Source organism: Anguilla rostrata, chromosome 3 (assembly GCF_018555375.3).
Source record: "Anguilla rostrata isolate EN2019 chromosome 3, ASM1855537v3, whole genome shotgun sequence".
NCBI lineage: Eukaryota > Metazoa > Chordata > Actinopteri > Anguilliformes > Anguillidae > Anguilla > Anguilla rostrata.
In genome coordinates, this window is record NC_057935.1 from 18,327,497 (window position 1) to 18,446,655 (window position 119,159).

A 119,159-nucleotide genomic window follows, 5' to 3' on the forward strand; every position below is an offset into this window, starting at 1 on the left:
TAATTCTTTTTGATTTAACGGCTAATTAAGAGAAAATACGCCTCTGGTGTCAAAATATACACTTAATGACATTACAATGCAGTTCATGTTCAAAACTGATTTTTAATTGAAAATGGGACTTCAATTTTCGATTTAAAGCTTTCATTAACATCAACTGGATACGCTGTTGATCATGAATTTGTTCGAAATTTTATTCTTTCTTAGCAATGGCATATTTTTTTGTTCATAGAATAACTGTAATACCAGCCCTATCTGTTGAGAAACATCTGCATACACAATTAATGGACTTGCATTAATGCATTAACATTTCAAACTATTGAGTTGACCCAGGATGTTGTACTGAAACCTACTAAGACAACAGTGAAAAGCAAATGTCCTACTTTCAGTGAGGGGCACCCCAAGGCTGCAGTGGAACCTGGCAAGTCCAGTGTTTCTGAAATGAATCACCTTTATGTTTAGTATTTTGTTATTTTCACAATTCAGTTTTTGACTGTGGTCTTTTTGACCAGTGGTAACCATTTATTAATTGCACATATTTCTACAAGTCATCCTCTACTTTCCTAGATATAAAAAAATGCTGCAGAACACCTCTGACTTCAGATGGCAGATCTTTTTGCTGCCAGACATTTGTTTAGCCTGCCAGGCAGTGCATAATACGCTGCTTTGTGGTTTGTGAAACAACACAGATCTAAATAACAACATGACAAAATAAGTCCTTTGGTTTTTTCTTTTTTCTTTTTTTTTTTTTGCCTGGAAGCAACAGACAGTTAAGTGAGTATGTGTGTTTGTTTAGACACAAAGCCTGTCCCAGAGGGAGGCAGACGAGTTTCCATGGCTGCGCTCTCTGTTTCCATCACTGCAGGAACAGAGCTGGCTTTTACCGTCTGTTTCAGGCGCCTGGCTGTCATCAACCGAGTCCGAATGTGGTTGGACTGTGAGAACAGGTCCATGAAAAGCCGCACAAACACAAGGACACAGCTTACTAACATAGCTTCTCAGGTTATTTCATTGAATATGTCAAAAAATTTCATTATGCATACAATCTGGGAACAAACAATCTAATAAACAGTTGTGCTTGTTTGATCATTAAAGTTGAGGACAAAGTACAGGTACTTGGTTAGAATGCCCCCAGTGGACAAGATATTCCTGCAGAAACATTCATTTATCTGAAACCAGAAGGCCATTTTGCTGTTGCATATGTGTTCTAAAAACTGCCTTTCCTGGGAGGAGTTTTAAATGTAGCATACTAAATAACATTTATTCCACTGATTGTCCTAACTTCATTTGAGTTATTCAGTTGAAGAAAGATTGGAATCTTGAAGACTGGAGACTATCCATATAATAGCCATACATGTTTAATACATAATCATAGTATTATATCATTATATAATTACATAATTAGGTTCACATGATTTCAGATAAATGCACAAAATTAAGTACATCTGTCCTTTGTAAGGTCCGTTTGTCAGAGGCTGAATTTCGAGCCAAGATACAATCATGAAAACCAAGGGGCTCCCCAAATACCTCAGGGCTAAGACTGTAAAAAAGAAGAGATCAGGAAAAGAGTAAAAAGGAATGCGACGTCCTCGGGTGCCTTTGAGTACGGTCAAGTTAAACATGAGGACGTGGGTAGTTGCGCTGTGCCACTTCCTAGATCAGGATGTGCCTCTAATTTGGATAGCTGGGCAAGGGAAACCGCCACAAAGCCATGCTGGGCTGCATGCCAAGCACCCTAACCATTATGTGGCACTGCTGTGCCAACAATGACTTTAAAGGAGCTTGAAGGTTCAAGGCTGAGATTGGGGAAATTTCCACAGGTCAACGACACCCCAGTCACTTCACCAAACTGGCCAACTAGCACTAGGTTTGCACCAGGTGTAACATTTTGTGTACTTTGCGTTGGAATATATGGCGAAGCAATAATTTAAATGAAAATATTATTTTCTTAATGTATCACTACAAACCTTGGACACATGGTTTGAATGTGTGGCACTTTACACATGGACCTAGTTGTGTAGGAACATTCCCAGTGGTCCTTATTTTTAGCCCCAGTTTGGGGGTTACATACAGAGACTGAGAAATCATTGGCATGCTGTGGTCATGTTAAGCACCAAGTTTCTTTAAATAAATCACCAGTTTTCACACAACTAAAGTGCAAGATTATGGTTTGTATAACCTGAAAATATATATTATATTTTCAGGTTATAAAATATAGCACTAATAGCAGCACCATCAAGGGCTATTCGATGCCGTGTTGTGTGCCTGAGGGACTATTAAAGCACTCCAGACCTGCCAAGTTTTTCAGAACGTCTGTGGGTGTTGTAGTAGACATATTTGTAGAGACAAAAAGTGCCATAACAATGAGGTGCCTGACAAATATACAATGTTTGGCCACCTAACGATAATAGCAAAACATCATAACAAAGGTAGTCTTGTTAGGCTTGCATAGTTGTTTGCAAACACAGAGTAATTGAAATTGAAAGAGTTTTAGATAAAGGGCAAACAAATTGCTATCTGTTGTTGTTACAGTAAAAACAGACCGGTCACATTACTAGGAGTCGCTAAAGTTCATCTAGTTCACTAGCAAGATCTCTAATTCAGAAATGTAATAGTATAATTTTTCCAAGACCGCACTCTATCCCAAGGGAGCCAAACTACAGCTGAAAAAAGGAAGCCTTTCAGAACCAGAGGCTTTTTTTTGGACCCTTTCTTGTCCGTTTTCCAGAGCTAACAAAAGTCACTGTTTATTAAGAAAACATATTTTCTTTCCTGGGTTTGAGTGAACATTGGATTTCTTGCGTGCGAGCATCATATTGTGCACAGCTGATTGAATTCCCGTTGTTCTCTTTGAGTGAGTCCCTTATATTCAAACAAAGTACTTGAGTATTTCTTAAGGGGCCACTTAGATTTCACTAACTCACTTTGTTGTCAATGTTCCCTGCCACAAAATTCATAGTATTAAATAACCATGTTCAGCACGCCAGAGTCTTTATAGAATTGTACTTCCCTTGAATGCCTTGGTTAAAAATGACTGTCAGACATGAAATAAATCCGAAGTATCCGGTTAGTCAATAAATATTAAGAAAGCACAGTAATAGAGCTCTTTGAACAAGATCATTCATATGATCATGCAATACTGTCATTTCAGTCATGATTATCATGAGAAAAATGACACTACTCTGCATTAGGAGCACCACTATGTTGCTTTCATTACGGTTATGAAAAAAAAAAACATTTTCCCAGGCAGAAATAACATAAGGAAAGTGTCTGATCAAATAGAAGACTTTTCCAGAAGTTAATTCAAAGTTATGAAAGTGAATGCATCATTTCAAGTGCCTAGCTGAGGCATGGGTTAAATGAAACCCATGATACACATCACATTTGTTTTTCCCTTTATGTCATTGGAACTTTCAGACATTATTCCTGGTACTTGCCACTCAGTCCTGATGACAGAGATGAGTATCACCTCCATTAAGAAACACACCAGGTACTCTCTCTAGATACTCTCCTTTGCCTCATCGCAACATATGGAAACAGATCATATACTGTACAGCATGCTCTGAACTTGTCTGTCTTTTCTTGAAGTTTTCAACAGATTTTTAATTAATTTTCTCTTCTTTCTCTCCATGCCTCAAACATGTTATATATGTACAGTGGTTATTTAAGACATTAAAACTGTGTAGAAGTTTTTGGGTTTTTATAAATATCCTTGAAACATTCAGCTAAATACTTTCTTCAAGGTTCATTTTTTGTAAATGTTTTGATCCTTTTCCGAAAATGGCACACTCAAATTCCAATAGCTATACATAGCCAACGAGAACTATAAACTAAACTTCTGAATGGCCTTTTAAAGCACAGCCAATCTCAGTTAATGACACAGGAAGAGGACCACAAACAGAAAGTAAACACTATTTTGAATCCCTTGCCTTTAATCAATTGAAATGTGAACCTTGCCCACAAACAATGCCCTCTTTCTTCAGCTAATGAGCAGTAACGCAGTGAAAGACGGCCAGGGTTTCAGCACACTAGGAGCGACTGATGCAGGCCCATAGGGCAGGGGAATCTGTGCCATGGACAACTCATGTTTATTAAATTTTATTATAGCTATATGTCCTCCGGAAACGTAAAAGAGTCAGTGACAAATTGCTATGGCTTCAGGGGAAATGGAACTCTGACAGTTCAAAGAAAGCAGAAGAGGGAGGGGTTGTTTGTATTTTTACAAGAGTTGACTTTAGGAAATGACGCTCAAGTTTAGGTCAGACCGAAATAACAACAAGGCACCCTTGAGTTAGAGATGAAAGCCAGACTGAAGGTCTGACCAAGCAGGAGAAGATATTTTCTCACTTTTCTCACATGGAAGTTTGTGCCCCATCATTTTCAGATTGCTCCATGGTATTTCTCACTTCTATGCATGTTTGAAATGCAACAGCGCAGCCATTATGTATGGACTGACAAGGTGACACAGCAAGTGCTATTAATGTTGCTTTGATGTGGGAAATCCATCAGTTAGTTCTTGAATCCATCAAGCAAGCAAGCTTGTTGCTTCCTCCAAAATTCCCAGCTCACCAGCAGCTGAGATGGACATAAATGGTTAATGTTCTTGTATAAACAACAGTCCTACGGTTGTTAAATTCTGAGCGGATCACTACATAATTATAATATTTCTGTCCCAAGTGAGTACCATACATATAGTTACGCTTACTTTTCACTTCATTAGAAATTAAAGTAACATCTCAAATCTACCCATGAAATATTGTCGAAAGAGAACTTTTGAATGGGCATATTTGATACTTTTCTGTTTCTGTGGTGACTTCCAATTTTACTAGAAAATCTGCACCCTCTAGTGGCTACAAGGATAGGCCAACTACAAGTGAAGTTTGCTGTTTATAAATACGGTCTTCTACTATCTGTTCTTGAAAAAAGCTTCTGAAATCTCCTGCAAGTTTAATATATGTCCTTCAAATAAATAATGGCTCACTATCTTTGTCTACAGCTCATGTCAATAAAGATATTCAAATTGGATCTCCTGGACAAGGACAATTTAATTTGTCTCAAATGTGCGCCAAAAGAAAATACACTGTGGATAATAATTACTTTGTTGTTATACATATCTTGCCACTGATAACTGATATGGACTGGGTTTACTGTATCAGATGAATTATTATCACAAATAGAACTTTCTAGCTCTCATTGAGGGGTCTCATCGCGTTACGCAAAAAATTGTCGAGACATTTCCACAAATTCATCAGAAATGCTTTCACAAGTCATTAAAAACCTCTTTAATGGTACAAAGATGAAACATAACAATGTAGAAGTAGGAGAACATTGAAGCTACAAGATATGTACTGTATTTAAAAAAAAAAAACTAAAAAAAAACATGGCAATAAAAAGCAGATAAATGAATCAGGGATGAAAAACGTATGAAATAGTATACGGTGTGTGAAGGCCTTTTAAAGGCCAAGCGATACAAACATTAAAAGCACTAAAACACAATAATAAAATACAAAAAACTGTACATAATACACTGATACTGCATTTTCAGAAGAGTAGACTGGGCTTCACACAGAAACCATGACAAATACAGGAAATAATATTGGTTGTAGCTGCTGCTGCTGCTTCCATTAATAAAAAAGCGAGCTGAAAAGTCTCTCAGTTAGAGAGCTGGCAGAATAGATCTCCACACGTCCAAATAGATCACAGTGATCTAAAAGCCTGGCACTCAAATACTGAGCTGTTTCAGGCCACAACATTCACACAAGGGCACTTGTTTCAAAAGTCACTTGTCAGTACTTGACAGTTTGGGGGTTCTTGGAGAAAAACAGGAAGTAGTAACAGTACAAGAAGTAGTTAATAGTACAGAGAGTAGTTAACAGTATAGGAAGTAGGACAGAACTATATAGGAAGTAGTAACAATACAGGAAGTAGTAACAGTACTTAACGGTACTGATACTTTCAAGGAAGGTGTGCAAATTCTTAAAGTGTCCTCCATCTCCTTTCTTCACATTCAATCATCATTTCAGCAAACCGATTTCTTAGGTTTTAGTAAAAAAACAAGACCTTCACCTTTATCGATATTCACATGCCATCATCGATTCCATCATCTTCTCAGCCTTTTTTTAAAGCAGACTTTCTAAACCAAAACAACACTTTGCACTAGGTTGCTTATAAGAGCAATGTAATCCTGAAAATAACCCCAAAAGTCTTTAAATTATATGTAAAAATCTCTTGGCATGCAAGTAACAGTTGAAAAAAAGCCACATGTAGGTTGTTGCTGGGGTGTTGATCTTCAGAGTGACAACTGAAGTTAAATGTAAAATGGTTATATTTTATCATATTTCACGCTCTCACACCTTACCACAGAGTTCCAATGAAACGTACTAAGTGAGTCTTCCTACATCTCGACAACCTCAATCTCTCACTTATACTTTCAGAGACATGCAAACAGCCATTTCACATCTCTCATTTCATTTGCCAGTTGGAAACCAAGGCACGTGGTGCGTGTAATGTATTAGAAATATATATAATAATCCATCACGATTTTTAGAAAGTCCCAAAATTGAATGAATGTGACCTTCTAAGGTGTACACATTTATAATTGCGCTGGGCTTAAAGCATAGCTGCCATGTTACGGTCATTGAATCTTCATTGTAGAGCACAATGGATGTCCCTTTGCAGTAGGCAAAAACCAATGGTAATCAATGATTAGGAAAAACACGTAGAAGGAAAAAAATGTCAAACAAGTCTGCTTTGGTTGCTGGGAGCAAATGCAGCACCCCAATCCACCGTGCCTTAGAGTAAAGCAACACGATACCTCACATTGTACAAGGCCACTTTATGTACTGATTAAAGACAGTAGTGATGTTTGTTTGGATTCATTTTTCCCATTAGAATGCAGTCAGTCATAGTTCACTATAGTAGTAAATCTTATCGTAAAGTTAGGTTCATTTACTAAATATTGGGGGAACATTCTAAGCTGTACTGTCCAACAGACAGCACAATACCTATTTAAATATTGGGCATATATTGCATTATAGCTTTAGGGAAAGTGGACACAGAACCATGAAAATCCTGCAGTCAGACACAGATGTACTGCACTTATTCTACAGCTAGTTACAGCACTTTACATGCATGAAGCCCATTACATTCCCACCATTACATCCTGCCGCTACATTCTCGCCTTTACATACTGCCATTACATCCCACAGTCAGCTGATGACATAGGTGGGACTTAAACGTATGTGTGTGTATGTGTGCGTGCGTGCACGTGTGTTTGATGTATGCATGTGTGTGTTTTTATGAGCGCGTGCGTCAGGCCCGTGGGGAGGGAAGCAGTCTGTGTTTTAGCGGGGCGAGTGCAGAGGGGAGGTGTCTGTGCTTCTTGGGGATAGTGCAAGTGAGATCGCAACAGCAGTAACTCGAGAGGCATGACCGGTCATGCAAAAAACATGGCGCAGAAAACGGGAGGGAAAATGATACTTTCACATTTATAACACAGAATACAAAACAAGCCTTAAAACTGAAGGGAATTGCTGCTGCGTCTCCTCTGTCATCGTAGCTGCTGAGAGAGCCACCGGGCGGCCATTTCGAATGAAGCCGTAACGAGAGCTCGGCAAGGCCCTGGTCCGCTGCAGACACTCGGGCAAGGCCCCGGTCTGCTGGGGACACTTGGGCAAGGTCCGGTCCGCTGGGGACCCCGGTCCGCTGGGGACACTTGGGCAAGGCCCCGGTCCGCTGGGGACGCTCGGGCAAGGCCCCGGTCCGCTGGGGACACTTGGGCAAGGCCCCGGTCCGCTGGGGACCCCGGTCTGCTGGGGACACTTGGGCAAGGCTCCGGTCCGCTGGGGACCCCGGTCTGCTGGGGACGCTCGGGCAAGGCCCCGGTCCGCTGCAGACACTTGGGCAAGGCTCCGGTCCGCTGGGGACCCCGGTCTGCTGGGGACACTTGGGCAAGGCTCCGGTCCGCTGGGGACCCCGGTCTGCTGGGGACGCTCGGGCAAGGCCCCGGTCCGCTGCAGACACTTGGGCAAGGCCCCGGTCCGCTGCAGACACTTGGGCAAGGCCCCGGTCTGCTAGGGACACGCGGGCAAGGCCCTGGTCCGCTGGGGACGCTCGGGCAAGGCCCCGGTCTGCTGGGGACGCTCAGACAAGGCCCTGGTCCGCCATGGGCTGCCCGTCCGCTTCGACGTCCGCCAAAGCGAATGCTGCCCAATGCGTAAAGCTCCAATAAGTTTGTCGAGAGACTGCAACTGGCGTCCCACAACGCAACGCGATTCTCAAGGCGCAAGGATCGAATATTTCAGAATATGAGGGGGACTGCATTTCTAAAAGGAAGAAGCAACTTCTTTACAGAGTGTTAGTTATCTGAAGGTGTAAAGAGGAAGGCGAGAGGACAATGACGCATAAGACTGACAAGCAGCCGGGAAAATACGACACAAAACAAAGAATGGCTCAACGACATGTTAATAATTTCGATTAAATGCTTATAAAAATATAAAATACATGTTTTTTAAAAACAAGACAAGGCTTGGTGAATACATGATATCCTTTATCATATTAATTTGATTAATATAGGCTGTTATAATATTGTATTTGAGAAGTAAAAAAAAAAAGAAATGAAGTTCGGGATAAGAACAAGGTCATTAGTCGGGATGACCCCAGAGTGGGGAACCCCGCTCCTGTGAGGGCCACCCTTCCAATGCAACAAATTCCCCCCCCTCCTTAGAGTTACTGCATATAATCACTGCGGAACCAATGTGAACTTTAAAATCCTCAGGATTCCTGGGAATTACCTCAACTTCTTGGTTCTGTGTGTGTGCGCGTGTGCGTATGTGTGTGTGCAATATATACACTAAACTGTATGTACGCAAAACAACAACATTCGGTTTTACATATGTGGATTCCCAAAGTCCCGAAGCATGTCTGAATGTTCTAGAACAGGCTTTCTAGGAGTGGCCTTTCACTTCCCAGTCGTAAGTGCACATAGAATCTATTTACAGGGCGCTAACGTGGCCTGATTCCATCCCCAATCGCTAATATCGCTACCGTCTGGACGTCTACAGTCTGGAGGGGTTTCTGACGTGCAAGTGGAAGAAACCTCTCTCTCCTGATGAATTCCCAGGAATCCCACACTCCGAACCCTTCTTCCTGACTTCATTATCCTGGTCGTTCATTTCCGAGGATGTAACGCTGCGCCACAGCCTACAAAGATTCCGTAATCTTCACACCACCGAGGCGGCAAACCAAATTCACTGCGTCCACAAAACAAGCCAATTCACACGCCACGGACGTCGGGAAACCTGCGGAAAATTTCGCGTGGCACGACGCCCTCAAAAAGACCACCGTCCACAGCTGATGAACTCGACTGCTACCACACTGACTGCTATTGGTTTACGCAACTCAAACGCTCAAACGTTTCCGCGGAAACAAAAACTGACACAAATAACATGGAACAATGCAAAAATAATGACAGCAACAAACAAAAAAATCAATAAATATATTCCATTGTGACTTGCTGTGTCGCTCCAGACAAAACGAAAGGGGGGGGAAGCGAATCGCACGAGGCACGTCGTGCTGGTTCAGAGCTCCAGCCAGCGTCCTTTTGCAGTGTCTCTCTTACCAAAACCGCCGGCTGGCGGGCCAAAGCTGACTCGTGTCCGCGTCTACGGGTGTTACAGACGAGGAGGCACTGGGGTCATGGCCAAAATCTGGAAGAGGGAGAAATTCCAGGGACGCGGACACGAACGCGGGAACGTTTTTCTTTTTTGCCTCGTTTGCGGAGGAGTGCTAAATCTCAGCGCCTCCGCGTTTCAGCGCTCCTCTAGAAGTCACAACAGTTGGTTTGATTGTTCTCGGAAAAATATGTGGTTCCATTGTTGAGGGGAGGGAAGGAGAAATGTCCATTTTCCTCTGGCGGCTGGCCCGGGATCTGTGTAGGAAGTCAAACATTAAGTCAAGTCTTCTCGCAACATTTGTGAGTTGAGAATAAAATTATTGTATACTGGCTGTTTATTGACACAATAGGCTAAGCATTAAGACTGCATTATGATGAAAAAACTGGTAATGATTCATGTTGTTTTGCTTGCCTGCATTTTCTATACATGAAGCCAAAGATTCCGTTCTGAAAATACATTCTTCCCCATGCTAGGAATCGATTTTGAATCGAGCACGTTATGCGATCACTTGATCTGTCAAATAATTCAAAACCACCACACCTAGTTCATAGATACCCCGCAATATTTGACCTATAGTTCAGTCAGATGTACTAAACTAGTTATCCCAAAACCCGGTCCTGGGGCACCACTGTTTCTGCTAGTTTTCGTTCCAGCCACAATTTCCCATGCACTTGTTTACAATATCGCACAATAAACACAATATGAACATGGGAATTATACTCTTCATTGCACGCATAGCAATTTCTAACATAACGGGGCTTAAGAGCATAAATAATCCCTCTAAATGTGAAAATCACATAATTAAGAACAATTAATAGCTTGCTAAAATTCTGGGATAGCATTTGTGGTTGGAACAAAAACCAGCACACACATGGTTGCCCCAGGACTGAATTTTGGAACCACTGCACTAAGCCCTAAAAATTCTGCATAGCAATATTTTTAAATTTATGATGTTATGATTTATGATGTTAAAGTTATGACAAATAAAAACATAAAATATGGTGGAAGGGAGAGGACGTTTCTCTGGACGTTTCCTGTTCTTCCGGAAGGCGGGGTTACCTGCGTCTGCTCGCTGCAGCTCAGATAATTTGTTGGGGCCAGCAGGCCGTCCGGAGCGAAGGCGTGCGGGATCGGGCGGGTCTGCGGGCTGATGGTGGCGTCGCCCTGCGCGATGACCGAGGAGCCCACGACGGGCTCGCTGCCGTTCCTCTGGAAGTAGCAGGTCGCCTGCGGGGGGCTCTGGTTGTAGGGCTGCACCTGGGTCGGGCAGGGGGAGCCCACCAGCGCCCCCACGTCGGCGAAGCGCATGCCGTTGGCGGGGGGGTTGCCGCTCTCGAACATGCAGCTTCTGACCACAGTCTGGGGCGGGACGGGGGTCTTTTGGGTCGCGTAGCCAACCCTGAAGTTCTGTGGGTTCTGATGCAGGAAGCCTACAGGAAGTGACCTCTGGAAGCCCTGGGACTGGCTCAAACCGCCGGGGAGGCGCTGGTGTCCGTTTGGGGTTTCAGAAGGTAGAGGCGGCTGCTGTTGCTGTTGCCATGACGGCACCCTTTGACTGTTCTGGGTCTGCAGGGTAAACTGTCCTTGAAGGCAGGTGGACAGTGATGGATTGAGGAGGCCCGGCTGAACGTTAGGGGCACAGGCCTCTGGCAGGTTGTCTGCAAAATCAACGCTGGGGATGGAGGGAGCCCATTGGCCCTCCTGGCTCGTGGCTGCCTGGTCTGATTGGTTGATGGAATTTTTCTGTTGGCATGCCACTGGCTGGACTGACATTCCCAAGTGCATTTGGTTCTGGAGGGGAAGAGTCATTGGGTTGGGATGGACCTGCCTAGTGGTGTTAAGAGGAGACAGTACTTGTTTCTTGGGACACAGTCCCAGGACGTTGACTTTACTGGGGTTGTGATTGGTCTGTGAGACAGGAGGGCCTTGTCCTGACTGGCTGGTAGTCTGAGCACAGGACCCGGCAGAGGTAAGGTCAAAGTTCAGGAGGCCATTTTGAGCGCAGAGCTCATTGAGCATCAGAGGCTGTGTGAACACATCATTAGACTGTGTCTGCTGCAGAATGGGCTGCATCTGAGTTTGGATTGGAGGGCCCATGTGCGTGAGCTTCTGCGCGCCTCTGACCTCACTTCCTGTCCCCAGCAGACCTTGGCCTCCGACTCCCAAGAAATTAGCCTGGGGATCCCCCACTACCTGGTCACCAAGGATCGAGTTCTGCTGGTTAAAGCCCTGGTTTCCAGGTATCGTGGTGGCCGGTAACTCCACCTCTGACAAGGCGTTTGGCACTCCCACCAAAGTGCTCGGGTCGACGAGTGGATTGGCAGGGAAGTCTCGCGCAGCGGCAGTTTCCATGACGGCGAGCTGCTCGGGCCTGCCTGCGCTCGTAGTCACACCGTTCTCCCTGAAGAGGGCCTCTTCCACGTAGGAGAAGATGTCATTGGTGAGGATGTCGTCAAACCCCGCTGTGATGTCATTGGTGTTGGTGTTCATGCTAAGCAGGGCGTTTTCCCACTCCTGCAGCTCTGCTGGTTCCAGCTCTTCCAGGGAAGAGCAGAAGTTACGGTTGCCTATTATCTGCTCCAGCGTGTCCATCATCGCTTGCATCGGCGACTCCTCCTTGACCGTGCCGTTGGGTTTCGCTATCCCCTGCTTCCAGCTGTCACTGGGAACATTGAACAGGGGATGGCTGTCCATAAAAACTTTTTCCAGGGAGAACTGAGGGTCAGAGTCAGGGGGCTGGATGTAGACCGACTGGTCCTGCTTCAGCAGGGAGCCTAGGAGGGAGTCGGGGTCCAGGGGTTTCTGGTCCAGCATCTTCCGGATTTTAGGAGCTTTGCTGTTCCCCGGCATTACGGAAAAGTCCAGGTTGGGGCCGGTTTCGTACAGGACACCCTCACCAGTGGCAAGGTTGAACGGGAGCTGCATCCTCCTTTGCCGCAGGTGGTCCTCACCTTCCTCGTTTCTGATGGAATGAAAGGTCAAAGGTCACCAATGGGGGAATGCGGCCCTTAGCCAGGCGCAAACATGGGTCAGGGCTAAGCGGGGGAACCCAGAATGTCCGTACTCACGTCAACGGTCTTTGGCGAGCAATGATGAAGTCGGGCCTTCCTCCTTTGTACACAAGCCTGGCATTGGCTTGGACCCAGACCCATGTTCCCATCTTGGTCAGGAGCCTGAAGACCGTGAAACCGCTTTCGCCGGTCTTTATCACTGAAGACAGAAATGAGTCACGGTTCAACTCTACAAGGGCATTTTAGACTGCCACGTGTCACCAGAAGCAGTGGTGTAGCCACTGGGGTGGTATTGGGTGGCAGCTGCTTGCTACCCCATATGCCACCCCAGTTATCTAGACTATCTGATATAAAAGTATTTTTTAAATCAAATTTTATCATATTTTTCTGATTTTGATTGTGAATCCCCACACTGAACATTTAAGAGTTTTCCCTGATGTGCCCCTGGTCCTCTCCTTCTCATTCCGTGTCAAATGTCACGCAGAGCATGAAGGCAAAATGGGATACTCATGTTTAATGAAAAATGGCTATCAAACAAGTTGTGGCAAGCTTGCATTACTAGTCACTGATCCAAGGTAACATGTTTCTTGTGTTGTCTAGTGCTGTCAGTTGTGTTGGCTAGGTAAAGTTTTCCTCTTTCCTCTCATGCTCTCATTGGCTATAGCTCATCGCCCCTCTCACTACTTGTACATTGCTCACACTACAAGATTGTGCGCCCATAATTTCAAACATGCTTGAAAATGTCAGGCCATCTGGAATGGCTCAAAATCGCGGTCGGAACACGTCTTTGAACTGTTCGTACTTAACAAGCGGTGACCGGCAATTTGAATCGAGCACCGATTTGGTTCTGACCTAGGCTTTTGTCATGGAGCCCAGCATAATGTAACATGCCAACTTGCAAATTTAGCAATCTTGCCCCAGGTATCAAACAGCTAGTGCATAATGCTTGCTTGTGATACTTATACAAATGCATGTAAGAGATAATCGATGACGAGTTCTGTGGTTATCTGATTTTAATGCACGACGCGTAGGCAAACAACCACCTGAAGCAATGTGGAGGCATTACTTTTGTTGTAAATTTTACATTCAAAATTAAAGGTTAAGCAAGAGAGGTACGGTAAAGGTTAGGCAGATATGACCTAACACCAGACACTCATTCTAGTCCCTCTTATTCTAGTCAAGTAACAAACCAGCATTATGCTAGGTTCGCTGTCTTTTAGAATTAACTTACAATTTGATCTTGAAATTAAAATTCAATTTGATCTTTGGTCAAAATGGACTCGCAGTATGTTTCCTATCATGCATAGCTAGCAACCCATCAAACTCCATTTGCTTTAAAACTGCAGCTACATTGTCATATCAAAATCATAACAAAGCAGTCTTAATTCAATCAAACGCCCATGTAAAGAGATGGGAGCCAACGCAACCTACTGTAACAACATTGTACAACATTTTGTGTGCACATGCAAAACTGAATACATATACGAGCAAAATTGAATAAATATGGCACATATATACATGAAACTACTTAGCTAGCTCAGTGTTGATGGTACTAAGATACGTAAAACAAGCGATATTTATTACACATTTCAGCTTCTGCACTCACAGGTTGATATTGCATCAACTGTAGCCAGCGTATGAATTTAGAACGATCGTCAGAATGTTTGACTGGACCTACTAGCGACAGGTGTGTGGTTATCAGGTTTAACGCACACTGTCCAGCCGATCAGAATCAAGTGCTCACCCAGACCAAGGTATAAATGCGAATTAATAAAAGACCAAAAGTAATGAGTGTAAAAAAAAGGAACAAATCGTACTTCTGATGTGGTTGTCCGCGCAGTGCATCATGTCTGCCGCGTGAATGAACTGGTATCCCGAGCCTCTCAGACACAGCTCAATTTCTGTGTACCCCAAAACCACCATCCCTCTGTATGGAGAAAAGACAGAGAATATATTCCCTTCATATACAATCCTTTGCATTTTACTACCTGTCTTGCTTCTATAGGAAGTCCCTGTAATCTGAAGTCTGAAAGGATAAATGCAAGGCTGAATCTGTGCTGACTTTGTACACTCTGGCAGAATAGATGTGGCTCTTAGTTGCAGGGTTCAGGTCACCTGGTATCAATGCCCAAAGGTGTGAAGTCCAGCTTGTGCTTTGTCTGGAAGATGAGAGTCTTGGTCCGGATCTCCATGATGGAGGGGGGCTGGACGGGCGTGGCGATGGCGAACAGGGCCAGCTGGGGGTGCCCCACGGTCCCGTCCTCGGACAGCTTGTTCTGGCCGTGGAGGTACTTCAGTCGCCCCTGGAAGTTCAAGGCCTGGTGGATGAGGAAGAGAGCAGATGAAGAGGAGTCTGTGACTCAGGGAAGAGAGAAAAAGAGCATGAGGCAGGAAACATTTCTCCTCATGTAGTGATTACTACGATGAAAAAATAGTTCTCACTTTGACAAAAGTGACACTTGCATTTATGGGGTATCTGAAAGTATCTGTAAATTCAAATTAAGACTTTTAAAGACTTTTTTAATGCCACTTTGACTGAAATTTAAGACCAATTAAAAATAAACACAAAATACTCTTTCCAATGAGTATTTATTATAGGCAAAATGACACCCCCATTAATTTTCATATGAAACATAATCGACAGATAGCAACAAGCAGCTGCATGTACAAGTCACAATCACGAGGACCCGCTCAAAAGCAGCCAGGAACTCTGAGCCAATTTCTGTTCCTGTCAGAATCGGTCAGAATCATGAAGTGTTGCTTGATGCATTTGTTATATTTCTGCTGTTATATTTTTGCTTAGTATGTAGTTTTTGCTTGCCATGTCCTAAGAATTTCATTGTTAAGAATGACCCTGTGTTATACTGTGCACTTGATAAATAAAAAACACTTTGACTTTCACCTGAGAAGTGTTGACCACCTCAAGAATTTTATTTTGTCACAAACACTGTCATACGTTGTCAAGCAGTGTGATTGGACAGCCAGAGGGAATGCTGAAAGTCGATGTACGGATCATGCAGATAACAATACTTTCTTATTTCATCTGATAGTTTCTCCTCTATTCCCTCCATGTTTGTCAGCACGACTAAAAACCAAAATAGTCGAAGCTGAGAAAAAACATTAACGCATTCCCTCTGGCTGTCCAATCACACTGTGTAACAAAATATGACAGTGTCCATGGCATAACAAAATTTGAGGCACTTGACGCTTTTTTTCCATTAAAAATACATCTTTTTGTTGTGTGTGTGCGACAAAGTTTAAATTAGCCTTAAGGTTCCGTAACATTATGGAGTAACTGTAAATGTGTGTTATTTCCTGAATTAATGCAACTATTTAGGAAAGATTTCTTAAGTGAAAAGAAAACTATTTAAGACGCCCATAAAATCATAATGCATACTACTTAATACAATTTAAACCTTAATTTTTGCTAGATTGATTTAATACTTTTTCAGAATTTCAGTCAAGGAAACCCAGACTATCTGCAATTTTTCCTTTATCCAAGCTGATGTTTATGAGTTAGAAAAAAAACCTACACAGATTATGCAAATATGTAAGGAAAATATATCTGATATAAAAAAACCTTAATTTATTAAAGCTTTTAATTTATTTATTAATAAAAAATAGATATTTATTAAAAATGTAACTATCCTTATGAGATGTAACATATAAACAATTTATTTCAGGTGTACATCTTTCTGAAGTTACTGCAGTGCCTCAGTCTGGATTGGAGCCCACAAACATCTTGTACAAAATCAAGTTCCCTAACCACTACTTGTGGACCTAAGGGAAATTTTTACCAGGAAGCCAGAGGAGTTGTCAAGGAGACAGCGGAACCGACACACAAAGCTCCTTTCCAGGAATGAGGAGTTCTCTGGGGGGATGTGTTGGGGGTCATAGGTCACAGTGTTGGTGGTGAGTTCACTGTTGCACTGGATGCTTGTCAGGCAATCTGGATAAAAATGCAGAAATAAAACCATAAGGAAACTGAGAGATAGAAAACAGGCTCAAACAGGTTGTAGGTCCTCTACATCCAGGTGATGTTCTCTGAAATTGCATCAGTTTCTGAGCACAGTATTATAAATAGCAAAGGGGAGTCTGTTACTACACAAGTCAGTGGGGCAGATTTGCATTTCCTTGGTGTGCCAGGCCAGACTTTTTCCTTGGGTGTTTTCTTACAGTGTAAGCCTTTTAAGTAGGAAGCGCACTCCATGCACATACTGTATATTAGGGGTGTAATGGTTTTATGGACTCAGACTAAATGCCATATAACACCCTTACGCTTTCAATAAAGAGTTAAGAACTTTTATAAACATCCAGAAATAATGTCCGAAAAAATTTTTTGACCAAAAACTGGGATCAAGGCAGAAGCCATCAGAGAGATTAATTATTTATTAATGCTGGACAGATCTTTACAGTATGTAGTGCATACTGCATTACCATGCTATTCACAGTTTGCTCTAAAGCTTAGAGACAAACAAGTTTCAACCTGGTCTAAGAACTACCAAATGAAAAATAGTGTTAATTTTTAAACCAATCATCAATCTTGTGAAGGCAAGCTCCTAGTAGAGGCAATGAAAATTTATTTTGAGGAAATTTCTTAACGTGTCACATCCAATTAAAATTACTTCCTGAGCTGTGATGTCCAGCTCCTCCAATAAAATGGTCTCTGGCTTTGACCACTTTCCATTGGAAAGGCTTTCAGGTGTTTTGAGGAGGGCAAAGGGTATCACAAGAATATACAGAATGTGGATTGCTGATATAGTGGCCTCAACGAATGATGAGAACCACCCAGACGACTTAAAGATCAGTGCGCAGCAGCACTGCATTGATCCAAAAACAAGTCCAGACTCTGCGGTGATCCAACACCAGATGCCTGCCCAGAGCCTTCAGAAACCACGACAGTGCTGATAGATATGGCTTTGTATTGTGAAATATCCCCTAGGGCTTCTCCAGTGACTCAAAACATATGAAACCTGGATTTGCAGCACCGGTTTAAAAAGGGAAACATAATGTTATATTGTAATGCTAAGCAGCCTGTCCAGGAAGAGGACAAGGCTACACATTAAGCCTCCATATTCCAGATCTAGGGCCACTGCATGGGTGTATCCGTACCAAATAAAATCTCACAAATATAGACAGACAGTTTTTCTTCCTAAAGGTGATCAATGTTAATCGGAAGAGCAGTAAATGGAAAACGAAAGAAAAACTGTTTGCTGTGCACAATGAATTATGCTTAACACATTTTTTGGCACATTGTCAGATGCATTTATAACAGCAGCACAAGAAAAAACAGATCAAAACACATGAAGCTAGTAAAAAAAATCCACTTTCACTTTTTTTTTGGTATCAGGGCAACGTCAAATGAGCAATGCAATGGGAACGTTGGCGATTAAAACACACCCCTCCACACCAAAAAAATCCCATTCTCTCCCTTCAGTGACACCTACTGTCCCCTCCTTGGTCCGGGCTGGCTCGGTTGGGGTTGAGGGCGAAGTGAAGCTGGCGCCGGAACGTATCGCGGTCATCGGTGTGGATCAGCTCAAACACACTCTGGTGGACAACGTCAGACTGAGGAGAGAGAGAAACAGGGTTAAAGAATGTGAGAGGAAAGCAGTTTCTAATCACCTCTGAGGTCTCTCTGGCGATCCATGCACTGTAGAATTTGGCCAACGTCTTGAGCTGGCAGGAAGGTGGAAACATGACGAGAGTGTTGAGCCAAAATGGCTGCTGTGACTTAGTGCTTCCTTATAAAACGCAGCCAGACTGTAGTGCCAGGATTGGCTGTTGTAACTTAGTCCTTCCTTTTATAAGAAGGCCAGAGTGTTGAACCAGAATGGCTGTTGTGACTTAGTGTTACCTTTTATAGGTTGCCAGAGTGTTGAACCAGAATGGCTGTTGTGACTTATGGATGTCCTGATTTAACACTAGTGATGATGCGCGTGCACAGCTCAGCTCTGCGCCCTGGCATCACTCTCCAGACATGACCCTATGGGAATTCTCTTCTCAGCAGGCCCGAACAAACAAGGTTTTAGTTTCTGAACTAATTAATCTAACCCTGTGGTACTGTAATGGACACACACACACACACACACTCTTCTCCAATTTACAGAAGCAGATCAATGCCTCCATGAACACAGATGTGGAAACGGTGGATTATGTCATCTCTCATCTGTCAAAGTCAAAGATCAGACTTTCTGTGTGTTAGACAATCATGTGCTGACAACAGCTGGCCAAAGCCTCTTAAACACTCTAGCAAAAAAAAAAAAAACTTTTCTGATTTCAGTAGATGATATTTCATGCAGACATATCTCATGCAACCCATACGTTTATCGAGGGAGAACCAGAAGTTGAACGACTCGCGAGAGCAACTTTTTCCTGACGGCTCTCGATTTGCTCCGCAGTATCGGCCGTCTCCCTCCGTCTTATTGGCCAGGCTGTCACCGGGTAACGAGCGGCGATGTTCTGGAGCCAAGTCAAACAGCCAAACAGCATCTCTGGATGGGATGTGCATGTAGACATATGTCTTTCATTTCTGGGGCTCTCTAATGGCATCTGAGTTCTCTTTAGCCACAACCCGCTTTGTCCTTAACTTTTACTGAGTAACTTTAAGTGAGAGTCACGTTCAATGACTGTCAAACTCACAATGGTCAGTTTAATACTAAAAAGAGAAACCAGGCAGCTTTTAGAGCAGGGTTGTCCAATAATTTCCAAAAAAGGGCCAGTGTGGGTGCAGGTTTTTGTTTTAGCCCAGCACTATGTCACCTGGTTCAACTAATTAACTAATCAACCTGCACCCACACTGGCCCTTTTCGATAAAACTGGACACCCAAGGTTTGGTCTGAAACTCTTCGACTGAATCCCTTTGCGGTATCCTTTTGCCATATAGTGGTAAAACACAGATAGTGGCATCACCTTAGGGGAGCAATTCTCCCAAAGGAGTTTGTGGGTGCAAATGAGGCCCCAGCAGAAATCCGAGTTCCCTGCTGGCCGACGTACAGTGAAGGCGGGAGTCACCATGACGAAACGGGCAGGGTCTGAGGCTAAATGATGCCACGCACGCAGCATGCCGCATGTCCCGCCGAAGGTAACGAGGTTTAAAAATAAACGGCTGTGCTCTGGCGTGACACGTCACAGTAGATTAGGGGTTACCATGGCACAGAGGTCTGGTGCGGGGAGCAGGTGAGAGAGGAGGCCTGGGGGGGGGGGGCTGAAAGAAATCGGCTCTCCCTTTTTGTTTGTGAGCGTGTGCAAAAAATCACATGTCTGCTAAAGTGCGTATGTTTGTCCAGGCAGCATATGTGTGTCTGCAAATGTGCTTGTATGCCATGTAGAGAAGTGCTTGGATGAAACTAGCCTGGGCATGTTCCATTGCTACTATCTGGATGAGATGAGGTTACATCTATTGCAATGTGCACCTTGAGGGAACCTCCCAGCGCTCCCCAGGTCCTCTCCGGGTTCTAATGTCAGGGACTGCGTGACCTGTGGATGCTCATGGGTCGCTGCGTGACCCACGATCCGTCACGCAGAAAAGAAGTAGCAGCAAGCACAGTCAAGGCGAGGGACGGCTGGCATCGTCATGTGACCGCGCCAGCTCGTTTCCTGTTTCTCACCTGTCGCATGTGGCTGTGAGACACACGCCAGGTCGCTTCATGAGGTGTCTATGATCTTTCTGAATGAAACTCCTCGCCTCGTTAGGCGCTTCCTCTTCAAACTCATTGTGATTGGCTGGGCTCGTTTGGGACAAGCTGGTTTTTCAAGTTCAGGGTGGTGCCAAAATAAACATTAAAGAGAACAATGCAAACAAAAAAACAAAAACAGCTCATCTTATTTTGATGTTTCACGTGCTGAATGAAGCACACGGAACTACTGGGCTTTGTTTCAGAAAGTTACTATTGCAGAGATTAGCAAAGAAATAAAAGGTTTTGTTTGCATTAGGAGAACAACACAAAAAATGAATCATCGCAGTGAAAACACATGCACAGAGCGTGCAAACGAGCGTAAATGTAACTTCTCATGCGTGGAGAAGTTTTGCCGCTCTGACGAGGGAGAAAGGAGAAAGCAAACAGCAATCACACGACACGGGTTCTACGTTTGCGCGAACACAAAAGAGACAAAAGCTGCGCCGCGCGCCGGCGGCGCGATTAGCACGTCAACACCTGTTCATACCGTGGTTACGTAACTAGACGACGGAGCCGCGGACGCGGGCGAGGGGCTCAGCCTTCGCCCAGCTGTCGGGCCCCTCTTTTGTACGCGGCGCCCTCGAGCGTGCCGGTTAGCGGGCGCCAGAGCGCTCGCGCGTCCACCAACGGCGTCGGGGGAGGGTGGGCGTATCTCACCTGGTGGAAGCCCAGGTAGTCCTGTATGGTGGGGGAGGAGTAGAACACGTATCCGTCAGCCGTGATCACCAGGACAAAGCCATTCAGGGCCTGGGGAGAGACACAGATCAGACACCTGTCATGCATTTTACGCGACTCGAACCTTAAAACATGCAAAAACGTGCACTGACCTAAAAGCATGCATATATGTGCGCGCATATGCACACACACTGAACCAGTAAAGTTCATACAAAATGGCTAACAGACAACACAGATTACAGTAGGACACAGCAGCACCTGCAAATTTAAATGGGCTAAAAAAAAAAGATGTTTCTTATTTGAGCTGCACAGGCTTACGATTAGTGATCTCCAGCCCTCACCAGAGGGTTGTGGGTTCAGTTCATTATTGTGTGAAGGCTTGTGGGTAGTTTCTTCAAGGTTAAATAGACAACAAACCACATGTGTGCAAGGTAACCCACGTTATATTATCGTCCATGTGCTGGTGGAAAGAAACAGCTATAAGTTATTGCTTAATAGGTATCAGTATGTGTAATAAGAGCATGTGGGCACTCGAGGGTTAATGCCAAATTGGAGTGTCTCCTGTGTTATGGAAGCTGATGCAGAGCTGCTGATCCATCCGGTTGTATGAGGAAGGAAACCTGCGCCAGGGACTTTAAAGCGGAGTGATTTAAAACAGTAAGGAGAAGAAACGCAAAAGCAAAAGTGCACAGCTGGGAGTGAAGGACAGAAAGGGTGATGAAGAGAGGAGAGGTGGTCACACGGTGAGTCGCTGAGCGCCTTCTTCAGGTGTGAACTACCTCAACAGAAAGGGATGGAAACTGACCCTGTCACGCACAGAACCTCCACGGTAAACAATGAACTCAAAGACACAGGGAGAGAGCGAGAGAGGGAGGGAGGAAGGGAGAGGGAGAGTGAAGAGGGGTAAAGGAAGCAGGAGAACAATGGAGGGGGAACAGAAACAGATACTTCTGTCATTCAATGAATAATTATAGACGCTAAATGAAGCTTCTAAACTCGGAGGCAGGAAGCAAATCAGCAAAACAAGCAGGCCAAACCTGCATGCGGTGGACCTCATATCCCTCCGCAGTCCCTGACACCTTACACCACGGTAGTACGCCTTCAGTAAAGTGTCTCCAAAGCTTACTTTTGTTCAGCATCACAAACCATGACAGCAGTTGGCAACAAATGCAGTTACAGTATAAACCATTTCAACAGTGTTAAGTCGAGTGTTAAGTCACGTGTGCAAAGGCGATTCTGGCGTGCGCCGGTGAGACCACGTTTTCACTGGCCGTAGATGAGGTGAATGGGAGAGTTGTGTCTGTTACTGTAAAAACTTTATTTCAGACAGCTGCACCATGTATAAACCAGGGCATACGGAGAAAACCTCTGCCATTACTTTAACCATTTATGTGAGATTGTGCGGTTGGGACAAAGCTTGCGATTTACTAAAGGAACGGGAAACTTATCAGGACTGCTTTGCTGAACTTTAGTAGCAAATTTTGGTAGCAAATTTCTTTAAATTGGAGGAAGTGTTGACTTGACTCCTTCTCTTGCTCAACTCGGTCAGAGTCACAAATTTGAACAAACCATGAACAAAGAAAAATAAAGGACTCTGGTGCTACTTCGCTGAGCTACTGTTTCAAGATGCTTGGATTGGAAAACAACAGCAGCAAGGGGACAAAAAAAACATTTATTGTTTAAATCCTACATTCAGCACAAGCTTCCATCAGGGTTTCATCAACAAACGGAGAACATAAAGGATAACTGACCAACTAAAACCATATGATGGATTGCCCCAGATCTAAGGCGAGAGTTCCATAAATAAAGTCCGCCCACACTCTCCTTCCACACACACACACACACACACTCACGTGAAGCAGGAGGTCCCCTTCTGAAAAAGTGACGCCATCGATGGAAGCCACGCTGTGCCCGTTCCCGCCAAAGACCAAGCTTCGGTCCCCCAGCCAGCCCGTGCTGCCCTTCTGCATGGTCGCTGAAAAAGAGAGGACGATGACATCACGTCGCTGTACGAGCTCGAAAGCCGCCTGCACAGAAGACCAGACGCCACGCTAATCGTATTCTGTTCATGCACCCTCTACCGCCTTTCTGAAATCACACGCACGAGCGAGCACGCACACACCCCATCCTTAAACGTCACGGCCAGGTGCTTCATCACCAGAAGGCAAAACAAGGCCTATTGTGAGCTGAACTTCAGGCGATTTTGTGCCTCCCTAGTTATTTTGCTCTGGGGTGTTTATTTGATTTCTTCTGGGACTGAAAGGAGAAGGTTCGGGGCAGAGACCGCAGCGTGGACGCGAGCGGGTCGCAGAGCGAAACTCTACACCCGCTCCTGGCGCGCTCCTGGCGCTCCAGATGGTCCGCGCTCGCGGCTCTGTTTTCCGCGCCGCCCCATAAACCCGGACGCAGGCCAGAGATGTCGGGAGGAAATTCTACTTAATCACAGTCAGCTTCAAAGTCTTGCTTTCTTGGACGTCGCCATTCGACTTTTGGACTGAAAACTAAAGCGAAAGTCATCTTTCATATTTCCGTTCGTCCTCCAATGGAATCGCGGGAAAGTACACCACAGAGAGAGAGCACAGTGCACCTGCCATGATAATATTTTCCGCCATCCTCACATTTCACAAGCACCCTTAAACTGCAGAAGGAAGGGCCACATTGATCAATATGTGAACACTCCACCTTTCAGACTCCTACAGCTGCTTGGCTAAAATAGACCAGACACCAATTCCCACGTTGTAGGCTCAATTCCCAGGTAGTGCTCTGCTGTTGTCACTTGAACAAGGCAGGCTACTTAAGTTGAATCGCTTCAGCAAATATCCAGCTGTATAAACGGATTGTACTGCATGTAAAAGCAAATGTAAGCTGTGTAAGCCTCTCTGGATGAGGACATCAGTTAAATTCCTAAAATTCGAATGATCACATTGAAGATGCTGACGTGATTTCAGAAGATTTCATGAATTGATCTGGTGCTGTTCCGTGAAATTAGCTCAAATCACCTAGGTATACTGTATTTAATATCAGACCTTACCACATAAGTTAGCATAAATTAATTTGAGGAGGGTATGATGAGGGGGGAGGGGGGGGACACAGTCAAAGTGTATTAATCGCTTGAGGCGGCGGTGAAGATTAGCTGCTTGGTAACTGGCTTCAACATCAAAGGGTTTCATGCGAATGAGAGAGAGATGCTTATCGTGAACGGGGTGCAGAGTTACAGATACGGCGGCTATCAGATAGCTCCGTGGGGTGAAAAGTGATGGATACGGTCACAATGGGGCGCCTCAGTCTCACGGTCATTACTCGCGTCAGGAGCGCGAGCCGTCGCGTGTTTACAGGGGACACCTGACGCAGAACGCAGATCGCGGCGGGGCTACGTCAAGGCACGGCTCGTTTGTCAGACTGACGAAGAAGAAAGTCTGCAGACTCCTTAAGCTATTAAATATTGCATGGAAGAAAAAGAACAGTGTGTGACCTTTCTTCTTTTTCGGTTTTACGTTCTAGTCCCTTGGTCTGCACCTCCCCAAACAGGTGTGCATTTTCTTTTTGAAATTTACAGCCCGTTTGTTAAGCTGTGGAGAGCAACAAATTTGGAGTTCCGTCGAAGTGTTTGCTTCTGATATGTTTTAGCATTGAAGCTGTTTCTCATAGAGATTTACTTACATCTGGAAAAAAATGACAGTTAATTTTTTGTTTTGTTCGTTAATTCCTTCTTCCAGTAGGTGCAAGATGCAACAGCGTTGTTGTTCCGGTAGCCTATTAGTTGAATCCACTTTTATTTTTCTATTATGACAGTGATACGGAAGTGACAGAGCTTACAGCAGTGCCTTCCACATCAGAGGGGGTGGGGGGGTGGAGCTGAGAGTACTTGTTTATTTCAGTGCATGTTCCTATCCCTGGCCCTGACTCTCACACACTGTTGGCTGAGAGAAGCCACGTCTGCGGGATCATTTTTTAAGGTAGTGCTTCTCTGGGTGGGGCCCAGTTGTTTCCTCAATTTCAAGTGCAGCCAAAGCGCTATTTAGGAAATCAGCGTCTCTTATCGGCCACTCTCTATCGCAACGAAGAAAAAAAAAGAAAGAAAAAAAATAGGCGAGAGGAAAGGGGGAAAAAGTTTCCAGCTTGAAACCCAAAAATATCTTCCCACAGGATGCAGATGTTTAGAGATAATGTTTTGAGGGGGAGGGCGAAGGGGAAAGGCAGAAACCCAAAGACAAACCACTTTAAGAGAACACTGCTGATCGATACAGCTGCTCAAATAGCTGCTGTCACATGCTTAAGTGCATCTGCCAAGGAGTCTGGGTCGGAGGGGGGGGGGGTAGTGAGAGACAGAGAGAGAGAGAGAGAGAGAGAGAGAGGAGAGACAGAGACAGAGAGAGAGAGAGAGAGATGGATGGATCTGGAATGCAGAAATAATGTTGTCACCTTCTCAAATGTATTACCATAATGACTGAGGAGGAAGAAAAGTTTTTTTTTTCCCCTGCTAATTACTTTCAGGGCGAGAGTGAACACACAAACAGGGAAAGTCTCACGGGCTAAAGCGAGCGGCGGTTTAAACCGAACGCCGCTGGAACTCCGTCGAGAGCAGCGCCTTCCGCGAGTTACGCCTCAGCTCCGCTCGCGGACGGAGCGGCAGAGCGGGCGCGGGCGTGCGTACGCCGGCGCTCGGGCGCTCCCTTCTAGAAGTGTCCGCGCCCGTCCGCCGGCCCGCCCGCCGCGGGGCGTTCCCTCTGAGAAAAGCCCAGGGGGGGGGAAGGCGGTTCACCGGGTTCGGGGGCTCTGCTCTGTGTCTCAGCGTCTGCGGTCCCCTTTCGGTCGGCATGGTTAACCTCAGAGCTGACGAGGAGGGGGAGGAGGAGGAGGAGGAGGAGGAGGAGGAGTGGCTTCGGACGGCCGGGACACAGAAGGGCTTTGATGGGAAAAACAGACGGGCCCCGACGCACCGAGAGCGCCGCTTCGTCCCCGAGAAACGAGAGGAGCCGATGGGCCGACCCCTACCGCCGCGGACAGCCATTACATCGCCTCGCCAGCCCCGGCCCAAACTCCGATCGATACCTCAAGCGGAAGAGTTCACGGGGTTTACGGGCTGCTCGCTGCCTGCCAGCACATCTGCGGTTCAAATGAACGGCTACTTATTTTTAGCCGCTTTCGGCCCTTCTGAACGGTTCCCGGTCTGTCATTAACCCCCATATTTATAGCGCGCCCCGCATAACGGGCCGTTCCGATGCAATCGTTATCATTTTTCTCCCCTGACGCTACGCTTTTCCTCAGGATTGTTACATTTTCGCGGGCGGAGGGGGGGGAGGACTGACCGGCAGCCAAAAATGTTTCGGGGGTCGCAGTGGGGGGGGGGGGGGGGAGAGGGAACTTTCAACCTCTCCCAGAGAGTTTGAAAAGTGATTGGTGAACTGGCCGGCTTTAAACCTTGGCCTCCTTCGCCGGAGTAGACGACTCTGTAAGGAAACGCAGATGTTCGAATCCCTCAGTGCACGACTGCAGGTTGAGGCTTTTGGCAAAGGCAGGATATTCATTATGATAACTGATGAGTCTCGAGAATTAATACTCCACCGGCAACCTGGGAAGAGGTGGCAGATTTCCAAATCTCTTTGGCTTTCTTCTTTTCATTTCCTTCCAGGCACAAACATTATTATTATTATTCTTTTTTTTTATTCTTGCAGTAAAATCTGTCATGCATTGGAGGGCTAATAGTTCTATTGATGTAAAAGTGAATTTAAGTATCGCAGTGAGCGCAGGTGTCCTGTGTTTCTGTAGCAGTTTGTATTGTTTTTCATAACATCACGGCACTTAGCAGACGTTCACATATAGACTGCATTCTTTTTACACGCAATCCACTCATACAGCTGGATATTTTACCAAAGCAATTCAGGCTAAGTACGTACCTTTCTCAAAGTAACAACAGCAGCACACCAGTTGAGAACTGAGCCTACCCTCTACTGTACCATCAAGCCTAGTTCGCTAACGACTATACCACACTGCGGCCCCATACAACGAACACGCTTTATGCCCACTGAAACAAGGAAACAATATTATAACCATTTTCAAACCGCAAACTGGGAAGTGGAATATTTCAAATACATCTAAAAAAAGTCTCACGATAAATTAAAGAATGAGTGAATGGATGAATGGATGAATGAATGAACAAATGAAAATGTTCAGCGCAGACCCCCAGCTGAGAGGCTGACATCACAGAGGGAGTGGTCTGAACCCGCTCGGCCCGATCGCTGAAGGGACGAACCGTGTCCCGGATGACATCACGTTCCAACAGCTCTGACCGTCGACCGAAGCGGGAATCATCCGATCGCTACGCCGACAGGCTGGCGCGGCGCTAATCGCTTGCGGCCGGTTCGACTTTCGAAGCGGCCGCGCCAATCCGGAGCACGCGGTCACGCGGCCGCCGGAGCGGAGCGGGCCGGCGGGGGCGCTCTCCCGTCAGCAGCGCACGGCGGGGGGTCCACAGGGCCTCGCCGTCCCGGTGAAGGCAGCGGTGAGCTGGCAGAGGCGTGCACCTGGGCGCAGCGGCGTGGCTATAACGGCTGGGGAGCTGGGCCGCAGCTCCAGGTGCTGTGGGCTCATTTCGCAGGTGGGGCACTGCTGCTGTACCCTTGAGCGAGGTGCTTAGCCTAAATTGCTCCAGTAAAACATCCAGCTGCGTTAATGAATTGTAGGTTAAAAGACCGTATGTAAACTGTATGTAAGCCAACTTGATGGTAAGGGCTATCTGCTTAGAGGTCTGTGTAAATGTAAATGTGATGTTCTGAGTGAATGGTCAGTGAATGGTGCGTGTGCCCTGTGATAGATTGGTGGGCCGGTCCAGGGAGTATTACCGCCTCTCGCCCAATGCATGCAGGGATAGGCTCACCCTCCGCAACCCTGCCCAGGATAAGTGGGTACAGATGGACGGGTGGATGTTCTGGGGCCGGCCTCGACTATACAATATATAACAGCTGTATAACTGCTTAGAATCAACAAGAACCACAACCCTCTGAGATTAAGACCGCTCTTGTCAAAAGTCCATCAGAAAGGAGCGCGTAAGGAACGGGAGAACTTCCGGGTTCTGAAGGTATCATCACCGTTGATGATAACAATGGACACAGTGGTCCCAAAACTTCTACAGACGGCACTAAGAAACACGATGGCCGACACACTTTGGACCTCAAGCAGTTCACATTCACGTGGCGGTTTGCGGGGACGGTGGAGATCAGAAGAGTCAAGCGCGGCCGGTCGTAACCTTGAATCCAACACGGGAACCCGCTGTCGTCCCTCCGGCGAAAGGAGCGCGTCCCGTTTGGCTTCAAACGGCCAGTAAAAAAAGACCGCATGCAGCGCGATGCGCGCTGCCTGGAGTAAGAGTACCTGTTTAACAGATACGGTAAAGGAAGAAAAAAAAGAGAGAAAAGAACAGTGCGGTCTTTGTAGATCCTCTGAGAGGAGCGTGAGGAGGGGGAATTAATGTTCTGAAGTGCCTAACAGCAGAAGCCGTGATGCACTGACAGTTGTAGCCACACTGTGCTCCGGGCAGGGCTTTGCGCGCACAACCTGCAGAGCACTTCAAAACGCCAAATCACATCAAAGACGGGGCTCTGGATTACCGAGAGGACGGCTGCATCGCTAACGCTATAAAAGAAGCCAACCGCGGCGACGGCGGTTTGATTATAAACACGTGAATGGTTCAGCGCCCATATCTATGTATGTACTGGGAGGATTATATATCGATGTATGATAGTTTGACAGTAGTTAAATACAACCAGTTTATTTTTTAATGTAGGGAAATCCTGAGCACATCAAACTGCTAACACCAACGTGTAGAAGACAAGAATGGGGGGAGGGTGGAAAGCAGACCTACATTACTGGGACTGGTAACTTGCACTAAAATTATTTTCCATTTTTGTTTGTTTAAAACTGATCAAAAGGAGTCTATGCTAACATTCCAACCCTCAAGTGCTTTTCATATGAAATATGAAGATATGACAAGACCCATTAAGTCATGCAGGATGACAGCCTCTGCTAAATGTCTGAAAAAATCATATCACCATTTCTTGGGATGTGAGAGTGATCTATCACCTACATATTTGTCATATTATAACTGTGTTTGTCTGTGTGTGTATGTGTTACACCAGAATCCTATATAAAGTCATCAAAATAAATGCGTGCTTCATACTAAACACTTTATATTACTGTCCCAAGAAAATATTTTCACACACACACACAACCAACAACCCACGCACATCAACACACACCACACCACGGACACTCACACAACACACACACACCACACTACACGACACACACACACACACACACGCACACACACGCACACACACACACGCACACACACACACTAGAGTGGCACACCCCTTCTGGAGGGGCGCGCAGCGGCGAGCTGTCCAGCGACTCCCCCGATCCCCACGCGGCTGACGTTGCGCAGACAGGGCGTGATTCATCGGCAGTCCGCGGCCTGAGAAGGAAACCCACTCCCGGCGCAGCTCGGCTCCGACCCGCTGCTTAACGACCATCGCGTGCAGAGCGAAACCTCGTCCTTCAACACCTGAACCCCATTAGCTAACAAACTGGACGGCGGCCCAGTCTTTTTTTTTTTTCCCTTCTACACTTTAACATTTCTAAACTGTATCCACTGGTAATGGCTACCTCACCCCCTCCTCTTCTTAAGTTCTTAAGTTCATAAATTGCGCAGTATAACAGCGCACTGAAACCCCCCGGCAATTAGAGCGTGTGGGTAGATTACCCAAGACAACCAAAGCTCGCGCGGTGAGTCTGAATCAGTGAGGCATGAAAATAACCTGAAGACACATAAAGGGGAACTCAGAAACGAACGGCTGTCAGGAGCTTTTCCGCTCAGACAAAAAAAAGTACCTTGACTTCTCGAGAGAGGCCCGGTGCTATTAAAATAATCCTGCTCGTGGAGGAAAGACGGCTCTGCGGCGAATTTAAATCTGCGCTTTAATTAAAGTATCAGGACTGTCCGGGGCATTCAGCCTACCTCCTGCACTTTTTCAGTTTCTGTTTTGTATTTTAGACCTTCTTGATCTTGCTCTTACGAGGCGTGCTCCACAACCTGATTTATGGCAGAATGTTACACTGTAGGACACATGGAATCTCGATTTATGTACAAGATATCATGAGAGCTGTGAGGTATTTTCTTTTAGGAAATCCTGGTTGTCCTGAGTTGTTTTTCAGATTCTTATTCAGCAAGCTCCTTAAACACTCCTGCAGTACTGTTCAACACCACTGGGAAAACAATAAACAATATTTAGCCTAACATAAGAGTAACCTATATAAGATCACATTGCATCACATAAACACAACTGCATAAAACAAACTGCATGCTATGCAGTATTATATTAGTTTTAGAATTTGTGGGATTATACATACAATGACTTGCCTTTGGACGACAGTTAACAAAATATTAACATAAAATCACTACTATCAGGATACTTTTAAATTCCATGTACTATTACAATATAGAATAACAATGAGAAGTACTGTAGTGACGGCTAGTTAAAGTTAGCTAGCCAGGCACCTTAAGGTCTGTTCCGTGCCATGTTATTTGGCTAAGATGACCAGAGGGAATGAGCGACTGGGAGAAGATGGTGGGAATTATGCCGTCAGCCACTCCATGGGAACAGAGGGCTAGCTACGGGGATGAGTATGAAGGTATCGCAGCTGGACTTTGCAGAGCAAATAATTACATTGATAGACAAAGCGGACGGCTGCTTCGTGTCCTTCCAGCCCATTGCAGCCTACTTCCCTGCTGGTAATAGCGAATCTGAGGCATGGAGCCCAGCTGCTATTCCCTGGGATGGTAGTGCACCTTGTTTGTGATCCTAGCGCCTGGGTCTGGAAGAACTCTCTGCCTGATCTCGTAGCCTCAGCTAGGAAGTCCGGACTGTGGGGTTCAACTACTAGCCATGGAATCTCAGGCGGAGTTCCTGAACAACAGCCAATGGGTTGGGGGAAACTTATGCCGGACGTGCTAACATCTTGCTAACAAGCTCAGTGGGGCCAGGCTGTTAGCTTTAGGGATGCTAGCGGAGCCTTGGACTGCAACCCAGCAGGTCAGGGGAACCCACCTCTAGCTTCCGCTACATGAGGGAGTTTACTGCTAAGTTTACCGCTTGCGGTTTCACGGCAAAGGGAGCTGGTCGGCGTACCGGGCGCTGTTCAACTTCATCATGGAAGCAGTGGGCTGGAGCTGGCAAAAGAAGGGTGTCAAACCTAGCAGCATCCCCGGAAGGAGAAGCACTGCAGGCACTCCTCAACATCAGTAAAGATAAAGCCCTAATGTTGGACCTCCTCGGTGAGGCAACCTCCATCATCGCACTCAAGGAACAGCTGCACGGCTGAAAAATGCGACAGTGGCTAATCCAGTGAGAATACCCACAGCTTCCTGGCCAAGCCAAAGTGAGTCTTGTCCTTGCATCTTTGATGCAAGTGATGTGGGCCTCAGGATGTCCCTATCACAGCCAATGGAGCCTCAGGCTGGCCCTATCACAACCCCATCCTGGCACCGTGTCCAGTCTATTGTTAGCCATGGACTGCTTAACAAAGTGGCCAGAGGCATACGCAATTCCTTCCCAGGAGGTTCTGGTTGGGGCGGAGTGCCTGCTCACAGGGATTTTCTCTAGATTTGGGGTAAAAGACAAACTCCACGGTGATCAAGAGAGGAACTTTGAGAGCCAGCTCTCTGCCGAAGGTCCGCCACCTCCTCTCCATCAAGAATACTGCCCGCAGCACCCCGCTGCACACTCAAAGCAACAGCCTGTTGTAGAGGTTCAATAAGACATTAGCAACCCACTGCTGACCCCTTACCACCAGTGAGACAGGGACCTGCCTTGGCCTTTTCCTGACCATGCACCTACTCCAGAGCCTGTGCCCCTGCTTCACCACTCACGCCTCCTGCTGAGGACCCCCAGTGTGCAACTTCCCACAGAGGCGTGCACCTATGCTGGACTTCTGAAGTGAGGACTGCTTTTGGTAACATCTTCAACAAGGTCGTTGCCAAGTTTTTATGGGGGGGGGATAGTTCAGTGGTGGCTATTTAAGCTAGTTAGCTAGCTAGCCACTGAAAGGCAATGTGCGTTCTGCACCATGTTTGGCTAGTATTGTGCTGTCACAGTAATATCGCCCAAAAGGCTGTGTGTGTGTTTGTGTGTGGGGGGGGAGGGGATAACCACCTGGTTTCTCTATGGAGTTGATCGCTTTCATAAAAGATCTGGGAGGAAGTATCATTTAAATATTTTACATAAAATGCAGTATGGTGAACTTACATATACATATCATTTGTAAATGTTCAGCATGAGGAGATACTGCACATATGTGTAGATTTTTATAAATGTACAGGTTATGTTATGATTTCAAAAAACACATGCATCATTTAGAGCTAATATGACAGCTCTCTGCAGACCTGCCAAATTTAGTCAGGTTTTCATAAACTTTGGGGGGAAAAGAACTTTGGGAAAATACTGTGTTTCAATCTTCTTCAGGCTAATTGGCTCATCTTCCATGCTGGAAATTCCAGTTGCAAAAGACCTGCACCAGTCAAAACGTGTTTCTTCTACTGTGTTTTATGTGTATAAAAGCAACTGGGTAATTATTTATTTGTGTTATTCTATCGCGTATTGTATATCCTAGGTAGGCGCGACTAACAAACTTCCCTGTTTTTGGAATGATGCAGCGATCATGCATTTTTCATATATGGCTTTTTGAGTGCATCTTGAACTTCACAACAATTCACCCTTAGTGATCTTGTTAATGTAAAACACTGTATTCTTCAACATTAGTACTGAGACATAATGACATTTCTTGTCAGGGTAACTGATTTGTTTCCAATTTAATGCCCACCAGTTTGCCACTGGTTAGAAATAATAAATATGAATAAGATAATACAGAAAAAAAGAAGAAGAAATGCACAGTGTGTCAGTAATTCAGGTTTATATCCGGCTGCTAAGGTGAAAAAATACAGAAACTAAACAACCAACGTGCACCACAACTTCCTCCTGTAGTTTGCAGGTTGCCTTGACAACATTATTTGCCTCAGGAGGCTTTCTTGAGGTGGCGTAAACGTGCATGTGGCGCCTCCGCATCTCCAGACAAGCACACAAGACACGACGAACCTGCCAGCTCGCTGTGGTCCGGACGCAGAGGTGTCACAAGGGAGAGACAACAGCCGTTCCGGTTAGCCATAATGAACCAAGCCCGCGCCACACCTACTGGGGATTTATTTCTCGTAACCCATCCTCTTTCACAACTGTGCTGTAGGTGTGCTGCAGTCACTACTCGCTAAATTACCAAAACCGAGTTGAATGTGCCTTCATTCGCCAGCGCTGTGAGTTACCGCTCACTAACTTTGTCAGTTGTGCCTTGACTCCGAAAACAGGGCCCACACATTTTCCATAGTACTGGTCATCATACACACTGTACATAACACACCATTATTCGCAGTGTGGGTGGCATTCCTTGGCCTGAGCCTCTGTAGCAGTGCAGTGCTATTCACAACAACAGAGCTTGAGGTTAAGAACCACTAGTGCCCTCTTGAGTAGGGGCAGGATAACAGCAGGCCAAGGGTCTGACTGAGCGGATCTGGCGTTCGGCTTCTCCCCCCCGTTCTGAAGCTTGTAGTTGTGGGCTGGTTTCCATTTATGCAGTGTATCATGTTCAGGAAAAACAAACAAACAACGAAAAAGTCACTGACCGAAAGAAGGGAGAGAAATGAAAGGAATAAACCATAAAGGGAAGGGAGAGAAAAGAGAAATGTTTCTAAGGGCTCTGGAAACTCCGCGGGTTCAAATTCTGATGTTGCAAAACCGACTTTGATCCCACACTGCCCACCTTCTGACTGTAATTAGAAGCAGATGCTTGAGCAAACCCCAGTTCCCATATAAAGCCTGATTCCCTCCCTCCCTCCCGGGTCCCCCCACCCCCACCCCACCCCACCCCCCACACTATTTCTGCCCGGAGACTAACCTGCTCAGGCCGCTAGGGGTTCCCCTAGGGTCTGCCGTCGACCCATACTCCTTGTTCCCTTGGCTTCGGAGACTGTACATAAAAAAAGACCCCCGCTCCAGACTCGCTCTACCCCCCCCCCCCAGCCCCCCCACCCCCCCACACACACTTCAAGTGGGACAGTGAAGGCTTTGAAACCCTAGCGCTGAATGGGGCCATTGTTCACCCCAGCCCGGGTAGCGCTGCGTTGGCCGTGCTCTCGGTGCGCCGGGCAGGTTCTGACTCGCGCGCTCTGTCTTGCGAGCATGGAGAATGTGTTTATCTGTGCTCTCAGATCAACACTTTCTCCCTAAGAAATGGACCCCCCCCCGTCACTCCTCTTCCACCAGACATTGAGACCTCCTCTCCTTTCGGACACTTTCAAATGGCCCTTGGCCCTTTGCATGCCATGTAAATAAAGGCTAATTATATATCCCTTCAACATATGTAAATCAAGCAATTTAATTATCCCCAGATATGGCCATATGGGCATTAATACACTGTAAATTCTGTCTTGTTGCAAAACCTACAATTATTATAGTCATTGAAGGGGTAATATCCTTGTATTGTACATTCTACTAAGTTATTATAAGCCCATTCTGAGAGAATGGTCAATAACAGTATGTCAAATGGCACAAAGGGTGAGTCTACGGTTGGTAAGAAAATGTAAATTTGGTTGATGTCAGCCACGGCAGTCCTATAGGTTCATTTACAAATGTCTTTTTTGACAGAAAAAGGGGGGGGGAGTAAGAGAGAGGGGCAGAGAGAGAGAGAGAGAGAGAGAGAGAGCTCCCAGCTTACTAGCAAACATGCCTGGATTTATTTTGTACATCTTGTCATAGCCACTGCCCTGCAGCACAGGACCTGCGGGTTGTGGGTGGTGTCGAGCCACCGGAAAAACCTTTCCCTCGGGCTATTAATGACTCTCAGCCAGTCCAGACTTTTTCAGGAAAAACAATACTATGTATATCCTGAAACTAAATGGATATTCGCTGGCCTGAGCCAAGTTTTCCGTATTGTTTATGCTCCCTGCTGAAAGCACTGGTATCAATGTGTGAGATTCCCAGAGCACAAATATGTCAGTACGCCGCATGTGTGCGTGTGTGGCATGCGTGCGTGTGAGCGTGTGTGCGTGTGTGTGTGGGTATGTGTGCGTGTATGCGTGCATGTGTGTGTGCGTGCGTTCATGCGTGTATGCGTGTACGCGTGAGTGTGTGTGTCCGTTTATATGTGCGTGTGTGGGACGGGAGGGCGGAGGGTGTGGTGGGGGCTCAGATACACCACGTTCTTGCCAGGGAGCACTGTTTTACACTGAAGCAACAAAAAAAAAAAAAAAATCCAAAAATTCCCACATTTTATTGGAGTCAGCTTACGTTCTTTAATCAAACCCAGGGCTGTAGTACTGGAGAACAGAATCGCTGGCCAGGAGCACCACTCGGTCCTCCTGCCACCCTGAAGTGGACTCAGTCTGTTTCCCAGAGCTTCTCTGCCTTTCGCTGGGGGGGGGATGGGGGGGGGAGGGGGGCAGACGTGGGGTGGATGAGTCCGGACCCCGCGCGGCCCGAGCCTCTTCGCCTCGGCCCCTGGGGGGGGACGGAGGTCAGCGCGAGGACACGGGCGGGGAGGCATATCAGCGACTGCCGCCGCCGCCGCGCGGTAATGTGCCACAGTAAACGCTAATGGGGAACAGGGCAAACAATTCACCCCGAGAGAGCGAAACAATAAAACAAACAGAGAGCCGCTGTGAGCCTACTCACGCGAACACTGGGGAGGGGGGAAAAAAAGGACGGCCAGGTTTCAGCAGGAATCGATTTCGCCACAAAGATGGGGGGGGGGGGTTCAGCTGGCCCCAACCCAAAACGCTCTAGCTGACTCTATAAATGAGTCAAAGAGGTTTTATTAGAGCAGATACCCAGTTGAGAAAGCAGCTGATCTGTAAGGTTTACAAGACAATACAAGAGTGTTGGAGGAGGTGTGTGTGTGTGTGGGGGGGGGGTGGGGGGGGTGCATCCACCCCACCTATCCTGGAAGGAAAATCACCTGTTTGCCTGGGCAGCCCAGTAAAATGGGGTCACCAGCCAGGCTCCAACCTGGGAGAAGCACCAGCCTCTTTCTGTGGCTGTGTTTCTGCATTTTTGCAGTGCAGTGACTCTGGGAGTCAGTCTGACTCCGCCCACATTTGCAATGCCATTCCACTGTAACCCCTCCCCTCCCCACTGGATGAAAAGGAAACATAATGCCCCCCCCCACCCCCCCGCCCCCACCCTCCCTGGTCAGAAGTGAAAGACGAAAACAAGTAAGACTGCACTGGTAATAGTAGCACTTGCAGAAAGTTATAAAAAATGAAGAGAAAAACACACATGCAAACCAAACAGTCAGATCTTATAAAAGCACACATGGTCTCCTAATTCATTAACAAGCAGGCTGTGGGAAAATCATGCGATTAGAACAATAAACTCACTGTTATTTTATGTAATGGCAGCTACATTTTTGAACTTGTAAAAGTCACCAACTACACACTGTCCCAGAGGAAAGAAAAGCTAATATTAATCGTTTTTGAAATTTATATCTAAATTTAATGTAGGCTTTGTCCATCAAATTCCAAACTTTCCCTGGAGTCACATTCCTGCAGATTTAATGTTTGTTTGCAAATTAGCAGCATACGTTAAACGTTAACAGTAAAATATGTTACAGATCTGTTTTTTTCGGCCCTAGGTCTCCTTTAAGAGTGGAGATGGCGCTTATCCAAAGTGTTTGAGAAGAAAAATGACTGCCCTGTGATGTCAGTGCCAAAAAAAACTCACAAAAAAAACCAAAAAAAAAACAACAACTTTTGTTTCATCAGCAGAAAAAAACACCAAACCCCCTGAGGAGCCGCTGGCAGTCTGTATGGACAAGCATCCCTGGAGCTCTGCTTACACTTCTGTCAGATGCTAACGGGAAGGCTATGCTACAATTAGCATTAAACGCCAAGTGCACCAGTGGGAGAAAAAAATAAATTCCTGCAGTAACCTATGTGTCACAGTGAAGCCTACTGTAACAGAGAGAGAGAGGAACAGACGGTCAGCCATCTTCCACAGATTAAGCTGAATGTTAAACCGTTTCGACATTCAACATTTCTGAGATCGCAACTAATTAGATTACTTGGGGTCCTGTTGTTCTTTGAACACACAAAAAGCGCATACACAAAAAAGGCATTGTCCATGACAACCCCTGGCTGATGAACGTGATCTTTTGTTTTCTTGTTTTTTTTTTTTTTTTGTTCCCAGATCGTTATTAATAACCCAAGTTTCAACACTTCTGATAAGCCCAGGCAACATACTTGGAGCCTAACGTCGTGTTCCTGGCACATGGTGAGTGTTCCAGAGGGTCATTTCCTACTGCAAATCACTTCGTGGCACGAGAGTGCGAGATCTGAACTCTTTCTCCCTCTCTTTCTTTCTCTCACTCTCTCTTCCTAAGGGATTAAGACGCTTTCTAAAAAAAATAAACTGAAAACATTCTACGGTTTAGCTCGGCGGTGGAAGTTTATCGGGGGTTTTCAAAAACGCGGTCGACGCGCCACGAGGGGAAACACTACAGGGAATTTCTGTCATTTAGCTCAGGGGTAAAAGCAGAAACTGGAGAAAAGCCACGTTTGGAACGAGTGCTTACGTCCAAGTTATAGCTGCGGCCCGCGCGCCAAGCTTTTCTTGTGTCTCGAGCCAAGTAACGTAAACATCTTTCTCTCTTCCTTTCTTTTGTCTTGGTGTTCCCTCTCTCATAGGAAGCTGCTCTCTCCTTATTTTAGCCTCGGACGCTCGGCGCTCAAGTTCGCTTCCCTGCTGCTCTTAATTACGAGGCTTCGTATCCCCGCGTAGCCAAACATTCTCCCTCTCCCCCTCCCTCCCTCCCTCCTCTTCCCGGCTCTCCTTTCCCAAGCCTTCCCCGGCGGAGCTGCCAGGGCTGAACGCTTGCACACTTTCCTCCTCACGCGAGCCGAGCCCGGGCGGCTCGCTCGGGGTCCCCTCAGAGCTGGGAGCCGGGAGCCGGGCTAGCCGGGCTCTGTCTGGCAGGTACGCACAAAGGCGCTCATTGTTCTCCACTTGGCTGCCGCCCGCTCTCAGACTTTACCTTTTTCGCGAAGGTGGCGAGAGAGGGAGGGGGGAGGAGGGGGGTGGAGGGAAAGGGAGAAGGAAAGAGAGAGGCAGAGAGAGACAGACATACAGAGAGAGAGATATATATAGAGAGAAGGAGACAGAGAGAGAGAGAGAGTGAGAGAGACAGACACGCACAGGGAGAGAGAGGGCGGAGAGAGAGGGAGAGAGATGGGGATGGAGGGAAAGAGAGAGACAGACACGCACAGAGGGAGAGAAAGAGAGCAAGAGAGAGAGGGGAGGAGAGGAGAGAGACAGACAGAGAGAGCGAGAATGTTGGGGGGATGGGGGGGTGTCTAAAGTGTGATGTCACCTGTTGTTTCTGTTCTAGAACCGCTCCCCCGACCCAGGACACAGCTGCACCTCGCTGGAGAAACACCCAAAACTCTGATGCTGAGCGGACGAGGAGGTCCTGAGCATTACGCAGGAATCAGGACAAACGAGTCTTTCAGCTTAGAGGGCGACCCTCAAAGAGATAACTTCTGCACTCTCCCTCTACAGGACACAACAATAGCGTGCGGCTACTGACTCTCCTGATTAAATTCTGACATCACAAAAAAAAAATCAGGCAGCTATTCAGGCACAGGTAAACAGCATTCGGGCAGCTGAGTATAATGTTTAGGAACCTGGGCTTGTAACCTAGAGGCTGTAGGCTCACTTCACAGGTAGGAAGTCGCTGTTGTGCCCTCGGGCAAAGTTTTTCACCTGAATTGCTTCCGTAGATTCAGCGGTATGAACGGACACTATGTCACTGGATAAGAGCAAATGCAAATATCTGGGATATTCTGGGAAATGGCCCCTCCACAGTTAAAAACAACAAAGCATCTCCAATGCCTGTAACTATTCCCAGCAATACACAATATATCTGAAAAAGATATGTTGTTTAAGGACAAAGACACTGCAAGATTTTGGTTCCTGGTAGCTTGCCAGTCCAATACATTGTATTGGTGGCAACAGTGTCTGTACTTTAAGACAGCTGGAGAAATATTTAATAAATCCTTCTGTTCACAAGGTTTTTTTATATTCATATTTAACTCATATTTAATTCAACTGATCTGTAAAAATGTTTTATTGAAATATGTGCACCAGAAGGAAATGTGTAATGGTGCTAATGAGTTTTTTTTTTTGTGTATGACTAATATTTTCGAGATGGGAGAATTTGGTACTAACAAGGCATGGTCTTTAATGGCATAAGTCTGCAAGCCTTAGTCTAGCATATAAAAGGCACTTTAACACTTTGAGAATGGCAGTACGCTTGGCATGAATGTTAGTTTCTAAAAGAGCTTGTGTTGCCTAGAACACTGGGTCCCGTAGAACAGATCATTAATTAAACTTAATGAAGCAGCGCTGCAATGTATTAAGGAAAATGCTAAAAAAACAATAATAAGGAATTCACCATAACACACGGGTAAGTTAAACAATATAATACACACATGCACAAATTCTCTCACACACACACACAAAATGGGATGGTAAAATAATGAAATGGATACACACACACACACACACACACACACACGCGCGCTACTTCTACCCGCCCGACTCACTTGCTTACTCGGCCTCTCTCTGCCTTTCACTAAATAAACTCTTTACACGCAATGCCGCTGGCATCGGACAACTTCCTTACTGCATCTGCCAATTACTGTCAGTCTCTGGCCCTGGCGCAGACCGCCAGCCGGTCCGAGCCAAAATACCACTGCCTTCCCTCTCAAACGCTGTGTGTGTGTGTGTGTGTGAGTGTGCGTGAGTGAGTGTGTGTGTGTGTGTGTGCTGGAGGGGAGGGGGTTGGGGTACTCTAGGATGACGGAAGAGCTGAATATTGAAAATATGGGCGAACACAAGGGAGGGGAGAGAAAGTCATATTTTGGAAAGCTGCTGCATTGGACTTGGGATCAGACCCCACTGTGTTTCAGAGCACTAGACTGCAGGAAGGACAGGCCATTAAGTTTCCCAGCGTGGAAGTGACCTCAAGTGAATGGGACTTGCTCGTGTTGACCAGTGGGGGAGTTTTGCCTCGCCTCCCGCGGTCAGTCTTGGCCTACCTCCCGCGGTCATTCTTGGCCAGTCTTGGCCTTGAGCCTCAGGGGCTGGACTCCTTAGGCTCCTGCAGCGGTAACTACCAAATGAGTCCGAGAGAAAGAATCGCCATCTGGCTGGTTCACGTCCTGTTTATGTGACGTGGCGTTCATTTTATCTCATCCATTATATTGTTAAGAAGAAGATAAAATGGCAGTCTCCCCAGACTCACCCACTCAACACCACCTCGATATTTCCTCGACATCCCTTCAAAAAAACAAATCTCTCTGCTTACCGGCGACCCCCGCTGGTCGACAGAGCACCTGCAGGACTTCCTGCTGAGCCGCACGTGAAGCGTCTTCCTCTGACTCACGTGTGCCGGAGTGATGAAAGCACGGCATGGGGGCAGAAACTCAGGTGGCGTGGAAAGAGGAACCGCTAAAAACCCGCTTGTGACTTCCTGGGGAAAAAATGGACGCTGCTGAGACGTCTTTATTGACACGTCTCCTATTCACAGACCTCAACGGCTGCTCCACCAGTGAGTGCGACATTCTTCCCGTGTGATAGCCTATTCGTCTGTGATCGTACACGGCGGAGAGATTTGCGGTTCGCTAGGCTGACGCGCCTCCGCTCCTCGCCCGGTTTGGAAGCCGCCGCCGCGCGCTGACGGAGGCCAGCGCCCCGCTCGGCGTTCCGCCCGCGCCCGTTACTCGGCCGGCGAAAGGAAGGCGTGCAGCCTGCACTTTGCCACGAGCCACTGGGGATTTCTGTCAGCGTCGCGAAACAATGCTTTTTACCGAGCCCCATAACACGCTCGCTTCCCCGCTCCGGCTTCAAGGCCTTCGCTCTGTCAGCTTGCTCCCATTAGCCTTGATGAGTCGCTGATGAGATCTCAAATCACTGGGCAGAACTCCCCCCCCCAAACACACCAATAAAAATGCTCCAAATCCCAGCAGATGTGTAAACTCCCTTCTGGGCCTTTCTCGTGATTCACACCCCGCTCTTGATGAAATCGCACCCCCCCCCCCCCCCGCCCTTCATCCACCTGATTATTAAACACCAGTCACTGTTGTCACCGTGTTCTGGAAATGTGGCTCTCCCCTGAAGTACAAATCGACAGCCCCTACCCCCTGACCGCCCCACCCAACACACACACACACACACGCACACACACACCATTTTTACTTGACTTAAACGTTGTCACTGTGACAGACAAGCTCTTTATTACTTTTCCACACTGGCACACAGCAGAGGCTGCATGTGCCAAAGGGATGGAAGGGCAACAGTTAGAAGTGAGATAAATGGACGTGGTTAGGAGGCGGGAGGCTTTGGCAGCCTGGGGGGGCAGGGCTGGGGGTCTCAGAGCACCTGTCCAGATTAATGAAAACGTGGAACAGGTTCAGAAACAGTCCTGTAAGACTCAACTCCTGCTTGTGCTGGTCTCTCTCTCTCTCTCTCTGTCTCTATCTCTCAATTTCTCTCACTCACACACACACACAACTGTGCAAGGATGTGCAACATACACACAGAGGATGCATGCATAGTGAGGAAACAAAGGCACAAACACACACACACACACAGACACACACACATACAGTGAGGACACAAAAGCACACACGCAAAAACAGAGCAACAGGCGAACGCTCATCTGTGGAGATAATATGTTCCGGACTGTAATATTGTGGCAGGCAGCAAAGCTAGAGGAGATAAAAGACAGCGAAACGTATGACTCAGAAAACCCTGTGCGAGTCCCTCTGCCATCACATTCATGCGGCTTGGCCTTTTACACACATTCTACAGTCACAGCAGTGATGATGCACGGTGAAGTGAGGAGAAATGTCACCTTTTAAATCTGTCACCTTTTAAGGGGAAAACCCCAGGCTGCGTCACACGCGCACACACTCGCACACACACACACTCGCGAGCGCGTGTGTTCCTGAAAACGCTGGGGCCCGCCCACCCAGCCTGCGCGGCTCTGGCGGAAAACCGAGACCAGAAGGCTAGCCAAAAATAAACCGGGTTTTTTCCACCCCGGAACCCCGTTTCTGATGAGCGCGATTTCGCGCGCGATTCGCAGAGCGTAAAGAAGCGGCTCGTCGGAGACAAAGCCTCGCCTCGTCGGAGCCTGCGGTGCCGGGGTGTGGGGATGTGGGGGGGGCAGTTTAGGTTTCGCTCACGTGGACTTCCTGTCAGGTGACGGCAGGGCCGCGTGCCTTGCCGGTTTTGGGCACGGCGCGGACCGCAGCCTCCTTTCTGACCTTTCACCTCCGAACTCCGCGGCCCCGTGGCGGGCGAGCGTGGCGATGCTTCCGGGGCTTCCCCCCGCCTGAAACCCCTTGTGGCCGGGAGGGGGGGTGGGGATGGGGGGGGCATGACGTTGGGGCAAGCTAGTCGCTGGTGCTAGGTGGCAGGAGAGCTGCTCTGACTGCGCGTCTGTGTTCGCGCCCTGCTGCCGGTCTGCGCGCGGGCAAGCCGCTCCTTCGCGGCTTTAGGGAAGTCGTTCTCTGCGCGCTGCGTTTCAGAAATCGGCCTGGTGATATTCCGCTTGCGCCAGGCACGTGTGAAAACTGCGGGCTAATTCCTTGAGCAAACATGTCACAGCAGAGCTTCTTAAACATAGCCTAGTATTTGGATGGCCTTTGCCTTCATTATCTTAATTAAATCACTTTGATGCATCCTGAGCACTCGTCAACCAGATAAAAGATGTGTCCGGTCATGGCCTGACGGTTTGTGGAGCGATGCGTAAGACTCACTGTTATACTCCAGACTCACTGTTATACTCCAGACTCACTGTTATACTCCAGGACTACTGTGTTTAACTCCAGACTCACGTGTATTCCGATAACGTATTCAGACTCACTGTATATCCAGACTCATGTATACTCAGCGTATCAGACTCACTGTGATACCCAGACTCACTGTATACTCAGACTCACTGGTTATCCAGACTCACGTGTATTCAAAACTTACTGTGTTACTCCAAACTCACAGTGATCCTATAAATTCACTCTAATATGCCAAACTCAGTGTAATACTATAAACTCACTGTGATACACCAAACTCACTGTGATACTCAAAACTCACAGCAATACTCCAAACTCCGTGATCAAAACTCCGGAACCAACTCACTGTGATACTCAAAATTCTCATCTGTGATACTATAACTCACTGAACTTAACAGTAAATCCAAACTCAACTCCTCGGTGATACCAAACTGACTGTGATGCTATAAACTCACTGTAATAGTCCAAACTCACTGTGATACTCTCCTCCTCTCCTCCTCTCCTCCTCCACACAGTAACAAGGCTCTGAGGCTTGGCATAACGGCCTCTGTATCCTGTCTGCTCTCCAGCTCGCCAGACATTCAAATCCAGGCCGCTTTGCATAAGTGTGGGGATGCAAATCCCTGTTTGTTAAGCAAACAAAGCCCCACAGAAGAGAGAGGGTGGGGATCTGTCCCAAAACCAAACCCCTGGCACTCCACACCACACCCCTGGGCAGATACAATCACCGGGTTCGGAATAAACAAGGACCTACGGAGCATATTCAGACCTGTTCGAGGGAGCTGAGACAAACAAACACCACCGCAACGAGCGATGTGCGTACACGTGAGGAGGCGTGCGCGTGAGAGCCGTTTGAGAAGATGCGATTCATCTCCCGGAGATTTTTAAACCCCGCTGCAGAACTGAACCTGGTTATTGCATCTGACTCCATTTTGAGCAGTCGGGCTTGCTTTATCTTTCTCAGTCAGGCAGGGGAAGCATACGCTCTGGATGAAGGACAGCACTGAAGTGAGGGCAAAGGAAAAAAAGAAAAGCACTTACCTGTGGCGGAGAAAGGCGGGAGAAGCACAGGAGCACAGGACATGAAAAAAAAGAAAAAAAGAAAGGTTTCATGATTAGTTACGGTCCTTCACTTAGTTTTATGGCTATGGGCATGTCTGGCTGTGTCATGATTCTTTTACACTTTACACTAATTATTTTAGATTTGATCATCATAAACAGCAAGAATTGTGCAATTGAACGTATGCAGATATGAAACATTGGGTTTATACCTCCTGACAGAATGTCCTGTGGTAGTGACATCACAGTGTGACTGTGTGTCCCCACCTCTTATCAAGTCTGTAACTGGCTGTAGAGTCATTCGTGAGGTGCGAATGGCACAGTACCGAACATATCAGGAATACATTCACTTGACTACTTGACGACTTTTCACCACAGTGAAAGTTCAGCCTTCAGAACGTCATAATCGGATATCTTTACTGTAAATCTTCATTCTCCGAGCGACGGTCCTGGTTCGGGAGACCTGTACCAAGTTTCAACCAAACTCCAGGTAAAATGTTTTCGCAGAACCCCGACCATGCGGGCACACAGGAAGGTAAAAGGAGTTGAAGTCAGTGCACAGCCCGTTTTAGGCTGCTATCGCGCGGGTTGTCCTGATTCAGTTTAAGCCACGGTGCTGCGTATGTAAATACCAGAGTGCAATGCTCTACTTTAGAAGGCCTTTACGTATTCATTTGCACAGCTCCCTGTCACTGATTCAAAAAACATGTTGCCTACTGGCTGAAGACGGAGAGCTCAGCAGCGTGCCGTGGGCTGGTGAAGAACAAAGAGGCAAAACAGGAACAGGAACCGCTATTGATTCAGAGACTCAAGTGACCCTTCTCAGTATGAACCTGGGAGGTTACTGCAGTGCAGCCGTAGCTACACTCTGCTGCCTCTGAGAAACACGTTTATTTCGGTCTAGCGCTAGAGCTGTGGGGGTGGAGAGAGGGAAGAGAGCAGAGAGATAGAACAAGGGGGGGGGCGGGAGAAAACATTTAAACATGCTAGCTATGCAGGAGGACCATTATCTTAATCTTAAAACATTTCGTACCAGTAGATCCAACCCACGGGCCTCCGCTTGCACGCAGGGGCTGTGGGAAGCCGTTAAAAGATAACGCCAGCGAGCCAATGGGCTGGGAGGGGAGGAGGGGCAAAGGACACGACCCAATAAAGGATCCTGTACCTCTCTTTTGGGGGGGCGGGGATGGCGGGAGGAAAAGAAACCCCACCTAAATTTCCTTCCTGTATTTCATTCCTTCACTTGTGCTCTTTGTTTGTCGTGCCCTTAATGCACCCCCCCGGTGCTAACAGTGAATCTCACTGCAAAGGTGGACCGCTCCCCGATTTATTAGCACCCCACCCCAGAAGTGCAGCGCACAGGGGCCGTTCCCCGTCTGGTTTCGGCCGTGGTGGGGGGGGGGGAGAGCCTCGGCTGCGTCTCGCAGGGCGTAATTATCTTGTCTCTTCCGCTCTCTGCGCGCCGCGGCGCATATCCTGTTTACATACCCCGGCTCGGGAGATGAAAGCTACGGCTCGGCCAATGGGGGGCGGAGCTTCCAGGCAAGGCAGGAGGCCGCGAGAAATGGGCCCTCCCCTCGGGCCGAACCAAAAAGGAAACAATGGAGGGGTTGTGCAATCCCGACGCACGCTGCGGCGTTCACAAGCCCGGGACCCGCAGCCAGCCGAACACCCCCTCCCCCCTATTCCAAAAAGGGCGCGATTTCCTCCCCGCTCCGCGAGGCTCGACTGACTCGCGACGTTTTGTTGCCCGACAGTTAATGTCTCCTAAAATAAATGAGAACTGCTGAACTTGCCAGCCCAGAACACACTTCTGCAATATTTCATAGGTCTAAAAAGCTTGCTGTGTGGTTTAGGGTTTAGTGGCTGAGGTTAGGTTTAAAGGTTAGCGGTAGGGGTGAGGTTAGCACGATAGCATGCAGGCCCATAAACCACCGGCTCACGTTACGCATTACTCATCCTGCAGCGAGGCGCGCTCGTGGCACGTACGATCCACACCGACCTCATTGTGCGTTCAGACTGTAAGGGCAGGACCGCTCCGCTCAGAGTGGGTCTCTGCTTGGAGCAATCTCAAGGCTAAAATAAAATGCAGCGGGGCGCATTTGGCGGGCGATATTCGCCAGCGTTTCGCAAGAATCACCTTTTCTTCGGAGGACAACACCTCTGCTCGAGGTCCAGAACATCCTCACATAAACAAGTTTGGAAACCGACCGAGGGCTTCCGCGTGCGATGCGAGCGCGAGTTGTTTATTTCCCGGTCGAGTGTTTGACATTCAGGAGATAAAAATGAAGTGATGGTGATGTACAGCAGTCGCATGATACGTGTGTGTGCGTGTGCATGCGAGCGTGTGCGCGCGCACTCACACACACACACACTCGCATGCACACACACACGCACGCTTGCATGCACAGAATTCCGACATCAGTCCAGGGAGATAGCTTTTCTGCTTGTGCAGAAAATAATCTCTCTAACTCCTGAATTTACGCTGTGAGACAAACTAGCAAAACACCAGCATTTTGCACACAATGGGCAAATCCAAATGAACCTGGACAAAAGTAGCAACAGCCCTTCTAAAAGCCGCACAAGGCCATTCTGTTAGGAAAATAAAAGACGGGGAAAACATTTCAATTTAAGGTGTTTTCGAGCATTTATAAATCAGCCATGTAAGCGACCATTAACAGGGAGTGGTGGGCAAAGTCAGACCGAACACTTTCCCCGGGGTTCAATTTCAAATACTTTATGATCTTTCAAAAATATGATTTCAAGCTCAAATTAGACACACATGTTGGAAAAGTGTGGAAAGCTACCAAAAATAATTTGAGAACAGCCCGATGTGCTCTCTAAACGTACGCGGGGAAAAACAGGCGTCTGCTCGAAGCGCTCGCACCGTTTGCCAGCGAAGGACCGACAATGTTCCGCACAAGCCCTCCCCAGGGGAAGCGGTGACGGCGTAACACCTGCCACACGGCGTCCGACACGCAGGAAATGACATCGCTTTTCCTTCATCCCGAGCAGACTGGATTTGGGCTTTCTGTACGCGATAAATCAGCGCTGTGTGTACTGCGAGGAGAAAGCAGTCCACCATTCCAGCCAAGTTGAAGTTAGTCAATGAAGCAGACAAACCGCACACTCTCACTCCTTATAAATATTAACTTCCGTACCCTGATCCCGTGTAAACACACAATTCAGAAACAGCTTTGCATAGCCAACAAAGTCCCAAACTTATGTTATTGCACATATGATTGGCAGACTGCCATCTAACACAGCCTATAGACAGCTGTATACACAGGTAGGCTAAATCAGGCAGTGTTCTACCTGGGGTGCTGAAGTTCAGGAAGCCTGGCTCAATTTACCCCACTGCACAGACATGCTCTGATGCCATCGAGACAGTCTGATTGCTCACTCTCCTCCAGAAATTTTATTTCATGGTGCAACAAGATCAGCAAAGACAACACGTGCACACACACACACACACACACACACACACACACACACACACACACAGTTAGCACAGAAACACCTTAAATAAATCGGGTGCCTCTGTTGTGTTATGTCCAGCTAACATTCATTTTCCATTTGGTTACCACAAAACCCTGTCCCTCAAGTAACAAAACGTAAATTTAAGAAATAAAAATAACAGCGAAAAGTGGTCAGCACAATTTATGTCAACGTGTGCCCGAGAAACGTCACCTGGGCACTGTCACGGGGTGTTTGCACAGGATGGCATTGTCAGTGGAAGACCAGCTCAAAGCACCTGGCCGCAGTATGTTAAAATCTCCAGTATCCAGTCGCTTCGAGAGCGAGCATATTTGTATAGCCCTGTTTCCCCAATTGTTTGCCCATTTAACAGCACCTCGCCCCCCCCAAACACCTTTTTCTCTGATTGGGTAAAGGAGCTGTTTCAGAAGGCCCAGGTCACGCCCCCCCAGCCGCTGCGAGAGAAAGACATGCTGCAGTATACTGGGGTCAAGCAATCCAACCACCCCCCCCCCCCACCTCTTTTTGGAGGTCCTCTGGATTCCGAGAACAGCCCTCCCCAGCGCCTGCGCTGACAGAAAAGGGAACAATCCCATCGCAGGTCCCGCCAACCTTGAGCTCCCCCCTCCCCGCCTCGCCGTCAGATCTTGGGCCTGCTCTCACGCAAGGTCTGTCTCCCGGGAGACCCAGCCCCGCCAGGAGGAAAAGGCCAGCGGATCTCTTCCCATAGACCTCTGAGCGGGGCGGTGGGGGGGGGGGATTGTGTGGGAGGGGGTGGGCAGCCTGACGTTGGAAGGGAAACAGACCCAACACAAAAAAAGAGGAGGAGGAGGAGACAAGGCAGAGCAGAGAATGCTGAACTGACAGCACAGTGCGTCCTTTATGAACTTGGCTACGACCTCCGTTGTGACCTGTTATGACCTCTGCTATGACCTCTGTTATGACCCTCTTCTATCTAAGCGCAGAGAAGGGGTCAGAGCAGACAGCGGCTGCAGACGAGCCAACAATACTCCAGGCCAGTATCTCCCTTTCCTTCCAGGAACCATTACTCTCACAGTTGCCCGTGTCCTCTCCTGGAATGTGACTCCGTATTCTCTTAGATACAACCGAGACAGACTTTTTATCTGCAATCAATCGACCTTTGATCAATATGATCACTGATCAATATGCCAAATAGACTCTCGTTTTCCAAAACCTTCAGCAGGTAAAGGACTCCTTCAATGTGCGGCTGTCCAAAGGCTGCTTCACTGATTAAAGAGCTAGCGGTAGATCTGTCCCCCTGAAGCATAGGAGCTGGAATATCTGCACCATAGCGAGGATAGGCTAACCTACTAGCAGCACAATGTGTTGTCTTACCTCACTCTGAGGGGCAATGAGTGACCATGTCATGCCCACATGCACACACACAGCTTACACGCAGACACACACGCACACACAACACACAGACAGACAGAAAGACAGACACACACACACACACGCACACACAACACACAGACAGACAGAAAGACAGACACACACACACACACGCACACACAACACACAGACAGACAGAAAGACAGACACACACACACACCTAACATCACTCACTGTCATTTTTGTTCCAACGACATTAACAATAAAATAAACATAATCTATCACCCATGTTGTACATAGTTTTATTATGTAACTTCTGCTTTGGCAAGTGCCCATATTTTTCATGCCAATAAAGCACTTGGAGAAAATGAACATTGAAATTTGAGAAAGAGAAGAGAGAGAGAGAGAGAGAGAGAGAGTTGTTCAATTGTTCATAAAATGAGAAAGATTAATATGCGATGGGCAAAGTGATGGACACATTTCCATATGAGTTTCATTCAGTCAGTGATATATGGAGTCACAAATGGAATATTAGTGTACACTCTACAGACCAGGCTGTACCCTTTTTAGACTCACATTTCTTTTCGATTTTATGCTTCAGGTCTGAAAGTTAAGGCTCTGACCAGAGCCCAAAGAGATGCTGCATATACATTTATCTGAAATCATGCTGCATGGGTCCACCTGTGCCTTCACACTGCTAGGCTGGTCCAAGCTGGTCCAGACTGAATAGAACCCAGAATACAGATATATAACTTAGGGTATATAAGTTCCAGAACCTTCCACAGCCTGAACTTATTGTCTGCTTACAGAACTCATTCCTGCCGGTTCCAGCAGGAACCTCAGATCTCACAGTCTAGTCATCTCGGGCCAAAGGGCCAATCAAGTTTCAGGAGAAGAGGCATGCCTCTTACAAACATTAACAAGCAATAGGGCACAGTAGCTCACAGTGGAACGTTTAAAAATAGCAAGAAATTATTTTTTTCCAGGCCTTTAGTTCTCGTCAAAAGCTCCAGAGATTAAAGGCCGCGCCCATGTTGTTGAATCTTTCATGACTGTTCAGAATGTTTAGTTCAGCTTTTGAACCTCGTCAGCTCAGAGGTAATGGCCTTCTTGCCCATGAACCCTTCTTTTGGCGACTGGGAATTAGGGGGCTAATTCTGCACACAGAAGTCAGTCCCATATCTAGCTTCTTTTCAGGCATCTCCTCGAACCTGAGGCCGTTTGCTCTGAGCTGTGGCTTGCACAGGATTGACTTTGGCTCCACTTCCTGGCGTCTTTTGAACCAGAACAAAGACAGCTTCCTGTATGCCTAAAGCCAGATTAACTGACATGTTGACGTTCTGTATGTTTGCTTCCATTGGGTAAAGAGCCACTGCCTGACCTGTGCTTACAACACTCCAACAACTGAAAAAAAGAAAAAATAAACAACCAATCTCCAATTAACCCATCCGTTTCAGAAAGGAAGAGAGTGATTACGGTGAATTCTGGTTCGAAAGATGGAAGGGACTGCAGAGTGAAACAGCTGTCCCTTGGAAGTATTGGTTCCACCTTTTTTTCTCGATTCCTGGCCATGTTTGACACTCGTCTCACCACACAACATCCGGGCCTGGCTAGGCCAGGGACTGGAAGAAGCGTGTGGTAAAGCCTGACCATAATTCAGTGCGCCTCTATGTCTCATTCTCTTTTTTTAACGTGACAAGCTGCACATGTCATCCAAACATGGCCCCTAGAGTAGTTCGGTCTGAGCTGGCCAGGATTTTACAACGGGCAGCACGTTTCAACGAGCAGAACGTTTGGGAATCGCATCACATGTTAGGCTATTTCTAGCTTTCAACTTTGGGTTTTGAGGAGGACCGGGCCAATCCACCTCTCTCCCCTCAATGGCCAAATTTTCCATTCAGAAGAAGGCAACTGGCTGGAGTGTACACATCCGTCTGTACTACGTATTTATTTTCGTGTGGCAAGGACTTGGAGGGATGAGAAACGGAAAGCCTCGCTGCCAGCGTGGAGACGGAACTGCGCAGCCCATGTGTAATTATAGGCTCAGAGGCCGGTATCCAGCAAGCTGAAACCTAACTTTAAGAAGCCAGTCATAACCGGAACCAGACTAATGGATTGTTTTCGGTAACCTTAAAAAGATGCGCGACTGTTCTTTTTTCCTGATTGTGACACGTAACTGTGCGGACCCAAAGAATGCCGCGTGAAAGTCCTGAAACAAGGAGGTAGCAACCTCTAAATGTCACGTTCCACGAAAAGTGGCCCTCAACTTCCTAATACCGCTGCATGAGCTGCGGTTCAAATGAAAAGCAACCGCTACCGCGGCGCGCTGTCTTAAACTTCTCTTTAGGGCTGTAAGCATCCAAAGAAATGTTTTTCTTTTCTCGACTTCCCTCTGTTTTGAGGCTTTTATCGGATACCCGGGCATGTCTCCACACGAAGAGGCCCTCGTAGCGTTTTGACTTGGGAGAGTCAGAGGCATTGGTGCTGGAGATCCATGATAGCTGATCCTATCTCTACAAGACTGAGGCAGCCACCATGAGAGGAGAGCTCTGCGTTCTGGTCTGTTGTTCCGCTTTGTGGCAGTTGAGCTGGCCAGGCCGTCGTAATTTCTCGTTTTGTTGTTTTCCATCCTCACAAGACTAAACGCAACAATGAAAGGGAATGTGTGTCTGGGCTTGGTGTATTCGGTTAAACAGTTACTGGTGGGAGGGGTTAGCCGAGGCCCCTCCCACCACTTGTGCTCTCGATGACAGACAGCCATTGTGCACCTCATCCGGGAGCTTGATGGACGGGCGTGAAACTCCACGTCTCCTTGCTTTCTCACTGACCTCGTTTCTGTTATTGCTTTCCAAAGGCCTTGTGCTCAGCGACGCCCGTCAATGCAAATATTGACATTCGCCCTCCTCCTGGAATAAACCCAGGGCTCTTTCTTTTCCCCAACAACAAAGGAGGTGCCGGTTGTGTCCATCCCCGTGAGGACAAAGGGTCAAAAACCAAACAAGTCGAGGAAAAATAAAAAAAAAAGCTCTTGCAGGCGAATTTCAGAAGTTGTTCGATTCTCAAAGAAAAGAAAAGGCTTCGGTCGCCCCTCCCAAAATGGCTTGAAAAGACACAGCGAGGACAATGAGAACGCCCTGGAATAACCCCAGATGAAAGCGTGCGGGATACAATGAGCGAGTAGCTCCGGGGAGAGCAGAGCACTTTTATTGTGCCGCCAAAACAGGAGACCCCCCCACCCCCCCAACAAAACGGGGCCTCCCGCGTGTCTCCAGCCTTGACCTATTCCGCCATGTCCAAGTGGCCGTTCGGCCATAGAGATTAAGGGGCTTCATTTAATTGGTTGATTGAGTAACTAAGGGGGCAATTGTTTTTTCACATGGGTGATATGGGTGTTTGATAACTTTTTTTCTTTAAATAAATGAAATAATAATTCAAAAATGTGTTTGGTGGTTTAACTAAGCATCAAAACTATCATTATCATGAAGACAGTATTTGAAGATTTTATTTTTCATTGACAAGAAAAATGACGAGTATACATTTGAGATTTTCTAAAGTAAGGAAAGGCAGTGTGCACTCTGCCGAAGCAATGAAAGCCTCTCGGGCCCATGTGTGCAACCATCAGTCAAGAATGGTGGACGATCAGTGCAAGTCTGGCGCTGTATAACAACATCTGGAGTGATTTGTTTTTGATTAAAGGCATCATGGATTCTGATAAATACAAACTAATTTTAGCATATCATGCAATACCCTCTGGACAACATTTGATGGGGAGCAAATTTATTCTACAACAAGATAATGACCCCAAACACGCTGCTAAGAAGATCAAGGTGCCGGAATTCTCTCAGAACAATGGACTGGCCACCCCAGAGTCCAGACCTCAACATATTTGAATGTGTTTGAGACTACTTGGATCAAGAAAAGCAGAAAATGGAACTTCTAAGACAGAACTTCAGAGGTGTTTACAAGAAGCATGGAAAAATATCACTTTAGATTTCTTCAAAAAACTTTTGAAGCAAGTGTCCCGAAAAGAGTGGAAGCCATAATAACAGCAACAGGTGGATATACTACACACTGAACAATCTGATATTGTACATAGTTGTGGAGTTTTGGAATATTGTACATTGTTTTGTTTAATTATGCATTAATTACATGTTTGCTGCATTATATTCTGAAAAATAAATAACTTGCACTTAATGGCTTCACTTAATGGTTTTCACTGAAAGCGAAATAAAAGAAAGGGTTGTCTCTGACTTTTGTATATATGCATAAATAAATGCATGTTGGCCAGACAAGAATTTTCTAGTTTTTTTCTTTGAAAAACACGTAAACTGCATGCAAGACAGCAAGAACATTTCGGCATTAGTACATTTTTTCTTATCTGTATTTGTTTATGGCTGTTTCCTTATGCAAATCACATCAACAGGATTGCACATAAGATGAACAGTCAGCACTCGTCATCTCATACACCTGGGATATGCACAAAAACAAAGGTCTGCACATGTGTCATGAATCTTACACTGTTTTTTTTTGTAAGAACATTTTTAAAAACAAAAGTAAGAATAATTTAAGAAAAGTTTTGTGAATGAGGCCCATTGTCTTGCTGGAGGTTTAAATGCCTTCCAATGAGTTTGGAGGCAAATGCTTGAACCTGAGCAGATTAAATGCTTCTGTGCTGCTCAGAATTTGTTCTACTGCTGCTATCAGCAGTTACATCATCACTGACGACAAGTAAGCCAGTACCTGTGGCAGCCATACATGCTCAAACCATAACACCCCCACCCCCTCCTTTCGTTCACGATTTAGCCTATTTCTTAATTAATACACACCTTTTGACCAATCAGAATCTAGTATTCAGCAAGTTGTATATACAAACACATATAGACACACATAAACTTGCATATAGCCTATACATACATATTTATAAACACACACACACACACAGGCCAAATAAAGTATGTGAATGTATTCTCCCCGCTGGAAGACCACAAAGGAACAGAAACACTGCCCTTTCAAGTAGGGCTTTGGTGCTCTCAGATGCAGTGGTTCCTCTAAATGAAGTTACAAAAAAACGCATGCAGCCAGTAACAAATATAAACTGTATGGCTTCCTCTGCAGCATGACGTTGTAGTTGGAGCATCCATGAAGCAGACATGACAGGGGGCGGGGCTTCAACCTGGAATGCTGTACAGGTATGCCTCCCGGTTGGGCCGAACTTGGCTTACAGACTCTGACTCTGGACAGCAGGGTTTAGGCAACCAGTCATGTGCTCAATCTGTACTGGCTGGGGGAGGGGGGGAGGGGGTGTGTACAGAGTCTTGCTGGAAGCCAATCACAGCACACCTTTTATCCAGTTTGCTGATCTGAGTCATTACACTATTCCTCCCAGAGAGCTGTCTCCACAGGTTGTGGGGTGGGGTGGGGGTGGGGGTGGGGGTCACGTGTGTAGGGTTGTTATCCTACCCCACACACACTGGATGCCCGGCACACAGCCAAACACACATGGACCGTCGTACAGAGTGCTCCACATACCGACGCAAACACAGTACTCAAGGCTACAATGCCCACATTGTTGCACAGACAGACTGTCCCATAAACACAAACACTGTGACTCAGCTACACTGAGTAACACACACACAAACATCTACACACACACACACACACACACACACACACACACACCCTCATTCCCCTCAGCTCTTTTTGCCCCCCCCCCCCCCAACGCGCTGCCACGGGACAGCTTCAGGTAATGGACCCTCCTGGTGACAGGGGCTGGGAATTGGCCCTCTCGTTAGGCTGATTTACTGCCCCTGAAACGCATCACTCACGCTTTCCGTGGCTCGGCTCGGCTCGGCTGCCAGGGGTATCAGCTTGTAGCTGTGACTCAGGGAGCGAAGGTCACGCATGCCTATTTCAGGAGGTCGTTAGGCCAGGTTTCATGGCCGGTTTTAACACCCCCTCCCCAACCCCCCCAATCCCCCTCTAGACACACACACTGCCCCCCCCACCCCCACCATCCCACAAGTCCCACAGCTGTAAAAACATCCGGAGACATTGCAGAGAAGGGAATAGGCACTGCAAAATCAGGGGATTTTGGAGAGAGGCCACCGCAGGGGTGTTACTATGACTCGTGCTGGGACATGGGGACACTGGTCCTCTGAGCTGGTGGTGGTGGTGGTGGGGGAGGGGGGGGGCACCACCAGCGAGCTCCACTCACTCACCAGCAGGGCCCACATTCCGTGCCGCTATGCTCCACAGAGCACAGGACACTCCCTCTGGACCCATAACCAGCAGGGGGAGGAGGGGGGGAGGAGGGCTGATCGCTCTGCTGATACTGGGGCTTCCAGTAACATGGGGGAGAGGCCAGGGAGGGTGGGAGGTAGAGACCCAAAAAAATGTACATCTTATTTAGCAATATTTCATTCTCTGACTGTAAATGATTTACAGAGGGCAAAATTGCTGCGTTTCTAAAAGGCAACTGCATTATTTCTCAGCTGAATACAAGCTGTAGACACACAGGCAAAAAAAGTACAAACTACAAAGGCAGTTTTGCAAGAGAGAGAGTGGGAGCTTAACAGAGAACGACTCTTCTGGCGCACGCTGTAACTCTGGAGAAATGAGCCGCGCACCAAGTGGTGAATTCTCGCCCTTCCACAGGTTTTTTCCCCCGGATTTTCCGACCGTTACGGATCCCGTCTGGAGTCTCTGCTCTTTCCCACAGAGAGACGCAGCAGGAGCTGGCCGCTGAAAAGGGCTGATTTCAGAGCGCGGTCTCCGCGTGATCGTTCCTCCGCGCGCTGGGGGACTGACGCTGATCTGAGATCAGCGAACGAGCCTGGAAAGGAGCGCGGGACGCCGCCCATTTCTTGACCTTTAAGAGCGAGCTGGCAGATCCAAAGCTCTGCGGAGAGGCGCAAGGCCTTCTGGGAACGGGGCGAGAAGGGTGGGCCGCCAGCCGCTCACACGCAACGCAGGCGCGTGCCCGAGAGTCCGCTTCTCGGCCCGCTGCAGACAAAAGGCCAGCGGGCGGGCGGAGCTACACCCCATTTAGCCAAAAAATAAACGCCAAAAATCTAAAATACAGTTTACTGCCCGATACTAGACAATACTGGCTGGGTGCCATAACAGATTGGGTGTTCCTAAGATTGTGCCTTTTGGTTTGAAAGATATTTATTTCGTAACCCACGATGCCTCAGGTCTCACCACAGGGAGGTACAGGGGTCACCCTATACGTCCTTCGGGTCACAGACCAAGCCATTTGGGATCGATACATACACGCGGGACATTACCGCCATTCCGCCATTTTATGTAAAGGAGGCGTCCTCAAACTAAAGCTTCAGCTCTGGCTCAGGCTTCTCGAGCGCGAGGCGCGAAGATGAGATTCGCAGAGGGGACGAGGTGGGCGGAGCGAGCCTTTCCCACGAGCCGCACGCCGGCACCCAAATGCGTTAAGCAGCTACGAAAACCCCGTCGTGTTTGTGGAAACTTTTTTTTTGTTTTTGCCCCTATTATGAACTTGGACCTCAGCGAAGCGAGGGCGTACACATGAGACAGAGGAAATGAGCGAGCTGCCTGTTGCTTAGGAAATGCGGGGTGGGAGGGTGGGGGGGGGGTTGGTGCGCATTTCGCCACCTCCTGAAAGCCACGTCTGCTGGAGGAAATCCTGCAGATAAGTCTGCAGCATTGCATCCCGCGCGGCAAAATCATGATCGTGTTCGAGCGCAGAGGGGCGAGTGTGCTTTTTCATACTGTCACTTTGTTCCATGACAGTCAAGGTGTATCCATTCTGTTTACTTGCTATCTATCTGAATAACTGAGTAACTGCACCTAAAAATATGGTGCCATAATCACAGTTGCAATGTTATGCAGAACAAAGCACCAGACCTTCCAGGAAATTAATTAGGTGTTCAGAACTGACCCTGTTCTTACAGAGCACAGTCCCTCGGTGTTACCTTTCCTAATAAAAACTGGACAGGATGTGCCAGGAACATACCCAGATCCCTGGAAATATATTTCTACGTGGATGTGCTTCCCAGGAAATACAATTAATTTCTATAGTGATATGCTTTCCTGGAAATATATTATAAGTCTATGTGGATCTGCTTCCCAGGAAATACAATATATTTCTATAGTGATGTGCTTCCCTGGAAAAAGATTTGCATGTGGATGTGCTTCCCTGGAAATATTTTTCTATGTGGATGCGCTTCCCTGGAAATATAATGTAATTCAATGTGGATTTTCTGCTTCACAACTACTACTTCCCCTTGCCCATAGGGGAAAAAGAAAAAAAAAAAAAAAAGCTGCATATCCTGTTTTGGGACGGCTTCTCCAGCATGGTCCCTGGTGAAGGGCCGTGGATTCAAGCTGCCTGAAAGTAGACCCCCCTCCTCCTCCTTTCAAAGCATCCGGCAGCCTGTCCCAGGTGTTGACAGCAGTGCATTCTGTGCCTAACTGCTGCTATTTTAGTCACGGAGGGGAACAATGAGAGGAATCCTGGAACGGGACCGAGTTCCCTGGCAGCGAATTCAGGGATACGCTCACACGGCCCGGGCGATTATCCGCCCGTCACGCCCAGTTTTAGCACATAGGGAGCCCTGCGCGAGAAACGTCTCCCCTGCCCGCCGACAGAAGGAGCCAGACGGTGCCTCCTTCCTGTGAGGAAAGGGAAGTGTCCGTCTGACCGTGCGCCGTCTCCGGGCGGGGCCCTGTCGAAACCCAGCGCCGTTCGCTCGTCTTCGCGACACCCTCCTTCCTCCGCTCCACGCCCCAGACTGCCGCTCACCCTGCCAGCTCCAGGTCTGAGGCCGATGACACACACCGCGTGTTCCAAACCTTGAACCGGCAGCCAACGGCGGAGGTAGACGCCGTAAACCTGTCTTTTCGTTTCTGTTGCCATTTCTGTTTTTTTATTTTTTATTTTTTTAAATCAAGGTCTTAATCGCAGATCGTGTTGTGATGATTCGGACAAAGGATTGGATTCTTGGCATACATCACATACCTACTCAGCCTTTTCTACATGCTTAACAAACAGGTAACACACTCCCTCAAGACCACATAACCAATCGTGGGTGGAGTCAAGGTTAGCTAAGGTCACATTCACAGGAAGAGAATTAGCAGATCTGCCAAATACAACACATAACAAGTTTATAATACTTTGTAAATCCTCCTTTAGCTTAATGATGTATTCATCCACGCACCTGGTTAGGGTGCACTAGAATAGAGGTCGGCACGGAGGGTTGTATCCATTTCTGGACTTCATGCCAACTCCTTAATTATTTAATCAATCCTATCATTTACATGATCCGATATTTTAGCTACAGTTACTAAAGGGCAGTTGGTAGGCTTGCTACAGTTAATTACAGGGTAGCTGTGTAACACAAGGGTTACGAAACTAGGCTTAACCTCAAAGGTTGCAGAATTGATTCCTGGGTGGGGAACTCTTAAAGGTGCTCACAATGAATCCCTTCAGTAAATATCCAGCTGTAAAAATGGATGGTATGTAAAAAAAAAAAAAAAGCAAAGTTGTTAAGTCAGTCTGTAAGTTAACTGAGCCGGGCTAATTGGTGGAAACAAAAACCTACACACACACTGGTTTTCAAGGAATGGAATTACCCCTTTTCTGAAATAGAATATCTGAGGGCGTTTGCGTTTGACCTCGCAATCTTTCGGTTAGAAGCTCAGTTCCTTCACCACCAAACCAAACTCCCCTGTCTGGAAAAGAGTGGGGGGAGGGGTTCAAAGGGGGTTCGCAGAGTTCAGGAGTTCCAGTCACTCGCTTGACCCTCAATTGCCCTCTTTGAGGCTTCTGGAATCTGTGAAGTTCAATCGTACATCAAAACAGCGAGAGAAGGAGGAGTGGGAGATATGACTTTCTCGAAAACTTGTTTCCAAAGGATGCGTTGGCTGAATGAGCAGGCACATGAGGGCATACCGACTGCCTGGCATTCCAAAGACCTGCTTTTCTTTGATCTGCCTCAAGTTGTTACCCAGGCGACCGCGTGCGGTGTTTAATAAAAAACAAAAAAAACTTATTAAAACATACCTCCTGCCTGTCAGAAGCCATTTGAGTTAGCCATGTGTGCTGGAGCAGATGCTTGCTTTCCTAATAGTATTTGAGGGAAAAACAAAAGCTACGTTCGCATCAAAGCGCTTGCCAATGAAACAGATGGGCGTCTCCTGCTGATTAACAGATTAAGAGCAGACAGTCACGTTTCCACTGTCTCAGCTCAAAATGATGGTGTAACTGGGGGCTGGTGGAAGGTTCATCGCTCTTCAGAATGAAGAACCAAATTTTGGAATTTGAATACCTTACTGCACTGCCGGATGCTAGCGGGCATGTGACACTTCACCAGGAGGACTGACTGCAGCAGTAATTCTAGGAACCCGGACTGAACTACAGATTTGAACCCACCATACCCCCACCGCTGCAGACTTCAGATTATTTCAGGAAAATCACATAATATAAGCATTTTATACTGCATACAAGCATTATATATCACAGATAAGCAGTGTATCGCATATGAACACTATTTACCGCATGCAAATAGAAGTAACAGCTTCTCCTGAATTCGGGAACAGGCTATGTTCATTTGGAAATTAATCGCTGGGAATTGCTTTTGCTAGATGTGCAGAAGCACATACACACTCCACTGATGGACCTTTCTGTTGCAAACACCATCAAACACCTCTCTTTCCTGCATTAGCATGTCAGGTTGCCAGTGTAAGTTCGAAGTTTACAGTAAAGAAAACCTATGTGACTGTGACGCTTTTTCTGTCTCTCAGGCTTGCCTGTCCTGATGCTTTTTCTTAAGTGCGGGGACAGGTTGCCACTCACCATTGAAGAAGCTCTTGACCTTCAGGTAGCCAACGCTGAGTCGGAGCACCGACAGCTTGTCCAGCCGCGCCCTCACGTCTTCCGAGAAGGGCAGCAGGCTGGTCAGCTTGTCCAGCTCGCCGTTCAGCCGATCCCGATGGCGCTTCGAGGGGTTCGACTTTGCTCCATCGGAGGGCGGGGGCTTTGGGCTGTGTGGGGGGAGAGACAAAACGCAGAAAGCAAACACATTAGTCACTGCGGATACAGGTTTTTTCTTCTTCTTTTTTTTACCAGGCAGGCTGGTTTGGTTGCTACAGCCAAATCCGGATGCCATCGCATCCTCTGGTCAGTGGTTGGATGCGTTTGGGAGGGGGAATGCACTGGCAATGACATATCCACAAGGAATTCTCTTTCCAATCATTGCTCCACAGACCTCAAAGGGAAATCCCGCATAAAACTCCCTCTGGCTCTCATTGTGGTTACAAGGAAACTCACAAGAGAGGATCACTCTGTTGGCGAATGGAAACCTTGCTTCTGCCCCACCTTGAAACCACTGGGAGTCGCAAGCATTTAAAAGCATTTCACATTATGCCAACTGCTCCTAAGAAAAGAAGCACGTCTTTTGTTTGGAATTCAATTTAATTGCACACACAGCCATCATAGAATTATGGCTTATAACATAACAAACCCTTTCAAGACATCTATTGAGTAGGAATTCGGGACTGTGGTTTGGCGTATACACATGTATGACTGTGATATGCCTGTAATTTGAGCCTGAAAACTTTGTCTTTAATGCATAAACATGAAGTCGCACAAGCCTTCCCCACTGGGAGAGAGACCCAGACAGCACTGTGCAGTGTAGTCTCTGAAACAGCCCAGACCACAGGTAAGTAAACCGAGCGGAATCTGTGCCAGGAGCCGATGACCTCACTCAGGTTTGTTTGGAATGTGCGTGGGGCTGAGGAAGATCAGGGCAACCCGAGATGATTCACAAGGCGCGTAAAAGGTCAGTCGGGCGGCAGACTAAAGGCGGTCCCGGTGATTTAGTGCGGCGGCGGTGGTGGCGGAGTTATCTGGGCCGTGCTCCGATGTCGTCCCTCTCCTCTGCGGTGCGGAGCAGGCCGACCCCTGACCTCCGAGTCCCGTAAACTGCGGGGAGATGCTTCAGCCGCTCAGAGCACCTGTTGCTTCTGCAGCCCCAGCTGTCGGGTCGTAATAGACTTACAGACATAGACATGTCTACCGCCCTGGTGCGGGCGAGCAGGGAGGTACGGAGCTGCTCTGCTGAAAATTATGATCAAAGCAACTGCATCTAAAATGACTCAAATTTGGTATCGTATAATCCTATCGATTTAAGATATTAAAATTAAACTTCACCTATTGCACTCAAAAATATCTCTGAGTAGCACGGTAGCAATTATGTTTAGGTAGCAACACACAAAAATCCTATCTATTTCACTTAAGACTGCGCTTAGGAGTGGTGGAATGTCAGAGATAGGTCAGAGCTCAGCAAAGCTAAGCAACACTGAACTACCGAAATCGCTACTCGCAAAGCTAACGCTATAGGCTGAGACCAGGTCACACGGACGAAACGTCAAACTAAAAGGATCAGGCCTGCGGGTTCGATCCTCCGCGGAGGTACAGGTTTGTCCTCTATGAAAACAGGATCATGCTTCACGCTTCACCTGAAAAGCCTCAGGAAATACACGGCAGAATGAATAGCATGTGTAATCTGAGGTATCCTACCTGGATGAGGGCACATATCTGCCAAGCAAATACATTAAGTAAATTAACAAGGACCTTAACGCCAAAAAAGCGGGTCGGCTACTCAAAGGAAAGTGTCCAGGGCCAGCGCGACCGACGGCTACAACCACGTCATCTGTGAGTTCCCATGACAACCTCGGAGGGAGTCGCAACCTGACCTCCCGTTGCTATGGAACCTAGCTGCAGGGACGGGATCTTCCTGGCTCGGGTGTGCACCCCCACTGCAGCCTCTTTGCTCTGCCCCCGAGCGAAGTTTGCAGGTACACCGCGTCCGCCTGCTGACTACTGAATTTGGAGAAATTTGTTGAAAGGCTGAGAGGCAGACATGAGCCAGGGGAAGACGCTTCGACGTGTGGCTCAATGGATCAACTAGCAGGCGCCCGACGACCCGCGGGTGTCGCTGGCGTGGGATGAGAAATGGTCATTCCAGCCAGCTGGCACCCTCTCGTCCCTGGTCTGTCAGCCACAGTCTGCACTGACACGGTCTGGATTCGAAACCGCACCATGGATCCATCATCCATGCGCCAGAATAGTGACTGAACAGATACCAGATTGTGGGGCCCATTCATTCACCAGAATGTTGCCTAAACAGACACCAGACTGTGGAGGCCATCCATACACCAAAGCAATGCCTTAACAGATATATGATCATGGGGCCCATCCATGCACCAGAACGTTGCCTCAACAGATAGCAGACTGTGGGGCTAATCTACACACTAGAACAGTCCCTTAACGACATAAGCTACCCAGCAGTCTTCTCATGACAGTTATGATCAAGAAAGCAGCTAAACTATGGTGAGGTGTAACCTACCATCATCATTCTGCAAAAGTGAAAACACTGTACGCTGAATCCCCCATTGAGTTTTTTGGGGGTGAACTCCATGTACGTGAAGCGGGGGGCAACAGAAGTGGGTCAGTAACTTAACTCTCTTCTTGCTTTCACTTGAAGGACTGTCCTAAGGGAATTTCAACTGCAACCAGAGACAGAACTTCAGATCCAAATTTCACTTTCCCAGAAATAAAACGTAATGACCTCACAAAGACGGCCTAAGGGGACAATAGACCGCATTCACCCCATTTCATCGTCGACCTCAAACTTCGCTCCGCACTGTTTTAGTGTGCACCAGAATGCCTCCGTTGTTGCCGTGCCCGTGGGTTGACCTCATTGTTTATTTACTCAGGAATGCGTGTTGTTTATGTGGCTTAAATCCTAAGACCCTGAGCTTACAGAAAATAAGACCGTGGTGAAATTGCAATGGAGGAAGGTGGATTGTCCATTGTTCTGTCTCTTCGATATGGGTGGTAGAACACTGCAGGCCATCTTAGCGGTGACACGTATCAACTGTTTTGGCTGGGTCCAGTTCTCTTGCGATGATCAAAACATGCAAAGTTAGGCACAATGTAACAGTGTTGGAGGTCTAGTGAACCAGTTATACGCAGTACTATCAAGGTATTATGGGACAGTAAAGCATGATAAAGCAGAAAACCTTCATTACTAATGGTCAACATACATGTGTAAATTAACCATACGAATGCCACTAATCCAAATGCTTCTTTTTCAGAATTACAAAACACTATCAAGGTCTCTATCGTATTTCAATCAACCAAGATCAATTGGGGCAGTCATTTTGAAACTAACCCTGCCCATGCTTAGTTTGTAATTTAGCATTTTGAGATGATCGGCTCATTCACAGCCTGTGTGTGGGGTACTGCCACCTTATAGCCTACTTCTCACTTTTACTCAGCATAATGAAAGGTAACCACACGGCAGTCATCTGCAGAATTATTTACCCGAGGCGTGTTTGAACATGCAGAGCCATCTGTTATCTGCCCTCAAACTGGCTTTACGTCTTTAAGCCTCCATGCAGTCATTTTGCTTGGGATGTCTTATTTCACAGGCTGGGGCAGTCCCAAACAGATTCCCACCAATCTCTGACACCGACACTGAGTGAGGTAATAGAGAAGGGAGCGGGACAAGATTCTTATTAGTTTCTTTAAGCAAATCTTTGCAGAACTGCCAAGCAAATGACAAGTTTGAATGCACTCAAAACACGTACTGCAAGGCACGGACGAGGCTGGCACCTTTTTTCAGAAAAGAACAGAAATTTTCATTTCAGTTTCTCCCCCCTACTTTCTACCTTATGTCGAGAAAGGCTGTTTGTTTTTCTGTTTAGCTACACTCTAGTTTTCCGTTTATAGCCTACGGAATGCGAGCCAATTTAAACACGACTGCCTTTTCAGAACAGTCCAGGAGGGAGCCTCTTGTAAATGACAAGTTTGGCAGACAGTTCCATCCATAGACCAGAAACTGCACAGAAAACAACAGTGTGGACTCAGTGGCTTGCCCTCCTGTAAAAGGCAGTGAAGTGGGCCTTTCAGAAGTGCTATTCAGAACGAGAATGGCCCAGATTACCTTGAAACCGCCAGCTTCTCAGGGACGACAGTAAAAGCAACAGGAAAGAAAAGAGTGAACGAAATGAGACATGCTCCACTGCAGCCCTTCAAAAAGACTAGCTGGTACAGATATGGTAGTTTTCAAACACCAATGATGATTCAGGGCTGTATTTCTGTAGCCAAGGGGGCTAGCTGTGTACAATGTTTTTTTCATAAGCTGCTGCTTTAATGAATTTGGCTGTTAATTGAATGCTGATTTAGATTTGAAATCTAAAGATATCTGCATTGTAAAAGGTCTGTTCTGTTGCAATGTAGCCTAACCCACATCTTTCATTTAATATAGGATATTTTAACAGAGGTTTCGCTATACCTTACACATACAATCTACTATATTATGTTTTTATGTTGAATGTGTACACATTAAATGGACGACTAAAGAACAATGAATACATGTAGCCTATAGGCTACATTTAGGAACTACCTCCAATTTGAACTTTAATTAGCCTAGGCCTAACACAAGCATACTTCCTATACACCTGCACTTAACAGAGCAGAACTCTCCGAAAACTGTGATTATCACCTGAAATGCACCTAATTTGCTGAGCCCAGCTAGAAATAAAACCAGGACACATGGTGGACCGTCATGGCCCGGACAGAAAGGCATTAGGCCTATTTTAAGATGGGGTTTGGCTGCAAGGATGAAGCCAAGCACTGAAGCCTTTTCTAGGCACTAAGTTCACTCTGTTTGGGGGTACTCCATCTGAAATGTCTAGTTAAATTACTCTGGTTACCATTTATACACGCACGCAAACACACACACACAGGCGTACAATTAGGAAGGGGATCATGGTGGCATTTGGTTGCCATCACTGGTGTTGCCGAAGTCATCACCTTAACTAATGTCCAACACGGATGGGTTAATGAATTCTCTTTGGTGCATTGTATCAAAATTTAATATCCCCGTGAAGCCCGATAACACCTTTAATGATGGATTAAATTACTTGCCGAAGGCATCTTGTGACAAAGAGCACTGTACCCAGTAGTGAATTATAAATGAAAAGCACCTTTGATCATTTATGGGGCCGAGATAGGTCGCGCTCTACACAGTTCTAAAAGGGCTTTTGTTTCTCTTTGTCACCTGGGTGAATGCCGCGCTGACATGTACATCACGAGGTGAGGAAATCTGGGGCACGCTTCTAGAATGTTCCAATGTCATGCCAAACACAGCATAACAGGTGCAAGGTGTAGGCTAGCAGTAGCCCCTAAATGTTTTCTGCCAACCTCTATATCAGGCCTTGACAAAGTGAGGACATTGTTCATGGCCAGACGCTTTCATAAATTTCACAAAAAGATGTCGGCCTACGGCCTTCAATATAGTAATACCGTGTTAAATGTCATTCCTGGGTTGCATACTTTTTAGGAGGTATACTGCTTTTGGACATTCACTAAACTGCTACTGCCGTCCACCCAGTTTGATTAAATGCATGCCTAATAAGATGTAATCCATAGCTGAATATGGGCCAAGAGTCTCAAAACTAACCAAATTATTCATTATTAAGAGTCTGAACAGCATGCCTCCCATAGTTAATAACACATTAAGTAAGGTAAGGTTCATGCCAGAATTTGATTAGTTTCCAAACAGGCAGTGTGGCAAAGAAAAGAGGAAGTATACACCTTGGTGCTCTAAAGGTCTTGCTGAATAAAAAGAAGGAAATGTAGTGTTCTAAAATGACACTTACAGGTGTAAATGTATTCATTGTTTAAGGACACACACATACATATGCACAGCTAGTGCTAACAACTCCATCTCACATGCATGTTGACTCCCCTCTAAACAACTGACCCAAAAATCTCAAAGCTGTTCTTTGTTCTGAGATTTCACTCAGACCAAGAAAAAACGGAAACCGAAGGATTTCCAGCAAGTTCTCGCAGCCTCGCCCACTGGTATTACCACACATCCAGGCTGTGGTAAAGATAAACTGCTGCAAGTCATACGAGTTAACATCACACTCTGAGCCAAATTCTGCTTTACTTTCTCTGTTTGACCAAAAGCAGATGTTCATAAGCTCTCCTTGTAAGCTGTTTCACATAGATTGGTGGATTGATAGGAAATCTTTGCTTACTGACATGTCAGCGGGGGAGACAACAAATTGATTGTGTTTGTGAGTGTGTGTGTGTGTGTGAGAGAGAGAGAGAGAAAGAGAGCGAGAGAGATAATGTGTGTGTGTGTGTGTGTGTGAAATCTGTGAGCTGACATGATCTGTGAGGTCATATAAAGAGTTATCATCACAGTGTTCATATGTATGCATGTGCGCACACGTGTTAATGTAATCTGTGTGGTAGTAGGGGGGCAGGAGGCAGGGTTAGGATAAGGTATGCAACCCCCCACACCCCCCTATCCCCTCCAACCGAACCCCCAACCCCCGCTCCCCATGCACTACCACTGGATTTCTAGTTTATTAATCTCTGTGGTTCTCTGCCAAAAATACCACAACCCCCTGCTAGTGCTTTCATAATGAGCTTTTGTTAGGGGTGTAAAAGTAACTGTGCCTGAGCGCTGCCAAGTGCCAGGCTGTAATCTCACACCTGACATATCCTGGAGGCGGGGACAGCAGGAATGGGCGGAGTCCAACCCAGAAAACAGGAGGTTCTCACCTCGAGAATATCCAAGACAGCCATATGGGCCACTTAATGGGACACGGTCTCCTGCTACCATGGCAACCTCCCGTGGCAACAGTGTGCCATAGCTAGATTAGCCCGCTCAATCATCCTGGAACCACGAGCCCCAATCTCTCCAGGGATTAATATCCAACAGGAATGTGCCACACAATAAAACTGAAAGTGAGGTCAATTCACAGCTGAGGATTCTGGGTGGTTTACTGGCACAACAACGTTTTAAATTGATATGATAAAATACCCAGGAGAGGTATTACTAATAAAATAAATCAACATGGAATTCGGTACTGTGAGGCAGGAGCAGTGAAAGTCTGTTATATCTGCTAATATTGAACCCAGTGAAGTAATTTGGATCATTAAATAAATTATGCCATGTGTATGCCTGTCTATGAGCTTCACGGTGACACAGTAGCTTTCTTCTTCATCGTCATTGACTTGTCCCCGAAGTGCATTAGTGTTCATTAGGCTACAGTGTCACCCTGGAGTAGTGCTGCCGTTGCATGTTCAAATGAAAGTAATCCACTGGGCACAACACTTCTGAAACAGGCCTACACCGGTTGCCATTTTGTCAAAGTGGCATGGAAAATTATCAAGGTCAGAACCTTGGAATTCTCCATCATTGGTTGTACACCTAAAAAGAACTGTTCTGAGGACACTCAAGTGGTTCAAATCTGCATGAAAGCAAGGGAAATACACACTGTATATAATTCATAATTAAAGAGTCACATGGGTAAAAATATATGTAAGAATATACGTACTTAGATTTAAAGAGGGAAAAAAACGTGACACAAATGTCTGGTATTAAATTCTGGTTAATCCATGCAAAAATGTAGGTAATACAGCTAGGCTATACAACGCTTGATGTACTCTTATCCAGAATGACTTACAGAGGTTATATTTAACTATCTATTCGTATAGCCTGATCTTTTACAGGGGTCATTTATCAAGCCTACAATGGGCAACCTGGGAATCTAAGACTGCCACCAACAGGTTACAGCCCTGTTCTGTCATCAGGATGCTACAGCGCTAAGTTGGTTAAAGGATTTTGCATTTGTCACCTCAGTAGGCAAAAGAGAAAAGTATGTCCAATGATGTGAGTCAGATTAGCATGCCTGCGCAGCAAGCCACTGGAAAGTTCTGAAATGTCCAGATTATGAGCCAAATGAGAGTGACGACGGACCACCCGCGCGCTGAGAAAAGGCTCTCATTCACAAAAAAAGGGCCATCCCTCCTGGGCTTCCCACCCTCCCATCCCATTAAGAGATCCCCCCCCCCCCCGCCAGCCTCAACTCCCCCCCCCCACCATGCAGCTTCACCGCCTTCCCTGGCTTCCCACATGACAAAATCGCTTTGGGAAATAATAAAGACATATTTTCACAGAGCTGTGCATGGAAACCATTGGAAAATGAAGCCACTACTTGCAGAACTCTTCACATGAAGCAGGCAACGTACCAATATAACTACTCTGTAACTACTGTGCACCTAACTAGACTAGCGTGCATTCCTGTTACCGTCGCTTATGCGAGACACAATGCTCGAGTGTTCCTGCTAAATATCTGAATGTCCCTGGTCCTAACTCTTATGCTTAACACCAAACAAAATCTTTGTGTAACGGCAAACGCATGTGATGAACTTCAAAACTATCTACTGAAGTACATTACAATGACAGTTCAAGAATGTTGTGTAGTGGTTAGGAAACCGGACATGCAGGTATTGAACTCTCCGCTTCAGTAGCATGTTTGGCTCTGCGGTCATGACTTGGAGCATGAATGATTCTTCGAATCTCAGTTGTTTCACAAAAACAGCCAACTGTTTCAATAGATATAGGCTACAGTGCAGTCCATAAGTATTTGGACAGTGACACAATTTTTGTTGTTTTGGTTCTGCACTCAGACTGTGTGAAACACGGCTGCAAGTCCTACATGGAACACCCAATACGGATGTAAATATCCTCACATTGAAGCGGACGGTCTGCCCTTTAACCACATATTCACCATTTAATTTCAAATCCAATGTGCTGGACTACAGAGCCATAATGACAAAAATAGTGTCACTGTCCAAATACTTATGTACTGCGCTGTATGTAAGCTATGACACTCACAGTGAATAAGCAAATATGGCTTATCTAGCATGAAACGTGACCAGTATTTCTCATTACCTAACAGTTACTCCGAGTGGCTCAGTGGTCTTCTTGTGCTGGTATTCATAGCACTTTTGGGAGTATCTCAAAATAGCAGGTCCATGTCGACTCAGGGGGAGTGTAGGACAAAGCGCTCAGTCCAGGGATACAATGCCGCCATTGTAGACTGACAGTAAGCGCATTATTCGGTGCTGAAGTATGACCATTACTCTTCTATTAAGGGTTCCGCTCCTTCAGCCGCAAGTCAACCTGTGCCTTTGTCCGACCTGACAATAAACGTGATGGATGGATTGAGGACATATCTTTCCGATTGTTTAAAAACAAATGGACACATTTCTTTGCAAATGATGACATCAGCCAAAAGGTTGCCACCCCCGCCCCCATTACTCAGGAGAAGAAATACTGGGCCTGTTTTGCAAATTATATAAAGATATAAACTCCAGCAAATCAATTATTCTGTGTGCATATGGTAGAGAAAAAGAGTGAGAGCAATAGAGAGAGAGAGAGAGAGAGAGAGAGAGAGAGAGAGAGAGAGAGATATTTAAAGAAATCTACATCATTTGAAATTACACGGTGTGGAAATCGCTGGCACAGTAATGTCCTGCACAGACTGCATTTGCTCTCGCTCTGAATAGCTTTCTTTGTGCTGGCTGCAGACACCTCACTGTAAAGACACCCTCCAAACGCGGGCCTCCACCTCTCTGCCAACAAGGACGGTGTCCAGACACGTTACAGGGGACGACTCCGTTTATTTTGGTATTTAGGGAGATTCTGTTTAAAAAACTGAGAAGGTACAAGGGTCTGTCTTTCTTAAACGAACGGTGGTGAGGATATATACATTGCTCAGTGGGTGGGCCAGGTTAAAGGCATAAACAGGTATTGACTATGTGGCATTACTCCTTAAGCGTCTTATCGCACAAATTGTGTTTGCAAAGATACTGAATATTGGGTACATAAAATATTTCCAGTTTTGAGATGTAGGCTACTGGTTTATGCCCCTTTCTGCCAGTATGGTAGCAGTACTAAACAAACAAACAAAAAACATATGTACCACTCAAAATATAAATATTGCTTAATAACCCTGCATTGTTTTACATAACCTCCCATTTGTATAAAAAGAGAAAAAACTGCAGGGCAATGCCCGGAAAACAAATCACTGGTCAAAGCCAAAGAACAATTGCAAACTAGGACATTCTCATTTAATATTCTAATAGATATGGTGCAACGCATCCACTTTTAAGCATTCATTGCGATTTTTACAGCTAATGTTAATGACATCTGAACTCGTGATAAAGTGTAGAAAGAAAAAAAAACGTTAACGCTCAATGTTGAAGACACGACCGTATTGCGGATATATTGAATTCCCCTCTAAGACATACGGAACATACTGTTCAGCCCCTCGTCTGAATCCCCTTTGAGACAGTGCAGGACCGTGACCTTGTAACGCATGCAAAATGCTTCGCTGCATACGGATTAATGCCATTTTTGCGCTATAGAAATTAAACCATCACAAAGATTTCCTTATACAGCTGTTTTTGGTAACTCTTGTGCGTTCTTTTTGAACGGCAATTTTCTCCAGATGGTAGGTTGCACAAACCATTAACTATTTAATTATGGATTGGTGTGACATTACAAATACAAATTAAAACTAGGTGATAATTCTAAACTACCACATTGACAAATGATACGCATACATATACTGGGGCGAAGCATTCGGCGACTAAAAGCGCAATCTTCATTTTTATTACAATTGTTTTTAGCATTGCCTTATCACATTAAACGTATAGCACGATTTAAGCTTTTAGCGACATTATTTAAAGACAACCAATGACTTGCAGGCTACCTCATGAAACACCCAAACCGGTTAAATTTGTGGATATCCCGGGAGGGGCCGGGATCATTTTTTATACTACCACTACAAATTTAAAACATAAGAGTAACACTACTATATTCTATGCAAAATAATTTTTTCCGTGTTACCGAGATTAAGCAAAAAAGGATTTCCCAACAATAATATGTTGGATAGTCTACTCTTAAAATAAAGCCCAACACGGGGCGGCTGGAATCGAAATTCTGTTGCTTATATAGCTACGGTTGTGTAACGTGTTTGCGTGACTTAAAAATATGTTAATTTGGGGAAAAGGAAGAAAGTTTTTTTAAGTGTGTTCTCATAATGAGAAGAAACTATATATCAGATTACAATAACATAGCTCGGGCCAGCACCCCCCCGCCTCTCCCCCGCTTCCCCCCTCCCTCCTGTAAGCATCGCGTGAGAGCACCGCCAGCTCGCGACTTGATTATGATTAATGCAAGAGTACCATTTCCATGCCAGACCAAAACTATACACCAAGACCGACTCTTAAGGTAGCCTCACAAACTCCACCATACACACACTCTTACGAGCATGCGTTCAGATTTATGAAAGGACATTTGTACACAGACTAACTTCAACAAGAATAAATGCTCATCCGTAGAACTGAATTGTTTCATATGCTTTTAAATAATAGTAAGCCCTATGAAATACATTAATGTTCGCTAACATAAAACTATTGTTAAAATAAAAGCGTCAACTATTAATTTTTTCGACGATCAACTGTACTATCGTTATTCTAAATTGCTATTATTGATGATAAAAAACTTTTAGACTTACACTTTTAATATATTGTTTTAAAAAAAATCTATGCACGACAGTGAGCTACAACTATGCGTTAAAAACAATGACTTGTCATTGTGTAACATCAAATGCTGACTCTTAAAAACAGCTTGCGCAAGTTTTAACAAAGTTCTGCACATAAGTGAGGTCTGAACAGATAAAATAAGTGTGTAGAACCCATTGCCGTTGAAGCTTATTTAGACAATGGTTAAAACGCTCGTACTTATTTAGCTCGTCCTTACTTTTTTATTGAAACAAATGTATGTTGTAAAAAATGTCACAAAACACCAAGTTCAAACAGTATTCCCGAAGCTGTTTTTGCATTCACGGTCGTGACTTCAGCTATACTTCAGAGAGTAAAGCAAGCTAGCCAGCACCTTTAACTACACCTCACCTTTCGAAAAAACTGTAAGGTGCATTCGCCGTATACCAAACCAATACAAAGATATAGGCTAGAACAATAATGTCCTTGCTTTAATAGCAAACTTACATTTTCTGTACAGGCTTCTTCCGCTTCTTTGCAGCATATACCCCCACAGGGCCCAGCATTATTATTTTCTCTTGTTAAAGTTTTCAAATGTAGCTATCTACCAAAGTCCTTCTACCCCTTGCTGGCGATTTCGAAGAAGCACGTTAAAATAAGTCCAGGGATATAACGTTCGTTCATAAAATCCTCAGAGATTGAGATGGTTGACAGGCACAGTCAGTGAGAAACTGCCATATCCAAGGTTTCAGGATAGACTCTGCCCGATACACGGATAAATCCAGGACTGCTGGAAGGTTAAAAGTTTTGGAAAGTTTTCCGCTCCACAGCGGATAGCAATGGCGTGATCAGAGCAAATTTTCCTTCTTCCTTTCAATTTTTTTAAGCTGTCACTCTCTACTGCCCCCAAACAAACTGTACTCGAGATCTTGTTTCAGAGCGTAACAACCAACCAGGACATGTCTAACAGAAAGAACGTCGGAGAAGGTTTGAGTGACCCACTACTATTGGACCAAATGTTCAGGAAATCGCGCACATAAAAATACTGTCTTAAGGTGGACTGGACCGAAAACGAGTTGGATTTTTGAGTTCATGGCTGAAGTGTATTTACAGCAAGACGGTCAAATGCACATCAGTGAAACAGACGTCATTATAAAGAATACGTTCAAAGCGAGAGTGCTACTCGAAACTATAATGATGCGAAATCAATGTATTTTTACACAGACATATACTAGTGTAAATATCTATCCCTTGCGCGACTTCTCACATGGTTGCGTGGGTCAGCTGGGTTTAAAAACTCAGTGCTTACAGCGACGTGCTGTAGTGTGAATAAAACGTGTAGCCAGCTACTGTGAGTGTGAAACGGACGCGTGTCAACTTTTATTTCAGAATGCAAAGGGTTGTCAACTTTTTGAAGTTGTAATAATAATAATAATAATAATAATTTATTATATACAATTATCCAATTTCTGCTACTTTCTTTCATCAAAAGACTGTTATTTGGTTTCATCATGTAGAAATCACACAATCACTGCATGTTTTATACATGGATGTGTCAGTGACTAGTGTTCACAGAACACATCACGGACAGAACTACAGAGGCTAGACTGCAGTATGCAAACCATTAGTTTGCTGCAACAGCATGAGGTTGCAGGTTACAGTTTGGTAAGAATTACCTAAAATAGCTTGCAGAGTTCTGGAAAAAGGTCTTGTGGACAGATGAGACCAAGATTCACATGCATCAGAATGATGGCAAGAGCAAAGTGTGGAGGCCAAAAGGAACTGTCCAAAGCACTCCTACCATCTGGGAACCATGGTTTTGAGGGCGTTATGGTTTGGGCATGTATGGCTGCCAAAACAAGCCCCACTTCTATCGCTTTTATTAAATCAGGTTACGGTATTTTTGTGGCTTTACAGTATGTTTCCCTTCTTAGGGTTTGCTATGCATATATTAAGGGTTTGTATTTTGGCCCTTGATTAGCATAGTTAACTTTTGCATGTATGCTTTAGTGATGTTGCACATATGCCCGTTGCTCTGGGAATGTTGTTAGCCTGGTCTGGAGCTGGGGGTGTGGGGCGGAGGGCAAGGGAGCTAAGATGAAGTCTGAAGAGATGGGTCCTCATCCCATCTCCCGGCCGAGATGGCCAATGACTCTGACTCTGCTGTTCTGCCCACTGCGCAATGTTCACTCCGCTGCTGAGGGGCCAGTAAAGGCAGGCACTCTGCCTGGGAGAAACAACCACACAGGAAAGGGAGAGCCAGTTACTCTGTGGTTGAGGAACAGAGAGATCAGGCTGGGGGTGGGGGGGTGGTGGCGGGGGGTGAAGGAGGGGTACTGTTGCCACACAATACTGCCAATATTCTCTACCAGCATTCCTCTCTGCAAACAGTAATGTTTATTTAAAGACCATTTCAACACTTCCTCATAGCAACTGTCGTTTACATGTACCTGTACCTCTTGCAAAAAGTGCAGCAACAGCTCAAACCTTAGAATTCCACTGTATGCTTGCTCTCTCAATCCTTTTCCAAGAAAGAGAATCATGTTCACTGATTTGAGTATTTCTCTGGAGGTTGACTGACTAACAGTTGTCCCAAACATTCATTTATCATCTGCTGCACTTTCAGATGCATAATAGGATATGAATTGCCCTCCGGGTCTATCAGCTGGAAATGCATGTAATCACTTCCTTTACAATTGAACAAAAAAGACAATTGTCAGAATTTGCGGACGTGCTCACTGTTGCATTGTGTCAGACACCTGCTTTTCAAGTCTTTCTTCCTTCTTACCTGTGTAATTTCCTCCTGACCTTTTATTTATGTAAGCTACAAGCTTGTGTTTAGAGGCGGTACACAATGAGCATGCTCCCAATGCCTTCTGGGTAATGCAGTTTTTCATGATTACTGTTCCTAACACTGAGCTGCAAGCACAGTCTGGGAATGCTGCAGAGCCCAGTTAATGGAAATGCACTTGCTTTTAAATCAGGCTTTTATACGAAAGATTACATATTAAAATCTAAAATATTATCCAAATATTCAAATATAAAGCAGCAGGTAAATGCCAGACACTTAAATTGCTTTTGTTCTATTGTGGGTCCAAAAGTTGCCAGATATTTTAAAAAATAAACTAAAAAAGAGTGGTAATAAAATAATATATGAGTATCTTTGATCAATATTGTGCATTTTTTCAAAGGTATAGCCCTTTAACATTCAAGTTCATTTCTATTGACGATAGAAAGTCAGGAGTTGTGCCTGGAACCATTGTTATACTTCATGAAAAAAAAAATTATTCCAGGTAGGGTTTTTTTTTGTCAAAGACCAGAACTGGGGTGGATTTAGGCTTGGTTAGTATCTGTTTTCCAGTACTCTCAAGGAAAGGGCATGTCACTGCTGGATGTGGTCTTGGTGAGCCAGCAGGGAGTACTATTCTCTCTGCCTTTTGTCTTCTCTGTCTTCCCTGCTTTGTTGTGAATCTCAACTGACGTTGTTGACTAAACAAATATGTCAAGTATGACCACACATCTCTATTACAGATTTTTCAAGGGGAAACTCAACACAGACTGTTTTATTTCAGAAATGTATGGCAGAATATGCTATTTGTTTGGCTGTATGCTGTAAGGCAGTGGTTTGTAAGCAGAATATTACATATTGCATTCTTGGTGTGTCTCTGCTATACCTTTCAGTGAAGGATTGCACTGTGTTTAATGCACACCACTTGAATAGCCAGTTATATAACTGATTACTATACAAATGTATAAATCTGTATAGCTGCAATGGATAAGGGTGTCTATCCAACAAGCAATAAAAAGCATATATTCATTGTAAATGTCAGATTTTCCCCCCACTGCAATTTAATGTTTACAGCTACTCCAAATTACTGCAATTAGTGCACACATATGATTTATTTATTTAAACCATTCACCAAAAATACAGTGTCCTCCACTATAACATGAAACATTCACAATATTATGAGCTCCATAATGTTTAAGACAAAGATATATTTTTTCTTCATTTGGCTCTGTACTCCACAATTTTAGATTTGCTATAAAACAATTAACCTCTGGTTGAAGTACAGATTCTCAGCTGTTATCACAGCACATTTTTATACATTTTGATTTCATCATGTAGAAATTACAGCACTTTTATACATAGCCCCCCATTTCAGGGCACCATAACGTTTGCGACAAATGGCTTCACAGGTGTTTCTGAATAGTCATAGTGTTTAATTGCTTCTTTAGTGCAGGTATATGAGAGCCTTCAGTATATAATCTTGATTTTAGACTTTTGTTTGCCTTTTGAGACTGTTATTGATGTTTCCCAACATGAGGACCAGAGTTATGCCTAGAAATTAAGGAAGCCATTGTGACATAGGCCAAACCTTATGCTTACCAAAATCATCTGTTTGGAACAACATTAAGAGGAAAGAAAACTCTGGTGAGCTCAGTAATTGCAAAGGGCCTGGTAGGCCAAGGAGGACCTCTATAGTTGATGACTGAAATATTCTCAGATTAATGAAGAAAAACCCCCAAACACCTGTTCGACATCTAAGATTGGTGCTCTTCTGCTGAGCCAGGCATCGCAATTTCACGAAAAAAAAAAATTCCCCTCTTAAAAACTGAAATAACAGCTATAATCACTGATCTGTTTAATAGTTGAGTTGGACTATACCTTGAAAAGCCCCTTTAACAAAAATTTGCTTCTGAGTATTCAAAAGTCCCAAAGCCACAAACCAATAGATGAACTTGCGAACAATTGCAAGCATTTGAAAAAAACATAATTGTTCTAGCATGCATGTGGCCCTTGGCTTTGGAGAAGAAGAAAAACAGTGGAGAACAGTTTACATTTTTTCTTGTGGCTTTTGCCACAGTTTCTCTATGAAATAAACACAAAAAAATCACAAATTTTCAGCTGGCCTGGCTTGAGAGGAGGTATGCCAACAATCAGGGAACTGAATAAAAAGACAAGCAATTCAAAATCATAGAGTTAGGTGAATTATACACATCATGACTGATATGCTGTTACCTGTGTGTCATATAATAATCGGTAATTTCCATTAATGTTTTTGACTGGGTTGATAAGGCTAGCTCAGAGACCAGCTTACAAGAAGCTATGTGTTTTAACTGAAACCACACAGTTCTTGCCCTCATTTAAAAGATTTTTCATACAAAAAAATTCCACAGCCACTCTTTCATTAACTGCCCATCATTCACTGCAGTTTCAGGGAAGATGCCACTGGTTTATTTGCCAAATTTCTGTATTCTGTATAGCTAATTATTTAAGATAAAAACATCCTAATTACTCCCCAGAAGTTACCTTATTAACATCTTTGGACATCATTTTTGAATGCGATTTCAAAGCCAAATTAAATGTCACTTTTTGTGCATATTTTCCCTGCAATGCTCACTGACAATTTGGGAGAAGTAAGATTGGGGCTATATAACTGAGGAATGAACATTCACAGCTAGTGCAAATGCCTGGTGGACTAAAGCAGGGCTGCCCAACTCTGTTCCTGGAGATCTAGTATCCTGTAGGTTTCCATTGCATCCCTAAATTTGCACGCCTGATTCTACTAATTAGCAGCTCTACGAGATCTCTAGCTGTTGAATTATTTGTGCTTTATTTGGGTCGAGTAATGAAGGTAGATCTCTAGGAACAGGGTTGGGCAGCCCTGGATTAAAGGACAGCCATCTTGTGTGATAAATTTGGGTTAGGGTTAGGGTTAGGGTTAACCCAACTGACTGAGCAGTGAAAAACCCCTCCCTGAGTGGCACTCTGCCATGATCATTCATGTGATACATATCATAATTACATTGACAGATGCATGGATGGATGTGCATGATATGAACTTTTTTGGACATAAGGAGGAAGAATGATTTTGAGGGAGTGTTAGATCAAATTGCCTGTGCATAGATCAAGTGCATTGTCCTCAAATAGGAGTTAAGAATTTAGGCAAACATTCAGCTATTCCTGCAGTATACATTTCCTTCCTTTTAACGTCTAACTGCAGAGGTGGTTCGAAACAAGATCCTCTTATCATTAGGAAAGATCTTGATGACACATTTTTCTGGTGTGCTGATCTACAGTATGGCCAAATCATGTGACACAGTGTCAGTGATTCAGCACTGACAAAAAAAGGGAAAAATGAATGCAAACTCCTGAACACATTGCTCAACAGAGAATCATTGCATATTTAACCAAATTAAGGTTAAAACAAATGCTTTGGTGATATGAAAGGGAAGCAAAAAGGCTGTACACCATGTAGAATCATAACTATAAAACCTTATTATCCCTTAAAAATAGAATACAGTAATTAGGGTAGTTAATGGCATAATATGCTTGTAATGTTTTGTTTTTATTTGCAGAGATTCTGTTTAGAATTTATTGTTGAAAGCATTAGCTATGAAAACTACTAGCTCTTACAGAGGGAAAATGTCTTCGCTGTAGTGCATAATTACACAATTTTCCCTACAGAAACAAAGTGACTCAGCATGCTTGAGGCATTATTCATGAATGAATCATATGTGGATCCAGATGCATGTCATGCAGTTAAAGGTTATTTCTTATGAGCAATACCTGAGGAAAAAACCCATTGCTTGTGAATCCATAAACTACAGTTCCACAGCAACAGATGTGCCATTCTCACATCAAACTAGAAGAGTGCACTCAGTAGAGTGCAGATCTCCACCAAGCGTGTTAGCTTTGCTGATGCAACAATAGAGGCTACACAATCAATGCAACCAGACAAATACAATATTACAAGTTTTTACTGTGTGCCACTGAAAATCCCAAAAATGCTGATTCAGTGAAGTAACGCTAAGGGTGGTGACATGTTAGCTAATTTCATTCATATCAGCCACAACGTGTTAGACAGAGCTACCATTGACGTTATACTCTGGCACTTTCGTTTCAAATCCAGACAGGAACAATCTGGACGGGAACAATTCCAAAAGACCAGCAATGTAAAATATCAATTTCAATGTGAAAACGCCAACAAAATAATTGCCACAGATTCAAACATTAACGTACCCCGTTAGTTGGCAGATTATTTTGTTGGAATTTTAACGTTGAAATTGACATTTTACACCGCTGGTCTTTCATTCCAAACGGAAGCAGTTGTTGATCACTTGCAGCCCCTACTGGCCAGTTAGGAGGAGTGAGGAGTTAGAACTCAATGTATTTCAATGGACAATGATGGAAATTAATTCAAATAAAATAATTGTCATTGACCGATTTGCAAAATATTCGAGAATTCAGGTCCTTGGTCTGCTGCCAGCATGCAAGTATTAGGCTGATCGACCCAGTAGTATGCGAGATTAGCTGCGGACAGATACACAAACACATGCACAAACACACACACACACACACACACACACACACGTGACCAAACGCATAATCCCCTCCAGGCTCTTGCCTGGCGGAGATAATAATGTAATTACACAAGTTATTTAGAAATACCCACTGAGTTTGTGCACTGGGGAACTCAGTGGTTGAGTTGGAAAAAAGGTGGAGAGGCATCTATGGTATGGTACTTTTTATAGTTACGTATTTCCAGGCAGTGATGTCATGCTAAAAACACAGTAAATGTGGACAATTTAATTAACTCTACATGGGGATTTTTCTGTTAGTAGTACAGTGAAAAAACACCCATCTCTCCCTGATGAAATCACTGCAGCATTACAAGTAAGATGATAGGTGTTGCGTGTAGGAACAGATATATTTGAGTGAACAAGGCCCTATTGCTTAATATTGGGAAAACAGGAACTACCTGGCCAGCTTCACTGGCTTTTTTCTTTGTCATGTCCGAACTTCTCTCTCTCCCTCTCCTTATTCTGATATGCTGGCAGGGCCAAACGTTGCTTTGTCATTGACCCAATGAAATTCCCAAAACCAGTAAAGCAAACAACAGCATTTGACATAATCAGGAAATAACAATTTTATCACAATACAATACATTACATTTAGGGATTCAGTAGTGATCTTGTCTAGGGCAATGTACATATTTCACACTTTACATACTTTGCATACACATTCACTTACACACATATATAGGGCTGGATATTTATTGAAGCAATTTAGGTTGAGTACATTATTCAAGGGGATAACAGGCAGTGCCTCATCTGGGAATTAAGCCTATGCCCAGTTCCCTATACTGTACCATTTTATTATACTGCCACCTCACAAAACCCTTGCCTGTCAGTTATTTGTAGATTGTAGCCTTAGTCTATGGAAGCAGAGGTTGCATGTCAGACAGAACCAGACAGACAATTAAAAAATAATAAAACAGGGCAGTACACTGTAATGCTTTGAGAACTGGGCTTGTAACTCAGCGGTTGGGGGTTAGATTCTCAGTTGGAGTGCTGCAATTGTACCCATGAGCAATGTACTTATTCTGAATTGTTTCAGTAAACATCCAGCTGCATGAATGGATTCTATGTAAAAAAAACACATTCTGTGTAAGTAGCTCTGGATAACTAAGTCTGCTAAAATTCTGAAATGTACTGTAAATGACTGTTTGTTCATGTCAAGGAATTCTCCAGGACTTTTGCATACTGAATTGGAAGTATAAAAGAGCAATGAAATAAAAGATGTCACGTACTTGTAAACTATGATGGCACCCATAGATTTATTCATTTTTAATGACTGAAGGTAATGTTTTTAACAAAAACACAAACACAAAAACATAACCACAGTATTTATTTAATTTAGTTTAGTTAGGTATGTAGTCAAATAACTATACAGTAACTAAAATCTAGTTAATCAGCAAGAAATTTCCAGCTTACAGTTCTGGTGTTTATTCTGATATTACTGTATATTGGTAGCCATTGTTTTAACTTTAGAATATTCTTTCACTGTTTTTGTTGTCAAGACATTTCAGTTTAATAAGCCTTTAAGTGGTTTTTACAACCATGCAAAGCCCAACAAGACTTCAGTCTAGAAGACTTTACACTATAATTAGAGAAAAACCTCGTTCACTGCCCTTTACTGTAATAGAGTTCTGCTTTTCATCGGGCATATTTTATTAAACCATTGTGCCTTCTGGAAGATATATTTGTATGTTCAGTTCTAAAACTGCTCAATGCTTTTTGGGGGACTGGTGAAGTGGCTCAAATAAATCTGGAAACATATTTAAAGCACCAGGGTGTGAATCAATTTGTGGAAATACGCACTACTGGAATGAAAGGGTTTTTTTGTGGTCAGAAAGCATTTAAAAACTTGGTTGCCATAGAGGAGCTGTTGTTTAATTGCAAACAATGCAGCTGGATGTTTAATTGCTGATATACCAGCATTCTGACTCTGTATAAATGCCTTTCTTTTGTGAAAGAAAAAAAACACAAACCATAAAAATTTAACTTGGTATAAAGCAGGGAAAAAACTGACAGCCAGATATTACCTCACAGTCAGGGCTGAGGTTGCAGAAACAGCATTTTTATTGTTTATTACATTTGCATTTGGTGTGTGTGTGTGTGTGTGTGTGTGTGTGTGTGTTTGTGCATGCACGTGTGTGTGCATGTGGACACGTATGCTTATATTAACATGTCCCCCCCCCCCCACCACCCCACACATTGCGTGTATATGCTACAATGTGGCCCCCTTCTGCAAATCTCTGAAAACAATAATACTGTAAAATTATATAAATACGGTTTTTCAAAAACATCTGACTCAGCACAGTATAGGACTACTCTTGTTAGTCTATGCTGCCTGAAGTAGTTTGATCTTTGCTGGAGGGGGGGGGGGAAGAAAAGCAGGGAAAAACTACTCTTTCATCATCACTCATTACTCATATGTAATATTTTTGATGATCTAAAATGCTACCAAGAATGAAGCTTTCAGAGAAGGTATGTTCTCAGTGTGATTAGTCAACATTTATTGTCCAATGAAACATACACTACTACACTACCCCTGACAAATACACTTACATCTACTGTACAGTTCCGTGTGGATAAAAATTTAGCTAAATGTGCTTCAGAGAAATTAGACTGGTTCATATGTAGATTCTTGGTCAAGATCTTTAACAGTTTTAACAATTCTGAAAAAAACCGGTTTCACATTTAATATCTGGTAATGGGCATGTATCTCTGGTATCGTGCAAGTTAATCTCACTCACTAGAAGCAATAATAAATACAATGCTTTCTGTGCCACATTATGGTTTTGGCAGAAGTTTTATAGGGGCACTGCTATAAGTTTGACAGGCGCAACCCTTTGAGTTATTAGAAGAAAAAAATAAAAACAGGGGACCATTGTTTATCAATAAAAAGTGCACTCTACAGCCATTCATTTTGCTTTTCATCCACCAACATTCCTAGAACAGTTCAGGAGAACCAGTTTGGAATCTGAGCTCTTCTGAGCTTATGGATGCCTTTACTAAGCAGACACCAATCTTGAGGAGTGATTACAGTATCAAGTATTTCTGTAAATGTCACCCATTCATACAACAGGATGTTTACTCAAGCAATTTAGGTCAAAGACTTGAATTGCAGAAGGTCAAGAATACAGCACAATCATTAAGTTATAATAACTGAGTTACAGCTTCACCTCCTTGGCCACAGCTATGTTGTACAGATGATGGATAGTGGTGCTTTGTTTAAGTAAATGATTACTTGGCCTGCCATTTCTGTGTATAACACTGGGTCTAAATGACCAGTCAGCGTGGAACTGGTTCTTTTAAAGTTATGCTGACTAAATGTCATATTATCCTACGGAGGTCATTTCAACCATTAATAATGTATAATTGTATTTACCCAAAATTATATTTGTATTTAGGAAGGTCACATTGACATTAACATCTCTTATGCAAGAGAGATCTGACACACACACACACACATGCCTTGGAATGTTACTTTAACGTTCTTCAAATCGATACCATTTCCATGTTTCATATTTGAAACAAACATAACACATATACTTGGTTTTAATGAAATTATTTTTTTTCACGGAAACCAGCTTATGTATTTTACTACATACCTAAAATATCACAACGCATTTTGACAACATGATTTATCATCATACATACTGTGCTAATCTGCAGTTGGAATGGATTTTATGTTACTGACCCGTACGCAGAATATGTCCCAAATGTGTGTGAGAAACATGCTAAAAACAGATGTAGTAAATGAGGTTAACTGACAAAAAAAAAAAAAAAAAAATTTGCAAAGGTACTTCTACACAGAGACTGCAAGTACCATTTACAATGACTCAACTGTTTGACATAAATACAAAAACAGCTATAAAACCCATGCACAGTTTAGAGCAGTAAGAGTGCAGTGCACTCTTAAATCAGGCAATTAAGGAATTAAAGAGCATTTAGACCCATAAAAGGAGGTTTATACATTTTGGCAGTACAGCCTGAAACTGAACAAATCCACTTCTAGACTGCAAATCCCAGATTACCAGTGTTAATTAAGACATGCAGAGGTGATTGTTTTACCCTCAACAATCCTTATAAAAACTCAAATAATCTCTCTTAAATACATTTAAGTCTATACAAACACCTTTTGTGAGAATGATGATGTTTAAACTTATATTGAAATTATGAGTTAATATTCAATAATGCAGCATTTCTTTCCGGAAAATGTAGATATAGCAGCTGTTGCAGTTACAGTACATTGCTTTACTATTTACTATACTGTATGTCCACACTCCAGTATCAAAACTTAGAAATTAATAGCCTTTGTCCTTCCAAAAAATCATCTTGGGATTTATTTTATGATGCTTTTTAAAATAATTGTTTATCATAAGAAATCATGCATCATCCAAAGTTGTAAATGTCTTAAAGTTGCTCAATGTTTTCTTTTCTGCATGTAAATTGTTTTGCGAGGTGTGCCCCACTTCCTTTTATCTCTTTAGACTTTGCAAGATTTTGCAATCCATGTCTTGGCAAGTACTCAAATAAAATTTTCCCCTGTGAACATCTTTGCTTTTAAAAAAAGGTGATATGTCCAGAGCATTAAAAAATGCATTACGTTGGCTTCTTGTAATGTTTGATGCAAAGCCTAGCAGGCAGTTCATGTGGAACTGTTACAAATGGTGCTTGGCCTGGGTGAACACAATTTGAATATTGCCATACCCTGCAGCATCTGTATGTGCTGCCGGGCCAAAGACAGTTTTGTAAGCTCCTGTCAGTCAGATGAGCAATAACTAGTACAACCATGTGTGCTATTTAAAATATTCTGCTTTCTTACATGGAGATTGTGTTAATGGTTTTAATTACTGCAATACTATGTAGTAATAATATGGTTTACTAAAAGTTCATGCTACCCTTACTGTACTACAGACTTACAGTCTGAGGTTTTCCTGGCTTCTCTGAAGCTTTATACTGTACTGCTGGTGCCTCCAGGGCTCCAACATGTTGCATCAAGCCAAGAGTGGTGACTGGAAATAGATGAAACTCAGAAAGTGTTCCTTTCCCCTCACACTGGAATCAAGCGAAATAAATCACTGTTAGATAAACGTGTGCCATGTTTTTCTTCAACCTCTTCTTGTGATGCCATCATAAATTCTCCTTCCTCAATCAATCCAGACAGAACTGGTCTGGGAAAGAGAAGGTAAGTGTTTGTGCTCTGTGAAGCATGTTCAAAAAATATATATAAAATAATAATAATAATTTAAAAATCTACAGCGCTACAGTGGGTAACACTGCAGCCTCACAGCAAAAAGGTCCTTGGTTCAAATCCCAGCCAGGTTAACCACCCCCAATCACCGTTCTCTGAATTTCTTTTTTCAAGAATCAGTTCAGTGTCCTGCTATACAATGCTGGTCTAGTCACCACCTCATTCATCAAATTAAATTTGTTTATATACATATATTAAAATATATTTAAAAAATAATAATAAATAAATAATAATAAATAATAAAAAAATGTATATTATATATATATATATATATATATATAAAGAGGGTCTCCAGGAACAGTTACCTCGGACATTGGACAAAGGCCTGAACATTGAAGGTACCGCAGTATAAAAGTAAGTCAAATAAAATAAGGAGGTGTAGCACCATCTATTGGACAAAGAGAACACAAACAAACATGGTTGCCAGTTTCTTATTTCTGAGAGAAATTGAAAATTTTCGCTTTCTGTGTATACGACGACCAAATGCATATGATTTTCCCGTGTCGGTTTCTGGAGGATACTCACTTCTTACTCAACTGGTTTACAACACAATAACGGGCGACACTTGTTCAGGCATTTTATTTGGCATAATGACGTCATATACAATCGACAAATTAGAAGGAAAGGACCCTATTGCGCATGATTTCGTCGTCCTGAGGAGGAGGGCGAATTTTGGGGTCAGGTTGGAGCAATAGGTGTTTGACATTTTAGGGATAAAATTAATGGCTTTACGGTTTATTCGGTTGTTAATCCCATCGGGTGCAACCGCCTTCAGAGCAGGATCTGCGGTGCCCACGGTAAGACCTCGTTATATGTGCTCTTAAAAATGTTCTTCGTCATTTGGATGGGGTTGGCCTCTGCAGCTTAGCTAACTGGCGATATTAATGCCTGTACAAGGACATCAAAACAAGTAGCTACCCAGTACAGGTTACCCTGGGTTGGTTAGCTACTCCTGTTGCCGGTTAGCCAGCAAGCAAATCATATAGCTAATTGGGCCAAATGAGTCTTCGGTCGGGCCAGCAAATTGTCTTTTTAGGATGTCATAAAGGGTATATTTTTGTGAGTTAACGGTGGTTTTGCTATAGTTAGCAGTCGATAGGTAGATTAGGAAGGTACCTTCGTTCAAAACGATTGACTAGCTAGATGCCACAATGCATCACACTGACAACTGCATTTCACTAACGATGTAATTCTAAACGAGCTTGTTTTGAGATGGCTAACGTTAGTTGATATGTATGGGTGATTTTCACTGGTCTATATGTGGTCTATATGTTCCTATCACCTATCGCGGATTCACGTGAAGGGTTGGCGCAGAACACAGACGTTGTGTTGAAAGTGCTGCGAGGGTAACGCCGTTAGATTCGCTTGCAGTCATATCTGTCCATAAAGCAAATAAAAATGTAGTCATGTCAGATGATAATAATTAGTAGATTAACGGTCAGAAGAAATTTTACGACAACGTCAGCTGTTTAGTTGGCCATCTAGCACGCTAGTCGGTGGTATCTGACACTGCGAACTAACGTGTGACAAAGCAAAATAATAATAACCGAACAACCAACCTTGTTTGTGCGTTCTTTGTAAAGCTGGTATTTGCCTATCCTAGTATGTCACGTTTCGTGTAACCAGTTATGTACTGGAATAACCAATGGCTCATGCAATGGCTGCTAACCTGCTATATGTTTCGGCTGTCTTCCAGTCCAGGATCCACTCTGGCGTCCCCAGCAACCTGCAGTATGGGTGGTGGGCTTACGTACTGGGTGAGAGGACCACCCCCAGGTTCAACAAGAACAGCAAGATCATCACCGTCGATGGCAATCTAGCTTCAGGGAAAGGGGCTCTAGCGCAAAAGCTGGCTGACAGGCTGGGTAAATACCAACATACAACAGTTAATGAAGAAGTTAATAAGTCCTCCTGTTACTGTTTGCTGATTTAGAGATGGTAATAAAACTGCTGTTGCATACCCTTTTCAGCCACTCCAGGTCTTACTAGAAATAGGTGAGCATACCAGTGGACTGTTTCGATTTCAAACACAAACCTGGAGTCACTCAAAATGTTGGGCATCGGGAGCTACTTACATCCCTGTGAATCACTGATTGCTTTGTTTTGAACATTTTCAGCGTTGTTACGCGCTCAACAGTTGCCATCTGCTGGTACACGTTTTAATCTGTCTTGTATATATCCATGTGTCTGTTCAGTTTGCACTTAAAACGATCGATACCTTGCTATCGATACAGGGATGCTGTACGTGTCTGAGCCCGACATTCACTACCTGGACAAAATGACGGGAGAGAAAGAGCTGCTTGACTCACGCTTCAACGGGAACTGCAGCCTTGAGAAGTTCTACACCGACCCCATGTCCGCAGACGGGAACTCGTACCGGCTACAGTCCTGGATGTACCATGTCCGGACCCTGCACTACGCTGATGCAATTGAGCACTTGCTCACCACAGGTAGAAAAGCAGTAGCACGTCGTGCAGGAGCAACTGAGACTGAGCTTGTAAGATGGAGGGTTAGCGCTTCATTGGAAATGTACTGTAATTACAGGATCTGATGTTTTTGAAAATGTTTTGTGCGGATTCCAAGGTAAATTCGCGGAAAGCTTTGAGCCATTCATGTTATGTTTAAATACAGTTCGCTTGTGGTTTAAGTGCAGATTCTCAGCTTTTATTAAAGGGTGTTATTATACGTTTTGGTTTCTCCTTGTAGAATTGACAACACTTTTTATAAATAACCCATTTCAGGGCACAGTAACATTTGGGACATATTCATGTTTTGTACATGAAAGTAGTCATGTTTAGTACATTGTCGCATATCCTTTGCTTTCAATGACGTCTTGAAGTCTGTGACCCATAGACATCACCAGGGGCTGAGTAGCTTCTCTAGTGATGCTCTGCCAAGCCTGCAGCCATCTTCAGGTTGTGCTTGTCAACACTCCCACCACCATGTTTAACCGATGGGTTAAACAAGTCAATCTTGGTCTCATCTGTCCACAAGATCTTTTTCTAGTACTCTGCCGGTTGTTGTAGGTACTTCTTGGCAAACTGTAACTTGGCCGTCCTGTTTTTGCATCTTCCTGTTTGTGATGTCTTCTGTAAACAGTAGTCACTGACACATTCACACCTGCCTCCTGAAGAGAGTTTCTGATCTGTCAGACAGGTGTCTGGGAGCTTTTCTTAATTACGGTGAGAATTCTTCAGTCCTTGTCTGGAGAGGTCTTCTGTAGCCTACCAGGCCCTTTGCAATTGCCAAGCTCTTATTCTTTTCTTAATGATGTTCCAAACAGTTGAAGTGTAAGGTTTGGCCTATGTCTCTGACTTAATTATTTTATTTCTCAGCTTGTTGTATCTCAAGCCAATAACAGTCTTGAAAGGCAGTCTAAAGCCTAGAATCAAGACTTGGTACTGAAAGCTCTTAAACCTGTACTGAGTAAACAATTGACCACACCTGACTAATCAGAAACCTGTTCCAATATTATCATGCCCTGAAAAGGGGAGTGTATAAAAATTTCTGTAATGTCTACATGGTGAAACCAAAGTGTATAAAAGTACCATTTAATGGAAGCTGAGAATCTGCACTTTAGCCACATATGAATTGGTTACAAATCTTAAATTGTGGAGTACAGAGTGAAATAAAAAAGTCTGTCCCAAACGTTATGGTGCTCATTGTAAATATGCCATACCAATCATCCATTGACCGGAACAAGTTAATGTACCAAACCTTTACAAAATTCTCCACTCTTTGGTTCACACAGGTCAAGGAGTAATCATGGAGCGATCCCCATACAGTGACATGGTTTTCTTGGAGGCAATGGCCAATCGAGGCTACATCCGGAAGCAGTGTGAGTGAGGGCTGCGCGGGTGGAGGAGGGCGAATGATGAGGTTACAGGTGGAGCAGCCATTAATGGTTGCTGAGTGAAACCCAAAGCTATTCATGAAGAATTAATCTCTGTGTACATTATATAGAGGAACAGGAACTCCACACCATACACATAAAGAGCGATAGAGATGAATTTACCTCTGTACATTATGTAGGGAACAGATTCTATACCATTTGCAGAGATTTACTCCCTTTTGTCTTTTATTTTCTATAGGTGTGGACCACTACAATGAAATCAAAAACATCAGTATCTGTGAGTTCCTGCCCCCTCACCTGGTCATCTATGTGGACGTCCCGGCTGAGGACGTACAGAAGAAAATTAAGCAGACGGGCAAGGTGGGTCACATGCTGGTTCCCCAGGGGTGGCAAGAGTGGTGGGATTTGTGAACTCGCACCCCTGTACCTCTTCACTTAGTGCTGTTGCTGAATGTACTGGGGGATGTGTGACCAGCGAAGAAATGCTGTCTGCACTGAACAGTTCACCAGCCTGTTCCACACTCACGCCCTTGTTTCAGAAGTCTTGTGACTAGAGTTGGTTGTTATTAAATGAAATGCACTTTTTTGTACGTCGCTTTGGATAAAAGCGTCTGCCAAATGAATGTAATGTAATGTAATGTAATGTAATGTGTTATGCAGATTCAGTCTGTTAGCGTGGCATTGCACTTAGAGAGCTGAACTGGTATCACAGATGCCGCAGGTTCGGTTCCCATGTCCCATGGTTCCTAACTGGGCTTGCCTCAGCGTTTCAGCTGATTGAGATCACAACACCCATTCATTGCACACCAGCGGTTCTCGCTCGGTCGATTGGGGTGCCCGCAATTTTGCCTGTCCCATGTGCCTCTTCCACTGTCTACATATCTGCATGGGCCTAACTCGCAAACTGCGGTTTGTTAAGAAGTGGCAGCATGATGTCTGCGTTCTCCCAAATGGACAGCGGAGGTTTCCGTGAGCATCGGGTCGTCAGCAGGTTTGGGCATTCCAAATTGGGGAGAAAAGGGGGCAACGTCAGAACAATGGCTGCTGAGAGGTTGTTATATTAGAACATTTTGAAATTGTTATCTGCCTGTCTTGTTCCATATCCTCTTCTTTTGGAAATGGACCTTGATAAGTTTATCATGTGTCAAAGTTGTTTAGTTGGTGCGTTAGAGGGGAACATCTGGAAGATCAGCATACAGCTCCTTCCAAACGGTCAGGAATCTTTAAGGGCAGTACAGTGGGAAAGCAAACTCAGGGAAAGTGTTTGCTTGGACACATCAGGCGTTTGTTCACTAGCCGTTTAGGGCTGTTGTGCCTGTGTCCAACTGAGAGCTTTGGAGCGAGAAGCTGGGGAAAGGGGGAAACCATAGTTGGTTTCTTTTTTTTTTTTTAAATAATAAAATTCCAAGCTGGGCTCGCTTCCCCACAAGTTTAAGGTCCTCTTAAATGGGGAATTCAGGAGAAAATGTGATTAAAAATGACATTATTAAATGGGACCATCTGATAGAAAATCTGAAAATTCCGAATGAGTTACACCAGTGCATATTTTGGCAACGTAGCCTGCGTGAGGGTGTAGTCTGCTGGGGTTTTTTTTTTTTTTTTAGATGGGGCCCCGTAATCAGCCAATTGACCGATCGTCAGGAGTAATGCAATCATTTTCTCAAGTTTTCACGTTGGAGGACGTTCAAAGAAAGGGGAAGTTTCCGTTTGGGGAGTCGAATTCTTTAGCTACCGCTCGCCGAAACGCGGGGACCGGGGTCCCTGCCGTCCTGTTTACCGGGCGGTGTCTCGCGGTCACCACTGGGCTGCCCCGCGTCACTCACGAACGCGTTCAAAAAAAAGCGTCTCGTGCTCTGCTTCTCACTGCTGTCCTGAATTCCTGCTTACCTCTGAGGGCTGGCCGGCGTGTTCCCGTAATTAGCAGCAGATGTGTGTGTGCGTGTGTGTGTATGTGCGTGTGTGTGTGCGTGTGTGTGTGTGTGTGTGTACACAAATGAACGTGTTTGTGCTTGTGTGTATTTGTTTGTGTGTGTGCGTGTGTGTGTGTATACAAATGAACGTGCCTGCATTGCGATGTTTGCCTGTGTGCATGACTGTGTGTTTGCGCGCGTGCCTGTGCGTGCGTGTGTGCATGGTTATTGTTTGCGCAGAAGAGCGGGAAAGTCTGGTTAAACTTGGACCCATTGGAAACTTAGGGCTTTTTTTCCACAGCCTCGTACAAGTGTTTTTGACTGTGGACGATGAGTCACACGCTCGGATTTTTGGATCCACCGATCTCCCGACGGGCACGAGACCTTTACCGGGAAGATTCCGCCTCGTTCCCGTTTGCGCCGCTACGAGGCCCCCCCCCCCCCCCCCCCCACAGCACACGGGAGACGGAGCGGGGCCGACCGAGGCCTCCTCCCTGCTTTGGGCCGCAGTGCTGAATGCGCGTTGTTCTAATTTTAGAGAGATTTTTTCGCTACCTCACTATACCCCGGCCCCCGCTTTCAGTTACAATATAGGCCTCTCTTCAATCTCTAAGATCGTTTTGTCAACCAACACTTTTTTTCAAAAATCTAACGGGACAGCTTGGCTTATGGCAAAGCTCTTATAAGAAACGTGCCCAGAGGTGTAGCAAGAACACCTTTTTTTATTTGTTTAGTTTATTTCATTTGGTTTATTTCTGTGTGTGTGTTTGTGCTGTGCGTTACACTAATAAAAACCGCTGCAGTGAATGAAGTCTATTGCTACTCCTGTCTAGGCCTACCTGCAGAATGTCCCTTTGGCCTATCTGAAGAGCATCGAGGACGCCTACAAGAAGTCCTTCCTTCCCAAAATCAGGTAAGAGGGAGGGGGGAGGGGGTATCTGTCTCCTTTAAGGTCTAATCCCATTTGGATGTTGGCCGGTCGAGGTTAGGGCAGCGGAGGAACTCCCCGCCTCAGGTCTTGCACCTTTAAAAGCCTTCAAGCAGCTTCAAAGTGGGAGCTGGCCACCTCCCACCTTCCCTCCTTCCCTCCCTCTATGCAATAACAAACCCCTGCCCCGCCCTCTCGATCTATATTTCTAAATTTTCACACAAAAAAATTGAAAATGTCCACTAAAACTTGAATTCAAAAAACATAAGTTAACTATTACTTTCAAGGGTCTTTCTTTTCAGAGCATATTAATTACTGTGTGGACATATTTGCATTTGAGATGGTGTTTGAGTTTCCATGTTCTGGGAGCCTGGAAATTGGATGCTGTATTTGTTAGTTCTGAAAGAGTGACTCAACTGCCAGTCTCAGTGCAAATTGTGTACACACTGTAACAGCACAATTTTCCCATTAAGCTCTTGTAAGTTGATGCAGATAGTGCATATACCAGAAAGGCACACTCAAAGTCACACAGCAACTTTGCCACAACACTGTTGCAAAACACAGTGCCTGAACATAACATTTGTTGAAGGGGTTTTGTGGGTTCAGTGCCAGTGCTAGTTGACGTTCCCTTTGCACAACACTGTCTTTTCATTCCCCAGTGAGCACTGTGAGGTACTGGCCTATGATGCAGTTCAAGCACAGGATATTGAGAAGGTGAGTCAACCAAAGTACTGTACAAGCTGTGGAGTATTGCCTCTGATTCTCTTTGCTCACTTGGTTTATCCAAAACCCTTTTTATTGAAAGTGATGCTGCAGTATATGGCAATATAAGGTGAATGATCATGTCAGTAAAAGTTGCAGTGTTTCCTGTTTGCTTTTACAGTCATTTAATCAGGAAACATTCCTGAAAACTGTCAATGTAAGCATATTAAAGTAATTTGACTGTTAATTACTATAATTAAAAAAGCAATGTTTTTAGTTAGCGTGGTTAATCGCCTTTGCCTGGACATCGCTGTTAGATCCATTATTTTAAAGTGGGGCAAATGAACTGACACACAAATGATTCTACAATTTTGCTTCTCAGACCACACAACCATAATTTTCCATGTAATTTTCCTCCTTGCACAATTCAAACTCAAGACATTTCCAAGGCCACAAGCATAACCAGGTATAAATGTGCTGTGCGTTCTGGGAGTTGTAGTTTTAGTACTTTGCAGCCAGTTGTCTACAGAGGCAGTAGAACGGTTTGTGGGTCACATTGGGCAGAGCTAACTTGATTCGCCAACACAAGTGAGGTAATCAGCAGAACCTCTCAGCTGCTAGAAAATGGCTGTGCACGTCACTGTGAGGAAGTCTCTTCAGTTCACTGTTGCAGACTGTTGAACAGCTGGGAAACATCCAGGGAACAGTTATTTTAGTGATTTTTACTTGCCCTCAATATCTGGATTGGCTGCCCATTCCAAGTCGGAACAGAGTAGATTGACTTCTGCACATCTGCCAGCCTTTTTTTAATGGAAAGGGCTAAATGTGCCTAGCCAAGGCTTTGATTCTCAGCCGAACAGTTTTTCTTCTGATTAATTCCTGAAAACATTTTAGGATGTAAACGTAGGGCCTTTGAGCTACTATTAGTAGGTTTAATGATGCATTTGTTTTACTGTTGTGGTAAATGTTTTTAATTAAGCTATTTAGAAATCCATGTTTTTTTTAATCATGATTTTTTTTTTTGTAAAACTTACCTCAGGTCTCCCTGAGTAATCTTTTCAGTTCTTTTCTGGTCATCAGGGTATAAGGCTCTAGGGAATTGGCACAGCACTTTTTTTATTGTGAATTTAAACCAAAAATAAAGCACGTCTGTTGGTCATTTATCAGTACATACATACATACATGGGACCAGGTGTAGTCGGGACACGGAACGCCATAAACTACTTTCTTGGGTGACCAGGCGACAAACCACCACCCAAGCAGATCCGGATCCAGAGATCTGCGGGCCCATTTTGGGCCCTTAAGGGCCAACCCATCCACAGCCTGTTATTCTTAGCACTGGTTCTGAGGGCCTGGAGTTCTCTCCCTTGGCAGGCGGAGGTCTTGTTCATCTGCAGCTGATTATGGGTGTGCCCCCCCCTCCCTCCTTCCCAACACTCGCATGACGAATGGTCTGGCTGACTCAAACTAGCATGGAAACCGATGTCCCCCCCCACCCAAACACACACCTCACACCCCGGGAAAAAATGTGCAAACTCATGTCCAGGCAGTTTAGCAATTACAAATTAAAAAGGAGCTGGCTTCAGACGAAAGGTTCCAGCTCTGGGTTACAGTCATGGCTCTGCGTCTGCGTGTTTGTGCAGTAGCAGACAGGCGGTTCTCCGTCGCGCGATCACCACCTTCAGCGTTCTCGGGTGTTTCGTTCCTCTCCAGGTGGTGGAAGACATAGAGTACCTGAAGTTTGAAAAGGGACCATGGCCAGAGCAGGATGATGTCTCCTTCCACCACTTGCGAATGCTGTGAGTATCTTCGGATGAACTGTGGGGAAACCTGGTCCCGTCTCGCGTCCCTGTGCTTGCGGGCACCATTTAGTCTTTCTTCAGTTACCAATTTACTCCGGTTTATCTGGCGTAACTGGCATAGAAACGTGGTTTTACATCTCCTTGCATCATGTCGATGCATCTGGCAGGTTCCCTCAAGGTCGAAAGATGCCTCCAATGGGGGGAAAAAAAACCTTACCGTATGCAGCTTTCTGTAGAACTTCCTGTTTGTGCACCCCCCCCGTTTTTTCAGTACGTTCTTCTCTTCCCCCCCCAAAAGCTGCAGATGAGTTTGGGAGTTAACTTGCGTTCATGACCCCTCTCGTAACGGGCCCCGTGCTCCTCCAGGTCGACTTTACCACACGTACAGACTCTGAGTTGACTCTGAGCCCGTGCGTTTCAGTGGCTGCCTTTATAGCTCCTAACTGGTAAAATATTGTTTCTGGAAGGAGGGCAGGAAGCCCCTCCCCTCCGCACCTGATTCCAATTCTATACACCTTAGTAGGGAGCGGATGATTGACAGGCGTGCTTGACTAAAATGATGTTGATCAACCATCAAATTGTGCTGGGCGGTCGTGTGGTCGGCGTTCCGGCTGAGGCGTGCGTTTTCCTTGGCACGACGTTTGCTGGCGCTCCGCCGGGCCCGGGTTTGAATTCAACTCTCCGGATCGAGCGGATCAGAAGACGGACCCGGCGAGACGGGACTCAGATGGAGGCGGGGTCGGTATATAACCCGAAGCGGGGCGGAGGTGCTTGTGTTGGGACGCGCCCCGGGCCCGAGCACGATGAATCACGCCGCCCTGCCTCCCTCCCCCGCTCCACGCAACCAGAGACGCGTCCAGTTCCTTCAGCGTTCAAAGAGGTCGGGGAGATTAATGGGCCACTTTGCAGACTGAATAATGGCTGGAGCTGAGTCGTCTCAGATCGTTCATATTGAAGCTATTTGGGCTTTGGAGGGAGGAGAAACAAGCTCGCGTTTCTTAACCAAACTTCTCCCTCTCGGAGGCCTGGACTCCTCGGCCATAAATTCCCCGATCAATGCTTTTGTCACGGTCCTGGAATTTTCTGTTCCTTTTCGGCTATTGGCTGGTGAGATGATGAAATTATTCCTACATGATGCTGCGCGATGCTGACCTCGGCTGACCCGCCGCTGTCGGTTTTGGAAGTCGCGCGACACGCACTGCTGCGTTTCGGAGTTCACACTTTCTCCCGACAGGACAGATTGAGCCACATATGGACTCGGGGAGCTGCGAGGCCTCAGTGCGACTGTGCAATTTTAAGCGATTGCTCACTTTCTGGGTGTTTCTTGGTACCGTTTCAGTTTTAGTGCGTGTGTTCAATTTGGCTCAGACGGTTATGTGCAGTGACAGTAAATGAATATTTACAGAAGTTGCAGATTTTTATTGGAGAAAGTGTTTCTGTACAAGTTATATTTTGGAATTGCTTGAAGGTCAGAGAAAGTGAACTATCCCTTTAACTATCCCTCTCTCTCTCTCTTTCTCTCTCTCTCTCTCTCTCTCTCTCTCCAGGGTTGAAGACAAGCAGAAGGTTGCTGACCTCACATGCATCCCTCACTTCCTGCCCGAAGTGACTATTGGAGCTCACGAATACGACGAGACCTACTACGCCTACAAGTCGGTACGTCTCTCCCGTCCCGCACTGGGCAGGCTAAAGAGAGCAGCGCAAAGTGCTCGTGTTTCCTATCGCGGGACGGCCATGATGGCAAAGGGGTGGTTAGGGCAGCCAGTGGCTGTGGGTTAACCCCCCCACCCCCCAGACCGGTCCAGACTTCCCCCAGTCAGACGGCGCCCTTGAATGGGTGCGCGATGGAAATCATAGAGGTCCTCCTTTGGGTTTCTTTGCAAGCAGAATTCGGAGAGACGGGCGGGAGGGGAGAGGGGGATGGGTGGTGCGATTGAGGCAAGCTTTTCTCATTAGTGTCATTCGCTGCACGCCCGCCCATAGTCTTCCTTCAGCTGAAACCCTGTTTTCAGTTTCACGCACTGATACCTACTCGCAAATTATCTGTGATGCGGTATGCGTGCTTTTCCACACTTCAGCTTTTACCTGCATGCTCATTTAAGTGTACAACAATAAAAAAAACCTAAACGATCACTCTTTTTGACATTTATATGGTATTTGAACTATTAACGTACATTTGAACAGTGTAAGGAATCCCAGTATAATGTCAGGCAGTTGGCCTTGCTGATGACTGGTTCCAACGGTCCTCTCTCTGTCAGCTCCAACCCGTGTGCCAAATGCTCTGTGAGGCTGCAACTTAATCAGGGCGGGTATATAATATTAATAACGCCTATCGCTTGTGGCTCAGTTTTTGTGAAGCCCTTCTTTTGAAATTGGGGTTGGGGTAGGGTTTGGGGGCTTGGAAGGATATAGACTGAAGGGAGGGGGGGTGGTGTTGGCGGGAGAGCGGGTTTGTTCCCTTGCCCTGCTAATCAGGCTGTTTTTAGTTTCTTGTTGTAGCCGGTGTTCTGATTGGCTGTGTGCGGAACCTGGGCCTTATCAGGGCAAATACTGGGGCGTGTAGTGAGCTCACAGCCGTGAAGGGGAGCCGAGGCTCCCTGGTCCCAGCCCACCCCCCTACGAGGGACACACCCTCTCAATCTGTGTCCCTGCAGAGCACAGACATGACCCACCCCCTCCCCACCCACAGGTTTTAATTCATTAGAAGCAGAGAAGGACTGCTTTAATTGATGTAAATCCGAAGGAAATCCAAAGTCAGCGATTCAAAGGAGGTGAATTCTTTTCAAAGGAAGTCAACCATGCAGCGCCGTCCCCTTTAAGACCCAGTTTCTCTTTAGGGCGCGTGATTATTTTTATGTGATCGTGTATTAGCACAGCTGATCCGGAACACTGCTGCTTGCCTGGTGTTCGGCCCTGCGGAATTCAGCTGTGACGCTCAGTTTGTGCCCACCCCGGCTGCCCTCGTACGGTTCAGATCACTTACGCTGGCATACCGGGCCGCTGATGGTACCGGCCCACCCGATGAACCCTTTCCTCCCAACATTCGTGCCTTTGGATCCTGTGTTTTCAACAGGTCCGTGGACCCCTGGAGGTCCTTGAAGATAAGGGGGTCCCTGGCCAGACTGGAGGTGCAATGAGTATATATAGATTTGGGAAAACATTTCAATAGATAAAAATCTTATTTAAAATATAACCCTTTTTAATTTATATTGGGGGTCCACTGAAAGCCTTTGGGCCTAGGGGAGGGGTTCCTGGATCAGAAAAAGCTGAGAACCACTGCTTTAGGTCATCATTCTTCATGGTGGCGGCAGCGTAGTATAATGGCTAAGGAGTTGGTCTTGTAACCTAAAGGTCGCCATTGTACCCTTGAGCGAGGTGCTTAATCTGCATTGCTCCAGTATATATTCAGCTGTATAATTGGATACAATGTAAGTTGCTCTGGATAAGAGCGTCTGCTAAATGCCTGTAAACAGTGGCACCGGTTTGATCGTAACTTTGCCTGTCTTTAGCTCTGGTGCCTGTTGCTTGGAGTGTTAAATCGCTTTGGCTGAAAATGTCTGCCAAATGGCTAGTTGCAGTTTGCCTTTTGGATTATTCCGTGACTTTGTTTGAGAAAGATGAGCTCTGGCTTACTCGGGGCCTAGCCCAGCCGCCCCCCCGCCTCCCCGCCTCCCCTGGTCTCTGGTCCAGGGTTCGATGAGGCAGAGCCGAGCGGGTGGTCCTTCCTCACTTACTTACGGGAAAAGCACTTGGCCGCCGTCGCCAGATAGCCGAGTGCGGAAAAAGCGGGCGCCCCGCCTGCCAGGGAATTCCAGCGGCGGAGCCTGCCCAGCGGCCGAACCGGAGACGACTCGGTAACCCCGCGCGCCGGTGGCGTGCGGCGGGAGATCTCGGCGAAGCCTTTCATCGGAGACGAGAGCCGCCGCGCTCTCGCCGAACATCCTTATTTATGGACCGTAAGAAACGGAACGACACGATTGGCTATTTAAAGAATTTACTTTTCCCAGCAGGCCAGGACCACTCCTGGAACGGTGCGAGTGGAAAACCTGAAGCAGACTGCAGGCTTTCATTTATTATTTTTTTGTTTGTTTTCCAGCATTGAAACGCAGCAACGGTCCTCCAGCAGATTCAGATACCTCTGAGGCGTAGGGCTTGTGTTCCTTACAGTGCTGTTATGGCAGCATTAGCGCAGTGTAGCCTTGAGGTTATCACTTTTATTGTTGTTTTTCATGTATTTGTATTTTTCATTGTGTCAAATGATGCGTAAACGGTAGCATGTAATCAGCTGGGGTGGGCTCCAACTGAGGGAGTCGGGTGCCGACTATGACGGAGGGAATCTCTGTAGAGGAGAATCTGGATTTTAGCCCAGTATCCATGCATGGTATCTCCCAAAATATGAACCCTCATATTGCCGAAACCCCTGCCAAAAAAGCTATTCATCGCCAACTGGTCTATTGACTGTGAGGAGCTGTGAAATTTTTAGCGACTGCTTCGGTCACAGTGGATAAATTCTCATAAACCATCCAGTCCATACTGCATACATACATGTATGCACACGCACACACACACACACGCACACACAGTGAACTCCATAATGTTTGTGACAAAGACATTTTTTTTTCTTGATTTGGCTCTATACTGCAAAATTTCTCATTTGTAATCAAAAAATTCAAATGTGGTCAAAGTTTAAACATAGCTCCCCATTTCAGGTCACCATAATGTTTGCGACATATTATTGTTATGTAAATGAGTCATACTTAGTACTTTGTCGCATATCCTTTGCATGCAGTGACTGCTTGAAGCCTGTGACCCAAAAACATCACCAGGTGCTGAGTATCCTCTCTGGTGATGCTCTGCCAGGCCTGCACTGCAGCCACCCATATCTTCTGCTTGTTTCGAGGGCTAGTAGCCATAAGTTGTACCCTCAGCGTATGTATCGCACTTGGCTTTGAAAAACTCCTTTGTTGCAACACACCTGACTATGCAGAAACGCCTGTGAAGTCATTGGTCCCAAACATTATTGTACTCTGAAGTGGGGGAGCTGTGTATAAAAAACAGTGTAATATCTACATGGTGAAAACAAAATGTATTAAAATGTTAATAAACGCTGGGAATCTTCACTTAAACCACGTGAATTGTTTGATTAAAATTGTGACGTAAAGAGCCAATTCAAGAAATAAATATGTCTTCGTCCCAAATATTATGGAGCTCATTGTATATCAGGAGTATCAAAGTTAATGCACACGATTAATAAAATTAATGCATTACATTTCTCTGCCTAAAGTTTTTTTTTTTTTACATTTTTTTATTTCTTTTTAAAACCACAGGTAGCCTAATGCTTTTGGCCTGTACCGTATATATAATTATTTTATTGACCTGACAGGACTGTTGAGTTACGGAGAGTTGAAATGGCTACAAACGGTCTAATTCTGAAACTCGCTTTCTCCTCATTACTTTCTTGTCAGTTGCACGTGTAGGCCTTCACGTTCCAGAATACAAATGGGTTTTCACACGTTTTTTTTTTTTTTTTCCGTCGGCGATATCGTAGCGGCGACGGCAGTCGGAGGATAAAGCGTGCCCCGAATTGTGACGCGCGGGACGCGTCGACACCGCTTCACGCCACAAATCAGCCGGGAAGGAGCTCCGCCGCGCCCTAAATCAACCCCGCTCCTCGTAATTCAGCCGGGGCCTCTGGCAGACGCGGCTCTCGGGCCTTCGAGCAGATGTTCATTCCGTTTTTATCGCTCGAAAATAAAACGGACGCCGGCGATAAATCCTTCTGCGGCGAGCCCCTCGCTCTCTCTCCGAGCGGCGGTAAGGGTGAAGCCCATTGATTGGGGAGCGGGGGGGGTCAGCAGCTGATGCCCGGTGATTTTAAGGCTCTGACCTCCATGCCCGCTGCGGTCCACGGCACCCGCAGTACCGGCCGTCCTGTCCGTCAGCCGCACCTGGTTCATGGCCGTGTTCAGCGATGTGGGCTAGATGCATGGTCTTTAGCCTGTCGGGGGAAAATGAATCTGAATGTTCAAGCCTCCGTTGGGCCCCAATGCTGAATTCTGTTTTCTGTCCTGTCTGCAGCTCCCAGGAAAGCAGTACGCTCCCGGTTACAATGAGGACGTCGGGGACAAGAACATCTGGCTGAAGTGAAACGCAGATGAAACACCTGCACCAGGACAGCACAGGGGCATGGCCGCCATCTTTAAATAAATCCACTTACCAAACAACAACAATTGTGGGAAAGCTGCTTTGGGTCCTTGGTTGGAGCCAAGCAGGTTTTCCTTTCCTCTGATCCTGTTCTATGTGTTAACAAATAAGTTATATCTCATTGATTGTGCGCTTAAAAGAAATATAAAACTTTATTAAAAAATGAAATGTTGTGTCCTTGAAATTAATCAATTCAGCTGATTTTCGAGGCTGGGGGAGCCACCAAGGATTTGAGAAATGAGGTCTAATGGTTTTCTTATTTTAAAATCGAGGATAATGGAGTTGGACTAGGGGTTGTGGACATTTGTGAACTCAAAATGTCCTTCCTTTACCATGTGCTGTCCCACTTCAATTTAATTTCAACTTGGAATAAAACATTAATGACAATGTAATTTAAACAACAGAGGAACCCGGTTTGACCTAGACTTTCTGCTAAAAATGGTGGAGTATTCTGATTTACGAGTTTAATTGCAGTGACCCCGATTGTGTGGGAAGTGACATATGTTAGATGAGAACAAAAAAAAAAGTGTAGCTTTTTTCTCATAGTTTTGTCCCTGCTGGCATCGTGCAGGACATTTTGTTGAAGTTCTGTAGTCTTGGCTTCTGCCTCATCTCAGACGTGCCAGCGTGTCCAGAAGAATCATATTAAAAATGTACGCTGGGTTCCCTTTAGTCACGAAAAATTGGTTCGGATATTAAATCATTCTCAGCGCTGCGCATACTTGCGATAATGGAATCCTGAGTGAGATCCAGAGGGTGTCGCGTTGCCGTGTAACAATCGCCCGAACAACTGTGGATAGACCTTTTATTGACTGAGAAACAATTTGGTCTGCATCCGTCCTGCATTTTCACACATTGGTAATTGTATAAATTGCATTGTTGAAGCCCTGGGACTCAGCTCGTTTTTACCATAGGGGGCTGAGTCCACAGGACCGTAGCAATCAGGCTTTAGATGTTTTGTCAGCCCTTTACCCAATTTAAGGCTCCAGTGAGAAGCTGTGGTCAAACGGAGGGGCATCGAATGCAGCTTGCTGCTTCCGGTTTGTATCACGCGTGGAAATCCGATATAACCCCCTCTTCCTGATTCCCAAACTGGACTGGTGGGCAGCAGTGAACAGGGGCTGTTCATAGGCATGACTGATTTTAATATAAATGGATAAAAAGGCGGAGTCAGTGGTGCCATTGGTGAATGTTGACAGTGGCAGAGAGCGGGTTTCTGTTTTTCAGCTTCTGGTTGGTGGTAGAAAGGGGAGTTTTCCTTTCCCTCAGTCCAGTATGTGCCTCGGGCCCAAACCATGCTGTGCTGGCCTATACTTTGCCTCTGACCCCATGTACATTACATTACATTACAGGCATTTAGCAGATGCTCTTATCCAGAGTGACTTACACAACTTTTTACGTAGCATTTTCATTGCATCCATTTGTACAGCTGGGTACTGTATATACGGACGCAATGCAGGTTAAGTAACTTGCTGAAGGGTACAACAGCACTATCCTACCCGGGAATCAAACCTATGACCTTAAGGTTACAAACCCAGTTCCTTACTCATGGTACACTGGGTCCCCAACAGAAAATCCCTGGTACAAAAATGGATAAATCTCTTATGGGAGCATGTGTGCCTATTCTCATCCTCTGATTGTGTGTAGTACCGAGTCAAAATTCTGCCTCTTCTCACCAACGGTCACTTCCCATTGTTCTTCGAGATGCACGTCAATGCCAATGTATCCATTGTCCATGTTTTCCGCAGCTTCAAGGTAACCAAAGACATACGGAGCTGTTTTTCTGAGTTCAAACTGTCATGAACTGTCCAGTTTAAATTTCGTTCAGGCTCTCTTGACAAAAAAAAAACAAACTAAGAAGTATGCAAAATTGAACAAGCCCCATAATGTGGTCGGAAAACTGGGATCAAATTGGATTTCTGTAGCTCTGCTGATGCTGTCTCGATCCAAGCGGTGTCCAGTTTTGTTTCTAATTACTTGGCCTCCTGTACTACGATGATGTTTCCACAAATAGCCCTCGGCATATCGGAGAGCAGTGATTAGTTTAGGCTTCTTTCGTGTGTTGGAGAAGTCTGTTCTGCCATAATTGAACCCAGATCACCAGCACTGATAAACCCTAATGGCAACTGCAAGTGAACGTTCGCACAAACGAGGAATATGGAGCCTGCTCAGATAATTCCTGTGATAACACTATATGCTCCCCAGACACCAACTTCCTAGGTTGTGTGACATTAATTCAGGCCAATTATTTAAATTATAGTGATCAAACATTTCTATCTTGTGCTCAGAGTATTCTGTATGCATATTGTAAGATGTATTTTAAAAAAAACTAATTTGGGCAGGGTTTCAAGTATGTCAGCATTATTTTTGTTGGCAACTTTTTATACCATGAATTCAGGGTTTTAAACTTGTAGTTGAATTATATTGTTGTAGCCAACACGAGAGCCTGCCAGTGGCCTTGAGGGTGGTAAAGCAATAATAAATTCACTTTGTGTGACAAATGTTTTTATGTTTGCAGGATCATAATTTCCCGCAATAGTCATCTGTCGAAACAGACATAATAACAAGTGGAAGGCTTGTGAATGTGTGAAACAAGTGTCGTCATGGTTTCCAGCTGGGAGATTGCTACAGAATATTTGTTCATTTGAAATAAACTGACAATAGCACACTCTACTCTTGGCTTTAAGGGACATTTTTGTATACATTTTAGCTTGGTACAGACAAGTTTTGTGTGTGATGAAGGATATTTAGTTTACTTGGAGATGTTTCTGACAACCATTTAACTTTATAATGGCTGTTAAACGCCATTTGCAAGTTGTGTGGTTTAAAGCAAGAAAATACAATCCAATTAACACTCAAGCTGCTTGTCCAGCCATGTTGTTTCCAGAGGCTGTATATATGGACATATTACTTTTGTAGCACTCATTCACAATTATAAATATCCATCTTTATATTGTACCAGCGGTTCTTTCCTTAAATGCAGCCTCAGGTTACATGTGCCATTTGATAATAGTTCCAACCAAAAATAATATAAACTGTAATTTAGAAAAATAATTGAGTAATGCACACGTACAAACTCTGGAGGCATATTTTTTTATTCACTCCAGAAAATGAACTGCTTTATTTTAACATCAGAAGTCTCACTTCAGTCACACTATGCAGACTGAGAAAGACCAGGAGGAATGAAGGTAAATGACCAGCTGCGGTTCCTGCTACTGTGGGTCTGTCACCTGCTGTGCGGCTGGAATTATAGCGCTCTTCAGCTTTGCGGATGATTTCAGAGCCTGCTTTTGCGCATGCTTAAGTCCTCTGTAACCCAGCTGCTTCTGGTAGCACTAGACCCTCGAGGGAATTTAGCAACTCTGTGATTTCTGCATTGCCCTGCACAGGCGTTCAATTTGGGTGTGGGTATAAAGAGATGCTCTTTTGTTTTTCTAACAGATGGGGTTTTAGCGTGTATTATTTACTTTTGTCCTCAGTGGGGCACTGTAAACCCATCTGATTACAGATCACTCAGTGATCATGGCTCTGGTCGCCTCCGCCGTTGCCTCTGCGGTAGAAGAGTGTCTGATGTACTTCTGTTCACAAGAGGGCACTGTTGTACCATTCCAGATAAAAGTCCTGTTTCCAGCTGAATTATACAGCCGAGTATATGAAAGTTAGTCATGTTTATCCTTTATCCTGCGAACTGTATTAAACAGCTCTTATTTTGACATTTGTGCTTCAGGTGCATAAATGTTTTATATCCCTGGAGGTTCACATGTTCTGATAGCTGTTATTGCAGGTTCTTATGAGCAGTGCATCCACTTTCTGTTTTAGAGGATGTTGCAAATGGTTCAATAATGGATGTTAAAAATAAAAGATCATTTTTATTTCATATTTGTCAGCTTATGGGAAAAAGGCTGCGCATGAATAGTTGATAAAGTAGAATTGTTGTACCTCTTTGAAATTGCTTTGATGGCGTTTATTCCGTGGTTTAGACTTCATGTCCCTAGTCTGGACATGCTCCTTCCCTGGGGATTATGTTGACTGACAGGGCCTTTGTTACAAGAGTGCACGCAAAACTCTGTCATCCCTGCCTGATTTCAGTCACTGGAGTATTCCAGGCTACAGGAAGTGACACGGAATGTCTGTGACAGGTGGCATGCTGGGTAAGAGGAGGACTGGATCGATTGGAACAGCTGGTGGAGGAAGAGAAAAATGACAGGCACTACAAAGGGCTTTTATTATAAGAAAATGAGTCACGCGAACATTTACATACACGGGATCGAGAGGGGTGGATGTGAGTGCGTGGGTGAGTTTATGCTCTCGCTTTTCCAGCTTTTTTTTTCTTTCTTTTCTAACAAGTGCTCTCCGTTGGACATGCGGTGGGAACTGTTTTCCTCCTCGTTCTCTCGCTCTTAATTGTCGGGAAGTGAGAAACTGAGATGAAAGTGAGAGGAGTGAAGATTCGCTGGAGGTGAAAATTGGCATACTCTTGGCAGTTGGGCCGAGAGCAGACATGCAGCACGTTTTCCAACGGGGAGAACAGCAGATGTACAAAAGCACAGAGGACAGAGCTGGGCGGCGACAGTGATGGATAAGGCAACCGAGAGCCACTTCCTGCATTCCCAGAATCCGAGTCTTTCGGGGTCAACTTCCCGTGTGGGACTCTATGTGCTAACAGCCCTTCACAACGTTCTACAGACTTCTCCTGGACCCCTTGTGGATTTTGGTGCTATCCTCGTGCGGCACATCTGATTCATGCACTCGGCTAGGCGTTTGCGGGGGACTGGTGCTTAAGCGTGTATCGTTTCTGTGTTTCCATCAGCTTTTGTTGATGCAAAGTGGGCTGGGGAGAGGGAGTTCGTGGGAAGTTGGCGTGAGGATTGTTTGGAAGACCTAATAAATAACACAACGTTGCAGTGATCGTGTCTGCAAAGGCCGCTCGGTTAATATGCGGTTTAAGCTAGCTTTGCCTGCGAGAGAATGAGGCCAGTGGATTCTGGCTGTGACTGTTTTCCTCTCTCCTCTCCACAGCAGCTGTGGGGGGTTTAATATAGTGTCGCTCCTGATATCCGAGCATAAAAAAATGACAGCCCACCAATAACCTGATAACCCACCCATACTGAGGCAGAGTAATGGCCTGCTGTCACACACACGCGGACACACACTGAGTATTACACACGCCCTTGCACACGTATCACTTTAAGGTATATTTAGCCTACATATAATGTTCTGCATTCAAACACCCAATCTACAGGAAATTATCATTGAAATAGGATTGAGGTCCTGTCCGCAGTTGGGCCCAGTCTATCCTGTGGGAGTCACAGTATGCATTTATTCATTTCCTTTTTTTCCTGAAATGAGTTACAATAATGGATTTTCACATAAATTTCACAAATGGAAAGGTTTGAGGCCCGTTTCAGTGTGTCTGCCTCAGTGTTTTCCCATAGTTCCTTATCTCTTTTGTTAATGCACTACATATCAAAGGCCCTCATTGGCCAAGGCCTTGTCTGTTAGAGTTTAGGTGTTCAATGAAAAAGCTTTTCCGTAGTGCTGGCGTTGATCAAGCATACAGAATACAAGGCATCTCAAAACATTTCCCCATGGAGTGTCTCAAAGACTATTTTTCAAATGAGTGTTTTGCTGAATTGTATCTTTCATGAGGAATATTCTGTCATCTCATATGCCAGCCATGTGAATCCCTGATGAATCCATCATTAGACTTTAGTTACTGTGACTTTTTCTTGAAAAGTCCACCGAGCACTTCCAATAGCTCACCTTGTGAGAGAATATCACCTGAAATTGTTTATGACAGTATAATTTGTGGTTTGAATCACAGTAAATTCTGACTCCATTTTCCACTACAGGTCCCATGAAAATTGGGACATAGTTCTAGCATTGCTTCCTAGAATGGAATCATGCATGTTCCTCTCATTTCTATGCTAGTGGAAAGCATACATATTTGATGTCCGACCAGCCCGATGAATGATTTCATAAAATAAGATTTAGAGGTTTGAAAGTGAGAAGTGGGACATGCTTTTTAAAGGACCCTTCTTTCTCTCTCACACCCATAAATGTACACCCATTCATCCTTATGCAGACATATATCAGATAATGGACTGACTGTAGATTTTTTTTGATCTTCTGTCTAAATCACATCTGTCATGGTGGGAAGCCAAAGCTGTGCAATTTGACTTGGCTCTGAGCTCTAATCCCTTCTGGTGGGCACTGCTGTTGCCTGCCTGGCACGACACTTCAATCAGATTGAGTAAATATGCAGCTGAATAATGGATAGCATGTAGAATATGAGTTTGCCTCAGAAAGGCCATCTGTTAAGTGAGTAGATATTGTTAATTCCACCTCGAGCACAAAATAAATGTTAGCTGATCATTTCTACCCAAATTTGAATAAGGCACCCCCCCCGCCAAGTGTCCCCCTGCTATTTATTACTCCCCCCACCCGTACAAAATGACCCCCTTTTTTTGCTCCCCCCACATTCCAGTATCATAGATTCACAGTCTAATACAGATGAAATGAGAAGAAAATGCTGACAGGAAGATAAAATGTCAGAGGTGAGAGAGAGTGGATACTTGGGGGGGAGGGGGCTCAAGGAGAGATCACTTCAAGAATAATCCAGAAATATGACAGGCAAGATGACAAAAGAGGGGAGAGGATGCAGAGGAAGCACTACGTGCTCAACAAAAACAGCTGCACATCAGAAACAGGCCAGAGAATAATGCTGCGGTTGGGCCACGTCTTGGATGATAAAAACATCTGACGGAACTTTTTATACATTCGAGCCTTGCCAGTTCTGGAAGGGAAGCCTTTTCCTCACTCTGTGCTTCTGACCAGTGTAACAATTTCTACTTAAACATTCAACTGACAGCAATATCTTTGCTTTCTATTAGAATGTCAGACTGAGTATACCTTTGGAATGCAACAAACACATGTTTGTCCTTGTGCGCTAGCATCCTCAGAGACAGCCGTTTCCAAATGCTTTTTGTCTAGATAAGTGGCATCACGGGAATTGATATCGCTTCACAAGCCACGCATTTCCCTGGTGGTACATCAGTGACGATATAAGAAGGTTGACAGTCTCAGCTATACTGTGTGTAAGTTTAAACTGTTTTATTTAAAACCACTTGTTTAGCATCCTTCTAATCTGTCAGCACTAAGTATTAGTGTTTTCATTAAGATGGTTAACACTTGTACAACACTTGTTTCAATTAGACAAGTTAAAAAAAAAATTGGAAAACTTAGCTTGTGAGAACATTACAACAGAAGCACCTTTGTCACTACACAACCAGATCTGGCTCATCTCAGAAGAAAACGTGCCAAGGCATTTCGGCAGAACTTGAAGCGGTTTAAGAGGCCAGAATGAACACACTTCACAATCCACAAGAGCACAACACAAGCTTGTTGTTGTCACTGATGTTAAATAAAAGTCAAATTCAAATTTCCATATGTAAAATACATTAAGAAGAAGTATGAACTGGCTTTAGGGAATCTGGAGAAATTCAGTTAATTTGCTCTCTGGCTATAATTAAACCCCCAGCCTTCATAAATTACCATTTCATTAAGCAAAATTTGGAAGCAAAACAGATTTAAATATTCATATATTCCCTCCTCCCACTCCTGCCCCTTCTGATTTAATTTTAATGACATTACTTAGTCTTAAACAAATGAGAGGCAACATCATGAAGGCCTATTTGTTTTGCTGCTAATGACTCCACCTGAAAGGTAGACCTGTGTGAATGAGTGTGCCCTTCAGAACAGAGACAGGAACCCACTGGCTTAACTTTCTGCTTCTCTCTTGTGAAAATCATGACACATGCCATCTTCAGCCTGAGGGCATGAGGAGCGAGGGAGAGTAAGAGAGAGAGAGAGAGAGAGAGAGAGAGAGAGAGAGAGAGACTTCCTTTTCTCCCCAAATGTTCTCGTTCTCTTTTGTAATGGCTCTGCAGTCATGCATTTACCACATACTGCATGGATTAAGAAATGAAAACCCCTGTATTGCAAATCCAATAATATGGGCTATATCAATATTATGATGACCATTATTCTAATTAAAAAAAGAAAAATTATTTTGTAGTTTACTTCATCCAGAGTAGTCAGAAGCGGCTGAATTACAAATGTTATGCTTCATAGGTAATTTAAGGAAAATTGGTTTCTAAAGAGGACCTCGGTTTTGTAAGATAACTTATCTGTATCTAGGGCAGGTACTGATAGTGCAGTTATGTAAGTGAACTAAAACTGAACTTGGCATTTAGAAATAATCCAGGACCAGCAATCTGTCGCAAAAGAATACAACCGCAGACAGACCAAGTAAGATCTGGGAAAACACTACTGCTCCCTGCCCTCTCCTATCCTGGATCACCATCCAGCAAAATTCTCCGTGACTGCAGCTTGAGTGAGGTGTAGAATCCTGCAGGTCAGGCAGGTGAAACCATAGGTTTTTATATTTTTTTCTTTTCATCATTTATTTACTGAGGGAGTCCCCTTGAGACTCCGGTATCTTTCACAAAAGAGCCCTGATTACAGAATTTTAAACAGCAACCAAGTGTACAACAAAAAAATACAAAATAATTAAAAAGAGAGAAATTGACAAATTGGGTTAATGCTGGGAATTGAGAATTGGTTTTGATATATTATGTATGGATATGTTGTTATCAATGTTATACTGTATCCAGTTATGTTGCTATATATTTATGTTATATGTATATGCAGTTGCTGTATATTACATGATATATATGTGGTTATGTCAGTTATTGATAAGCTGAGAAAGAAGGCATTTAAAGTTGCCTCGGCTGAGCTTTTTCACGTTGTAAATATGTCTGATGATTCCTTCCCGTGCATAGATTTGTGGAGGAAGGAAAGAATGGCGTGCGTGTTTCCTAATGGAATGCAAATGGGCTTTTCTTTCTCTCAGACTCAGTAATGGCGTTCCCTCCGACGTCCGAGTGGAAGGCAGGGATTGCGCCATTTGAAAAATGGCATTGTGTATGATAAAAAGTCACTTCTAGGTGAGTAAATTGCTTTCCTTGTTCCTCCACTTTTCAATTAGTCACCCTGCTCAGCCTGCCGGTGAGACGTATAATAAAATGGGCTTTAATTTATTGCTCTTTTCTGGGGTCTGACACAGAAGAGAAACCGGGCCAGTTAATGGAGCGTTGTGTCCAGGGGGCTGGGACTGCATATTGAATCAGGCGGAGGCTCCTGCGGTGACCTTTGACGCCCAGGGGGCGTACACAAACGGCGAGAGCCTGCCCTAAGGTCGGCGTTACAGCAAGAAGCAGCAGACACTATTCTCTCTGGGGAGAAACCGTTTTAAACAAGCATAGTGATGCTGATGAAACCCCGTCCCCCCTGACCCCTTATCCAGAATTCAGTTCGTCCTCCATGATGTGAACTCCATCAGCCTGCTTGCTCACTTTTCCGGCAAGACTGTAGACTCCGAAGCCGTTTTATTTTTTTCACGCCTGGCGGTGTCTCTGGTGGAATGTAACCTTGTGCCCATTCACCTTCCTCTGCCCCGCAGTGAGGTGGGAGCCGACTCCAAGCGCAAGACTCTGGTAGACTTGCACACAGGCGTGGCCCGAGGAGAGGAGTGGCGGTCATGCGTGAAGCAGTGCTCCAGTGCTCCTGGCTCAGGTGCTTTCCGCCACATGCCCTGACAAGCCCCGCCTCCACCTCCCAGGGACGCTCCCAGGGACGCTCCCAGGGACGGCCCGCTAATGGCGGCTGCTAATAGCATCACCGGGTCAAAGTCTCCCACCAGGTTCACCCGTGGTTAGTACTTGATTCTGTGGTTAGTTGGCATTCAGTTTTAATGCTCCTGCAGCATTCTGTGGGGGGAAGAGGAAAATGAGAAGTAACCTGCTAAAGTCCTCTCTGTCTCCTTTATTTGTACAAGTAACAGGCATTTATTTTATTCATTTTTATGGCTTGGCTTTGCTTTGGAATTCACAATCGAGGAGAACAACAGCACAAAGTCATAAGTGTTAATGATATTTACTGCATAAGCTTTCAGTCTGCCAGATGTAGGCATCTCTGTACACAATGTACAGTTCTTCCTGAGAATCTCTGCAATGAAATCAAGCTATGTATAAGAATGAATAAATACACTATATGACCTAAAGTATCTGGACACTCCTTGATCTGGGGCTATTTTTCATGGTTCGGGCTAGGCCCCTTCCTGTTCCAGTGAAGGTAAATCTTAATGCTAGAACATACAATCCCACTCTAGACAATTCTTTCCCAACAGTTTGGGGAAGGTCATTTCCTGTTTCAGCATGACAATGCCCCACACAGCGAGGTCCATTTAGAAATGGTTTTGTTGAGAATGGTGTGGAAGAACTTGACTGGCCTGCACAGAGCCCTAACCACAACCCCATCTAACATCTAGGATCAACTGGAAAGCTAGCAGCCAGCCAGGTTTAATCGCCAAATTAGAGCCTTGCCTCACTAATGCACTTCTGGCTGAATGGAAGCAAATCCCTGCAACAAGGCTCCAACATCTAGTATAAAGCCTTCCCAGAAGAGTGGAGGTTGTTATAGTGGCAAAGGGTGGACCATCTTCATATTAATGCCCATAATTTTGGATGAGATGTTGGATGTCAGGTGTCCACATGCTTTTGGTTATGTAATGTATATTTGGGAAGAAAATTGTCAGTTTATACCAGGACAGTCAGATGTTGCTGCTGGAAGACAAGAAGACAGCTTTGGTCTTTGTACACATTGAGTAAGACAACATAATTTGTTGAGTTTTCTCCTTTTTCTTTCACTGTGCAATAAAACATAAAGAAATATCAGCCTGCTCTCGTGGCTACCCGTCATTCATGTCGAATTATGTCGGGGCTAAAAATGGTCGCAGTGTAAAATGTGAATGTGATGAATGTGGCGGCGTTACCTCTCCTGGTCCCAGACTGGCTTTGACAAGGGTGCCATGGCAATGCTTCCGGGGAAACGAGCCGGCTTGATAAACTTGGAGGCCATCGATCTTCGGAGCCGCTTAAGCGCGGCAGACGCAGGCAGGCAGACGCCCAGCTCCCGCCCTCGCGTCAGACTATAAAGGTGGCACGGAGGCCAGCATCGCCAGCGCCTTAGGCTAAAAGCCTCTTTATTCAAGTCCAGTACGAGGGAAGACTCATTTCCTAATGCAAAAAAAAAAAGTATTAAAAGTCCCGGCATCACAGCTTCTTTCTTTTTTCTTTCCGGCGGCGCGTGTCGATAGGATCAGACATCGGGGCGATTACTGCAATCTGCGCTACGGAATGGCATGTTTACCGACCTGAGACTGATTCGCTGAGGCATCTGGCACTTCTGGCGCGCGGGGTGAAACGTCCCCACGTCCTTCTGAATTTCGTCATTTATTCCGCGGGCTTTGTCAGCGCCTTGTCAGAAATGCGCCGGTATGGTTGTGTGAGCCGCGGAACGCATTTTGGCGGGTCTCGAACGTGACCGAACTCATTTTATGCTTTGTAAATCCCATCCTACATGACATCACACAGACACGACAGACAGCCGATGTGGTGGTGATTACAAAACAAGCTTTGATGGCTTCAACCTCATCCTTTGGCTGCATATGATGATGATGATGATGATAATAATAATGGTAATAGTGATAATAATTAATGATGATAATAATAATAATAATAATAATAATAATAATAATAATAACAACAACATTTCCACATTTCCTTAAGCACTCAATCCACCATATTTTGTGCTTTAACTTTCAGCTTTTAGCTTTCACTAACAAATGTAGGCAAGGGTATACTTCATACACAGTTTATTCTCATGTTCAGAAACCACTAAACTCATCATAATGTGTGAGAGTCAAAACATGTCATACCTTCTTGAAACCATTTCTTTAAGGCATGGCATAGTAGTAAGAATGAAAGCTTCTGCCACGTCAGAAGATATTGGCATGAAGGATGTACTTTCTACAAAATGTTTTGAGGGGTAGACCTATGCTGTTGGTAATGAAATGCAATTTTTAGAGGAGATATAACAAAATGACTGCTTGCTCTAATGAGTACAATGCAACAAAATTATTGTGCAGTGTCAGGTGCGGTGACAAGTGATATTCACTTCCCACTTTTAATTAAAACCAAGACAGCCTAGCAGTCAACTGGGTAATTAAACCCTAGGTACTGAATTATTCTGCTAAAAGTTTGTCATAACAAACAAGTCAGTTGAGCAACTTTGAGAGACCCCTAGCTTTCCTCTCCTCCAAGAAAATATATTTAGCTTGTTTGGCATTGTATGCTGCTATAGATAAAAGCAAATCGGAGAGATCGTGTGTCCGTAAAAGGCTTTCATCTTAAACTTGACTCAACTTTGTGTTTCTCATTTTGTTTCGCTTTGTGCTGCTGGTTTTGCAACCCAGACACACCAGCCTGTTTGCTAAACAGGGATTTCAATTTAATCTGGTCTTTTTTTTATTTTATATTCGAAAAAGCACAACATTTCCAAAGGTTATATGGAACCCTCATAAGTACTTGATTTCCTTTCAACACTGATCCAAATGTTTTCTGCATATGGTTTGTTCAGCTGTGCCTTTAATATGCAGCATTTTAAAGTTAAAAACTAGCAACTACTCTAATAATGTATAACAATCTCTGTTGAACTTTACTTTGTGTGTGTGTCCCCCATCTTAAATACAACCACAAATGAATGCAGAAACAGCTGCGAGAGGGAGAGAGAGAGAGCCCCATAGGTTATTTTCACTTTCATGTTTTAGTTCATTGTTTTTTTCTTTACCAGAATCCCGTGAGGGTGAACAGTTAAATTTGTTTATTATCTGTCCTCTCGCTCTCTTTTTCTCAGAAACAGAAAACAAATTTGCTGGAAGAATCCGGACGTATCACTGTGTCCAGCTGTTCTGTCGCTCCCATGGGGTGTGTCACAGCATGTGACACTGCACCCCCCTAGTGTTCTCTCTTGATGATTATGAGGTGAAATAAATGTTAAGGGAGGTTCAAAGCAACTTGGTTCCCTACCCCTTCATTTAAAAAAAAATGTTTTCTTTTGGAGTACTAGGAACACACACATATATTCTTGATTTGGCTCTGTACTCCCCATTTTTAGATTTGCAATCAAACAACGCACATTTGGCTAATGTTCAGAATCTGAGCTTTTATTATATACATTTTACATTTTATATTTTAATACATTTTGGTTTCACCATGTGGAAATAACAGCTTTTTATACATAGGCCCCCATTTCAAAGTGCCATACTGTTTGGGACAAATGGCTTCACAGGTGTTTCTGATTAGTCAGGTGTGTTCAATTGCTTCTTTAGTGCAAGTATAAGAGAGCTAATCTTGATTTTAGGCTGTTGATTGCCTTTGGAGTCTTTTATTGGCATTTGTCAGCATGCCAAAATAAGCGTGCCAGGTGTGCCAATATAAGTCTAGGAAACCATTATGAGGCTGAGAAATATGAAAAAATAAATAAAATGAAAAAACAGTTGGAGAAAAAGGCCAAAACTTGGACTTACCAAAATCAACCTTTTGAAACATCATTAAGAAGAAAGAGACCAACTGTGAGCTCAGAAATCACAAAGGGCCTGGTAAGCTAAGGAAGAACTCATCACTGAAGAATTTGTGTCTTTTTCAGAGAAGCTCCTTACCTGTTTAACAAGTTCAAATGACAATGAAATGGTTTTGGGCCTTTTTTGGAGGCCTCTCTTTTGCCAACCTGTCCCAAACTGTAGGTTTCTGAAGGACGGGAATGCCTCAGCTCTGATGGAGTAAGATTTTATCTCTGACCCCCCCCCCCCTCCCCCCAACCACCTTCACATGCACAAACACATACATACACAAATATACACATGCGTTCATGTTTGAAAAGACTGGACAATGGCCAATTAACCACCAACTCTTGAGGTAACGGATTGGCAGAAGCAGCCAGACTGATATTAATCTCCTCTATTTAAGATGAGAGTTTGGTGCCTTCAGCTCTGTGGCAGCCATTAGAGGCCAGTGTAGAGCAGAAAAGAGAGGCGCCTGTTGCAGATTCCGTCTGTGGAGACAGAGACCCTGCAGGTTTCAACCAATACAGTCCCAACCCAATCTGCTGTCCTGTACTCTACTTTTACAGCAATCATTTCAGCAAAAGAAATTCCTGCTGTGTCAATTTCATGTTTATTCTTTTTTTGTTTTTCATCTTTTATTTTCTTTGCCTATGTTCTGTTTGCTTTTTATTTTTTGTGTTTTAAATGCCGTGCAGTATCCATTCATTTTGGTCCTGTTGCCTCCGGAAACCGTCAATGGCTGGCCTTGCTGCTCACCCAAAGGAGTGTTCCTGATGCAAAGCCTGCTGGGCGCTCGCGCTGCTACGGACATGGACGTGTCCATCCCGCACGTCAAGGGAACTCAGGCCCATTAAGAAATGACAAGAGCAGTCAGTCTTTCTCAACCACTTTGGAACCATCGGGTTTATTGCCAGTGGTGTTCCATTTCACTTTAAGTTGATTCCTGTGAGTGTCGGGGACGTTTGCCTCGCCTTTATTAAATATCATCGCTGTTCTGTGTGACTTTGGAAAGAGATAGAAAGAGATAGATATCTGAAAGAAAGTGATATCTTGGAGGAGAATAGTAAAAGGTAGTTGCAGGCTTGACAACGGCAGTGAAAGCTTTGGGCCACCTGCCACTGCAGTGTACTGAAAATAAGCTTGAGTGGGCCGCATCCTCATAAAATTGTGACATTGGGGGAAATTGTATCGCGTGCCCAGATAAATCCCTGGCAGAAACTACAAAGGAGACATACACCTCTGCCACATTCAGAAATAATCATTTGTATTATCAGTATTTTGCAAACCAAACTATGACCCATCAAGCAGGCAAAAGAATGTAAGTACAGACAGTGTGGTACATTTGAATCGGGTTAATGTACCACACATCAGATGGGTGAAAAGAAAGTTGGATCCTCCTCTCACAACAACCGTACAACATAGTGCACAACACAAAAGTTGTGTAAGTTGCTCTGGATAAGAGCATCTGCTAAATGCCTGTAATGTAATGTAATGTAATGTAATGTAATATAGTGCCCCTCTCTCATTCTCTCACTCGCTGACTGACTTACGAAGTAAGTGCTTCCCTCAAAGCGGTGCAAGTATCTTATTTCAACCACTAGGTGGCAAAAAGATGCTAAAACGTGAATTGACTAATTGTTATAGTAATTAAACAAGAGATCCCTCTAAACAGTTGCTGATGTGATTTCAAGCAATTCCCTTACCTCAATTATATCGGAAGCTTGTGACTGCCTCGGCACAAATAGGCCTTGTTATGAAATAAGCATTCTAAAATCTCAATAAAAAAGTCTTGCCCTGAGTAATAGCAGCTGTTGTGGGATGTTTTCTTTCTGGACGCAAATTATAGCCGTGTCAGAAGCTGATTCAGCACCTAATTTCCAGGGGGTGCTGCCAGGGGGTGGGGCTTGAAAAATGGCCAGGTTTCAGCAAATTCCCGGGGATGAACAAACTTTTTTGCCGCTCGCCGTGTAATTACATCAAAAGACAACGGCGCGGCGTGGACGGATCGTTCTAGAAGCTCATTACGAGGCGGCACTTTCGGGGAGCGGGGAGGGCGAGCCCAGCGGAGTATTCCTCCTCCACTCGTTTAGTCAAGCAAATGGCGAAGTCGGAGCGAGCGCAGGTAGAGGGGTCTCTGTGGGCCGCGGAGGTAATGAGAGAGAGAGAGAAAACACAGCGAGCGTACAAACAGACCTGGGACGTGTGCGCAATGAATGAGGCTGTTGGGACCGTTTGAGTGATGAGATGCAAAAGCACAATAAAAGGGAGACAAAAAGGGTCCTGGTGGAGAACAGCTGATTAAACCGATCCTGCTAGAGGTCTCAACTGGTCTGCTAGCCCTTGTTTTCCAAAGCGGTGCAGTCCCTCCACAGTGCAGCTGATATTTGGAACATTAATAAGCACCAAAGGCACTTCCCTGAAAATAAACAACAATAAAAATTTAATTAATAAAATATAATATACACACAGGAAAAGTGTTTGTGGGCCAATGTGCCATGTAAGTATGAACCCGCCTTTTGAAGGCTATCAACTCCTGGTCAGGCCCGTTGAAGACTGACCCAGTTTTCTAATTTTGCTTTTCCTGAGCACTTGTAAATGCTGATGTTTCTGTAGATGATTGACTTTGAGATGAACAGCAGATGCTTCTGATAATCTCCAATACGTCATCTCACATTGTAACTGAATTCCCTGCGTTTGTGCATGTGTGTGCGTGCGTGCTGTATTTTCTTGCATTCCTTTTGCCGCAGAATTCTAAACATTTCCTTTTTCACGTAGAGTTTGCAAACTGGACGGTCGGTGCAGTTAAACAATGTATGTTCTGTAAGAAGAACAACAGCTTGTCATTTCTCCCCTCACTAAATATTCCATACAGCATGTGCTGGGTTGCCTAGCACAAAATACCCTCTCCCAGGAGACCAACTTATTGGCCAAAGGCTTCCACAGCTGCAGCAAACACATCTAATTTTTCTCCTCTGTGGGGACACAGGCATTTTGCTGTGTAGATGCCGTTGGGGTGGGACTGCATCTGTGTTTCCCACCTCTCATTCAAAATGCATAAGAAAGGCAGAACGGGGCAGACCCTGACGGTAGAACCACTGCAGTGGCAGAATAATTCCACCAATCTTTTGTATTTTTTATGCTCCCCTCCTTTTCCCCCCAGTTTGGTATTCCCTGCTTAATACACAGCAGTGCTCATTGCTGCAGCCTCCACTGCTGATTTGTGAGAGTGTGGACAAGCCAGTGCTCTCCTCTGAAGTATGTGATGTTTGCCACTGCTTCTGCTCACATCGCGGTTTGTGAGTTGGGCACTCACAGACATGAATCAGAGGAAGACACTTCATGTTCAGCTCAACAGGTGTACTTACAGGCACCCAGTCCACCTGCAAGGGTTGCTAGAGAGCTGACTGAAACCCTCCCCTCCCTACATGATGCTAGAGCCAACTTTGTGTCTCCCCATGGGGCTGCCAGCCACAGTGAGTACTGGCATGGTCTTTATTCAGTACCAGACCATGGGGCCCATCCATGCACTAAAACAGTAGCTTGACAGGATGAGTCACCCAGGAGCCCAGATTCCCCAAATCCGAGTGGATGTCTGAAATGACCTAAAGAGGTGTGATTTAATAAACATACAGAAATGTAAACATGAGCTCGGAGTATGTATTTTTGATTTGTTAGGCATACAAAGTAAAAACCTGTGGCCTATAACGTGAAACCCTCAATATTTGCAAATCAATCATGTTAATAATTGTAGTACTTTAGTGTGCAGATAATTGGAGTCTGCTCCAAGTAAATATTCTAATAGGAAATATAAAATATTAATGTTAGGAAACTAAGTAAAGAAATGTAAGGATTATGGAATCAAAGATTACTTTTATATTTTTGATATCATTTACACATTTCCAACCACAAATTTCCATAAATGACTTATGGTGGATAATAGTCACCATTTAAATCCACATCAAGAGCCGACCAACAGCTCAGACTATACTGTTTTATTATTGAACCAAGTTCAGTTAAAATCCACTGCGACTAAAAGATTACTGAGAAACATTGTGGTGCCGTGATAGCATGGACCATAATGGAATCCAGACCCATCCAAAAACCCTGACTAATCTGAAAGTGTTTCCCTCTTCTGCTGTAGAGGGTCAGGTCAGAAGGATGTTATTGATGTGCCTGAAGCACAATGATCACCTGATCGGCCAGCCTTGTTTTGCCGAAAGTGAAGCATCAAAGCTCCTAAACTCTTCGTAGCTGAGTGTCACGAGAGCAGAAGTCAGACAGAGTGCCTTTTGTGAGCGTGCAGAGTGGGCAAATTGAACACGGCTCCAGGGATCTTTCGGGTCAGTGAAACATGCTTCTCTTATGCTTCGCAGCTGCACCATCCTTCGGAATTACAAAGATAAACATCAAGAAAGTGCTATCAATGGGATTTCTCTGCTTGGTTGTAGAATTGGTTATTTGAAAAAAAACATTCTTTTTTCACACAATCCCCTCTTTATCCCTATAACAACTCTTCCATTTGTTGTTAATTTTGAGTACCAATTAAAAGCAAAAATATATATTTTTTCTTCTTCACAAAAAAAAAAAAAACAGTTTGGTGAGTTAAAAAAAACTAAGTTTTGTTAGTTTCTCTTAAAACTAACAAACCAAGTTGAAATTGTGAAGAAGATTTTTCCTTCTCTTCCTCTCTTTCCTTATTTTTTTCTAGGGAGTTTTAAAACTGACGGTGATAAATCACACTCAGTTTTTCTGCAGGCCCACAATTTGACAATGGGTTGATTAAGCACAGAAATTATGCTTTGCTTGCCTGTAATTTTCACTTATTGCTCCTCTGAAGCAGTTTATATGATACTGTGGGTCATCTGACATATGTAGAGTTTAACATTAATTAGTAGCATTTCCTAATGGGGATTATGGCACCTTTTTTTACGATGATTGAGTATTTTTCTGCAACTATGAACATAACAGAGTGGTGAAATTATTCATCAAAGTCAATTGCAAAGGATGAGACCCATTTAAACATAACAAAGGCGTTAATTAATTTATTCTCTCCTGAAACATGTTTTTAAATAGCCTTTTTATGATTAATACCACATTTGATTAATACATTGCTATATTAATCCACAGGCAGATTTTGAATTTTGAGCTAGTGTTCATGTTTTAGGAAGGCAATAGTTAATATTTGAGTCATAATTTGAATTGATCATATGACCAAATAAGCACAGATGTCTCATTTTTATTTTCAAACCCATTTCAAAACTATGGTTAGGTTATGGTTGGTTACACAAACATCTAGATAAATGTTCAGCCGAAGGTCAAACTTAACAGCTTTGTTGTTTGTATCAGGCAAGGAAATTAAGGAAGTGAAACATTTTTCAGTCCATTTATAGCTGTTATCTTGACTTCTGTGACCTTCAAGGACTCCATGCTATCAACATTCATTTGCAGCCATTACTAATGAAACATTCCTAACATGAGAGAAAGCCGGACATGTCAGGTAGTGTTGCATAAATGATTTTATTATATATTGTAAAATGTTATTAAAATAAAATTAAGCAGAACATTGGACAGCACCTGAAAACTCAAAAGACATGCTCATACCATACCAACTAGTAATGAACTAGTCTATAATCTGAAAGGTTATTTTAAAACCAGGGTCCAGACTGTTTATTTTTTAGGCCCCAAAACTCTGGAACTCACTTCCACAGAATATCAGAGACTCCTCCTCAGTAGCAGTAGTAATTTAAATCATAATGCAGAACATACTTTTGAATAAAAGAGGGCTTTTATTGTTTTGTTTTATTTATCTTTCAGTCCTCTTTATATTGTGTTTTAGTTGATTAATATGTTATATTTTATGGAAGGACTACATAAATATCACTGCTTTACTGCTTTTTAATTGTATTCAAGTGATTCAAGGCACTTAAATCAATTGACTACACTCTGAGACATTGCAGGAGACTGCTGAGGATAGGGCAGAAGCATGGTCCCTACACAAATTTGATTATCTCTAAATGCAGCGAAAGAGTTTCAACTTCACATACTATATCTCCCTGCTTTGAGAGCTGAACAAAGCTGTGGAGAGCCCACACAGGTATGCCCTGAGAGGCTGAGGTAGCAGCCTGTTAGCACAAACTGCTTAGCCTGCGATATTTAATACCCATAGCAGAAACGTACTGAAATGGAAAAGGCTCTCAGCCGAAGGTTTCTCTCTGTCTCTGCCAGTGCATTATCAAAGCACAGAAAGGAGGAGAATGTCTTCACTATAGGGTCCTCTTTGATCTAAACTCTAGCCTGAGACACATCTTTAACTTTTGCTTTAAGGTGATAT

General features: G+C 44.8%; 2 protein-coding genes across 3 annotated transcripts; one reads left to right on the top strand and one right to left on the bottom strand.

Annotated features, from left to right (window-relative positions):
* Positions 1 to 5,264: 5,264 nt before the first annotated feature.
* ahr2 (aryl hydrocarbon receptor 2) lies at positions 5,265 to 72,209 on the bottom strand. Of its 2 annotated transcripts, XR_010328916.1 has the most exons (12): positions 71,805 to 72,209; positions 59,709 to 59,896; positions 22,890 to 23,011; positions 21,019 to 21,108; positions 18,130 to 18,250; positions 16,480 to 16,631; positions 14,798 to 15,000; positions 14,500 to 14,609; positions 12,740 to 12,881; positions 10,731 to 12,633; positions 7,712 to 9,925; positions 5,265 to 7,605 (listed from the first exon to the last, which is right to left on the bottom strand). XR_010328916.1 is itself a non-coding variant. In XM_064326631.1 (11 exons), exons 1-11 carry the CDS (start codon positions 71,861 to 71,863, stop codon positions 9,818 to 9,820), a joined length of 3,198 nt encoding a protein of 1,065 aa, XP_064182701.1. In that variant the 5' UTR covers positions 71,864 to 72,209; the 3' UTR covers positions 5,265 to 9,817. The 2 variants fall into 2 exon arrangements, 1 of the variants encoding a protein (XP_064182701.1); XM_064326631.1 differs by having other exon boundaries at positions 5,265 to 9,925.
* A 12,324-nt stretch (positions 72,210 to 84,533) lies between these two features.
* Positions 84,534 to 99,471, top strand: ndufa10 (NADH:ubiquinone oxidoreductase subunit A10). The gene is made up of 10 exons (XM_064326633.1): positions 84,534 to 84,701; positions 85,601 to 85,769; positions 86,139 to 86,354; positions 87,656 to 87,742; positions 87,996 to 88,117; positions 90,501 to 90,580; positions 91,255 to 91,309; positions 93,011 to 93,096; positions 94,647 to 94,755; positions 99,178 to 99,471. Exons 1-10 carry the CDS (start codon positions 84,627 to 84,629, stop codon positions 99,244 to 99,246), a joined length of 1,068 nt encoding a protein of 355 aa, XP_064182703.1. The 5' UTR covers positions 84,534 to 84,626; the 3' UTR covers positions 99,247 to 99,471.
* Positions 99,472 to 119,159: the final 19,688 nt, after the last annotated feature.

Bases quoted from the DNA above. Each gene is read 5' to 3' on its own strand.
- ahr2 (XM_064326631.1), bottom strand. From the start codon at position 71,863: ATGCTGGGCCCTGTGGGGGTATATGCTGCAAAGAAGCGGAAGAAGCCT. The intron at 23,012-59,708 runs GTGAGTGGCAAC...TCTCTTTTTCAG, and splicing joins GGTCAAGAGCTTCTTCAATG to CGACCATGCAGAAGGGCAGC. The intron at 12,882-14,499 runs GTACGATTTGTT...TTCTGTCTTCAG, and splicing joins CGCGGACAACCACATCAGAA to TGATAAAGACCGGCGAAAGC.
- ndufa10 (XM_064326633.1), top strand. From the start codon at position 84,627: ATGGCTTTACGGTTTATTCGGTTGTTAATCCCATCGGGTGCAACCGCC. The intron at 84,702-85,600 runs GTAAGACCTCGT...GCTGTCTTCCAG, and splicing joins CAGGATCTGCGGTGCCCACG to TCCAGGATCCACTCTGGCGT. The intron at 88,118-90,500 runs GTGGGTCACATG...ACTCCTGTCTAG, and splicing joins AAATTAAGCAGACGGGCAAG to GCCTACCTGCAGAATGTCCC.